General features: G+C 37.1%; 3 protein-coding genes and 2 long non-coding RNA genes across 11 annotated transcripts; 3 read left to right on the top strand and 2 right to left on the bottom strand.

Moving 5' to 3' along the window:
• The first annotated feature begins 8679 nt into the window (after window positions 1–8679).
• On the top strand, window positions 8680–96164 carry LOC139138821 (kelch-like protein 38). 6 transcript variants are annotated; one of them, XR_011553675.1, is made up of 2 exons: window positions 8680–8770; window positions 94402–95203. XR_011553675.1 is itself a non-coding variant. In XM_070707365.1 (2 exons), the coding sequence occupies exon 2, from the start codon at window positions 94433–94435 to the stop codon at window positions 95222–95224; it is 792 nt and encodes a 263-aa protein (XP_070563466.1). In that variant the 5' UTR covers window positions 45896–45984; window positions 94402–94432; the 3' UTR covers window positions 95225–96164. The 6 variants fall into 6 exon arrangements, 1 of the variants encoding a protein (XP_070563466.1); XR_011553678.1 differs by lacking the exon at window positions 94402–95203 and adding an exon at window positions 11492–11663; XR_011553676.1 differs by lacking the exon at window positions 8680–8770 and adding an exon at window positions 23358–23977.
• On the top strand, window positions 24568–27657 carry LOC139138822 (uncharacterized). Its single transcript, XR_011553680.1, has 2 exons — window positions 24568–25067; window positions 26005–27657. It is a non-coding gene; the product is annotated as an uncharacterized lncRNA (long non-coding RNA).
• On the bottom strand, window positions 27670–29486 carry LOC139138824 (uncharacterized). Its single transcript, XR_011553681.1, has 2 exons — window positions 28870–29486; window positions 27670–28062 (listed from the first exon to the last, which is right to left on the bottom strand). It is a non-coding gene; the product is annotated as an uncharacterized lncRNA (long non-coding RNA).
• Window positions 95424–96122, top strand: LOC139138028 (kelch-like protein 21). Its single transcript, XM_070706249.1, has one exon. The coding sequence runs from the start codon at window positions 95424–95426 to the stop codon at window positions 96120–96122; it is 699 nt and encodes a 232-aa protein (XP_070562350.1).
• A 5084-nt stretch (window positions 96165–101248) lies between the features above and the next one.
• LOC139138820 (uncharacterized) lies at window positions 101249–109431 on the bottom strand. 2 transcript variants are annotated; one of them, XM_070707363.1, is made up of 3 exons: window positions 107188–107448; window positions 105163–105247; window positions 101249–104094 (listed from the first exon to the last, which is right to left on the bottom strand). In XM_070707363.1, exons 1-3 carry the CDS (start codon window positions 107333–107335, stop codon window positions 102834–102836), a joined length of 1494 nt encoding a protein of 497 aa, XP_070563464.1. In that variant the 5' UTR covers window positions 107336–107448; the 3' UTR covers window positions 101249–102833. The 2 variants fall into 2 exon arrangements, with proteins under 2 accessions (XP_070563464.1, XP_070563465.1); XM_070707364.1 differs by lacking the exons at window positions 105163–105247; window positions 107188–107448 and adding an exon at window positions 108970–109431.
• Between the last annotated feature and the right edge of the window lie 12465 nt (window positions 109432–121896).

Raw genomic sequence — 121896 nt, 5'->3', positions numbered from 1 at the left:
TGCTTCACCACCATGCCATTCATACACACACATCGTCAGCCAGCAAAAAATTTGAAAATCTTGTCAACAGCTATTTGAATATAAAAAAAGGAAAGTTTATGTTTTTTATGGAATGGCCTGTTATTAAAAATAAATTGAAGTTTTTAACTTTCTGTTCATTACAGACAAGGCTGTAATCATTTACATGTGAATGCATTATGTGTGAGCATGTATCCGTTGTGTTTGAGAGAGAGAAAGAGAGAGTGTGTTCAAAAGTTTCAAATGGGAGGCAAATTTGGATTGATTAGGGTAACCAGAAACTTGGGAGGAAATTCATGAATGTATCCCCTTTCTAGATTTCTAGTTGTGGACATATTTCTCAGCTAGCGCTGACTAGTGGTGTTTTGCTAATTAATATTAATGGGGTCTTTGGTTTGCATTTTATGATGACGTTATAATGACACGGAATATTAAGTACTTTTTTATTAAGTTTATACAACCCAGACCCACGCGCACACAAACAAAGGAAATGCAGAGTTTGAGAGAGATTTCCTACACCGTTGAGAAAAATAGCATCAATGACACTGTGCTCACATTTGGTTACATGTGAGAAGCCAGACTCAGTGAGTGTATACACGATATTTAATAGCTTCTATGGACCTTTAGCTTGTTATGTTCATAGTCAAGTGCATTTGAACAAATTTTGATGCCCTGTCCATTGAATTATGGAATGGTTGGCAACTGTTGCAACCGTTGCTCACAAATGTACACAATATCATGCAACCTAGTATATCATAATTAGTAATACAATCTGCTGTACCAAAGTGAAGGTGTCCTCTTATAATATTGTTTTACATAGAATTAATTAATGTAGACAATATTTGGTATGTCTAAGGTCTATGGTTGCACAACAGGAGACTAATACAGGTAACAAATAATAATTGGCATTCTTTAGAGCTTCTGTAACAAAACTGCCACGCCTACATGAGAACGGTTTGTACAAAATTGACATCCAGTCAAACAAGTACTGACGTATGATAGACAAATGGGGAAAATTCGAAGCACAAACCTTTGTATACTTAGGAGCATGTGGCATCAGATATGAACATCTGTTCTAAAGCCCTTCTAACCACATTTAAAAGCATCAAACCACGGATTTGAATAGAAGCCATTACTTGACTTACACTGACAAACAATTCCAAATACATATAATATGACAGTGAAAAGAAACAAAAACCTTTCAAATAAAATTTCCAAGCATTTTCTTCATACATATTTACATATAAGAGGTTGTGATTAGTAACCTGACCTTGCTGGATGAAGCAGCAAAGTTTACTGTCTATACTGATGACACTTTTTGTGATACTTATGTCATCCTGAATTTTGTAAATAAAAGGCTGGTTGTTTCCAAGATATTATGTATACTACAACTTCCTTTAGATTCATTCATAACAACTTCATTGCATCACTTTTTGTACAATATAGTATGCTGACTGCCTTGCCAAGACAATCTCGCATTGGATTCCGACTTCTATTGATATGCTCATAAGAACGACATGCGTTCGGACGTGAATAGAGAGAAGGCCGGTCGGAGTGAAAATCTTGAGTAGCCCTTGGAAAATAAGCTGAAATATGTAAACGAACCAACGATTTTGTTAACAAAAGGATATAAGGAATGAACAATAATCAGAGTTCAGGCACGTATAGGTCATTTTATTGAATTACGCTCACTTTGGTTTATTTTGCCGTTCAAAGTCCCGACCCAAGTTGGGTCACCGTAATTGACCCATTTTTGCTACGAGGTGGGCCTGAGCTATCCGATGTGGGGTTGACCTTTTGATGACCTGCATAGACGCACGCTACCGCGCCACAGATAGCTGCATTTCCACAGCTAATAGCAATAGTAATAGCAGTGACAGCCATACAAAACTAAATACCTCAGTGGAATTGGGTGGTTCAACGTGCCACATGCAATCATGTATGAAAGTCGTTTTTAAAATTATGACCACAGTACAAGCAGCATCCGATAATTTTCTGTTTATATACAAATAAAACATTGCCACCTTTAAGCTCGGCATTGCTGACAGCAAAGCTAACCAAAAAATAGCCATGTATTTGTGGGACAAAAAGTATCTATAAAGTTTGTGCAAGGTACTATGTACAAAACAAACATCAAGGCAATCTGGCTTGAGCTTTGAGTTGTAGCATTTTGACAGAGTTGGCCTTTTTAACCTAAGTTAAATGTTTATGACACAAAACATGTTTGTTTGAACAAGTTCACATGTCCAGAATCAGCACATCATACACATGGTAGTAGTTAAGTGAATGTGGGATGACGCTGGGTGAAAAATATGTGCATCTTTGATGGTCATTGGTGGCCATATTGGATCACATTATGAAACAAATTAATGCGCACATGTATGACATAGGTTTATTTTCTTGAACCAACTTAAGGTAAAGTGTGACAAATTCGGATTTGCACACGCTTTAGAACGTTCTTCTGCGCAGATTTAACTCCAGCCTGCCGCAAATGGGTTATTTTGTTGTGCATGTATTTAACATCACCTGTCATTGTTGAAATTGCGCTTTTACCTAATTTTTTAACCCAGTCTCTTAGAAATACATGTGACCTATAACCTTGTAATATTTTGACCCCCTAGGAAGCTGGTTTTTATTCAATATGAGCGAAAAATTAACCTTTCTCTCCCATTTACATGGCGCAAATTACCCATTCACCTGGAGATATTGTAAAAAGTAGCATGGTGACACCCTTTTATTAAAAGTGTAAACAAAATGGTATTATGTCAGGATTTTATTCGCCAAGTTTGGTCAAAATGACACCATTCAGAGCGACAGGGAAAAAGTTCGAAAATTATGTAGTGATATAATTTCGATATCGTCATTTTGTAATCGATACTTATGTAAAATTTCTTTACAACATCATGAAAACTATATATTCGATAGATATGGATCTTAAGTCTTGGTATTTATTAAAATTAACCGTTTTGCTAAGCTTTTTATAATTGCTTTCTTTAGTTTAAGTGAATTATATCATTTTTATTTATTTCTAACGACGCAATTTTAACGTCCGTTTCCATGGAAAGGAGCATGGTGACCCCCATTTTTTATTTCATTTTTGCACTTGCACAACTTCCAAGAATATTTGTGCAAAGTTTCAAGAAAATGACACCACAACTTAATTTTGTAATTAGTAGTACTTCTATGAGGGCCCGTTCTGGTCAAAATTATGTTTTATTAATTTTAGTATGTTAGAATTAATTTTATGTAGATTGGAATTAATTTACTAGCACCTCGAATTAATTGTATCTTTCTTTTAATTAATTTTATACGCTTTAATTAATATTGTGTAGTCATACCGAATCAATTTATGTGTTCCAATTAATTATTTCTGCTTATCTTTGCTGTAATTAATTTTATGTAGTCTAGAATTAATTTTGCTAACATTTCAAATTATTTATTTTATGTGTCGGAATTAATTTTATGTAGTCTAGATTTAATATATTAATTCCTTCAATTAATTTTGGGTTCAAAATGTTTTCACGTGCTGCAAGTTGAATGTGTGCTAGAATTAATTTCTACCAGTGTCTTGAATTAATTTTGTGTTCGGTCTAAGTAATTATGTGTGTGTACGCTCGAATTAATTGTGTGTTTGTGCGAATTAATTATATGTGTTCGCTCGAATTAATTTTATGTGTTTGCTCGAATTAATTATATGTGTTTGCTCGAATTATTTCGGCCGATCCCACAGTCCTTTGCGCACACTTTCTTAAATCAATATGGCGGCTTCCGACCCGGAGTGGTATTATTCAGGCGCGCGCTCGAACCGTGATCTGTAAAAATGGATATCAATAAACTGATCACAAAAACTTTTGTGGTGTCTCCTGTCTGAGGGATCTTGTATGTGATTGCCCATAGAGCCAAGCCCAACCAATTTTGTGTTTTCACCCTCTCTATCGGGCTTTGCCAATCATCGTGTACTGTAGTGTAGTGCATTGTACTGTAAGCGTACGCAGCATTCAAGGCGAAAATGAAATCTGCTGAACAGATATCTACGAATATGAAAACCAATAAAGAACTTAACAATGACCACCAGGAAATGTCTCCAAGCTTGATTACTGTGAAATGTCCCTAATTACAAATATAGCATTCGGCAGTTTCACCTCTATCTGTATATATATACAGATAGACACAGAGAAACTGTCGCTATACGCGAAGCCGGCCTGTTTTCTCCTCCGGTATGTACAGGCCGGCTTCGCGCCTGTGTCTATCTGTATTACATATACAGATAGAGGTGAAACTGCCGAATGCTATATTTGTAATTAGGGGCATTTGACAGTAATCAAGCTTGGAGACATTTCCTGGTCGTCATTGTTATTATAAGTTCTTTATTGGTTTTCATATTCGTAGATATCTGTTCGGCAGATTTCATTTTCGATTGCTGCGTACGCTTACGGTACACTGCACTACACTTCAGTACACGATGATTGGCAAAGCCCGATAGAAAGGGTGAACGTTCACGTCTGACGTAAACATAAAAATTGGTCAGGCTTCGCTCTATGGGCAATCACATACACGATCCCTCAGACAGGAGACACTACAAAAGTTTTTGTGATCACTTTATTGTATTGATTTCCATTTTCACAGATCACGGTTCGAACGCCTGAATAAACCACTCCGGTCGGGAGCCGCCATATTGATTTAAGAAAGCGTGCGCAAGGACTGTGGGATCGGCCGAAAATAATTCGAGCAAACACATATAATTAATTCGAGCAAACACATAAAATTAATTCGAGCAAACACATAAAATTAATTTGCTCAAAGACATAATTAATTCGAGCGAACACATAATTATTTCGACCGAACACAAAATTAATTCAAGACACTAGTAGAAATTAATTCTAGCACACATTCAATTAATTGCAGCACGTGAAAACATTTTGAACCCAAAATTAATTGAAGGAATTAATATATTAAATCTAGACTACATAAAATTAATTCCGGCACATAAAAAACATATAAATAATTTGAAATGTTAGCAAAATTAATTCTAGACTACATAAAATTAATTACAGCAAAGATAAGCAAAAATAATTAATTGGAACACATAAAATTAATTCGGTATGACTACACAAAATTAATTAAAGCATATAAAAATTAATTAGAAGAAAGATACAATTAATTCGAGGTGCTAGTAAATTAATTCCAGTCTACATAAAATTAATTCTAACATACTAAAATTTATAAAACATAATTTTGACCAGAACGGGCCCCCATATACTTAACCTTAAAAGAAATTGGTTGAGACATGTCTGAGTATGGCTCCGGACATGAAAAAAAATTGTTACAAAATGGTTGCCACGCAGCGGCCATATCATATTGACTAATTAAAGTTAGGCTGTATTGAATTTCACAGTGCATACTTTGTTCTTTTCTGCAAATACTATCAACAATAACAACAACAATAATAAAAACAACAACAACAACAAATTTACAAAGTCCAAATATATTTTATTTTTCTCCATTTTTAAATATTTAATCATCATCATCATCATCAATATCATCTGAGATTGAGGACCCTATGGCCATATTAGATAATATCACGAAGCAAATCGACATGCATCATTCTCGCGAGCCAGAGCAATAATTTCCGCTCCGCTGACCTATGCAAAAATCAAATCTCTTGACGGGTAGCGCTGAGCTGTTGCTGTAAAGAGGCGGGTGGTTTACGACGATGACATGCATATGTATGATATAGGTCAATGTCCTTGGACCAATTTTGAAGGATATTGGTTGAAATATGTCTGAGTTACAGCTCCAGACATGAAAAAACACTTGTAATAACAAAATGGCCACCATGCGGCCATATTGGATCATATCAAGAAAGAAATTGATGTGCATATGTATGACATAGGTCAATGTCCTTGTACCAACTTCGAATAAAATCTGTAAAAAAAATCTGCTTGGTAGGGACACACAAACGCATGAACAGACAGACACATGGACATGACCAAAACTACTACTTCTGGGGGGACTAACAAACACCTGAATGTAATTATAAAATATTTAAATATACGGGCATTCAGGGTGAATATATTACATCAATTTGATTATAGTTTCTAGTCCTCTTTCTACTTATATAATAATTTTTCAGACAATCAACCCGTAAGGCAGTTTATATGTGTTGACAAATATGTTATCTTTTACAAGCACATAGCAAACTTTTCTTGATTTTTCATGAGCAATAGATGACATTGACTTAAATACATAACATACACAACCAATATATGTTTACATTTTGCCCATACACCAGATACAGGGAGAGATTTCAACATACAACCATTAACTCAGAAACCCTACAGGGAAAAGTAACCATTGTTTTCTTCCACTTTTGGGACAACTTACAAAACTTACACAAGGATGATGACATTGAGGTCAACTTAAAAATCTTAACTGTAGTGAACTTGACTATTCCTTTCAAATCCTGACCTAATTTCACATCTTCAACTGAGATACACTGCACGGTTAATTGTATGCACAAAGACATCAGGGGTGGACCATTTGATATCCTGGGGGGTCTGGAAGATTGATGAGGTAGCATTGTTTTTTGTTACCTGATCCATTGTACATTTTTTTCCCCCTCTTCCACCTTTTCTTTTTGCCAAGCCTTCACTGGCTGTTTTTAATTGATATTTGCTGGGAATCTTTTTTTTCTGAAAATCTTCCAGCCCTCCCCCAAGGATATCAAATGGTCCACCCCTTGGTATTGACCATGTTTACATAAAGGGATAGAATGACCAGATGGCAGGAAATGAAATATGTGAAGTATTTACAACCTTGATACTCTTAAACATTGAAAAAGTTATCGAATATATTTGTAGGAGACTAAATTGCTAAAATCACCTTCAACTTTGCTCTCTAATAAATTTTTCGCTGCATTAGAACTCCAAATATAGTTTACCTTATCAAATGCTTACTCAATCGCCACATTACTACTGTAAGTTCCTGTAGGTATAAAATCGCCAAAAATAAGAAAATGTTTTCACTATATTTATTAATTTGTGCATATCAACACAATCTGAATAAGTTATGGTACTACCACTAAATGGAACCTTCATGCCAGCATTTGAAGTGGTTGTTCTAAAGATATTTTTACCAAAAACAACAAAGAAAAAAAATATTACAATATTCATTTCATTCTGACATGGCAATATATGTATGAGAACATTTGTACGGATTTACAAACCAAACTCAAAAATAAGGAAAAAACTTCACAAAAATACAAAATTGAAGATATTTCTCTGAAAATTTAAAACAAGCAACCTAGCAGCCAATAGAGCTCCTTTGTATTATGTAGAGAATAACTTTTTGTGACACATGTGTTGATGAAGGAGGAAATTTTTGATAGCCCACTTCAGGTCGACCTGACCAATATGGCAAAAATTGCTGTAAACTTATGTAAGATAATTAAAGATGTTATCATAATTTGAACATATCTGATTTTTTAAAGTGATCTGTAGGAATATGTCTACTAAATATCAAAGCTATTAGCCAATTAGTTTTTTAGTAAGGAAATTTTTGACCAATAATGGCAAAAATAGCCCCCAAAATACAAAATTGCCGATTTCATCCTAATTTCAATATATCATATTAAGATAAACACTAGCAACCTGTATACCAAATATCAAAGCAATCAGACGCGTAGTTTTTAAGAAAAAATGACCAACTTTTGGGAAAATTGCCCCAAAAATTAAAAATATGAAAATTTCACTACAATTTGTACAAACTTGACTGAGGTTATCCCGAAGAACATGGATATATTTTTGAAGTAATTGGACAAGTGATATCAGAGAAGATTTTTTGACTAAAAACTCAAAAATCACCCCAAAAATACAAACATATAAATTTCACCCCAATTTGTACACATCTAACTTAGAATACCTAAAGGAACCTGCATACCAAGTTTTAACCAAATTGATTTACGGTTGCTAAGTTTTAGTAATTTGCAGGATTTTTCCTTTTTCCCCCTCATTTGCATATTTTTGACGCTGGCATATTCATTTCATCTGGACAAATTCACATCTCCACCCCTGCTCGTACCGTGGACAAAAACGACAATCACCGCGCTGTGTTAAAAAAATCGCCGCGGTGTGGTAAAGCTGTGGAAACGCAGCTATCTGTGGCGGCGTAGCGTGCGTCTATGCGGCCGCGGGTCATCAAAAGGTCGGCGGGGTTGACCTTTTGATGACCCGTATACACGTACGCTACCCAGCTACAGATAGCTGCAGTTCCACAACTACACCTCTGCATGCATCTGTACACCAAATAGTACAAACATACATACACACACAGACATGCAAATGAGATGCAAATGAACTGACTCACCTTTTAAGATAACCTTACATACGTATACCAAGTGCAAGCTAATAGGTTCTGTACCGCATCCCAATGTGCACTGGTATATTAGTGATTATAGATGCCCTTTGGTACAAAGGTTCTGTACCTTTGTGCAAAGGCCTGTCAGGTTATGCCATACCATATAAATACATGTATTTACAATAATAGTTAATAAGTTAATATTTCCTAGTCCTTTGGATAAGAAATTAATTTTCAGCCTGACATGGTCATTTTCTATATGCTGTGCTGTAACACATGCTATATACCATGGATCCATCTAAAATGCTTCCATAACTGTAATTTTGAAGATTGGCAAAGAGATAGCAGGAACAACGGTTCTAGGATTGAATCTTTCGCTACAGCCACATAGTCAAAAGTAAGTATGTTAAACGTACCTTGGAAGTCTGATTGAATCCACTGCATTCAGTTTTACTCATGACGTAATCACAGAAAGTCATTTAATATGCAGAAATGAGCAAATTATGATAATAGCCAATAACTTCCAGCATGACTAAAGAATCGCTACAATGACGCTATCATTATTTTACCTCCCTGCCAACGTACACTCTCTTTATATACTTAGGAAGTGTACGTTGGGAGGGACGTAAAATAGTGATAGCGTCCTTGTAGCGTTTCTTATGACATCTACATTACGTTTGAACCAACAACAACACAACAGTTATGTTCGTTGAATTTTATTGGTCAACAAAACATGACTAACAAGCATAAACAACAATACAAACAACAACAACCAGATGTCTGGGCACCCTGTGGTTGCAGTTTGTACTCTGAGCCATAAATTCATACGAATTAGTTTGACTTTTAGCGGCTATTGTAACACTAGCAAGTTTTATTTTCGTCGTTTTATGCGGAAATGCGAAAAAATATTTATTTATGCTTATTAATGAGTGAAAAAATGACGTCATTTGCAATAAGCGTTGTTGAAAATGTGAAATTCATATATTACAATGGACAGGCTAACGATTTCACCAAGAACAGAATGACAGAATACAATTACATATACTGATTTTACATTTCAGTTTTTTTGTTTTAACTTTGTCTCGGGAGGGGTGACAGCCTGTTTTGAAAGTTGGAAAGGGGGGTCACCCTGTTTAATTTTGGAAAGTTGGAATAGGGGAGTCACGCTGTTTTAGAAAGTACAAAACGGGGCGGGGTTCCCGGCCACTTTTTGATGTCTGCAAAAAGTCCACCACCCCTTGGTCGAAGAAACTGACCAGTCCCTAAACCATGAATTGTTTCCACTTTCCCTTACTTTGCATGGAGTTTCTTGCAAAACGTTATAATAACACACACAGGTATATTGATGACTTCGTAAGTTTGAATAATCCAAACATATCAAATTAGGGAGCGTTCAGTTTTTACGGCCTGGGGGAGGGCCGGCAAATCTTGTCGCCGGTGTTCAAAAAAATATAGACCCCCCTGCATTTTTTTGTGAAAAAAAGATGACCTCCCTTTGTCAGACGAAAAAAATTGATGACACCCCCCCCCCCTGAAAAATAACCAAAACCCATATGTCAAATTTACCCGCATGGTTTGGATTTGAACTCCGGTACGTGGCGCACTTTATTCGTGTAGCAGAGATGCCAGTGCACAAACTTCTCAGCCACATCCATTGAAACGTCTGTTAATTAGGACGACTGTAAGGCAATTTTTAACTTCATTTCCATAGACAACTCATGTCCATGGACATTGTATAAGTAAACTTTATTGGAGTGGTTCGCCAAAGGCAGCCCTCCGGTTAAGAGGGTCATGAGCCATTACGTAAAGTCAACTTTATTCTAGTGGGCCACCAAAGGTGGCCCGCCGGTAAAGAGGGTCGATCATTGCTATTGCATAAAGTAGACTTTACTAGACAGGGCCGCTGAAGGCGCGCGGCCATTACCATTATTCATGTGCGTGATCCCAGGGTCCCTCAAAAATGTTTCTAATACAAGCTGCGGCTTAAATGGGAATTTTACAGTAAGATTGCCGTGGGGTATTACATAAAGTCAATTTTTTGTTGGGGGCCGCCGGGGGGGGCCCGCCGGTAAAGAGGGTCGGATCATGGCCATTGCATGAAGTAAACCTAATTGGAATGGGCCGCCAAAGGCGTCTGCCCGTTAAGAGGGTCATGGGTAATACATAATGTATATTTATTGTAGTGGGCCGCCGAAGGCGGCCCGCCGGTAAAGAGGGTCGATCATGGCCATGGCATAAAGTGAACTTTATTGTTGGTATTATGTTTTTGAAAATGTGGTGACCCCCCCTTTCCTACCAGTGAAAAAGCGATGACCCCCCCCTTTGCGGATTCCAAAATTACGATGACCCCCCCTGGATTTTGCCGGCCCCCCCCGGCCATAAAAAACTGAACGGTCCCTTATCTGAATTATATTTATCCAGATGAGTTAGAGATAAAGAAACAACAGAAAGTGCGAATTCAGCTTCATACCTTGATCTGTTTATCCAAACAAGACATCATGCTCTGTACACAAATCTATATGACAAGAGGGATGGTTTTAATTTTAAAATTATTAACTTTACCTACTTGTCGTGCGCGTGCAACATTCCATCTGCATGCTCCAGCGTATGGTGTACATATTTCACAGCTCCTTAGATACTGTAGAGCTTGCGAGTCATATGATGATTTTCGAGAACGACATGCCTCATTGGCTTCTAAGTTAGTGAGGCAGGGTTTCTCGGAAAGTAAACTTGCAAGATCTTTTAAGAAATTCTATGGTAGATATGGGGACATGTATTCCAAATATGACACAAATGTTACACAAATGATGCGTGACAGTTTTCCAACTTTGACCTTTTACGGTAGCTTCATTGAGTTGCCATTGATTTTGACACTTCACATGTTTCAGATGCCATGCTTTTCGGGTGTATGTATACGGGTGTAGCATGCTAGCAGGGTATTCTCTCCATTCCGGACACCTGGTACCACCACTTATTATAGTATTCGTTGTTCAAGATGGTCCTTCATTATCTTGTAAATATTTTCTTTTTCATATTTTATACACAAGGACCTGGTAATTTATTACCTTGTATGATTTGGATTATTGAATTTGTTTTGACGTCCTATTGCTACTCCCAGGTGGATATGCTTGCTGGTGGACATCCAAGTCCCCGAGGCTATCAACAACCTGATTTAATCGGTAATCCTTTCATGAATAACAGAATAAAGAATACCGGTTTGGGTCAAGACCGGATCGACAAAACTACCCCTGAAGGAACATCCTGGGCAAATGCTTCATCAGTTGGACTGAGCCCACTGGTAATTTTAACTGATTTTGTGAAAGAGAACATAGAGTGTGATTGCTCTGTGTCACCCTGTCACACAAAGAATTGCATAACCTGTGCCGTTCTCATTCCAGACATTGTGATACAGAGTAACTTTTCTAAAAACTATATCACACAAAGGCCTTTGAACCTTTCGTGCCAATCAAGAAACATCATTTATGGCATAGAATGTACTTTGTGTGGTCTTTTATACGTGGGGAGACAGGAGAAAAACTATCCAATTTTAATGCCGCCTGCAGTCTATTTTGAATTTAAAAGAATACTGATGAAGATATAACACCCCTCCAATGGTCCTAAACTGAGCAGGAGCTATCGTAAACAACGCGAACACCACTGGATCACTGAGCTTGGTACAGCTATGCCCTATGGCTGTAATGATAACATTCTTAGTGTTGGCAACCTCTCAGGCCCTAGGGGTAATAGTGTCAATGTCATGGGTTTATTTAGTTCTCACCGAAGGAGGAGACGTAGCCATGGACATAGGCACAATAATAAGACCAATTACCCCAAATTCAGTTATCATTTGCCCTTATTAAATCAACCATTAGGTGTTCATAAAATACGAACTGCGTTGTTTTGATACTCACTGCCTAAGTTACGATCATTACAGTCCAGTGTTGAAATGATGGGTATAACTAACCCTGGAACACCTGAATATCGGTTAGTAGCTAACATATGTGATATAGCTAGGTACCGTCTTTTTAAACCTGTCGAGACGGAATGTTCCAACACTGACCAAAGATTAGTTTTTCCATTGCGGTTTGTAAACAAAGGGATTGACAAAATCAACATCAGCAATATTTTTCACAATAAGCAAGTTATAGATAAGATTCCACCATACTTCAAATTCCAAGAATCCCTTAATGTTTTCCTATTCATACAGTAAGAACATAGGCAGGAAACTTTTCAATTACAATAGGGCCTTAAAGGATTTGGATACCAGCAACACCACTTGCAATTGCATATCATCTCCCTTTTGTTACAAACCTCTTGGTCATGTAATAACCGCTGACTTTAACATCATTGATAATAGCAGACTCCATGACATGCAGCTGTTCCAGTTTGGCCCTAAATATCGTGGGTCACCTAAAGTAAAATTAACTTAAATTTTAAGACCATATTGATGCTGCAGAATCTTTTGCAAGGAAATGGGCAACACTTGGAGATGTTCACGCAGAATGCCTTTCGGACTCATTTAGTGCTGTCTGAGATAAGGTGAAAGCCCGCACTGTACGTCTTCATGCTTCAAATACAGTCATTAACACAAAATTAGCCTTTGTAGACCCTGCAGTACGCAAATGCCTAGGTGCCTCGCATGATGAATATGTTGTCTTACCACAAGGGCGCCAGGAAAAAACAAACAAACAAACAAAACACATACATAAATAAAAACAAAAAATAAACAACATACAAACAAGCATACAAATACATAAATAAATCATAAACACACACAAATATAAAGACATAGATAAACAAACAAACACAGCACATCGACAGTTGAATAAATAGCAAACATACAAACAAATAAACAAACGAATGTACACACACACATGCATATACATAAGTATAATATATATATATATTATATTTATATATGTGCATGTGTGTATATACATTTCTTTTTTGTGTGTATGTTTGTGTGTATGTGTGTGTGTGTGTGTGTGTGTATATAATGTATGTATGTGTGTGAGTAAGTGCTAGAGACAACAGCATATTGAGAAAAGATTGAAATGGTTGACTGAACAGCTCATGCAACATGCGACGATAGTGGTACTGCCGTCGCATGTTGAATATGTTGCATGAGCTGTTCAGTCAATCATTTCACTCTTTTATTAATATGCTGTTGTCTGTAACACTCACACACATACATTATATACATACACACACACAAACATACAAACAAATAAACAAACAAATGTATACACATATGCACATATATAAATATAATATAATTAATGTGTATATATATTTATATACATCTATACTATATTTATATATATGCATGTGTGTATACATTTATTTGTTAGTATGTTTGTTATTTATTCAACGTTCTATGATAATGTATGTTAGTTTTTTGTTTATCTATTTCTTATGTTTGTCTGTGTATTGATTATTTATGTATTTGTATGATTGTTTGTATGATTGTTTATTTTTTGTTTATTAATTAATTTATTTATTTGTTTTTCCTGGTCCCCTGTGGTCGTACCTGCAGACAAAGCCTCTAACACATTATTTTGTCTGCAAGAGCTATTATATTCAGTGCTTAGTGGTTGAACTGAAACTTCATTCAGATCAGAGAAATAACGCATATTCTCTTTCGACCTCATGCGAAGAAGATATTTTGCTTAATCATGCATCCGTGATGAGAGAGTTTGGCATATCCTTAGCCAGTGATGACAATGTACTGCCACACCTGTACTGGATTCCCAAGATCTATGATAACCCTTATAAACAACAGTTCATAGCAGGTTCCAGCAAGTGTATGACAAAACGTTTATCACATCTATTGACCATTATTTTAACTATACTTTACCTCAAGCGAGCCTATTGGTATGGATATTTATGAGAGTGACGTTCGCACTCGCAGCTCTCCGCTGCAAATGTGACAAAATACAATATACCAAACTGTAAAATACAATACATGCAACTAGCCCACACGGGCTTACAGGTCACTTCAAAGCATTAAAGTAAAATAAATTAGCACAGGTGATACAAAAAGGTTTTCCTGACAGTATAAGCTGCTTCGACAAAGCGTGCTAACGGTCTACAACAATTTGTAAATAAGAATTTTAACTTTTCAGGGTCTGATAAGTCACTGAAGTTTGCTAATTTTTCTGTAATTTTGCCACATAATATTCTACGATGATGGCCATATGCCTTACAGTAGAACAGAAAATGCGTTTCTGTTTCTTGGGTACGCAAATCACAAAGTTCACAAATTCTATCTTCTACGTTTAGGTCTTGAAATCTACCCGCTTCAATACGCAGGGGGAGGGTACCTGATCTCCACTGAGCAATGAGAGACCTCTGGCTCCGACATAGATTTTCCTTTAGGTGCTCTTCAGATCAGGGCCATAGGTCTCTTTAAAAGTTACGTACGTACGTAGCTTGGGTTTGCTCTGTACAGAGCTATAGCCCATTCCTGTTTTGTGTGATTATATAATAGGTCCTTTACAATGGACAGATTACATGATACGACAGAATCAAATATGTCAGCCCTTCCTAATTCATTGAAAACATCATAAATCTCTGGGGACCAGTTATTATTATTAATGTTAAGATCCCAAATGAAAACTTTCTTCGTGAGCCTGTTATCAGGCATCACAGGTAACCTGTTCCACATTCCTATCATATTCAACTTCCGTCTTTCCCGTGAAGAGGCCCATCCCGTATCTCCAGTAATGGCGTGAATGGGAGCAAAGCGATTAACCCCAAGGTAGAAACGAATCGCTCTACTTTAGACTGAATCGCAGCACCTGAATTTCTTAAGCCCTATACTCGACTACAATGATCCATAATGGGAACAACTCCTATATTAAATATATACGAGTATGTACCAACCCCATGTCTTTCGAGGGAAAATTTAGACATTATGGCACCCAGGGCTCTTCCAGCAGAGTCAGCAAGTGTAGACGCAGTAAAGTCAAAATTCAAGTGCTCATGAAAAATAACCCAAAGGTATTTATATCTTGTATATTTATCTGTATAGGTAAGGACTTTGTTTCCGAGGCAAAATTTAAAAGTACTACGTTGTATATGAGTTGGTCTAAAATGAACGACCTGTGATTTAGAATCATGAGCTACCATACGCCATTTTAAACACCAATTATGAACAACTGACAACAATGATTGTAAATTTTCTTCGTTTTCGGCTAAAATGACAATATCGTCTGCGTATAGAAGAATAGACACCTTGAAATCTTTAACTGGGATCCCTAAACGTAAGTCATTGATACTCACTGCTAAATCATTGATGTATACAGAAAATAACGTAGGTGATAAAACATCACCTTGTCGTACGCCATTTAGTATTTCAAACCACTCTGTATATTTACCATTGACATTGACGCTGCAAACAGGTGCTCTGTAAATACACTTGATCGCTCTAAACATTTCCCCACAAGCCCAAAATACCTTAATTTAGAGAATAACAACTGATGATTGACGCAATCAAAAGCTTTTTTCAAATTCATAAAGCAAGTCCTACGTTTTTGCGATTGCGAAGAATGGATGACAAGGTAAACACATGATCCTGACAACTTCTGTTTCTGCGAAAACCGTTTTGCTAATCAACTAACATATTATTATGATCCAAATACTTCATAATTCTATTGTTCAGAACAGCACTATACAATTTGTAAACTGTACAGAGAAGACTAAATCTGCGATATTTAAGTGGTACTCTAGGAGCGCTCAATGCACTTTTTGGAATTGGAGAAATAATGGCCTTAGACCATACAGACGGCATAATACCTTCATCAAAGCAAAGCTGAAATAGTGTCCGCAGAAACGAAATGGTAGCGCTGTTTTTAAGAACCTCGTAAGGGATTATATCTATTCCTACTGCCTTCCCCTTTGCTGAACGTGCTGCCACCATTTCAACCTCGACTTATGTAATATCATTGTTGAGCTCATTTTGGCCATTAACTTCATACAGAGGGACTTCATCAATAAATTCCTCAGTACATCACGTAACTCTTTCATAAAAACCGTCATCAAAGTTTTCATAGGCACCGAAGCCTATGTAGAGCCCTTTAAAATCATCTTTCCAGTGTCATAGTACTCTACTTTCTGTAACAATATTTCTGCCGTCATATTGTTAACAACTTCTACATGGGAATACATGAGAGCTTTCGCGGGCCCAGATTATTTAGCGAATTCCAGAATGAATTCGGGTCACTCGAGATGACGGACTCCAAATCGTTCTGTAACTGTTTTTGATGAGCACGTTTCGTCTTCTTCAGCGTTTTATCAAATAGATGCCTAGAATTTAGAAAGTCCGCTCTTCGGTCCGTCTTTTAGATAACTCTTTTCTTTGAGACGCGTCTGTCGCCAGAGTCTATCCAGCTCGTCATTCCAACAAACAGCTCTTTTCCGCTGAAATTTACGAGTGGACTTGGAAGTGGAAGTATCCAGATAAGGGGAGAACCATTTGATTTCGGGGAGGGGGGGGTATGGAGGAAGTGGGTATGGGAGCAATTTTTGTTTTCCTGGTTAGAGGGACAGCATTTTTTTTCTACTGTCAGACCTGCATCAATTTTTTTTCCAATGCAGTAGCAGTGCAATTTTTTTGTTGGTCATCAAGTATGTAATGCGTTGTATAATATAAGGGAGTCGTCATTATTTGCGGCCTGAAACTCCGAAATTTCGAGTGTTCCCCCCCACCAACCATGATGAAGTTGAGTAGCCTCCCTCTCTCTAACTCTAATATTTTGACTGACCCCCCACTTAAAGTTAAATACCAATACATGTAATTGTAAAATTTACAAAACAAAGCAACAGTAAAGACTTTCAAATCCTGATGTACCCTGCTAGACTATCATCAGTTATCTCATGATGGTTCAAAAAAGGTGAACCCATCAAAATGAAATTCAAAGTCACATTAAATAAAGATATAAAAGCTCTCGCAGTATCTAACCATATAGTATATTGTTTAATTTGGATGGGTATCATGACAGAGTTTTCACAAGGATATCTTACCGGGCAGAATTTGACAGTACAGGGCGAGAACACGCGAGAGGCTTAGGGGGAAAGTGTCACAGGGGCTTTCCCCTATCTTGCATGGAAATTTTTAAGATATTGATGTGTGCAATGGTGCAGTCTGGTGCAATCTGAGAGGTGTTTTTTAACTTTTTTACTAAGTGAAACTGTTAGAATACCCCAAGGGGGAGAGCCCGAGAGGGGGTTCCCCCTGTCGTATTGAAATTTTGAGAAATTGATTTCAGTTTATTTTGCACTCGGTAACACTGTTTGAAAATGACATTGAACACTGACATTTTTTTTACATTTTTGCCTGATCAGTGTTTGAGTCACAATATTCAACAACCAAACAATGACAATATAATTTGTGAAAAACAGTTCTGTTTGCCAGAGACTGAAGACAAATGAATATACAGGAACGGAAAATCTGTGAACTTCTTGTGTCATTTCTCCAGCTGCCAGCTTCTAATGAAAAGCAGGAATATGGTATGTTTAACTGTCAAAATGGTCATTAAACTGAGGTAAATTAAACATGTTTCTGTGATAATAAGGATGAATTCACAACAGTTCAGTTTTGTCCTAGATCCTGTGAAAATTTCGAGAAATAGATATGCGCCACGGTGTAGTGTAGTGCAATCCGAGAGGTATGTTCAATTTGTCTTTTACCAGTAAAACTGTTAGAAGACCCAAGGGGAGAGCACGAAAGGGGGTGCCCCCTCTCGCATTGAAAATTTTGAGAAATGGATATGTGCAATGGTGCAATCTGAGATGTGTTTCAATTTATTTCGCACGAAAAATTGAGTAACCCCACCCCCCTTCTTCCTCTCCACATTTTGAAGTTTTCAATTTTTTTAGTGACCCTGATTTCCGGCCCTTCCCCCTCACATTCCTCCGAATACCATAAAGGATAGCCCATTTGTCCGTCCCCATCGGGGTGGGTAGGTGTTTTGTTGTATTGCTAAGGGAGCCTTCAGTAATTACAGGGGGATGGGCCGGGGGAATTGGGGGGAGGGTCACTTTTTAGAAAACAGTTCAAGGGGGAGGGTCACTTTTCATAAACCTATCTTGGGGGGAGGGTCACTTTTGACAGAAGCTGATATTATGGCCAAAACTTTGATTGTCCGTGTGATATTTCCTGAATAGGAAATCACCAACAAAATACGCACACACTTATAGACCGCCATGCATAGTGAATTGACATTTTGGTGAAATTCCAAAATCAAATTTCTTACACAACCATAGACTTGTAACCACTCTAGTCTAATCCAGAACAATAATCTTAATAATCAAGCATACATAAATGCACAGATTTATCTAATTTTGTACTGAAAAAAAATTATTCATAGTTTCATCATAGACCCCAATGCATAGTGAATCAACATTTTGGTGAAATTCCAAAATCAAATTTCTTGCACAACCATGGACTTGTAACCACTCTAGTCTTATCAAGAACAATAATATGAATAATCAAGCATACATAAATGCACAGATTTATCTAATTTTGTACTGAAAAAAAATTATTCATAGTTTCATCATAGACCCCAATGCATAGTGTATTGACATTTTGGTGAAATTCCGAAATCATATTTCTTGCACAACCATAGACTTGTAACCACTGTAGTCTAATAAAGAACAATAATCTAAATAATCAAGCATGCATAAATGCACAGATTATCTAATTTTGTACTGAAAAAAATTATTCATAGTTTCATCATAGACCCCCATGCATAGTGTATTGAATGACATTTTGGTGAAATTCCAAAATCAAATTTCTTACACAACCATAGACTTGTAACCACTCTAGTCTAATCAAGAAAATTAATATCAATAATCAAGAGTACACAAATGCAAAGATTTACCTATTTTGGTATTGGAAAAAACTATTCATATTTCATCATAAACACCATGGATAGTGAACCAACTTTTTAGATGAAATTCAGAAATCAATTTATTGTACACAAATGTTCATTTTACTTCCCTATTCAAGCAAAGTACATTTAAATACATTATCAAACATATATAAAATACAGATATATCATGTTTTGTGAGGGTAAATTGTCAATAATTTGCCTGATAGACTCCATGTATTATGATTTGATATTTCTGGATGAAGCACTAAATCAGCTATATCTTACCTTCTTATAGTTGCACAAAATATGGTGACCCTCCCTAAACTGTATGAAATACCATATCTCTTCAAAAATTCTTGTGTAATAAATTGCGACTGTCCCTCCAAATACACCAGCCCTCCCCTCTGTAAGTTGTCCCTAACATAACAATTGAACTAATTGTTATGTAAATTAGCTGATACTGTTTCAGTTATTCCCGGGGAGAATACCGCAGTGGTTGGGGGGGGGGGAGGGTCAAGTTTTAGAATGTCGGACAAGGGGGAGGGTCACATTTTAGACAGGAGGATAGGGGGGAGGGTCACATTTTACGGTACAGGTGTTCGCGAAACTTCCCTGGCCCACCCCCCTGTAATTACTGAAGGCTCCCTAATAAAGGTTTATTCTACCAAACTTTGGTGTTTTGGTCTTGCATTGACCTTGACAATCTTGCGTAAACGTTTTATCCGCATGCTGCATCTATTATCTGACCAGTTTGATTGCCTAATTCGCCAAAGCAAGCAAGGTAGTAATTTAGTCTATTATTGATATAACTGAAGATATACCTTGCTGGTTCGCTCGTTGTTGACTTTGTCAAAGTTAATCCGGTGATAATCTGGTGACAGCGTCCACAGATTAGTAATTTACCCTCGCTTACTTTGGCAAATTAATTAGGCACTCAAACTCATCAGATAATAGACTAAATTACTACCTTGCTTGCTTTGGCGAATTAGACAATCAAACTGGTCAAATAATAGATTCAGCATGCTGATAAAACGTTTACGCAAGATTGTCAAGGGCAGTGCAAGACGAAAACACCAAAGTTTGGTAGAATAAACCTTTATTAGCAATACAACAAAACACCTACCCACCCCTGGGACGGACTCATAGGCTATCCCTATGGAATACATGGCTAGACACCGGTGAATCGATAGTGCTTTGACCATGGTCATGTGATCTCAGTCCCCGGTAAACCAGTTTGTTGATTGAGTGATTCGTCTTAACAGTGTCTTAACACTAGTTTATTGACTCCTGTCTTGTGTTTTAAATTTTCACAATTTACAGAAGTCAAATAGTCCCCTTTAGATAGTGCCTATGCCATTGAGATATTGCAACAGAAATCCTGAAATATGATTTCTTGGGTCAGAAAAGGGAAGGAAAACATTGAGTGTACTGAGGTGTAAAGTAGACCTATGTAGCGCATACTTATATCATAAGTGCTGGGAAAAAAACATAAGAATTGCTTGTGGTAAAAAAATTTACGCTGCCATAGCGCCGGCAAAGAATACATGAGAATAATTCCAAATTTTGCTAATTTCTGGGTGCATTGTGACAATTTTTTTTTCACTTCTGTCTATTATGACAATTTTTTTTCCTCAGGCCATGACAGAATCAATTTGTTTTTTCTTCTCACCTGTTGACAAATTTTTTTTCTTCTCAAATCCTCTATACCCCCCCAGAAATCAAATGGTTCTCCCCTAACTAACTTGTCATCCATCTCTGTAAATAAAGCCTGGCACAATTTTGCATAGATGCTTACTTGTCTCTGCTATTACACAACAAACTCTTGTGAAAATTATAACTGTCAAGCTCAACCAAGCGTATTGATCTGTTGACAAAAGTACAAAAAAGATCCGAAACAAAAGATAGCAATGGATATTCCTAGTCATTCTATTGACTTGACCTTTGCATGGAAATCGCTTTTCACCATCGCACTTTGCATGGCAAGAGATATCCAACGGACTAAGCATTATTTACTTGGGGTGGTTAAAGCCGCCGTTCTCAATCCCAGGTTCGCGCATTAGTGGGTACTCCACCCTGTCAACATAGTATCGTTTTCATTGTTTTGCGTCAAACGCCGCTATATTGGTAGATTTACAAACATAAATTCACGTTGAACGTCGATGAGCACGTCGAAGTGCGTACATTTTGGCATGAGGTATTTTCACCATACTTGGTGCGTTCGAGTTACAGATTTCACCGATTCCAGCAGTGTGTCGCTTGGCGCCGGATGCGGACAGTGTCCTCGACAATTTTCCCCCTCTACTGTCTATGCCTCGATCCACAAAATTACAAGTCAATATACTGGTACGCAAAAAAGCACGATCTGCATCGTTCGAATCTCTCAAATTCTTAGAACTAATGTTTTATTACATGTAAATTTGGAAACATCGGTGTAGAAACCAGCCAACGTAAAACTTTTATTTGAGGCCAAGATGGCGGTCGGAAGTCAGAAAACAAGTCCAGATCATCGTGTATTACATTATTTGCCAATTTGTGTTGCGAGACTTCGTTTGCATTGAAACAAAAAAGTACAAAAATCAGATGCATTTCGAAAACTCGGACAGGAAATCTCGTAAATTTCTCAGACGGAATGAACTCGGATCGATATGCAGCGGAACTGCATCGCGTCGGTTATTCATAAGATGGCACTCACTTGCTCACGTGGATATGTACGCTCGAAGTGACGGCGGAACGAAACAGAGGAAGTCAAATTATACTTTTTTAGCTCCATAGTCAAATAAACATTTGGTTTATTAGTAGACTCATGGAGGTACAAACGACACTCCATGGGAAACTATACACGGATACCGTACCGCTTCACACCTCTGTGCCAGGGTATTGAACATTTCTTGATTTGTCATTCTGAGTTTAGCATCATTAGTTTGGATATGACAACGCGTCTATCTGACTCCGACTCTGTCGGAAGTATCGGGATATCCTTGACCGGACACATGCTTGGCGTGATGAGCGATTTTTGGCCCGAAAACAGCATCTGATGCAGGCCAATGACGTAATCGTCAAAAGAAGAAAATTGATATACCATTTTGCGTGACTTTTGTTGTCCGATCGTTGAATCCAAATTTGCCCGGCGTACCATACACATTTGCCATCGTTGGGTGTCAGGTAGAAGCCACAAAACTAAAAACCGAACGGCCCTTTCAAGGCCATCAAACTTTCAAGTAAGAGAGAACCCGATAATACATTTTCTTCTTCACGTCATGTTTGTGGAGGGACCATGTTCACGGTTACTAAGATGTTATCGACTTGAATGTAGTCTGATCACGTTTTTTTATCGCCAGAAATGCGGCGGGTAGGTACAAAAGTTGGATAACTGTGAAGAAACTATTACGCACATCATTCGACACTGGAAATCTTGACACATATTTTATTTATTTTAGTCACCATTAGCAGATAAGGCGAATGCTAATCTACATTAGGTACACATCCAGCTGACTCGTGTCTTACTTTGCACAAGGTTTGATTGACAGTGGTATTCAAATCCAAATCGGCGTCCCCTGGGTCGACGTTCTCACTGGCCACGCACAATTACTCACTAAAATTGTCCCGAAAACTTATCGGTTTAAAAAATATGGAGTCGTTATGTATTGATCAGGTATTTACCCTGCTGTAGAGCATTCCCATTTCATAAATTTTCATAAAAAAACACGCAAAAAACCGCAATCTGTGGAGCTCTCAGTTCAAGCTACTCGCACGGCGTCTCTTTGCATAATGAGCGTCCTTTCATGTAATCCGGTATTTATAACCAATGGGCGTCTTTAAGGAGTGTGAGGGACTGCGCAAAAACGGTTGTCAATGGAATGCTATGTTGGAGGGAGCATGGACTTAAAATGCTATGGTTGAGTACAGTCCCCAGTTGAGGGACTGTGGCTGGAGGGAGCATTGACGTAAATTTTACGTTCATGGACAAAGGTGTACATAATTTACGTGACAATTAATGGAAACTACGGACAACTTTTTCGGAAACCCGGCGGCTTGGTGATTAGCGAGACGCGTACACTGGACGCTATGGCCATTTAACCACTACAGATCGGTCGAGTCCACGGTCACCCGTGATCTATTCAGCTCTGGGACTATTCGCCTATAGACGTGTGTACATATGCCTGGTTTTCAGGCATATGTACACACGTCTATAGGCGAATAGTCCCAGAGCTTAATAGATCACGGGTGACTGTGGTCGAGTCACACGGCAATGAGATTTTTAAAACGTATTTTGTTTCGCTTCATTTGGAATTATTCGTAATACATTCATTTGGATTTGAATGTTGGATTTTTCCTAAATCACACTTAACACTCACTCAAACCAGAAAACATTTTGCTTTATTTAAAAAAGAAATCATGATCAATTGATTTCGTTTCGACATGGCTATTTATCTGAAAACTGTAGCCGCGTGTGGCTGGCACATGGCAGCCCCTCACATCCCTCGGCCACCCCGACTTTATAGAAAATAAGGTATAGTCCGCTTTTGAAGGATCTATTACATAACTTGTATTTGACAAGTTCAAAACATTGGTTTGGTAGCACCTGCTTGTAAACAACCGGACCTAGCTTGCAAAAATTGGCCAACTACGGGCATTTGAGGCCTTCGTTTCACAAGATCTTTCCAGGGAAAACGGATGCGAGCTGATCAGTGTGAATTCATCGATGTATGAAAGCAGTGAGATATTTGTCGGTGAGTCCTGCTTCTTACCAGATAATATACCTCAATGGTTCGTAATCAACGCTAAGGGAGCCCTCAGTAATTACACAGGCGGCCCAATCACTATTAATAAGCTTATTATTGAGTTTTCTCAGTTTTCTCTGTCACTGTCAGTCCCTCTCCTTTTCTTCATGCTCTGACTGATCGTAGTAAATAAAATAAATGACTATATAGCCTAACCTATAGCCTCTTGACTCTTTATGTATTTTACACCCCATTACAAGGACGCTTATCTCTCATATACACATCTTGTAATTAATTAGTCAACACAACTAATTATGCTAATCCGTGGACTTATCAAGAGTTGGCCAACATTGCAAAGATAGAGATGTAAATGAAAAAGGAGTAGTAACCTTTCCTATCTTTCGCGATGTTGACTAACCCATAAAATCCCTGATAAGTCCAGGATTAGCATAATTAGTCAAGTTGACTATTAATTACAAGATGTGTGTATATGAGAGATAAACGCCCTTGTAATGAGGTGTAAGATAAATAAAGAGTCAAGAGGGTAGGTTAGGCTATAAAGTCATTTATTTTTATTAACTACGATCAGTCAGAGCATGAAGAAAAGGAGAAGATCTGATCATGGAGGTAGTAGGAGAGGAGCCCCAACGCCTATTGTTCCTTTTGACGCATGTCAGTGGTTGCGTTTGTTTACCGAGTAAACAAAACGCTCTGAGCGCTGTAATCTCTTTACGTACAGTTACGGTGTTCGGGTACTCTCGATAATCTACGGACATGATCGGTTACGGCATGCGCATGCATAGGCAAGTCCGCTTTTGTCAGCGACACGTCTCATTCAACATGGCGTTCTCCGGCAACGACAGCTGCATTGACGACATAATTGGCGATTTTCCTTCAGTATGGGAAGATTTACCAGAGATGGAAGGCAAGATTACTCCGAATTCAACAGAAGTATTTTGCATCTGTAACGGAGTGGAAACAAGTACCATGATTGCCTGCAACAGCCCTAAATGCACGGTGGAATGGTTTCATTACGGTTGTGTTGGCTTGACAGCTGAGAGCATTCCAGATGGATCGTGGATATGTCCGAAATGTTCTGGTAGGCACATTTGTCTTTCTTCCTCCAAATAATGTTTCTTTAGTCAAGGCAGGAAACTGATAAGCGAAACGGATTTGCGGTGCCTATAAAGTGGTGTCATTAAAGCGGCACTTTTCAATCCCTGGTTCTCGCATTAGTGGAGTTCTCCTCCCAGTCAAACACATGGCCAGTATGATGTTTGATTTCTATAACATTAATTACACCATAGACCCTCGAGAAAAACGAGGGTCTATGGTTTTTCTCGAGGGTCTATGATTACACAAACTCTTCTCAACCTTTTGTCACATGTTGCTAATCCTGCAGAGTTTATGCAAGCTTTTGATTGACGGTCAGTTCAAATAGTCAACGGTCATTGATTCCCCACCACAAACGCTTGAATTTCCTAAAAAATCGTCTTCCAGTCGCGTTAACCTTTGAATATCACCACAGAGTTCGATGGGCAGCAACTTCACGCTGACAGCTTAGCAGTCTGTCTGTGTATTTGCGGCCGGGGAAAACTAAAAAAGTTGCCTTTTCTGGAGCGAGTGCCCGCGTGTTGCCTGTTTGGTGTCCACTTACACAATGAACGCCGCCATACCTTGGCGTCCTTTTAAAGGGAGGCTCCGCCTTTAAAGCTATTAGGAATATTAGGGCGCAAATTTATTTTGAATCCCTGCTATCTCCATGAATCAATCGGTACCAATCAATCTACCTCCAAGGACCAGGCAATTTCACCTTGTTGACTGTTTTGATTGTGTACGTGTTGTATTGTTTGTAATAACTGTGTTTGGATCTTGTCATGTGAAATTCCTTAAATTTTCATCATTTTGATATTTTGTTGAAAGCCGTGTACACCACACTGCATATATATATATATATAGAGAGAGAGAGAGAGAGAGAGAGAGAGAGAGAGAGAGAGAGATTTCTCACCATTCCAACTAATAATTCTCAACTTCAGGAAAAGAAGTTAATCAAGATATGGGAACTGAGAAAAGTTTTGAAAATGAAGACTCTGGGAAAACACCCAAGACAAGGAATTAAAAGGTATTTCAGTTTTGTTTCATGTCTGTTTCTACTTTCATGCTCTGTTGAAAAGCAGTGTGGTACTAGTAATATGTAATTAACTCAACCCTATTTGTTTCAGTATTGAGGTAGTACTCTTTCCTACCTCAATGGTTTCAGCTTTTGTCCCAAAAAACATCGTTCCACCAGGTCGTACTGTATTTGCGGTATATTGCCATTGGGTGACAATAGTAATACAAGTAATAACCATAATACTGGTTTTTGAGCAGTTTGCCATCTGACTATCAAGATTGCAGAAAACCTTTAAGTCGTTTGAAAATTTGCTAATTTTTCTTGAGTCTCGAAGTATAATTTCCTACTCAACTGTAAATTACCTTGCGACACAGAATTTTAATGAGTCATGAGTCAAAAGATATACTTAGCAGGCACTATGTTTTTGAGTTGATGCCTGTTGTGTGTTTCTGTTGATTTCATCTAAAAATCTAATGTTTATGGTTCCATTTTTTTCAGTGAAGAGTACCTCAAGCTATACCTTAGAAGATGCACTGTCATCCAGTGAAAAGCTGATGAAAACTACTACAGAGGAGATCATCCGAAGTCCAAAACTGAGATTAAACCATCAGAGAGCAAAAGAGATGGAGCCAGTTCTGAAAATGCTTACATCTTCAAATGGTAGCAAAGAACTTTCCGGTTTTTTGATTGAGCGTGTTTGGCAAAGCATTAGTGTTGATGAGATATCAACCCAGTCTCTGGAAAAGATGTGTTCAGCTTTTCATGGTATACGATTGGATGATGAAATTGAGAATGAATTTCTGGCATTTTTGTCATGTAATGAAATTTTGATTTCCTCTAAAACAGTAACTTTTCTTGTGCAATTTCTATTGACTCAACTTATGAAGTTATTATTGCAGGCCAAATGTAATGGCATTAATTGTACAACACTAGATAATGGTAAGGTAGATGGCCTCAGTAAGGATGAGGAGCAAGTTTTGAGGTATGTATCAGGTTTCATTCCACACAAATTGATATGTTTTTACAGAAGACATCAAGGTAACAAGTCCGCTCAGGCATGTCTGGCATTTTTAGAAACACTGCGAACAAATGCTGGCAATGACACCAGTATTTCATTTTCAAATTATACTAAGAAGTGGGTTGAACTTTTAAATAGGGGTGGCTTGTTTCAGGTAGATGATAGCTTTTATCTATTTATGAAGAAAGTTGAAGAAGTTGCAAAGCCCCATCTTGACTTGCAGAATGTTAGGGGATACAAGGACACCAATCTGAAATCTGTAATTTTGACAACTCTGCAGAAATCTGTATCTGTTATAAATGGATGGCATGTTTTATCCCAGGTTTTAATCACACATTGTCAGAGTCTTTATTTATCAGAGTACTTGAGTGTTATGTTGATATTAGATGCCAGTCATATGCCAGTATTTACATGTATTTGAGAAAGAAAAAAGATGAAAAGTTATCAAGAAAGGGTGAGAAAAGTTTAAGAAAAAAGTTATGCTCATGATGTTGCCTTTGTGAGGATTGCAACCATTGATATTAAATGTAATGCAATAAAGTTTTTAAAAAAAGGAAATGGCACTACAAGTTTCATTTATTTTCCTTTCACACAGGACCGCCTTTTATTATAAATACCCAAAATAATTATCATCAAAGATACACATTGCACAAAGCCAGACCCTGAATGTATGGATGGAATTGCGTAAAAAGCATTGCACAGAAGTGAACAAATTCATCAAAGTTACACATCGCACAAAGACTGACTCTGAATGTATTGGCAGAATTGCACAAAGACTGACTCAGAATGTATTGGCAGAATTGCATTCAACATGGCACAGAAATGAAAAGGAATATCGAGTGCTCGCTTGATAGTAATTGAATGGGCATCCTTGTTTATAGGCTGTCGATCACCAGTTAACACTCTCTCACTATTACACAATCTGCACAGCAATCTCAACTTCTTCATATGAAAATCCATTCTCTAAAGAAAAGAAAAAGCAAAAAAAAGATACAAAGAGAAGATATGACTTAAAACATTACTATATTTACACCATTTACACCATATTTACACCATGCACCAAAGGAATCTTGTCAATGAAAAATCTTTCCCCCAAGATGGCATGTTGACGGCTGGTTTTAGTGTGCATTGACAGGCGGTCATAATTGTGTAGAGACGTCGACGCCATATTGTAAGCCACGATATTCTGTAGTTTCCAAGAGCTGTCATTCACACTGGACGAGATTCCTATATTCCTATATGTTTGTTACAAATACGAAAAATGTAACAAAAAGAGACTACCAAAACGTATTCTAGCTACCACTCCACTGCGCTATACACAACCAGCATCGAGGTAGGACATCCGGACATGACGAATGACGCACATCGCTATTCATGTCGAATATGTCGGAATAGCTAGGCCTATAAATCATCGGAAACTCCAAAACGATGGTCAAATATGAATGAAATTAGGTTCTACATAACTAACGAAAACTATAAGCACAATTTACCAGCGATTCTAACATCAAATACCATACTTCATGACTGAAAAAGCAAAAACGTGCGATCCGCCATGATCGATACCAGACAATGCTATTGGGCACCAAATCATGGTTTTCATAAACGGACAGTCTCGGACACGCTAAGCAATACTTGTGTTTGAAAGCTGAGTTTACCGTGAACATACCTAAATTTGAGTGATCTTGCCTCGCTTTGCCTATCATTATGAAAAATGCATTACAAGATCCACTTTTAGGGACATACAATGAAAGAATTATGGACGTTACTTACCTCCTGAGCGTTCGGCTTGCACTGTTTCCGGTCGAAGGACGCCTAGGGTTGCCCATAGGGTTGTTTACCATCGACAGAAGCTAACAGCGCATGCGTTAGTCACATATTCATGGTCTGCGCATTCGATGTTCGATGTCGTAACCTATCGTAACATTTTTAGTTGCACTGTAACGGTTAAACCGTTGTGTAAATATGCGGTTTGCGTGACGCTCTCAAAGTCAAGGAAAACAACAGCCATAACAGGATTATCACAGCTTAAAACAGAAGGCGCTAATCCTCTTAATAGGCGTTCGGGCTCCTCTCCTTCTACCTCCATGATCTGATAGAGAAGACTGAGAAAAACTCAACAATAAGCTTATTAATATGTCTGGGCCGCCTGTGGTAATTACAGGAAAGGTGGGCCAGGGGAATAGGGGAGGGTCACTGTTTATAAAACTATCTTAGGGGAGGGTCACTTTTGAAAGGAGCTGACCTTTGATTGTGTGTCTGATATTTCCTTAATGGGAAATCATTAATGAAATACGCCGATTCTTTTAAATATGTACACATTATCCACAAGTTACAAGCAAAGATGCAGTGGTATCCAATATTACACACCTTGAACAGTTAAAACTGATGAAAGACAAGAGACAATAACATATGCAACATGTGGAAAAGTATATATCAAGTATCAAATGTACATAAATAGAAAGATATTGTTAGTTTTATATTGGAAAAAAAATTGTGCATAGTTCTCTCATAGACTAACATGTACAAATGTACTGTGAATCAACATTTCAGTAAAATTCCAAAATCAAATTTGTTGCACAACCACTGACTTATAACCACTCTAGTCTAATCAAGAATATTAATATCAATAATCAAGCACATATAAATGCACAGATTACCTATTTTTGTATTGGAAAAAAATTATTCATAGTTTCATCATAGACTGCCATGTATAGTGAATCAACATTTCGGTGAAATTCCAAATCAACTTTGTTGCACAATCAAGGACTTGTAACCACTCTAGTCTAATCAAGAACATTAATATAAATAATCAAGCATACATAAATGGACAGATTTACCTAGTTTTGTATTGGAAACAATTATTCATAGTTTCATCATAGACTACAATGTGTAGTGAACCAACATTTTAGATGAAATTCCAAAATCAATTTCTGGTACACAAATACACATGTTACTTCCCACTTCAAGCAAAGTACATTTAAATACATTATCAAACATATATAATATGCAGTTATAGCATGTTTTGTGGGAGAAAATTGTCAATAATTTGCCTGATAGACCGGCCCACCCCCTGTAATTACTGAAGGCTCCCTAAAATCAAGTCTGCGGTGTCTTCAGTTATGTCAAACTCCGAAATGAGGTCGCCAGGCCCCAGGAATCGAAGTTGGGGGTGGACCACGTGATTTTTTTTTTGGGGGGGGGGGGGGGGGGGGGGGGGGGGGGGGGGGGGGGGGGGGGGTGGGGGGGGGGGGGTCCGATTGGAAGATTTCCGGGGAAAAAAGATTCCAGAAAGGTTGCCTCTGAAAAAAAAAAACAATGACGTGAACGGTAGATAAAATAAAAAGATAGCCATCGAATAATAGTAAAATAATGCTTGGACATTTACTTTAAGTCTTTACTTGAAATTTACGGCGCTCCATTTATAACATTTTTGATTTTCAGCGAGCCCTTCGGGCACACTAGTTTTAGCTTCCATATATGCATATGTTTATATGCAAATGGGAGGTATTCTTATAAGGTGGCAAAATGGCGTCTGTGTTTATGTATGTATGTATGTATGTCTGTTAGTCCGTCCAGATCAAAAACTCCTAAACCGCAACGGCTGCCATCTTAGTATTGGTGTACAGGTGCACCTAGGGGTGGAGATGTGAATTTGATCAATTGAATATGTCAGTGCCAAAACCATGCAAATGAGGGGAAAAAAGGAAAAATCCTGCAAATGGCTAAAACTCAGTAAGCATTGGTCAGATTGGGTTGAAACTTAGTATGCAAATTCCTTTAGGTATCCTTAATTTTTGTGTACACAAATTGGGTGAAATTTGCATGTTTGTATTTTTAGGGTATTTTTTTCCGTTTTTAGTCGAAAAATCTTGTTCTCTGAAATCGCTCGTCTGATCACTCTGAAAGTTAATATTCATGTTCCTCAGGATGACTTCAGTTAAGTTTGTACAAATTGTATTGATATTATCATATTTGTAAATTTGGGGCAATTTTCCCAATTTTTGGTCAAAAATTTTTTATCCAAAAAGTGCTGAGCTGAGAGTTTTGATATTTGGTATACAGGTATCTAAGATTTATCTCGATATAATGTATTGAAGTTAGGTTGAAACTGGCAATTTTTTATTTTTTGGGGTAATTTTTGCCTTTTTTTGGGTTGAAAAAAATGTTTTCCTAAAACTACTGATCTGGTAGCTTTGATATTTAGTGTACAGGTTCCTAGGGTTTATGTTAATAAAATATATTGAAATTAGGATGAAATCTGCAATTTTGTATTTTTGGGGCAATTTTCGTCATTTTTGGTCAAAAAATTTGTTTCTCAAAATTCACCAGTCTGATTGCTTTGATATTTAGTAAACAGGTTCTTAGGGTTTTTGTAAATATGATATATTGAAATTAGGTTGAAATCTGGAATTTTGAATTTTTGGGGCAACTTTGCAAAACTGTCAATTTTACAGGGATATCTTTCATTTTGTATTTTTAAGGTTTTTTTGGTAATTTTATACCTACTGGAACTAAGAGTATATAATGTGGTGGTTTAGTAAGCATTTGATATGGTAAACTGTAGTTTGTGTTGAAATGCGGTAAAAAAATCATTAGAAAACATAGCTGAGGTGATTTTAGCGGGTTTAGTTTCCAACAAATATATTCAAAAATTTTTTAAATGTTTAAGAGTATCAAGGTTGTAAATAGTTGACACAGTTCCTGCGATCTTGTCATTGTATATCTCATGCAAAGATGGTCAGTTCAAAGGGGTGGACCATTTGATATATGGGGGCGGGGGTTCGTGGCAGATTTGAAAAAAAATTCCAAACAATATGTCAATAAAAAAATCAGCCGGAGAAGGGGTGGGAGAGTGGGAAAAAGAAATGTACAGTGGATCGGATAAAAAGATAATGTACCTCATCAATCTTCCAGACATCCCCCTTTATCAAATGGTCCACCCTGATGCATTTTTGTGGGCAATTAACCATGCAGTGTATATTAGTTTAAGATGTCAAGTCAGGTAAGGATTTGAAAGGAATAGTCAAGTTCATCACAGTTAAATTTCTTAACTTCATCTCTTGTATCATCATCCTTGTGTAATTGGTTAAGTTTGTTAGTAGTTCAAGATATGGATGGACCGGTTGTTCTGGAAAAAAACAATGTTTACTTTTTCCTGTCGGGTTTCTGAGTTAATGATTGTATGTTGAAATCTCTCCATGTATCTGGTGTATGGGCAAAATTTAAACATTGGTTGCATGTTATGTGTTTCAGTCCCTGTCAAATATTGTAAATGAAAATTCAAGAACAGTTTCCTGTGTGCTTGTAAAAGATAACATATTTGTCAATACATAAACTGCCTTGCAGATTGATTGTCTTAAAAATTATCACAGAAGTAGAAAAGAAAAAGAAACTAATCAAATTGCTGTAACATATCAACCCTAAGTGCCTGTTCGCCTTATTTAACTATTTTATCATTACATTCAGCTGTTTGTTATATCTTTATCACTCTCCATGGGCCAAGGCACACTTGAGGGCCAATGTCATCACTCTGTGCCAGTCTGTGTATGTCAGTCTGTCTGTATGTATGTCCATGTTTCATACAATTGTTGGCTTGTTTTGATAACTATATGGGAGCGAATAGTGACATTGTCACTATTTTTATAATATCGTTCAACCTTGATTTTCATAAACATTTTCATTGTTGGTGCACCCTTTGTTCATGACATTTTCATAACATATGAATTAATTTCATTTCCTTTCCGTATTGTTCTGATTTGATTGATATTTTAAGGTAATTACACGCCTCGCGGATAGATATTTGGACTCTCAAATTTTTACAATTCTTTTCTGATATATCACTTGTGGGGGTTCATTTTAAAGCTCCAGGTGAAAGAAAACTTTTTGTGGGCTTAGTTTTTCGAAATTCGAAAATTTTTTTTCTCCATAGAGTTAACACAGGGATGGCGGCCATTTTGAATTAAATATCGGTGAATCTTGGGTTGTTTCTTTAGTACCAAATTTGCACAGTGACCTCTGCTTTTTATTATTGGTTTGGAAAGAGAGTGGTTGAAAGATTTCTTAGGGAAAGTTTGAGCAAATGTTTAAGTCTTTCACTTTTGAGGCGCGTACTACCTTAAATGACACTTTTCTTGTTGTTTTACATTTACCCATTGTTTCAATTAAGTGGTATTATTCACTTGTTGTGCTTCTGCAACTGTTTCTTATCCTTACACTGGAAAATATCCAGGTTGTCCACATAGCCTAGACTATATATATTGTTTCCATTATTGCTCTTTACAAGATGTGCCTGGCTTATCATTATTTGTCAACAAAAGTTGTTACCGTACTCGCCCCTATATTAAATGTTTCTAGAACTAGTCTTTTTCAATTTCTAACACTTTTGAGCACAACATTTGAAGTGCACTGTGACCAGGGTTAGATAAGGTTGCAAGAATATGCCGTAACATAGACTTCTTATAAACTCTCCATTAATAATGTCCTTAATTTGTGCTTTGTCTTTCAAAGCATATCAAAAGATCACCTTTATTAGTAAATATCTAAATAGAAACTGCATTCCAATGAATTGCTATACCCAGAATTTGAACCTAGAATGTAACACATAAACTTTTGAAATATTAGAAATTCTAAGTACTTCTGTTACATACACATATGCAGAAGCTGCATTTTGATGTCTTTGCTTTAATTTGAATTTTTGAACTAAGCAGGGAAAAAATAGAAGTTTTTCCTATTAGGATATCCATTTGTTTGTTGACAAGGTAATAATGGGAAAGTATTATGTGTCTGACATATTTTGAGACTTCATGAAAACACTTTTAAAAGCACTCAAAATGGCCACCAAATAACCCCATTTTAATATGTAAACATAGGGCCAAAGTCCCCGAAGCTACTATAGACATGGGGTATTTCCTGACTGTATGAAATTATCTCACTAAGGTCATCCTAGGGACATGTAAACCAAATATTAAAGCTGTCTGACCAGCGGTTTTGAAAAAACAAGCAACCCAACAGTTGACAGAGCTCTGCTGTGTTATGTAGAAAATAACTTTTTGTGACACATGTATTGATGAAGAAGGTGGATATCTTTGATAGCTCGTTTCAGGATGGCCTGACCAAAAATGGCAAAATTAGCTGCAAAAATACAAAATTGAAGATTTCATCATAATTTCAATATATTACATTAAGGTAAAGCCTAGGAACCTATATACCAAATATCAAAGCTATCAGATGAGTAACTTTTGAGAAACAAATATTTTGACCAAAAATGGCAAAAATTGACCCAAAAATACAAAAATTGAAGATTTCATCAAATTTCACTATATCACACTAAGAGAACCCCTAGGAATCTGTATACCAAATATCAAAGGCATCAGACAAGTAGTTTTTTGAGCAACACATTTTTGACCAAAAATAGCAAAAATTTCACCAAAATACAAAACTGCAGATTTCATCATATATTCAACATATCATATTAAGTTCATCTGTAGGAACCTATATACCAAATATCAAAGCTGTCAGACAAGCGGTTTTGATGAAATAAAGTTTTGACCAAAAATGACAAAAAATTCCTTAAAAATACAGATTTGCATATTTCATCACAATTTGAACAAATCTAAGTTGGGTTATCCCTAGGGACCTCTATACCAAATAACAAAGCTGTCTTGAACAGAGGTTATGAAGAAGAAGATTTTTTACCAAAAACGCCTTTTTTGGCACTAATTTGCATATTTTCAACAATATCAAAAAATTAAAAAAAAAAGTTTCTCATAATAATATTTTTCATCTACACAACAAATATCAAATCAGTAAGTACTGCAGTTCTCAAGATATTTGAGTGGACGGACGCCTCACAAACAGACATACCTGTACATACATACAGACTGACGCCGGACGCCAGCCAGATACCATCCAATAGCTTCTATAGACTATAGTCTATAGTAGCTAAAAATCAAAATTTGCAGTGGCAGGAGGGGGACACACCCTCGTAACCACCCTTAAGTAATGTGATTAGTCTTAGTTATTTCTATGCATTTAGTCTTTAAAATCCTTAGTCGCTTGAGCCACATGCTTTTAGACTACTACCAAGAACAAACTTTAAGCCCCCACTCAATTATCAGATTTATCTAATATAAATATTATGTACTTGATAAAATATTCAATGGAAAACAAAAGAATGACAAACTGTTAATGAGCTATTGACACATTTGCTAATTCGAGAACCTGGATTGAGAAGGGCGCCTTTAATTACTGACAGTGGTAGTGGTTTTCTTATAGACTGAGACCTCAATGACTTCTTATTTGTCTCAATCAGTAATTTTGCTGTAATACAGCTTGTCAGACACCTTTGATAAATTTTACAGGTAAAGATTACCTTAAATGAGATTGTCCAAATTGTGATTTAATATGCAAATGTGTTATTTTAAGGCAATCTTTGTCATTTTGGTCAAAACTCTTCTTCAAAAGTTCTGGTCAGACAGCATTGATATTGGTATGCATGTCCCTAGGGATGATATAAGTGAGATTTCTTCAAATTATGCCAAAATCTGTGAATTAGTAGTATTAGTATAGTGGGCTATTTTTTTGTAATTTTGGCCAATATTTTCTTAAACAAGTCATTGACAATTACATAGTATTAGTCTTGATGGGGCAGGGAAATGTGGTCATTAAGAAGTATCACTGGAGTGTATATGTTGAGATCTATGGGCACATAGGTCTATGTCGTTGTTCCAAATTTGAAACACATGAGGCATGTCTAAGTTATGGATCTAAATCGGTAAAAAAGATCAGACCTCTAGCTGTATTGGCCAGCCATGAAATACATATGCATATAATAAATGAGGTGCAAGATGTGACATCTTAAGGTCTAATATCCTATCAAAATTGGAGGGTATAGAACTTGTGGTTACTGAGTTATGCATATATATGTATAATCAAGTTCAAAGGTCATCGACGTCATGTGACATTTTGAAAAAAAATTGTATTGCTAATTAATCCCTATATGCCAAAAATCAGACCTCTAGCTCTATTCGCTTGCCCAGAATTAGATATGTGCATAATTAATGAGGTAAAGTGTTTGTTGTCATAAGGTCTCCCATCCTACTAAGTATAAAGGACAAAGCACTTGTGGTTACTTATTTATTGACATAAACATATATTTTAGCTAAAAGGTCATCAAGGTCACATGACATTTTTTCAAAAAACTTCTATCTTATAGTTATCCCTATATACCAAAAATCAGACATCCAGCTCTATTGGCTTGCTCAGAATTAGATATGTGCATAATTAATGAGGTACAGTATGTGGCGTCATAACGTCTCCCATCATACCATATATGAAGGGTGTACCACTTGTGGTTACTGAGTTATGGACAAATATGTATATTTCAGGTCAAAGGTCATTGAGGTCATGTGACATTTTGTCAAAAAAATTGTATTGCTAAGTTATCCCTATATACCAAAAATCAGACCTCTAGCTCTATTGGCTTGCTCAAAATTAGATATGCACGTAATTAATGAGGTACAATATGTGGCGTCATAAGGTGTCCCATCATACCATATATGAAGGGTGTAGCACTTTTGCTTACTGAGTTATGGACAAATATGTATATTTGAGGTCAAAGGTCACCGAGGTCACATGACATTTTGTCAAAATATCTGAGATATCTGCATTGAACTGATGGACAAATGGATGGACGAATGGACGGACTTGACCCAATCTATAAACCCCCTGGACTTCATCCGTGGGGACTAAAAACTGTGTCACTGCATCCTTTTTGCAATATGAATACGATGAGAAACTAAATTTTTATTTTTCTCGGCCTTATACATGGGAGTCTATGGAGAACTGACTCATACATGGGAGACTATGTAGAACTGCCTTATACATGGGAGTCTATGGAGGTGTAAACTAAAAAGTCCTCTAACACGTCCAAATTTGATCGCATTGTGAAACAAATCGACGTTCACCTGTATGGGGTAGGGTACTATCCTTGTGCAAAGTTTGAAAGAAATTGACCAGGGCATGTCTGAGATATTGCGTGAACGGACGGATGGACGGATGCACAGACATGACCAAACCTTTAAGTCCCCCCCGGATGGTGTCCATGGGGACTAAAAACCACTGGTCAGATTTCAGCTTTGATATTTGGTTTACAGGTCCTGTAGGATGACCACAGTCAGATATTGTCATATTGTGGGGAAATACACAATTTGTATATTTGTTATATTTGGGTCATTTTTTGCCAATTCTTGTTAACAAAATCTCCAAAAACTGTCTGACTCCGTGATAGCTTTGCAGTTTGATATACAAGTCCCAAAGGACAACATAAGCCAAACCATGTGTTAAAACTGCATCATCGTAAACCACGCGCCTCTTTACGGCAACAGCTCAGCGCTACCCGTTTAGGTCAGCGGAGTGGAAATTATTGCTCTGGCTCGCGAGAATGTAAAACTGGGGGAATCCATAATTTTGTATCAAGGTTATTTGTTTTTTTTTGTTACCAAAAAACACCAACAATTGCCCAAAAAATACAATATTGCATGTTTCATCATCGTTTGTATAAAAGTGATGTAGATCATTCAAGGACCTTTATATTGAATTTCAAAGAAACCTGAGAAATGGTGTCAGACATAGATTGACCAAAAAAAGGAGAAAATTACCTGACTGAGATCACTCCTTGGAATATGCATATCAAGTTGCAAAGCAATCGGGGTAAAAATGGGAAAAAATCTCCCCAAAATATTAAGTATGAAATTCTATTACAATTGGAACACACCCTCATGTAAGGCTACTTAAAGGAACCTTCATACCAAGTTTCAACCAAATCTGACCTGTGCTTACAGAGTTTTAGAAATTCGCAGGATTTATCTTTTTTTTACCCATTTTGCATATTTTTGACACTAACATGTTCATTTTGCACAAATTCACATTTCCATTCCCAGGTGCAACTGTACACCAAATACTAACATGGTAGGTGCTGCTTTTTTTAAAAGTGTTTTTGATGTGGGCAGACATACATACATGTACACACATACAGATGCTATCACCTTTGCATACAAAGTATCTTTGGTATGTATACATATACTAAATGTGAGCTAAAAATGTGCCAGATAGCAAAGAACGAAGTCTAGAAGTTGGCAAGATTGACATTTGTGTTGTTTTAAGCCAGAGGTCACCTGATAAATATAAAGCTACTACATCACGCAGTTGCGGTACAATTCAAATGCATCCTTTATTTCCTTTTCTTACTATTACTTTCAACAAAAATACTCAAAATTCTTATTCTTAAATAAGATATGTCACAATGACAAAGTTCATTCTTGGCAAGTGCAATTTCTTGGTGATTTTCTTTGTAATGTCTGTGCCTGCAATAAATAAATGCAACATGTCCGGTGTGAACTAGACTTTTCTATTCTACAACAATGATGTTGTTAAACTTTACAGAAAATTTGTCATGGGGAATGCTCTGGGTTATATTCCCTGACAGTAAAGCAGTATCTTGTGAAAGATTCTGACCAAAACCTGTGCTCCAACAAATACAGGTTCATAGAGGCTGATGTTTACATACATACATATATATATATATTTATATGAATGACATTGCACAAATTACAGATTGTGAGCTTTACTTGCATGATCATATGCATTATTGTTCTTGTGAAAATTTTTAGGAAGGTATTCTGCCCACAACTGCAAAATGGCTTTTTTCAGAATATAACTTCACTTTACTCATCTTGTTGAATGAATGAATATGTTCACCAGTTCTTGACATGGAAAAAAATCCTTTGAAATACACTTTGAAGTACATCTACTTTTATAACACTGGATGATGATACATGTCACAAGTTTATTAAAAGACTTTCACACTTACTCTCTGCTACAGTATGTTCATGCTTATTCACAGTGAAGTTTGTGTGTACTTATACTTTCAAATTTTATTCTTTTCCACTGATCAAGCAGATATTACACAAGGCTGGCAGTCTTTGCAACAACTTCAGGGAAAAACTTTAAAACCATTCTGGAAAAAATTGATTCTACTTTAATCAATCTCCTTTCCTCATCTATGAAGTACATGAAAAACAGGACACATCACAAGTTGAGATAGCAATCTAACAAAAAGGCAGATTTCTTTACATTTGTTATATATGCCACTTAAATACTTAATCTAGAAAATGAATGTGTAAATACTAGTATACTCTACAGGACAATATAACTTATATATTAAATGAAGGTGATGAAGTAGTCGAATTGTGTACTTGTACATGAATTTGTAACACTGGAGTAAAATGACAATACCAGAAGACACTGATAAAAGCACAAGTTTTTTTATCTAAAGGTCTTATAGAATGTGAACTTGTAAATACATCATAAATTAAGGTATTTCTCAATTTTCTGTTATGTTAATTGAAGGTTTTGAACTAGTAGTCAATTAAAGAACCCGTCAGTATACTTAACACTGCGCCTCAAATGAAGTTTCAAAACTAGTAATTCTATTGGAAAGTAGGGTTTGTACAGATACATGCAACAAGTATGTACACTCAGGTTCATGGTACAGTGGTACAAATATAAACTTGTCGACCTACGGGACTGAAATCGCAGCCAAGAGAATACTCGTGAAGACTGTATGTGCTTTGACTACCAATGACAGCTACTGACTATTGACGACACTGGTTAGTAACAATAAAGTGACAAAGCCTACCAGTCAGACAAGTCAAGATTTGCAACCACCACTCTTTGGACTCCACTGAAAACACGAAACTCAATGCCTGGTGACCTTAAAGGGCCTGTCAGATATAAATGTTGACCTATTTACGTTAGCGCGTCTTGTGTTACAGACTGTCTGGCTTTTGTGGTTTAACCCGCATGAAAGAGACAAAATTTACGTAGTAAACATCTCCGTCACCAACATTTACCTTTTTCTAACCTCTTTTCAAATCAGAATAGATTGCTTTTCAGGCAGGTCAGAACATTACAAAGCTTTCCGAACTATTCTTTCATGTGTTTTGGAATAACTGCGGAATATTTTCACTTCATGTCATGTCATCTTCATGCATCACTGCATGTAAATGTCAATAAAAGAGTCCTACATAAGAGAACATACTTTGACTGAATGACTTTCTGATCAGATGACGCAAGTTAATGCTTCGTTCATCAGAAAAAAAAATTAAATGTGTCAGCTGTGTTTAACAGAAGTATAGTTACAGATCTAAAGATACATTAAAGTTAATCTTAACTAGTAGAGCAACAATCTCATTATTGCTGTTAAATTATGATTAAAACAATGAAACATATCTCTTTTCCCTCCACCACCAACTTGAAGGTTTGCATTGAAATGGCAAAAGTGTTCATGTGTCAAAAAAATCATTGTCAGCAACATCGTCAACCACAGTTGTGAAATTTTCCGAAGGTAATAAATTTATACATCAGACAAAAATTGCTACAGCTGCATTTCATTCTTTTGTAAATACTTTTATGAGGTAACTGGAGATTGTGAAACATTTCTACCCACAGATAAAAAATCAATAGCTTTTCAATGTATTTCTTTACTCTTGGGCAGGTCACGAAAGACTACAATGGGATGTCCGAGGTATTGGACAAAAGTTTAACTACGCTTCAGAACACGCATTATCCATATTAGTTGGTAAGCGCCCTCAATGGTGAAGAATTCGCTCATTGGAAATGTCCTTGGAAATTTCCATGCAGATGGCACTCTGACCTGGACCAATTCAAACAAAAATTTAAGAGTCTCACAAAAATTTCATTCTCTCCAACCAAACGCTAGTAAAATGCAACGGCTTCTTTCAATCACTGCAGCTACTTGTGAGATTAGAGAAACTTGAATAAAATATCCGGTTTTCATGCAGCCACATTTGGAAAAAGTTGTTTCCCCTCTGAAATGGCGAAGTATTGTTGGGCAGCTGCTACAGAATCAGTACACTGGTATCACACTTCAGAGCACTAAATACAAATGTAGGTGTAGGATCATTCCAGGCCACAGATTCACACTCTACTGATTCAATATCATGTGGTTACCCTTTAACCTTTTCAGACCAGGCTATCTGGTAACTTACCAGAGCTACCCTTATATATACGTGTTTAGGTTTGAAAGGGTTAACAAGCTCAGACAGTACACAATTGAAGGAATGCCTGAATACAGTCACTGCCACCGCAAAATCTTCATCAATGACGAGCAGCTGATCAGAAACTATGTGGGGCCTGGGCAGGCCTCCACAACCAAACTTTCACGATATTATAAGTATTAGGAAACGGGCAAAAATTGGAAAGGTTACCTGACCTTTAACCACATAAACAAATTTGTAAATTCCCCTGAATTTAGGTTACAGCCTTCTGATGTAGACTTCAAAAATGCAGCTTCATACAATTGAATTACGTAGGCTTTGTTGAGCCAGAAATGAAATGATTTCTCTTCATGTCATCCTAAATTTTCACCAGTTTTTGACTGGAAGCCAGGGATTATCATCTAGACTGTAGCTTTCAAAATGTACAGCCTGTAATAACAACTGGCAATAGGTATAGACTGTTCTCCTAGTTATTGGTATTGATGTAAAGGTAATTTAGTTTGTACATTCTGACTGCATTTGGGTAAACTGGGCCAAGTTGTCGAACACAATATGCCCATCTAACAAAATTCATATCACTGTCCCTCCATGATAGATGGACTATCTTCAAATGGTGACACCAACCAACATTGCCATTTTCAGACTGTGTGTCAAGCTTTGCATTGTATTGGCATTTTGCTATGATTTTTGACCAGCAGAACTGTTAAATCACAAAACACAGTACCTTGGCACTATATCCTGAAGCAGGATTTCATTTTGGAAGCGTTACTAAGCATCTACGGGAATACCGCTTCCAGTCACTTGAAAATATAACCATCTCTAAAACATTCCAAAAAAATGTAATCAACTTTATAATCACAAAATATTGTGATGTTGTGTATCTGATAATGATGAATAATTTTGCATTGACTGAAAAGAGGAGCCATCTGCTTCACTAACAAGCGCAATCCTAAAATCATGCGTATTTACTGCATTTTTTAACAACGGAAAGTTATTTGTTTTCCCTGCCTTTTCTTAAATGTACAAGTTCCCTGTGAAGCAAACTAAAATTATGTATGTGTTTCCCATGACCCTATATTTATCATTTAAAACCTCTCAATCCAACACAGTGTTTGCATTTTGAAAATATTAAACAAAATGCACAACATATATTGCTTTTATATCTCGGGTCAAAGTTAGGTACAAATAAAGAAACCAAAATTCCCAATTAACTCATTCTATTTCCTGGAAGCAGGAAACACATACATTTCTTTATTCTGGCTTCATCTTGAACACACATGAAAACCCCTCCCCTCTCCTTGGAACATGAGAAAACTGACAAACTGTAGCAGTTTTAAACTCTTAAACTCTGAATATCTTTTGTGAAAACATCCAGGTAAGCTCTGGTCAAAGCCATATACCTCAACTGCTGACATATTTTCCGTGACAAAGATTTTTGCATTGCTATGTTGATGATGAAGTTTGGGAAGGAGAAGTACATCAACAGTGTAATTATTGACACATATATTTTTGATATCTTTAGTAGTAGTCATGATAAAAAAAAATCTTGAATACTTCAATTTCAGAAGAGATCACACACTTATTTTGTTGCTCATCAATCAATGGACCCTGTATATGTGAAGATGGGATAATGATTTCACACAGCACATACACACACAATTCTGAAATGTCACCTCAAAACAAAATGAAATCAATGAATGTCATCTTTTATCAAAAGATAGGGAAAACAAATCACATCATGCTTAGGGTTTTAACCTAGGCTGGGACTTATGACTTTACCAGAATCTTTTGGGAGAGAACATGGTTAAAATGACCAAAAGCTTACAACTGGATGTTTTCGGGGTTTTTTTTGCATTGCTATGTTGATGGAAGTACAGGTAGAAGCAAATATACTGAGAACTGTAAAATTCTGACGTCAACTTTCGAATGTCAATCAAGTAAACAGATCATCTTCGACTGACTGAAAGGTACATTGAGGAAAAATAACTCCAGGACTGTATATACGAAAATAGAACCTATGTACATATTTGTCTGCATTGTAGTAGCATTGACTACAATTAACAAGTCCCTTAAAATTCCATTACCATGTAGTTGACGGCGATTGACCAGGGCACTTTTCAAGTGCATCGTCTGTGTATTTCAGAGCTAGGTATTGTTGCTCTGGAGTAACCCCGTGGATCACAAGAAAGTAAAGATAGTTACAAACCCTCCATTTGTTACTGTACATCGTAAATCTACCTGTGTCTACAAGGGAGGCACCTATCTTACTCGCTAGGACGCCGGTGTACGCATCTTCGACCGGAAAAGCTTTCTCCTGGCTGGCCGCTCCAACGATTCCCTGGAGAACGTCGCCGGACACGATGTAACCAGTTCCGCTGGCGTACCGTGGGTAGACGGACCGCGGGAAATCCTGTGTGGACACGTACCATTTACTTAGCCGGTTGCGAATAACCTCCCGCTCGTTAAACACGCTCCCGGCATACAAGCCTGTTTTTATACTGTTGTGTTCGCTAAGAAATTCCGTTAAGAATCGAGTACTGATGAAACAGTCGTCGTCCGTTTTCAAAAGATACTGCGGCTGGCAATTGTCGGCTGCCCATTTCATACCGTGCTGAACTTTCAAAGTCAAATTACGGTAGGAATCCATGTAGTCCCCGAGAACCACATCGCCGTGTTCTCGGAATTCTTCCTCAAGTCGTCTATTGATAACAAAGTCGCGACTTTTTCCTATGAGAAAGATGGTTTTCCATGTTGCGTTGGAACTTTTGCTGTCACTTTTGTCTCTCGCCCAAGTGTTGCGTATTGCTACTCTCCTTTCGAAGTGGCCGGGAGCCGAGGTAACTAATACCAGGAGCACAACGCCGGTGCCTTGTTTACATTGTGGAGCTTTAGTTCGTATGCTGTCAAGGTCTTCGACGATATTCCAATATGGGGTTTTGTCAGTGACAACAGACCGTTTGGGATCTTTCCAAGCTTTAATCCCTCTCGTCAGCCCGTGCCTGCTCGCGTAAATGTCATTCTCATTGTCCAATTTGCCGCCAGGACCAGAGTTGAGCAATTTACCATTAAAATGGCGCTCAACACAAAGAAGAGAATAATGAAAAGAACGTGCGAGCTCACCATTTTAAGGATAAGTAGTTTGGACAATTTCAACCAAACGTCGGCCATGGTGACATACGCCCGGCTTCTTTTCTCCTGTTGTGTTTGTGTTTCGCAATGCCCGATCAATACTTCGATTTCCGGGGCTCAGGACAACAAGCTAGTGGTACCAGCCAAGGTTACAAATCGATTTCTGAATTCTGGCGGAATGCTATTTGTGCGCCAAATGTGAAGTCCAGTTCGTCCACTTTCCAACAAACGTAGTTACGGTGCACAGGCTCCACACTTATCGCCTATCTAACGCCGATGTTTTTGAATAATGTTCGTCTTCTCATTGAGCATATGGATAGTAGAATGACTGGACAAAAATTTACATTTGGTAAACTCAACACTTCGCGTAGTTTTTCTGAAAAGTGAAACGTCGCTCCGCAGTACTTCCACGCCGCTGTCGTTGTGTATAATAGCATGCAAATTTCGTCAAGTCACGGGACTTTCATTTTAATAGGAATGTTGACGTCACGGCAGCTGATCGTTCATTGGCCAAGCCCAGACATCGCCCATGTCTATGACCATAAATGGGGCCGGCAGTACTACGTGACCGTATGAGTGACAACACACGCAGTGTTATGTGCACTCGAATGCCAACCGGGATTTTCCAGTGCGCTCGGTTATACCCAGTTGAGTCAACCCCGAAATGTTAGAATTCGCTTCAGGTTGAGAGAAAAATTGCAATTGTGTGATACTTTTGAATCAGGATTTTGAACCAACAGACGAAACATTGATATTTCTATCAGTATATGATACTCAGTTGGATCTTATACTGGCAAAAAATATGGTAAACCCAAAACACAACAAAGAACTATGGGATAGGCTCATTGCGCAATTTGCTGTAGTGCAGCGTTGATCATTGGCAAAATTTAGAGAGTTACTAGTAATAACTTGCCTGCACCGGAAAGCTATGTACGTGCGACATTTCACGTTGAGGATATGCACTCGCAAACACCGTTTATTTACGAAAACCACCGTCGTCATACTTGCTCGTCTCTGACTGCACAAGTTAAGTTTGTACGTACATGTCAAAGGACGCACGCGAGTTAGAGCCCTGCGCACGATGCTTTGTGTTCTCGGCGTTATATACGGCCTGTGGTGGGAGGCCGTGTATAACCCTGTACCATCTCCTACGCAATCTTACGCAGGGCTGGCGCGTGACGGGAAGGAATAAGTATATGTAGCTTCTGTCTTATACCTTCAAGTTGTGCTCGTCGAGTCGAGTCACGGAGTGTTCCTTCTTGGTAATGGATTATTTGTTATTTGGTTCAAAAACTTGAAGCATAAAAATAGCAGGAAAGTTTAATCGCCGAATAACTGAGTACATGTATATACGAAAGCGGCGCAGTGTTGCCATCAGTGCAGGATAGTTTGTTGACATCGCAAAAGTTTGTTGACCCCATCATTTGCATGTCAACAGTCAGGTTTCAGAGAAAATTTGTATTTAGAACGTAGAGGGCGCTCACAGAGTGCTCTAAAATTTCGCATCCAGTAAAAGCAGGTCATTTGCATAATCGCCCGTTTGACATATGACGTTTACAGTGGGCGGGCCTGATAAGTAAATATCCTTTGCCATGTCAGTGTAAACCAGCGTTTGTCCGCCATTGATATGCGACTAACAACACATCGTCTGTCGTTCCAAATTGAATCCTTGCGTGCTGTAAGTGTTATTTTTTATCCATGATTTCTGCAGTTATCAGAGACACACTTGTGAACAAGATAACAGTCCTCATCTCTGTTTAAGCGACGCATACTTACCATCAACTGCACACACAGAACACGGTGAAGGTAGTTTCCCATCGATCCAGTAAAAGAAGGTACGATGTGCAGTGGCTTGGCAATCCATTCCTCACCATAAAAAGATTGTGTAATATAGTATATTAATACGCAATAATCTTGTGTATATCATCCAGTAAAAGAAGGTTAACAGCGTGTGTCTCTCGATACTATCCAGTAACAGTAGGTTGAGTAATCGAGGCAGTTATTTTGTATTACCATGGAGGTAGTCTCTACTACCTCCATGGTATTACCATCGTCCAGTAAATGTAGGTAGAGAAATACAATCAGAAGTATAAGGTCAAGGCCATCCCGTAAAAGAAGGTAGTGTTATAGAGGCAGTAATTTTTTATTTACCATCCAGTGAAAGTAGGTAAACAATGTCTGTGACTATTAACCATCCAGTAAAAGTACGTAGAGTAATACAGGCAGTCAGTTTGTATATACCATCCAGTAAAAGTAGGTAGACAATGTCTGTGACTATTTACCATCCAGTAAAAGTAGGTAGAGTAATACAGGCAGTCATTTTGTACATACCATCCAGTAAAAGTAGGTAGACAATGTCTGTGACTATTTACCCTCCAGTAAAAGTAGGTAGAGTAATACAGGCAGTCATTTTGTACATACCATCCAGTAAAAGTAGGTAGAGTAATACAGGCAGTCAGTTTGTACATACCATCCAGTAAAAGTAGGTAGACAATGTCTGTGACTATTTACCATCCAGTAAAAGTAGGTAGAGTAATACAGGCAGTCAGTTTGTATATACCACCCAGTAAAAGTAGGTAGACAATGTCTATGACTATTTACCATCCAGTAAAAGTAGGTAGAGTAATACAGGCAGTCAGTTGGTACATACCATCCAGTAAAAGTAGGTAGACAATGTCTATGACTATTTACCATCCAGTAAAAGTAGGTGGAGTAATACAGGCAGTCAGTTGGTACATACCATCCAGTAAAAGTAGGTAGAGTAATACAGGCAGTCAGTTTGTATATACCATCCAGTAAAAGTAGGTAGACAATGTCTGTGACTATTTACCATCCAGTAAAAGTAGGTAGACAATATCTATGACTATTTACCATCCAGTAAAAGTAGGTAGACAATGTCTATGACTATTTACCATCCAGTAAAAGTAGGTGGACAATGTCTATGACTATTTACCATCCAGTAAAAGTAGGTAGACAATATCTATGACTATTTACCATCCAGTAAAAGTAGGTAGAGTAATACAGGCAGTCATTTTGTATTTACCATCCAGTAAAAGTAGGTAGACAATGTCTGTGACTATTTACCATCCAGTAAAAGTAGGTAGACAATATCTATGACTATGTACCATCCAGTAAAAGTAGGTAGACAATGTCTATGACTATTTACCATCCAGTAAAAGTAGGTAGAGTAATACAGGCACTCAGTTTGTACATACCATCCCTTAAAGTAGGTAAACAATGTCTGTGACTATTTACCATCCAGTAAAAGTAAGTAGAGCAATACAGGCAGTCAGTTTGTACATACCATCGAGTAAAAGTAGGTAGACAATGTCTGTGACTATTTACCATCCAGTAAAAGTAGGTAGACAATGTCTATGACTATTTACCATCCAGTAAAAGTAGGTAGAGTAATACAGGCAGTCAGTTTGTATATACCATCCAGTAAAAGTAGGTAGACGATGTCTGTGACTATTTACCATCCAGTAAAAGTAGGTAGAGTAATACAGGCAGTCAGTTTGTATATACCATCAAGTAAAGTAGGTTGACAATGTCTATGACTATTTACCATCTAGTAAAAGTAGGTAGACTATGTCTATGACTATTCACCATCCAGTAAAAGTAGGTAGAGTAATACAGGCAGTCATTTTGTATATACCATCCAGTAAAAGTAGGTAGACAATGTCTGTGACTATTTACCATCCAGTAAAAGTAGGTAGACAATGTCTATGACTATTTACCATCCAGTAAAAGTAGGTAGAGTAATACAGGCAGTCAGTTTGTATATACCATCCAGTAAAAGTAGGTAGACAATGTCTGTGACTATTTACCATCCAGTAAAAGTAGGTAGACAATATCTATGACTATTTACCATCCAGTAAAAGTAGGTAGACAATGTCTGTGACTATTTACCATCCAGTAAAAGTAGGTATCTAGAGTAATCATGCAGTCAGTTTGTACATACATCCAGTAAAAGTAGGTAGAGTAATACAGGCAGTCAGTTTGTACATACCATCCAGTAAAAGTAGGTAGAGTTATACAGGCAGTCAGTTTGTACATACCATCAAGTAAAATGAGGTAGACATGTCTATGACTATTTACCATCCAGTAAAAGTAGGTGGACAATGTCTATGACTATTTACCATCCAGTAAAAGTAGGTAGACAATGTCTATGACTATCTACCATCCAGTAAAAGTAGGAAGAGTAATACAGGCAGTCAGTTTGTACATACCATCCAGTAAAAGTAGGTAGACAATGTCTGTGACTATTTACCATCCAGTAAAGGTAGGTAGACAATGTCTGTGGCTATTTACCATCCAGTAAAAGTAGGTAGACAATGTCTGTGGCTATTTACCATCGAGTAAAAGTAGGTAGAGTAATACAGGCAGTCATTTTGTATATACCATCCAGTAAAAGTAGGTAGAGTAATACAGGCAGTCAGTTTGTACATACCATCCAGTAAAAGTAGGTAGACAATTCAGTGGCTATTTACCATCCAGTAAAAGTAGGTAGAGCAATACGCAGTCATATTTAACCATCCAGTAAAAGTAGGTAAGTAATACAGGCAGTCAGTTTGTACATACCATCCAGTAAAAGTAGGTAGACAATGTCTGTGACTATTTACCATCCAGTAAAAGTAGGTAGACAATGTCTGTGGCTATTTACCATCGAGTAAAAGTAGGTAGAGTAATACAGGCAGTCATTTTGTATATACCATCCAGTAAAAGTAGGTAGAGTAATACAGGCAGTCAGTTTGTACATACCATCCAGTAAAAGTAGGTAGACAATGTCTGTGGCTATTTACCATCCAGTAAAAGTAGGTAAGTATACAGGCAGTCAGTTTGTACATACCATCCAGTAAAAGTAGGTAGACAATGTCTATGACTATTACCATCCAGTAAAAGTAGGTAGAGTAATACAGGCAGTCAGTTTGTATATACCATCCAGTAAAAGTAGGTAGACAATGTCTGTGACTATTTACCATCCAGTAAAAGTAGGTAGACAATATCTATGACTATGTACCATCCAGTAAAAGTAGGTAGACAATGTCTATGACTATTTACCATCGAGTAAAAGTAGGTAGAGTAATACAGGCAGTCATTTTGTATATACCATCCAGTAAAAGTAGGTAGACAATGTCTGTGGCTATTTACCATCGAGTAAAAGTAGGTAGAGTAATACAGGCAGTCATTTTGTATATACCATCCAGTAAAAGTAGGTAGAGTAATACAGGCAGTCAGTTTGTACATACCATCCAGTAAAAGTAGGTAGACAATGTCTGTGGACTATTTACCATCCAGTAAAAGTAGGTAGAGTAATACAGGCAGTCAGTTTGTACATACCATCCAGTAAAAGTAGGTAGACAATGTCTATGACTATTTACCATCCAGTAAAAGTAGGTAGACAATGTCTATGACTATTTACCATCCAGTAAAAGTAGGTAGAGTAATACAGGCAGTCAGTTTGAATATACCATCCAGTAAAAGTAGGTAGAGTAATACAGGCAGTCAGTGTTTGACTGTGTAGTTTTTGACAGTATTTTCTATCCACCTGAACCAGGTTATTATTTTAGAGATGATTTCCCATTGACAAATGAAGTTGCAACAAGTATTCTTGTATCCGATATTTGAATTGTTATTTACTGTGTGGCTTCTCTTCTCAAGAAATCTGTCTTTACCAGTGTTGTGAATTGTATTATAATTGACCTGCACTCTTGCTGAGTGTCATATTGCAGTTAAAATTATGGAGTTGAATGGTGAGTTACTGCTTCAATGCTTAAATTGTCACTGATACTTCGATGAAAAAAACAAACATAAGACTAGTATGTATCAATATTGGTTGAATAGAGTATCTTTTATCAGGCTTATACCAATAGATCTTTGACCAGGTGAAAAAATTAGCCCAAATAACATGAACTGAGCAATAATAGTGTAGTAATATGAATTTTATTTCTCCATAAAGTTTTCAATCCACTTCAATGGCATCCTGTATATTTTCAATCTTAAAGATGCATTTTTGACATTGTAAATATTTTTAGATTATGTGATTTCACACGTGTAACATTCATTTAAAAATGTGATTTTCTGCAATGTGTCTCGGTTTTATTGAGACATTCACAGCCTCTATGGCTGCGCCCCTAGCGGTCCAGAGACAATAATTCTTTACTTGAAATATTTGGTTTCAACAGAGTACTGCTAAGGAAAGAATTGTTTGTCGCTGAACCATGAGCAGAATTCATTGCAAGCAATTATCATATAGCTGCATATAGCTATATATTAACAAGGGGTGCATGCAAAGTAAAAATAAACATGTATTTGGGAGTTCTGCTCACAGACATTTCACTCTACCTGTTATCATGAGTTTTTATAGCCATATTAATGAGACAAGTTCTTAAATTGATTCATTTCTAAATACATCAGCTGATTTTTTAGCTACTATAGACTATAGTCTATAGAAGCTATTGGGATGGGTATCCGTCCGGCGTCCGTCGTCAGTCTGTATGTATGTATGTATGTATGTATGTATGTATGTATGTATGTATGTATGTATGTATGTATGTATGTATGTCCGTTTGTGAGGCGTCCGTCCACTCAAATATCTTGAGAACCGCAGTACTTACTGATTTGATATTTGTTTTGTAGAAATGAAAATATGATTTTGAGAAACTATTTTTTTTAATTTTTTGATATTGTTGAAAATAGGCAAATTAATGCCAAAAAAGGTGTTTTTGGTAAAAAATCTTCTTCTTCATAACCGCTGGTCAGACAGCTTTGTTATTTGGTATACAGGTCCCTAGGGATAACCCAACTTAGATTTGTTCAAATTGTGATGAAATATGCAAATGTGTATTTTTGAGGAATTTTTTTGTCATTTTTGGTCAAAATTTGACTTACATTGTATGTAATTCTTGTACTGTATAAACCCTATCAATTCACCCAGAAAAAAATAATTAATATGATTTTAAATAATTGAATTAATTAGGAAATCATCAAAGCCAAAATAATTTTAGTGTGGAATTATCAGAAAGTTCAATTTTTTTTGACAGTTCATAGTGAAATGCTTACCATCTTGGAGGATTAAAACATGTAAAGGCAACTTTCCTGAATCCCAACTTTGATATATTCTGAACCACCATTTATGTTATCTAAAAGAAATTGCTCATAATAGTTTGTCATGATAGGGTGGTCAAATAAATACAGATAGAGAAAGTTCTAATTTCCATAATGGATGACTTGGTAAGGATAAAATAAGATTACTTTTTGAGGAAAAAAATAGAGTGGTCAATTAAAAGAGTGGTCAAAGTGATAGGGTTTTTATGGTAAAGCTGGGCTGTAAGATTCCTCATGTGCTATTTATAGCAATTATGCAATCTGTGTAAACAGTGCAATGAAAGTGTAACATGATTCCTTATAATGCTTTTGATGACCTTGAACTTCTTAAGTTTCAAACATTTGTCTCTTCAGTGTGCTTTCTCTGAGTACGTACAGTCTCAACTTATTCAACAGAACTTACTTACAATGTTAATTTGAAAGTTAAAATGTGCTTGGTTAATAAAATGAAAATACTGATATTAAAAGATAACCAGCTCAAGATTCTTTATAACCTGACAGATATGCTGTTTTTTTATGACGTAAATCTTGATTTAAGCAAGTCTTGTTTACTTTAATTAGAATGTAATTAACTCTCGTTTATTTGCTATTATTGACTAATATAGTCTGATGAAATATGCAAATCTGTATTTTTACGGAATTTTTTCCAGTTTTGGTCAGGCCATCCTGAAATGAGCTATCAAAGATATCCACCTTCTTCATCAATACATGTGTCACAAAAGGTTATTCTCTACATAACACAGCAGAGCTCTGTCAACTGTTGAGTCACTTGTTTTTTCAAAACCGCTGGTCAGACAGCTTTAATATTTGGTTTACATGTCCCTAGGATGACCTTAGTGAGATAATTTCATACAGTCAGGAAATACTTAATTTTGTATCCATGTCTATAGTAGCTTCAGGGACTTTGGCCCTATGTTTTTATTTTTCAGTCTTAGTCGGTTTGACTTAATCTAACTCTGGCCCAGTCAATGGCACCAGCTGAAGAGAATACAAAATTACAATCTTGAGAGTGTATGCAAATTGTTAATTCCTGGCTATATTTTGCAAAATTGTGAGAAAATATCACTGCGACATTGACCTACCATAAATATTTATTTCAAAAGTAAAAGACATATATGACTTCGATGACACTCAAAGTTGGCAATACTAGAAGGTTAAACCTCTTTCTGCCAGGCTCTATTGACATACCATAAAAATAAATATAATTTGGGAGAAAGGGAATCAACATATTCCATAAATCAAATTTTTTTAATGTCTTAAATTTTGGGTGTAACAATGGCAAAATTGGTAAAAACAATAAATAATTCCACTCGGTTGCACTGTTTTCACTTAAATTTGTCTTAACTGTTCAAAGTTTTACTTTTGCTATCTTAAGATTAAAATGGAATAAAATTAAGCATCTTTTTTCTTTAATATTTGATTATTCTCATATGCCATAATTCATAAATTCATGATATTGTCAAGTCTCCTGAAAAGATTTTTGTTTCGTTAAAACAACTACATTCTTGTTCTAGACAATACAGCCAGCTTTCAGCTTGCTAACACGTACATGTACCATGGATTTGTATCATTGACAATAAAATGACTTTCACTCTGGATTCCAATTCAGTTATCGACCAATACATATTTATAAATACAGCCTTTGCAATCAAACTGAGTATTGTGTCTTTCAGCACACTGTAGGGAGATTGCAAAAAACCATATTTGATATATTGCATAGAAATATTGACAAAAATTACCAACATTAGAAGCCTCTTTCCCATTGGTAGGCCCACATGTTTTTTTTACAAAAAATCATACATGTTTAGATTTTTTAACATGTGACACAATTGTTCTATATTTCAAAAAAAATTATTAATTACATCAGAACAATTTTTTCGACATCAACGTGCATTTTATTCATTATTCATTAAATTACTGAGCAAAGCATTAAAGTCCATTTCCATCTACTACCGACAAAAATTTTCGAATCCCCTCTGAATTCTTCCAGCCCTCTTGTCATTGTTTTTGTGAACACAGCCTTAGTGTATCATAATAAAATTTGATAGATATCTGCAACTTATCATTTCATACCTTTACTTGTGTGTGGCTGTCTCAGATTGTCGCATAAGTTCAGAAAACAAAATTAATTTATTTATGGGGGAAGGGGATTTGACCTCCATTCAATTAGTGAACTTCAGTTTTGCACTTTATCATGTGATCACAGCTAGCTAGCTGTGTGAGATTCATAATAATGCACACTTGTACCAACAGATTAACAGATAGTTTCCAACTCATTAGCATCATGCTATTGTATTTACTACAAAAAACATTCAACTTTTCATTCATCAAATTATAAAGACAAAAAAATTAATTTCTTAATTTTTTTAAGGGGTGTGTCTGCTTTAACATAATTGTTTCACTCTGACTGTGCATGACAAACAGCACTAAACTTAAATACTGCAGTCTTTACAAGGTCCACCATTCTCAGCTAAACTGTCAGAAAAACATACATCAAATATCAACATTTTGCACTTGTGAACTTTCGTTAAAGGGAGGGGGTGGTCTCAACAAATTAGAATTTCATTTCTTCAACTTATGCCACAATGTGAGACAGTCCCTAGGTAGTAAAAGGGTGACATACCTGTTGTGTTTGTTTAGCTTTCTTTGCTTTCTCCTTGCCTTGATGACACTCCAATACTAGTTTTCCAACAACGATGAACGGTACTCCATCAAATGCTATAGAGTTGGTATCCATACAACATTCAGGCAAATTCCATCGAACCTTATGTGGCATATCTTCAAAAACAATAAAAATGTAGTTTGAATTTAGCTAGTAATGATTATTAATTAAAGTTCCATGACAAGAATTGACCCTGTTAATCTAACAATTCTCTGGTGGTTCTCAGAATCCCCCCTATAAAATTATATATTTTCTGGAAGCCTAGATAAAGGGAAACATTTTAGTAACCACAGTGTCACTATTGTTTACACAATTATCAAATGACAGGTAATTTGTAATCTTTCAAAAAATCGGTATTCCTTATGTTTTAATTGTCTCAATAATTCAAAATATCTAACTGAAGATTTCTAGAATGCAAACTCTCACAATGCTCTTCCAAAGTGTGTCTCAGATTTTTATATCTTCCTTACTTTTTTTTTGGAGCACACTTTTAAAGAAATCAACTAGGGTTAAATTCACCTCTCTTAAAGTTTTTCAGGCATAAAAATTGTCTTAGAATGTTTAAGAAAATTCTGTGACACTCTTTGGGAGATCCTCATGACAGCTTGCACTCACACAAATTTCAGCTGCATATCTCAAAGTATTGAAAAAACACATAGGAAAAACAGATTTTGGAAATGTTATAGAAATTACCAGTCATCTGATAGTTATATAAACAACGGTGACACTGTGGTTACCAAAATGTTTTCATTTATCTAGCTGTCCGAAAAAATATTTATAAATCATGGGGGTTTTGAGCGTAGTAACCACTATAGATTGTTAGCTATAAAGGTCAATATCTTGTCTTGTAACCGTAAAGGTATACTGTCACTGTTCCAAATTTGCCAAAGTTACCATGGAAAAGAGAAATCTAACCAATCACAGATTTTAAGCGGGTGGTCACTTTTAAAAACAGTGCCCTCAGATGGGCATTTTGAATATCCTTTGACCATATATGGGCATATTTAGATTACAGGTTACTGTATACCTTTAACACAGTCAACATTTAATTTCTCGTGAATCTCAAGATTATATATTTACACTGACGTAAACTTTCCAACTTTAAAATCACTATAACTTCACAACACACAAGCTATCAAGGCCTTGAGTTATTATTTTACCAAATAATGGTTGTAATTCCATGCCAAATAAATGTCATATTTCATGAAACCTATAAAATTCAATGATAATTTGTTGATGGTCAAAGATTCACAAAATGCAGTGGCTTTACCAAAGTTTTCAGGCATTTTCAAGGACCATTTGAAGCCAAATATAAATTTATCAGGGGTTGTCTCATAGAATTTTGTCAACTGATTCATGAGACACATAAGTTTTAGCCATCATAGACAAATTAGGTGTACTGATTACACAAACTATTACTCATATTTTTAGCGACGAAGTTACGTAACTGAGGAAGCTTATAGAGTTGGGAGAAGCAAAGTTGACGTCACTTCCATCAACAACTTCCGTAAAACTATTTTGTCACACCACGTGATCAGTGTTATCTAACGACTGCAGCATACTATTCACGCTGCACACTCACTATCAGCGAAAATAGTATCGTGTTGGATTGACATTATAATTGAACTTAGAGCGTACGTGTGAGTGTATTGGCTTACATGAAAATGCGATAGACAATGATGCATTTACGTTAGAACGTCCATGCTCGATCAAATTGTTTTTGTTCTGTCGGTGTAAATTACGAGATTGGTGGATGTGGAGGGACATCTTGCGTGCGTTTGGTCTTTGTCTGACATGCATGTCGTTTAGATCTCCTTTTTACTTTGCAGGGGAGAATGAATTACGTTCCTCATGGGTTTCAAATATGTAAAAAAAAAATACGAAGTTTTGAGTGGATTTACGATTTCGTTTGCAAAATTACGAGCGAAAATTTCAGCTTCCCATTTCATCGGCGCGACCGTGCTTTCTAAAGAAACCTCAGTCTCCTACTACCTCCATGATCACATGTTGTACTAGCCCTGCGTACGATGCTGTGTGTTCCGCTACAGCTAATCGCCCCGCTCACCACAGCCCTGCAAAGACCCGTACGTAGGGTCGGTGACTTCAAATCAATTTTGGGACTTTACGTAAAAAGCCAAATTACTGCCGAAATTCAGCATTCTTGGGCCCAAGTCGTATCCCAGGCTACCTCAGCTACTCGATCGCTTCCAAAAATGCCAGTCTTTTATTCACTTCTCAGTCTGAAAGGAGCCTATGAAATTTGCATAAAAGTTCGTTGTAGAGAGCCTCGTTTTCGTTACGCTGACCGCCACTGCAGTGAGGGATAAAATACGGCGAAAGGGTGGTCTTTAAATATCGACGTGCAGCAAAACGTACAATAGCTAGAACTATAATTTTTGCTTTCAGTTGTAGCATACATACTAATGATCTGTTTTCCTTGGGTAAACTCACAAAAGTTGAGAAGATTTTATTTAAATCGCTACAAAGTGGGTGGCGAGGTCGACCCGCCAAATGCGGAAGTAAACTTCACCTTTTTCGTAAAACAGCTCGATAATGACCTTAGAGGTCTTAAGCCAAGCCGAAAATTTCAGAAAATATTCATTTAACTATTATCAACATTTGGTGAAATTTTCATGACCGTGCGACCATGGACATGTATTTGCGGCAGTGTTGAATGTTGGCATGCAGTTACCATATCGCTGTATACGTAGATCTCGAGGGTCTATGAGTATACGAACACCCGTTACGCTACGTACACTCCACGCTGTTTACCGCGACCAAACCACTTGTAGTTCACACGGCGCGGGTGTTACACGATTAATTTTTCATTTTTTTCAAAGTTTACTCCTATAATCTCGGGTCACTGATGTTATATATAAATAAAGTATTTAATTAATGTCACATTATGACCATCAATACTTAAAAAATTTTTTTGCTAGTTACATGAGTTATAAAATGTGCCAGTCTAGTTCGAGCACGCACGGTAATGCTAGCAGGGATGGCCGCAACGCGCAGCTGTTTACCGGCTAGCGGCTATCATTCTAGCCGCATCTATATTCACGTACTCGTGTGCGGGATACAGAGTAGCCGTATTTATCCACGGAGATTTTTTGCAGTCGATGTTATTTCCTACAGTTTTTGTATGCTTGCTAGCTACTAGAATGCGAAAACGGAAATAATCACTCATAAACGAAACAGCACTGCTAGTCAGTACGACGGGTGTCTACCACTATACTACGTGTACGGCCGCAGACAGTGATAAACCACGGTCCCTTTGTGGAGGGACCGTGGATAAACGTAGCCCTTCTGTCACCGTAGTGTTTTTTTTTCCATTTGCACTGTCCACGACTTTACCGAGAAGCCAGCCAGGCAGATTGTGTTGGCCAGTGAGGTAACACAAGCTTGCAGTCTTGCTTCCTCGTCACAATCATTGAAAACATAAACAGAACCGAAAAAATCTGCCAAGTTAGCCGGTGAGGACCGAGAAAGAGCTGAAAGAGTTCACGTGTACACTCACGCTGCGCTGTACATAGGTCGCCATGTTAGATTTAACACATGAACGTCGCTGCATAGTCAACTTCAACGAGACTTATTTCAAAAACGGAGGCTTAAGCCACTGAGATTTTTTCAGATCGTATGGACCTACTCAAGATACGTCCCCTCCCTACTTCTCATGGAAATTTGACTTTGGATATGCTTTTGCGGCAGTGTTTAGTGAACGGCATTTTCGGTCGCTCGAAAACCATGAAAATAAGGCTAACGCAAAAACGAATCGATAAAACCCCATAAAAAATCATCGGCGAACACTAACTAAGAGTACAATTCAGCCGCTAACTGGAAACAGGACGGATGCTAAACGAAGGCTGAGATATCTGCGGAGAAAATTCTGGCGAAAAATGCCATAACCGTCACTCACTGGCTAGAGGGCGCTGTTCGAATTTGAACTAAATCCCTAATTATGCATGCAAATGAAGTACCCTCCTTTCAGACTGTTCTCGTAAATAACCGTCGATGTCGGCAAACTCTCTCGCTAGCCCTGCGTACGATGCTGTGTGTGAACTACACCTAACAATAAAATGTTGTGAGATGTTGAAACAGTTTACCCTCCTTCCTACAAAGTTGCAATGTATTGAAACACTTTACTCTCCTTTCTACAAAGTTACAAATTGCCTGGTACGTAAAACAAACACTGTTGCTGTTCGATACTACAATACATCATGAACGTAACGTCCATGAATACACTGAGGCCTGCTTTGCCTCTGTGAGTCCTGGGTCGTCCTTGAGTCTATCAAAAGTGTTACCTACTTTGCTGTATCAAAATTTGGCCTGCAACTACTCAGTTTGATAGTAAAAACCATTATTTCAAAGGAGACTTTCACAAATGGAGTCATAATACAAAAAGAAAAGGAGAAAGACTGAGGTTATCTGAAAGGTCAAGTCTAGGTCATCTCATCATGTGATGTCAGGCATGAAGACCCCCTAATTACGCAATTATGGTTCACAAGAAACTACCTAGGGTGGTCCAATAGGTGAAAGGTAATTTTGCTGCCTTCCAATTTAAATGGCATTTTGCTGCCTTCCAATTTAAATGGCATTCAGCTTGATTGACTCCCATTCGGCCTACTTTCAAACTGCTATAACTTAAACAAGAAATTATGTGATTCTGAACGATTTTAATATTATTGTAGATTCCACCAGTTTAATGATCTAGAAGTGAACATCACCATGATGATATCAAAATATCAAATGAAGATAATCTGGGCTAAAACTTTTGAGACTGAATTTGTAAATTTACCAAGAATTTTCGGAAGCTAGAGGGGAAACAGACATAACAGTGAGATGGGCGGACCAGAAAGTCCATGGAAATCAAGCAGGTTGTTCTTACATGAACATTGCTGTTTGGTGTGTTGATTTGTAACACGTACACTATGCTAACATGTTTCAACACCCAAGGAAACATTTGCAACTTTATAGTCAATGCGACATATTAATAAAATTATTTTAATTTTGTATCGGAATATCACAAAACAATGTTGTGATCATCGCAGTCCAGCTGTTATGAGTAAGCTAGCTGTGGGTCCATAGCTGTGGTGTTTTCGGACGGGATTCCTGCCTTTTACGGGCTGGTTTTGACTTTTTACGATTTTCACCCCGCCACCACAGCTATGGGAAAATGCGTAGAAAAGCGTCCATGTTACGCCCGACAGCACCCTTGTCGCAACTTTGTTCGGCGATATTTCGAAAAGTTTCCATCCAAATTACAAATTGCCAACACTCATCGACAACTTGGTTATTAGGGACTCGCCACGACAGAAATCCGCTTAAAATTCACTGAAATATCGCCGTTTTTCTAGCTTCAACCGACATGACTACCCGGAGACCGCCATTTCGCTGGCGTAAAACTGTTGTTTGAGGCTCTCTGCAGAACGTCACTACAGTGACGTGGCGGTGACCTCTCAACTTATAGAAAACAAACTGAGAGATTACAGTCGGCATCCGCGCCGCATAAACAATCACAGATCCCAGGACTGAACTATTTTTTTTCCCAAGTTAAAGTTTGATTTCAGTTATGTGAGACTGGCAATGTCCATAGGACAAACGATGGTCATCGATATCACACGATGAAATACTCAGTTTGTTTTCTATATAAGTCGAATGGCTATGGCTGCCTGGCTCGGGCCCGGCGAACGCACTGCATAATCATCAATGTGTAGAATGTCTACATGACTTGATTATTTATTAAATAATAACCGTACGTGATATTACTGTACATGTCGGCTAGCTTAACCGAGCGGCTGTAGAGCTCTGCAGGGCTTGGGCCCGGCTTTGGCTCGTTGTGCACTGCTGCACAGACAGGAAGGGAAGGTGTGAAAGCTTTTCACCGTCCGATTTCATAAATCAGTGAAATTCACAAACTCTGAGCGTTTCCGGTGATAAAAACTGGTCAACGGTCAGATGGTTGCATAAACAATCGATCGACTGGCCTCTTTTGCCTCTTTTTGCCTAAAATCGTACCTTACCCTATGCCACTGGCGAGAAATTGTCCTGAAATCGGCTGGGCACACCAACCCAGCGCCGGCCATTTTGAATAAGCTGCATGCAATGTATGCGCGCCTGCATAGAACCCTTGACAGATGATGTCATTGCTCTTGTCTCATTGGACGCGTACATTGCATGCAGCTTATTCAAAATGGCCGGCGCTGGGTTGGTGTGCCCAGCCGATTTCAGGACGATTTCTCGCCAGTAGCATAGGGTAAGGTATGATTTTAGGCAAAAGAGCCAGTCGATCGATTGTTTATGCAACCATCTGACCGTTGACCAGTTTTTATCACCGGAAACGCTCAGAGTTCGTGAATTTCGCTGATTTATGAATTGGAGGTGAAAAGCTTTCACACCTTCCTTTCCTGTCTGTGCAGCAGCGGACAACGAGCCAAAGCCGGGCCCAAGCCCTGCAGAGCTCTACAGCCGCTCGGTTAAGCTAGCCGACATGTACGGTAATATCACGTACCGTTATTCTTTATTAAATAATTAAGTCATGTAGACATTCTACACATTGATGATTATGCAGTGCGCTCGCTGGGCCAGAGCCAGGCAGCCATAGGTACAATGCCAGTCAATATGTAGGTCTATAGGCCTACACTAATATCGCGTACGGTGATTCTTTTATTGAATAATCAAGTCGTATATGACATTCTACATATTAAATACGATTATTATCCCAGCAATGTGCCAAGCGCCTGTGTGTGTGCGTGCGTACGTACGTCCATCCGTCCGTTCACGCAGACATCAGACTGAGACATGCCTTGGTCAGTTTCTTTCAAACTTTACACGAGGATAGTACCCTACCCCATACAGATGCACGTCGATTTGTTTCACAATGCGATCAAATTTGGCCGTGTTAGACTTGGAGGACTTTTTAGTTTACACCTCCATAGACTCCCATGTATAAGGCAGTTCTCCATAGACTCCCAGTTATAAGGCAGACCTCCATAGACTCCCATGTAAAGGCAGTTCTCCATAGACGCCCATGTATAAGGCCAAGAAAAATAAAAATTTAGTTTCTCATCGTATTCTAGTGCAAAAAGGATGCAGTGACACAGTTTTTAGTCCCCACGGATGAAGTCCAGGGGGCTTATAGATTGGGTCATGGTGTCTGGGTCATTGTGTCCGTTCGTCCATCCGTTCGTCCATCCTTTCACACAGATATCTCAGACATTTTGACAAAATGTCACGTGACATTGGTGACCTTTGACCTCAAATATACATATTTGTCCATAACTCAGTAACCACAAGTGCTACACCCTTCATATATGGTATGATGGGATGACGCCACATATTATACCTCATTAATAGGCCAAACCCGGAATTCGAATCGACCACGGTACAAACAAAGCCATGTGCGCAAACGCGCATAGACCTACGTGTATTTCCATACGCGTTAAGTACACATGTGGGTTTGTTTGTACCGGCATCACGTGATTATTTGGGCGTACTGAGTCTGTAGAACGCATCGCGTCCTTTTTATTCCGGAGTAGAACCATTATGCACATATCTAATTTTGAGCGAGCCAATAGAGCTAGAGGTCTGATTTTTGGTATATAGGGATAACTTAGCAATACATTTTTTTTTGACAACATGTCACGTGACCTCAATGACCTTTGACCTCAAATATTCATATTTGTCCATAACTCAGTAACCACAAGTGCCACACCCTTCATATCTGGTATGATGGGAGACATTATGACGCCACATACTGTACCTCATTAATTATGTGCATATCTAATTCTGAGCAAGCCAATAAAGCTGGATGTCTGATTTTTTCGTATATAGGGATAACTATAGGATAGAAATGTTTTGACAAAATGTCATGTGAACTTGATTATTTACCTAAAATATACGTTTATGTCAATAAATAAGTCCCACAAGTGCTATGTCCTTTATATTTAGTAGGATGGGAGACCTTATGACAACACACGCTTTACCTCATTTATTATGCACATATCTAATTCTGGGCAAGCGAATAGAGGTAGAGGTCTGATTTTTGGCATATAGGGATTTATTAGCAATACATTTTTTTTTCAAAATGTCACGTGACCTCAATGACCTTTGACCTTGATTATACATATATGCATATGTCAGTAAGTTCTAAATTTTGATAGGATATTAGACCTTAAGATGTCACATCTTGTACCTCATTTATTATGCGCATATGTATTTCTTGGCTGGCCAATACAGCTACAGGTCTGATCTTTTTTCCCAATTTAGAACAATAACTTAGACATGCCTCATGTGTTTCAAATTGGGAACAACGACATAGACCTATGTGCCCATAGATCTCAACATATCAATCCAGTGATACTTCTTAATGACCACATTTCCCTGCCCCATCAAGACTAATACTCCTATTACTTTGTCATTGTCAATGACTTGTTTAGAATTATATTTTCGTTTTAAACTACAGTTCTTTGATGCAGTGTGGTCGTCTGGCAATCCACCATCACGGCAGATGTAGTGCATGCAATACACAGTCCACACTGTCAAATCATGCGTGCTTATTTTCCTGTTATAATTCAATTGGGTCAGAATTTTGTAGCAAGGAACATACAAAATCTTGCAGATAAATCAATTTGGATGATCTATGTACATCTATGCAAATTCCAAGTTTGGTGGACATGTGAAAATTATGTTTTTTACCTTCATATACAAGATGGCATGTTTACCAAGCTGGACGCTCACTCCTAAAAAACCAATAGGTTTTATTACAGTTTCACATTTCAACCCTTTCTTTGCATCTTTCTCAGCAACATTCCCCAAACCTCTCTCCTTGCATCCCTACCGCTAAATGCACTGAGGAGCACAGTGTCATCATTGACGCTATTTTTTATAAACCTAAGCCGGAAAAATTGAGAGGAAATATTTTGAATAGCTCTGTGAAATATATTGAAGTCAATATTTCCATTCCATGGAAAATTAAAAACAACATGTCTACTTGGTGATTGCAATGATATACTCAACTTTATCTGTTACAGTGTAAAATGAGGGGAAATAACGGCATGAAAATTAAGGGAGTCCACGTCATAGTGTACACGTCAAATATCAGATGTGGCAATCAAATTTTACCCTCTTGACCATGTACTTTGTTCACATTCACTTAATATGAGACAAACCTGAATCATAACTAACATGAAATATGTACTCTATAGATACAGAGCGGCTATTCTCAAAGTAGACCTTATAGGCTCATGTATTAAAAGTGCAGATAAGATGAAATGTTTCAATTATACTAATTAGGGAACTGTGTTTAACCATTTAACCAGCGTAGTTTGGCCCAAAGCCATTGTCATCATGTTGTTTCGAATTATCAAATGTCTGGTTCTCACATAATAATTGTAAGCAGTGTGTGAAATTAACAACAGTCCGAGACAGAAATATTTCTGGTCAGGCTAAAAGTTTTAGGAACATGTCAGTCCTTGTGACCAACTGGAATGTGGAATGAATGATGAACATTCACTTACACTATCAATGTAAACAATAGTCCTTTTGAGTCTTTTGAGTGAATACTTGGTGACTCTCCCCATGAACAATTACAGATAAGTTGCAGTCTCTTTATTACAGAACATTGTAAAGATACATATTTTTTCAAACAACATTAAAAAGCATAGAATCGGAGAGAGAGTGTTGACTGTAATAATACTACAGATCATTAATAAATGCATTTAGTAAGGACTGACTTTTCTGCAAGGACCTGAAGTTTGGTTTGGTAATGGTCTTTACGACTTGAAGATTTTTTCTTTTATTTTCAAACAGTGATTACAAGCATATCCAGCTTTGACCAACAACTAATTTTTTGGCCTTTACAGATTACATGAGATTGGCAATTTCATTTACATATTGAGGGGTTTCGCATGTTAATGGGGCACAATTACACTTTGGAACACCTTGTAATTAGTGATTCAAGGTGATTCCATTATTATTGTCATTTTTTAGTTGTTCCTTGGACCAAGTAAATTATTTATTTACCAAATTGAAACACCGTATTGGTTCTGTTTTGATAATGAAAGAGGGGGGGTTACAGGTGAAAAAGAGAAGGTGGAAGATGGTTGGATTTTAAAGAAATTTTATGTACCAGAATGCATAATTTCTGTAGGTCTATCTTTGAGGAGCACACTTTTTCTTTCCCATGGATGTTAATTAATATGAATTAAATATTTCAGTGAAATTTTATTTACCATAAGATAAATATTCATACCATGTACATGTGAACTTTGTATACAGCAGTATGTGTTTTATTTAGACTGAAAAGTTTTTTATCAAGAACCAACTGATTACAAATATAACAATTATAAAACATTAACTCTGCATTAGATATAAATGGGGTATTGTATAATAAATAAATAAAAATTAATAAATCATATCTAATACAATACTTTGAAAGACATGCATAGACTATTATAGGAAATGCAAATAAAGATAAATATAATTACAGATAATTCGAAATATATTCAATTATTATGCAGCAAAAAAAGGTATTTGGAATAACATTACTAATACGTACAAATGTAAAAAATAGAAATAATATATAACACAAATTTAAAGTAATGTAAAATTGTCAAAACACATTATATCAGTCAAAAAAATTAATAACTCAACAAATGTCCTCTCCAGTTTCTTCCATTGTTGAAAAAATATGAATTGAGAGAGAAAAAATTCTAACTTAAAAAGGGTACAATTACAGAAATTGTGACTCAAGCTACAATAAACTTCATTTAAAACAAAAATGAAGTGTTACCTCTCTCCCTCTCAAAAAAAAAAAAATTAAGAGCAATATGATACCTTGTGCATTTGAAGATAAATACAGCAATATTAGTTTTATTTGGCTGAAAAGTTTTATTAATAAGGAACTCTAAACACAAATATAAATATACTAACATAATTAAACATAAGGCCAAAGTAATTAAATTCTTTGTTTTGCGTCCCTACCCGCCTAGGTTTTTAAGGTTTTCATGAAAAACACACACAGTGTATTTGAATAGGAAATTTTAGGACATACCGCTTAGCTTTTCTGAACTAAAATTTTGTTACAATTTGTATTTGCTGCAATCAAATTACATTGTGTTAATTTTCTTGTCTGTGTTTTTCAGCCGCTTAGACGCGTACCTTTTCCCATTTAGAGTGGACGCAAAACAAAGAATTTACTTACTTTGGCCTAATTACACTGCATTACTATGAATTATTTTATGATAAAATTAATAAATCATATCAAATACATATTCTATGAAAGAAAAAGACTACGATATGGCATAAAAAATATCGATGAAATTAGAAATAATTTATGAAAACTTTATTGAATTTTCACCTTCTCGTGTCTATTTATAGACAGAGAAGGTATTAGAGTTGAAAACCAATATGCTGCTGTCAAGAACTCCGTCTGTCAAGACTTCCGTCTGTCAAGATCCGTTGACGTCATGCCATTGTGATGGGTCATATCATAAACTGGTGGGGGTGTTCATGGCTCAGGTTGAGATGCAGGAGAACGATTTTGAGCTATGACAAAATCAAAAGTGACTTAGCGGCATAGCCACAGTGTTAAGCCTTTCTCCAAGGTTTCTTAGTTGACTACAATCTATTACAGACTACTGAGCTGACGTTAGGGGTACTCACTTTGTGTTTGCTCAGTCTGTGAGCGCTAGTGTTTGGTACTGAGTTGCGTGGATATCCCCTCATGGCCTCACGTGATCTGGGCCTGTTGCATAATCTGCAGAGATGATCATATGCCTCCAAGTCTGAAAACTGTCATTGTGTAAGGTAGAGTTGACTTTTCAGATCCTCAGATTCAGATCCTCAGATCCTCAGATTCAGATCCTCAGATCTCAGACCTCAGATCCTATAACTTCAGACACAGATTCGGAATTAAAATTTCACAACTTTCAAAGTTTGATGTAATATACTGATAAATAAAATATAATTTAGATTTGAAAAGGTTTTAAAAATTATTTTATTTCTATCTTGAATCTTGAACTTAAAAACTTCGATCTCAGAATCAGAACGTCATCACTCGAAGACAGGGTGCGCAATGATTCGACTTGTTATATCATCACGTGAACGTTCCCTCAATAGTCAATACATAGAGACATAGAGATAAACACACACCAGCGATCGAACGATCAAGACCGCGACGATCATGTAAATGCTGGCTATCGGCAGTCCGTATTTTACCATCGTTCGTAATATTGACGGCCAGGGAATATAACTAATCCATGTTGGAAGCCAGTGACCCCGGGCTAAATCAGAATTCAGGGGGTCGGAAGAAGCAAGTTAGCTAATCTGTAATTGTAGACCCGTGTTCGTTGAAACTTGTTAAGCGAAAATGTTTATGTAGACGTCCGACTATTTTGTTTTCATTCATAACTGCCTTGTATATGTCATATTCAAATTATTTTTTTAAAAATTGCAATCATACTGTTAATACGGGTATTATAAAAGGCTTGTAAATTTGAATCTGCATCTGAATTTATAGGATCTGAAATCTGAGATCTGAGGATCTGAATCTGAGGATCTGAATCTGAGGATCTGAAAAGTCAACTCTACCCATTGTGTAAGACTGTCGGCATTTTCCTTGCATTTTTTCTCATTTAATTTTGTAAAATATCGGCGAGTACCTCAATATTTCAAGATAACCCTTTCTTCCCAATCGTTTCCTGGAGTTTCAGAGTCATATGAACGAAAATGAGTGAAAGTTTTAGACAGGAAAATCGGACGTCGGCCATGTTCAATGTTTACAGTACAATCAGAAGTTTACGTGGAGGAATTAACCAACAAACACAGGAGTGTTCATGATGCCCGCCCTCTAGAGGCAGACCCTCCTATATGAAGTACCACATTTGATGCTTGTGGAAAGCTTGACCACACAATGGAGCATTTAAACTTTTAGAAAATGACAAACTGAATAAAAAGGCATACAGAAAATGTCAAATAGTACTGAGGAAAAATACGCAAATATTCAAAATAAACAGGTTAACTGATTGGTCAGCTATAAAAAACAATGGAAATGTTTATGATGAAAAGTTTTTGAGATGCGCACATTTTAACAAATACAGAAATTATTAACATTATAAAATAAGACCAAACTATTTTTTCAGGGATGGGACAGGTTGGAAATGAGGGGTGAGAGACAAAGGCACACCTATTGCTGCATGTGGATGCAGCCACACCATTTCATTTACAGCATACTTATTCACTGTGTCAATGTGTTCAAGTTCCATATTGTACTGACTGTCATACAAGGATAACATAATCAAATCAAATTAGAAAAGGATCAATGCTGTTGTGTGGATTTTGCTGAACATGGCTGATATTTCGCCCTATATATTTGGTATCCAGCAAAGGCATATTTTGATGTAAAGTCAAAATTAACACTACATTGCTGACAATATATTTTACCGTTTTTGCATGAATTTTTCTTATTTAAATTATAGTATATTAGTACTTCAAACAGATTAACAGTTATCGTGATGTCAACCCATAATTTTACATCACAAAGACTGTAATTCTGCCAATTTTTTTTTGTTTTTCAGTCATTTTATAAATTTTGCACTGTACAAGATGATTGAACAAATTGCAATGTTTGAATTTGTAAACTCAAAGAATAAAAATCCTTTGGTCAAAAATTAAATTATTTTTTTAAAAGAAATTTACTCTTAAACACTTTTAGCATATATTCTTTACACGGTCATGTATTTCAAGGAAAATATGCCTATTAAAAACAGTAATTTCTTCACTTTCAATTTTTTTTCAATACTATGACAATTATCAGCCATGAGGTTATACAAACACAAGACCAGATAAGCGTTTTTCATCATTTCCACAGGACTCTTTTTTGAAAATCCATTAAAAACAGTTAAAAGTGACTGGAAATGATCACTTGGTATACATTTAATTTACAGATGCCAGGTTGTGTATTTCACATGCACTCAGGTCAGTAAGGAAGTGCGTCATTACTGTTTTGGACTGTTAATTCTTATTTCTGAATTGTTTAACTTTTTTCCACATTGAACTATCTTTAGGCAGTTTATACTGTAGCTTAGAATTTTTTTGATTGATGTATTTAATCATCTTTTGGGTTCTTTGGGTCCATATCCCACCTCATGCCCCTACATCATCAACTATTTACCAACAACTCCATGCCAACAACCAATTACCTGACCTGGCCACACATTAGAGAAGGTACAGCGTCATTGACGGTATTTTTTAAAAGATGAGATATGTTTCTGTCAAAAATTGGAATCAATAATTTGACAAGTGTACTCTCAGTGACCTGGTATCTTCCATTTTCAAAAAATATGAAGGCTCTGAGAAAATCAACTCAAAAAGAGTAAAATTAAAGAAATAGTAACTTATACCACACTGTCTTTCTTTTTACAATAATAATAAGGTAGTATTTCTCTCAAAAAAATTAAAATTGAAAGCAAAATACGACACAATTATGAAAGTCTCAATCTTGCTACCTAAACTACATACGGGTGTGGTCTCTGAGAGAAGATACGCCAAAGTTCTTGGTACGTTTGAAAACGGCAAATTTGGTGTTCGTTTCCACTTCAAACGCACGAAGCAGATTCATGGCATCTTCAACGGTGTTTACAAATCCGATGTGGTCGCTGGTGGCTTCGGCGAATAACCTCATCCAGGACATTGTTTCAATGAGCTTTGGTTTGAGCCGAGAGTTTGAGATACGTTCGCTTTGTGAGTCGGAACTCAAGTGGCGGTGATTTAAATTCTGCCGGGTATTTAAATTTGCCCGCGAAAATCATTAGTATTTGCATGATATTTGCATTTTAGGCCCGCCCACTGTAAACGTCATATGTCAAACGCGCGATTATGCAAATAACCTGATTTACTGGATGGGAAATAGTGTCTTCCCTAAAATCATGTGGATAGCTCCGTGAATGGGAATCTTGTACTTTTATTCGTAGACTTGGTTCAAGTCGGTGAATTTCTAAAAAAATCTTTTGTAATAGTTTCTCTTGTGTCTCTCCTATTTCATACAAACCTATTTGGAATTTGGCAGCCAAGGCCAGGTTTCCTTGCGATTAATTGAACTCGTTACCTTTGAGTCTGCGCAGTATAGTGAGTTAGTTTCTGCCCGATTCCGGGAGAAACTCTCCTGTATAGCGTTCACCCCACTCGTTGCGTTCACCCCACTCACGCGTTTCATATAAAAACAGAACACAAATCATCGCGTTCACCCCACTCAAACATTCACAAATCACAGACTTGGGCCTGGACTTGAACCAAGTCTACTAGTACTTTATTCGTAATACATGTAAAATGTAGGACAAAGTTGACGGTTTTCTTGTGAATTTCTCACGCCTAATATCGATGAGACTGGAAGGTAAAACTCAAGAACACGTCTTGAACTTACTGTGATGTTTATAAAGTTATATCATTTCCTCCCTTTCTTCGTGACATTCAAAGTTGTCCACAGTAACCTGTGGTCTATTCCCCTCATCGTCTATGCGCCCTATAGACGTGTGTGCATGTCTTCTTCTCAGGCATATGTACACACGTCTATGGGACGGATAGACGAAGAGCGGAATAGACCACAGGCGACTGTGCATTGTCTTTGAATTATTTCTCCGTACGTTTTGCTCAGTTATGCAGACATAACGCTTCATCAGTGTTTGTGCTAGACTCATGTGTCATCAAGACTTTGTTCGTGAAAAAAAATTCAAGACGTTATGGCAGCGCAGATAATAAACTGTGGTTGGTTCAATGTAGATAAGGCTGCGTTCACAAATAGCGATTGGGAGGGGGGGGGGCTGGAGGAATCGCGATTGAAATCTTATTTTTTTTTCAGATCCCCCTCAATACCCCCCAAAATTTCAAATGCCCCCTCTATATGATCAAAATTTTTCAAGTCCCCCCAACTATCACAAGCACGCATATTTGTAAAGCATGTGCGCGCAGACAAATATACATAAATAATATAATAATAATATTTTATTTAATCATAATGTACTTTGGCCACCGGCCTATAGTACAACGGTACATCAAGCCATATACATTTGCGTCAGAATACAGAGGGTATCCAAATCTACTTTACAAATCCCCACTACATCACTTCAATCTGTACTTAAAATTTTCAGTCAACCAAAATACATCGGTCTCTACGTTTGAACGCATATAAAGAAATCTTGCAAACTGCACTATGTTGCGATTTTCTACTTGCATCAGTTGAACAAATTTCTGATATGTAGGATTTCTATAAAAATAGAGAGGTAAGTATTTTTTGCGTAAATCATCATAATATGGACAAACTAAAGAAAAATGAAACTCATCTTCGACTGAGCAAAGATTACAGTACACACATAGCCTCTCGTGTCTCGGCACTTGATGTTTGCGATCACATTCAACTCTTAACTGATGTGAAGACGTTCTCAATCTACAAAGAGAAATTCTTAAGTTTCTATCCTCAATAATGGAGAGATATGATTCACACTTGAAATTTATCTTAAAACCAGTATATCCAACTTAGAATATTTCATTATATCAGCCTTCCATGACTGAAAAAAACACCACATATTCTCTGATTTAGAATGTTAATAAATGCATGCTCATCTTCAACACCTTGGTTTAACCAAACAAAACCAAAACCATATGAAAATAATAATTGCTTTACCTGTAATGCCCAACATTTACGACCGTTTTCAGCTTCTCTAAACTGGCAAAGATAACATTGATAAACTAAACGGTTGTGTCCATTTTTACCTTCTCGTGTCTATTTATAGACAGAGAAGGTATTAGAGTTGAAAACCAGTATGCTGCTGTCAAGTACTTCCGTCTGTCAAGACTTCCGTCTGTCAAGATCCGTTGACGTCATGCCATTGTGATGGGTCATATCATAAACTGGTGGGGGTGTTCATGGCTCAGGTTGAGGTGTGGCAGAACGATTTTGAGCTATGACAAAAATCAAAAGTGACTTAGCGGCATAGCCACAGTGTTAAGCCTTTCCCCAAGGTTTCTTAGTTGACTACAATCTATTACAGACTACTGAGCTGACGTTTAATAGGGGTACTCACTTTGTGTTTGCTCACTCTGTGAGCGCTAGTGTTTGGTACTGAGTAGCGTGGATATCCCCTCATGGCCTCACGTGATCTTGGCCTGTTGCATAATCTGCAGAGATGATCATATGCCTCCGAGTCTGAAAACTGTCATTGTGTAAGCCTGTCAGCATTTTCCTTGCATTTTTTCTCATTTAATTTGCAAAATATCGGCGAGTACCTCAATATTTCAAGATAACACCTTTCTTCCCAATCGTTTCCTGGAGTTTCAGAGTCATATGAACAGAAATGATCAGTGATGAACGAAAATGAGTGAAAGTTTTAGACAGGAAAATCGGACGTCGGCCATGTTCAATGTTTACAGTACAATCAGAAGTTTACGTGGAGGAATTAACCAACAAACACTATTCATGATGCCCGCCCTCTAGAGGCAGACCCTCCTATATGAAGTACCACATTTGATGCTTGTGGAAAGCTTGACCACACAATGGAGCATTTAAACTTTTAGAAAATGACAAACTGAATAAGAAGGTATTCAGAAAATGTCAAATACTGCGGAAAAATGCGCAAATATTCAATATAAACAGGTTAACTGACTGGTCAGCTATAAAAACAATGAAAATGTTTTATGATCAAAAGTTTTTGAGATGCGCACATTTTAACAAATACAGAAATTATTAACATTATAAATATAAGACCAAACTATTTTTTCAGGGATGAGACAGGTTGGAAATGAGGGGTGAGAGACAAAGGCACTCCTATTGCTGCATGTGGATGCAGCCACACCATTTCATTTACAGCATACTTATTCACTGTGTTGTGTTCAAGTTCCATATTGTACTGACTGTCATACAAGGATAACATGAGCAAATCAAATCAAATTAGAAAAGGATCAATGCTGTTGTGTGGATTTTGCTGAACATGGCTGATTTTAATATTTCACCCTATATATTTGGTATCCAGCAAAGGCATATTTTGATGTAAAGTCAAAATTAACACTACATTGCTGACAATATATTTTACCGTTTCTGCATGAACTTTTCTTTTTTAAATTATAGTATATTAGTACTTCAAACAGATTAACAGTTATCGTGATGTCAACCCATAATTTTACATCACAAAGACTGTAATTCTGCCAATTTTTTTTTGTTTTTCAGTCATTTTATAAATTTTGCACTGCACAAGATGATTGAACAAATTGCAATGTTTGAATTTGTAAACTCAAAGAATAAAAATCCTTTGGTCACAGATTAAATTATTTTTTAAAAAGAAATTTACTCTTAAACACTTTTAGCATATATTCTTTACACGGTCATGTATTTCAAGGAAAATATGCCTATTAAAAATTCTTCACTTTCAATTTTTTTTCAATACTATGACAATTATCAGCCATGAGGTTTATACAAACACAAGACTAGATAAGCGTTTTTCATCATTTTCACAGGACTCTTTTCGGAAATCCATTAAAAACACTTAAAAGTGACTTAAAATGATCACTTGGTATACATTTAATTTACAGATGCCAGGTTGTGTATTTCTCATGCACTCAGGTCAGTAAGGAAGTGCGTCATTACTATTTTGGACTGTGAATTCTTATTTCTGAATTATTTAACTTTTTCCCACATTGAACTATCTTTAGGCAGTTTATACTGTAGCTTAGAATTTTTTGATTGATGTATTTAATCATCTTTTGGGTTCTTTGGGTCCATATCCCACCTCATGCTCCTACATCATCAACTATTTACCAACAACTCCATGCCAACAACCAATTACCTGACCTGGCCACACATTAGAGAAGGTACAGCGTCATTGACGGTATTTTTAAAAATTTTTAACCAATATTTCATAATACGTATATATCTTATACATATCAAATTAGTTCTTCCAAGTTCTCCATAACTAGTTGGGTTCGATGCATTTCTATATAAGCCCAACGCATATCTGCAAAATTTACGATGGACTTTTTCCACACAATCTGCAATGTGAAAACCCCAAATTTCACTCCCATACATAAGTATAGGCAAAAGTTTACAATCGAATATTTTCATCACAATGATCGGATTTACGGACGTAAACTTTGCTAACGCTCTCTTTAAGGCAAACGTTGCTTTAAAGGCACATTCTTATATTGTTTTTTGGGCAACACCCCAAAGACCACTACTAGAATACATGACACCAAGATAACTAAACTTTGAGACAACGTCAAGCTTAACCCCGTTATAGAACCAATTTTCATATTTTCTTAAAGGACCCGCTTTTCTAAATACCATGACTTTAGTTTTATCGATGTTAACTTTAAGCTTCCATTTAGATGCATAGCTCGAAAGATTGTTCAAAAGTCTTTGTAATCCAATAGCATTATAACTAAATAAAATTAAATCATCAGCAAACAAGAGATGAAACAATCTCAATAACCTACATATACTCCCACAAAGGGTTGGTCTAAGTGTTGTTCAGGGTCGTTATAAATAAAGTAAACAATAAAGCTGCAAGCAGCGTTGGCGGTGCCCAAGCGGTTAACATTGTTTTAAGTTCTTCCATTGATCATAATATGTGCAAAATTGAGATTGGTAGAGTCTTTTGCTTCTTGTTAAGAAGGAAATTGAACATGATTTCATAGTTACTGTTGGTTTTACTAGTAAACGTAAGTTTTACGCAAAATCCAATATGGCGGCAAAACTGCTTGACAGATCAAAATGTCTTTGCAAGCATGAAAGAGATCACTTCAAGGATGACATGAGTAAAATTTCGACTCAATCGGTGGTTTAAATTTGGAGAAGTAGATTTTTGAAGATTAAATTGGTATTTTTCGAAAATCCAATATGGCGGACAAGTCACGTGACCGATCCAAATGTCTTTCGCAAACTTGAAAGAGATAACTCTAAGGATGACATGAGTAAAATTTCAGCTCAATCGGTGTTTTAGTTCTGCAGAAGAAGATTTTTGAAGATTAAATTGGTATTTTTTCGAAAATCCAATATGGCGGCCAGATCACGTGACCGATCGATATGTCTTTCCAAACTTGAAAGAGATCACTCTAAGGATGACATGAGTAAAATTTCGACTCAATCGGTAGTTTACTTTTGGAAAACTAGATTTTTGAAGATTAAATTGGTATTTTTTAAAATCCAATATGGCGGACAAGTCACGTGACCGATCCAAATGTCTTTCGCAAACTTGAAAGAGATCACTCTAAGGATGACATTAGTAAAATTTCAGCTCAATCGGTGTTTTAGTTCTGCAGAAGTAGATTTTTGAAGATTAAATTGGTATTTTTCGAAAATCCAATACGGCGGACAAGTCACGTGACCAATCCAAATGTCTTTCGCAAACTTGAAAGAGATAATTCTAAGGATGACATGAGTAAAATTTCGACTCAATCGTTGGTTTAGTTTTGGAAAAGTAGATTTTTAAAGATTAAATTGGTATTTTTCGAAAATCCAATATGGCGGCCAGATCACGTGACCGATCCAAATGTCTTTCGCAAACTTGAAAGAGATAACTCTAAGGATGACATGAGTAAAATTTCAGCTCAATCGTTTTTAGGTTTTGGAAAATCCAATATGGCCGCCAGGTCACGTGACCAATAAAAAATTCAAGGGTCAGGTGCACCACTTCTCATGGCCCCCATCATTGTACCAAGTTTGAAATGTTTAGCATAGGCGTTTTTCAAGTTCTAGGCTGGCAAAAAATTGACACAAGAAGAAAGAACAAGCGACCTAGCGGCCGATATAGCTCCGCTGTGTTTATGTACAGAATAACTATTTTTGACACATGTTGATGAAGAAGGTGGAAATCTTTGATAACTCAATGCAGTCGCCAGAAAAATGTGGCTAAAATAAGCTGCAATAATACAAAATTGAAGATTTCATCATACTTTGAATATATCACATCCGATCATCCCTAAGAACATGTCAACCAAAGCTATCTGATGAGTAGTTTTTTTGAGAATAAAATATTCTGACCAAAAATGGCAACAATTGCCCCCCAAAAATAAAAATTGCAGATTTCATCATAATTTCAAAGTATCACACTTAGTTATACCAAATTTCAAAGCTGTTAGACCAGTACTTTTTGAGAAACGCATTTTTTAACCAAAATGGGAAAAATTGCCCCAAAAATTCAAAATTGCAGATGTCACCATTATTCAATAAATATCATTTAGATTTTCATCATAATTTCAAAGTATCACACTTAGTTATACCAAATTTCAAAGCTGTTAGTTAGACCAGTACTTTTTGAGAAACGCATTTTTTAACCAAAATGGGAAAAATTGCCCCAAAAATTCAAGATTGCAGATGTCATCATTATTTCAATAAATATCATTTAGTTCATCTATGGAAACCTGTATACATAATTTCAAAGCTATCAGATAAGTAGTTTTGGAAATACACATTGTTTGACCAAAAATGGCAAAAATTGCCCCAAAAATACAAAATTACAGATTTCATCAGAAATTAAATATATATTACTAAGCTTATCTGTAGAAACCTGTATACCAAATTTCAAAGCTATCAGACCAGTACTTTTTGAGAAACACATTTTTTGACCAAAAATGGCAAAAATTGCCCCAAAATTACAAAATTGCAGATTTCATCATTATTTCCATAAATATCATTTAGTTCATCTGTAGAAACCTCTATACCAAATTTCAAAGCTATCAGATGAGTAGTTTTGGAAATACACATTTTTTGACCAAAAATGGCAAAAATTGCCCCAAAAATACAAAATTACAGATTTCATCAGAAATTCAATATATATTACTTAGTTCATCTATAGAAACCTGTATACCAAATTTCAAAACTATCAGACCAGTACTTTTTGAGAAATACATTTTTTGACCAAAAATGGCAAAAATTGCCTTAAAAATGCCAATTTGCATATTTCTGCACAATTTGAACAAATCTGAAATGGATCATCCCTAGGGACATATGTACCAAATATAAAAGCTATCTGACCGGTAGTTTTGAAGAAGAAGATTTTTAAAGATTTTTTACCAAAAATGACAAAAATTGCCTTAAAAATACAAATATGCAAATTTCACCACCATTTGAACAAATCTGATTTAAGTCACCCTAAGCAAACTGCATATCAAATTTCAAGGCAATCGAACGAGCGGTTTCAGAGAAGAAGATTTTTTTTACCAAAAACACCAAAAAATGCCCCAAAAATACAAATATGGAAATTTCACCATGATTTGAACAAACTGAAGTAAGGTCACCCCAAGTGAACTGCATACAAAATTTCAAAGCATTGGACTTGTGGTTTCAGAGGAGAAGGCAATTGTTGACGGACGACGACGGACGACGACGGACGACGACGGATAATCAACCTATTTGATAAGCTCCGCGTCGCTGACAGCGGAGCTAAAAATTCCAACGAAACCAATAGGTGCCCAAGCTTGGGCTTGGGCACCTAATAAAGGGGATAGATAGAGCCTTGTTGAACACCACAAGCACATTTAAAAGCTTGTGTAATTCCGTCTGGTGTTCGAACTTTTGATGAAATATTTTTATACATAGATTGTATAACTTTAAACAATTTCCCATGTAAACCATTCTTTATCAATTTATAATACAACATACAATGATTTATGCGATCAAACGCTTTTTCAAAATCAACGAAAACACAATAAAGGCGACTATTCAAACCAAAATATCTATTAACAATGGTGTCCAATATGAACATGTTATCAATCGTACTATAACCTTTGCGAAAACCTGCCTGATATTCACTCAAAGGGCAGTTCTTTTGAACCCAGTTATTTAAACGGTTATAAATAATAGATGAAAACGTTTTTCCAATTAAAGAAAGAAGTGTGATTCCACGATAATTATTCACGTCATTCCTATCTCCCTTCTTAAACAAAGGGACGATGAGACCTTGAACCCATTCCATCGGAAAATTACCAGAAAGTAATAATTTGTTAAATAACACAACCAAAATCTCCTTAAATCTTCTTGGTGAGTGCTTCAAAATCTCTGCAGGTATTCCGTCACACCCAGGAGCTTTGCCACTTTTAAGATTCGTAATACATGTATCAACTTCTTCAAATGTAATTTCAGCATCTAACAAATCACAATCTACATGGTTACAATCAAATTATCAATATAAGGGAGCCTTCAGTAATTACAGGGGGGGGGGGGGGTGGGCCGGGAATTTCGCGAACACCTGTACCGATAAAATGTGACCCTCCCCCAAATCCTCCTGTCTAAAATGTGACCCTCCCCTTGTCCGACATTCTAAAACTTGACCCTCCCCCCCCCCCCCCAACCATTGCGGTATTCTCCCCGGAATAACTAAAACAGTATCAGCTAATTTACATAACAATTGGTTCAATTGTTATGTTAGGGACAAATTACAGAGGGGAGGGCTGGTGTTTTGGAGGGACAGTCGCAATTTATCACACAAGAATTTTTGAAGAGATATGGTATTTCATACAGTTTAGGGAGGGTCACCATATTTTGTGCAACTATAAGAAGGCAAGATGTAGCTGATTTAGTGCTTCATCCAAAAATATCAAATCATAATACATGGAGTCTATCAGGCAAATTATTGACAATTTACCCCCACAAAACATGCTATATCTGTATTTTATATGTGTTTGATAATGTATTTAAATGTACTTTGCTTGAATAGGGAAGTAAAATGAGCATTTGTGTACAAGAAATTGATTTCTGAATTTCATCTAAAAAGTTGGTTCACTATCCATGGTGTTTATGATGAAATTATGAATAGTTTTTTCCAATACAAAAATAGGTAAATCTTTTCATTTGTGTACTCTTGATTATCGATATTAATTTCTTGATTAGACTAGAGTGGTTACAAGTCTATGGTTGTGTAAGAAATTTGATTTTGGAATTTCACCAAATGTCATTCAATACACTATGCATTGGGGTCTATGATGAAACTATGAATAATTTTTTTCAGTACAAAATTAGATAAATCTGTGCATTTATGCATGCTTGATTATTTAGATTATTTTTCTTGATTAGACTACAGTGGTTACAAGTCTATGGTTGTGCAAGAAATATGATTTCGGAATTTCACCAAAATGTCCATTGACTATGCATTGGGGTCTATGATGAAACTATGAACAATTTTTTTTTCAGTACAAAATTAGATAAATCTGTGCATTTATGCATGGTTTTATTAGTCCCCGCGGACGAAGTCCGGCGGGGACTTATAGATTGGGTCCCGTCCGTGTGCGTCCGTCCGTCCGTCCGTCCGTCATCAACAGTTTCTCAGACACTGCTGAACCAATTTTGTTCAAACTTGGCACAAAGGCATAGCACTATGACCTACAGATGCACATCGATTTATTTTGCAATACGATCCAATATGGCCGCCAGACGGCCATTTTATTACGATTTTTTCATGTACAGAGCCATAACTCACGCATGTTTCAACCGAGTTTATTCAAAGTTGGTACAAGGACAATGACCAATGTCATATATATGCATGTCGATTTTTTTTGTGATACGATCCAATATGGCCGCCAGGCGGCCATTTTGTTTTGATTTTTTCATGTACAGAGCCATAACTCAGGCATATCTCAACCGATTTTATTCAAAGTTTGTACAAGGACATTGACCTATGTCATATATATGCATGTCGATTTGTTTTGTGATACGATCCAATATGGCCGCCAGGCGGCCATTTTGTTTCGATTTCCATGTACAGAGCCATAAGTCAGGCATATCTCAACCGATTTTATTCAAAGTTGGTACAAGGACATTGACCTATGTCATATATATGCATGTCAATTTGTTTTGTGATGCGATCCAATATGGCTGCCAGGCGGCCATTTTGTTTCAATTTTTTCATGTACAGAGCCATAACTCAGGCATATCTCAACCGATTTTATTCAAAGTTGGTACAAGGACATTGACCTATGTCATATATATGCATGTCAATTTGTTTTGTGATACGATCCAATATGGCTGCCAGGCGGCCATTTTGTTTCAATTTTTTCATGTACAGAGCCATAATTCAGGCATATCTCAACCGATTTTATTCAAAGTTGGTACAAGGACATTGACCTATGTCATACATATGCACATTGATTTGTTTTGTGATACGATCCAATATGGCCGCATTGTGGCCATTTTTTTTACGATTTTCCATGTCCTGAACCATAACTCAGACATGTATCAAGCAAATTTATTTAAAGTTGGTACAAGGACATTGACTTATACCGTAGTATACATATGTACTTCAATATAAATATGTACTTTGATTTGTTTCTCGATATGGTCCGATATGGCCACATGGTGGCAATTTTGTTATGGTTTTTTTTCATGTCGAGAGCCATGACTCTGGCAAGTCTCAACTGATTTTATTCAAAGTTTGTAACTGGACATTGACTTATGTCATACATATACATGTTGATTTTTTAAACAGTAAGATCAAATATCGCTGCGTGGCGGCGATCTTGTTACGATTTTCTCATATACTGAGCCATAACTCAGACATATTTCCACCAGTATCATTCAAAGTTGGTACAAGGACATTGACCTATTTCATACATATGCTCGTCAATTTGTTTCATGTCATGTAGCAGTATCATGTCAATTATTGAACTTTCGTAATTAGGCTGATATGTCAAGAAATACTGCATCAAATTTCATGAAACTTTGTACACATGTTAAGCTCACATTGCTTTAACAGTGAAAAAGACATTTATCAGTGTCATTTTAATTAATTTGTAATTGCATATGTAATGAACTTTCCTAATTAGAGTGATATATCCACAAATACAACGTCAAATTTGATGAAACTTGATCCAGATGTTGATCTCAGTGTTGTAAATACTGCATTAAACTTTATGAAATATGGTACCGGTGATAATCTATTAGTGTTAGGATAGTATGAAAAAATGTTTTGCAACATCCTGTCAACTAATTCCCAGTTGACTCATTTAATGACCTTTAGGATAGTGGCCTACATTGGTTTTATGTTTTCATCACCATGGAACTCATTCTTGGCCATTGAGTGCCATCTGTATCAAAGTATTTTTATCACAGGACCTGTAATCAAAGTACCCATTAGCAAGCGGGGACTGTGTCATCAACGATGACTTGTTCACATTATTGTTCTTGATAAGACTAGAGTGGTTACAAGTCTATGGTTGTGCAAGAAATTTGATTTTGGAATTTCACCAAAATGTCGATTAACTATGCATTGGGGTCTATGATGAAACTATGAATAATTTTTTTCAGTACAAAATTAGATAAATCTGTGCATTTATGTATGCTTGATTATTCACATTATTGTTCTTGACAAGACTAGAGTGGTTACAAGTCTATGGTTGTGCAAGAAATTTGATTTTCGAATTTCACCAAAATGTCGATTCACTATGCATTGGGGTCTATGATGAAACTATTTTAATTTTTTTTCAGTACAAAATTAGATAAATCTGTGTATTTATGCATGCTTGACTATTAAGATTATTGTTCTAGATTAGACTAGAGTGGTTACAAGTCTATGGTTGTGTAAGAAATTTGATTTTGGAATCTCACCAAATGTCAATTCACTATGCATGGCAGTCTATAAGTGTATGCGTATTTTGTTGGTGATTTCCTATTCAGGAAATATCACACGGACAATCAAAGTTTGGCCATAATATCAGCTTCTGTCAAAAGTGACCCTCCCCCCAAGATAGGTTTATAAAAAGTGACCCTCCCCCTTGAACTGTTTCTAAAAAGTGACCCTCCCCCAATTCCCCCGGCCCACCCCCTGTAATTACTGAAGGCTCCCTAAGTGTCAAATTCGTCAACAACCCGCTTCACTTCCTCGTAAAATGTACCCGACTCACCATTTTCATCTTCAATATTAAATAGCTTACAAAAGTGATTAAACCAATCTTGACTTGGAATATTTGTTAAGGGACTCGGACTGCTTGTTTTCAGCAATGACCAGAATGTTTTGAATCATGTTGTTCAGCTGAATCAATTAATTTTTTCTTTTCTTTTGTTTCAAAATCTTTCTTTTTTGCTGAAATCAATCTCTGGTATTCAACCTTATGCCTCTTCAAAATCTGTAATGTTTCCATTGATCTTTGGCTCCTAAATTTATTTAACGATCTAGTCGCTTGATTTTTAGCATCCTTACATTCTTGATCATACCATGTTTTTCTACCAGGCTTGTCACCAGAAGGATGTGACACCCCTTTACCCCAATTGAACACTTTTTTCATATCATTTGCAGCTGTGTACAACATTTCAATGATAATATCAATACTACCATGAAAATCATCGTTACCTACACAAGTGAAAAAATTTTCAAACAAAATGTTTGCAGTTTCACAACTCCAAAATCTATTGAAATTCTCACTATAAATATCATTCCATACAATTTTTGTGCTAGATGAAGCACTGATAAAACGAGAAGTTAGAGAATGTTGTCTCACTTTAACAGAAGACGATTTACCTTTGAACCTGAAAATCAGTGGTTGGTGGTCAGAATCGATTCTATACCCGACGAAAAAATCCACGATATCTTTCATTGTTACTGAATTACAAATGAGGTAATCAACAACACTGCTACCTTTACTGGTTATGCAAGTAAAGTCGCCACTGTCATCTAAATATCTACCATTCACAACCTCAAGCCAGATGTTTTACATAATTCTAAAAGGTAATTACCATATTGATTTTTACTATGGTCAACAGATTTTCTCACTAGCAGATCATCTTCCACTGAAAAGACATCATCACATGGGATAAAAGACACATTTTCAAGAGCTACATAATCGATATCGTTTGCAGTTCTGGCATTAAAATCACCACAGATCAAGAAGTGATGGTCTGGGTAGAGTTGGGAATATTTGGCGTAATCATTTTCTAAATATTCAAACAGTGATTCATCAGCATATAATGAAGACCCTGCTGGCGAAAAATAAACAATGCCAACCACAAAACGTAAATCGTCTGTAGTTTTGAATTTTACCCACAATAAATCACACGATAAACTTGGTAGTTTAGAGATGGACAAAACACAATCACAACGATAAAATAATGCAACACCACCAGAAAATCTACCATGATGATGTTTCTTAGGACGGATACTAGAAATGTACTTGTACCCATCCAGTATAAACACATCAGATTCAGTTGCCCATGTCTCGGTAATGCAAACAATTTGAAACTGTTTGAGATACATGATGAAGTCGGGATTTGACCATTTGGATTTAATATTATTTACATTCCAACACACAACATCCACAGTTTTCATTCCACTATGTTCTACATCGTAACACATAGGGCTCTGGGTAGTGTGTCCGCTCTTTTCGTCAGGATTCAACATTGTGGTGTTCGTGTTATTGTTGAGTTGGCCTCGGCCATGTCCCTATCTTTGCTTGAATAATTTCACCTCATCCACTTTGTCGTCGTAGATGTAATCTTCTCCTTCAATTACCAGCTTATCATATCTTAGCGTTGCTCTTTCCCCCTCGTTTATAGCTTCGTTCATCTTTGGCGATAATTTTCTTCTTTTCTCTTTCACCATATCCGAAAAGTCTTCTCCTATTCTTATTCCGGTATCTATTGCGCGTCTTGTCTGCTTCCATACTTTCAGAACTTTCGCTTTATCTTTAAATCGGCTGAATTTCGCTATGATTGGTTGCGGTTTGGCACGAGACGCCGTCAGTCTGTGCACTCTTTCGAATTCCACATTTTCCTCAACTTTTAAAGTGTCTGTGATAAAAGCTTTCACTTTCTCTTCAGACTGTTCCCAGGACTCCTTACTGCTTTGCTCAACACCATAAAATATTAAGTTATCTCTCTTAGATTGACCAACCTGTTTGTCCACTTTAAATTCCATTTTATCCACCTTTTCACTCAACTGCCTATTCTCTACTTCTAGACTGTTGATTCTTTCATGAACTCCTTCCACTTGACCATTCAAAATAAACACGTATTGCTCCATTCCGCTCGCAGATGTTCAACATTACCTGTTATTTGTACTTTGTAAAGTCATATTTCTAAGGCAAGTTTTTAAATTTGGATTAACAGTATCAGTCTAAGCCAACTTGAGTTAATCTAAATCTGGCCAGGTCAATTGCTCCTGCCGAAGAGCACACAAAATGACGATCATGAGAGAGTAGACAAATTGTGAATTCTGGCTAATTGCCATTGTAAAAAACTGAGTGCAGTGACGCACCAAAAATTTGTTTCATAAGTACAAGACATATATGAATTAGATGCTACTCAAAATTGATAATATTGGAAGGTTAAAATATTCCATCAAATAAATGTTTTAATCTCTGAAATTTTGGGTGTAATAATGGCAAATTTGGTTAAAAAATAAATAATTCCATCTAGTCACATATTTTTTCATTTAGTCTTTACTGTTCAAAGTTTTACTTTTGTATTATTTTATGATGTGAATATGAAAATTTAGAAAATTGAACATGGTGACCCTATCTTTTTTCTTTAATATTATTCTCATATGCCAGAAAGTCTCCTGGTCTTCCATGTGTTGCTCTCTGGCCTAATCTTGTGTACAAGTATGTTTCACTGTCATGAGCGTCATTTGACACAAACTCTTCTTCAACTACCATGTACATCAGAGTCAGAGCTATCTCTATCACTGCTCAGGTATGCAGTGACAGTGACACTGCAGTAGCAGGGTAGTATCTGATAGTGACACTGCCCGTAGGCAGTAGCTGTATTAACTTTGACAATTTTGACAATATTTTTGTTCAGTTTATACAACTACGTTCTTGTTCTACTCCCTACAGCATGTTGAACTGTCCAGTATTCAGCTTGCTATCACAGCCTATGTATGTGTACCATGCATTTGTATCACTGACAACTGACTGTCACTGATTAAAATATCACCTAATACATATTTATATATACAGGCTTTGTCGACAAACTAATGTTGTGTGTTTGATTATGCTGTAGGGAGACAGCAAGAAATTGTAGTTGATACATTACATAGAAATATTGCAAACATCAACAGTTGTAGCTTCTGCCCTGTTACTAGGATCGTTTGGTTTATTACGACAAATCACACGCGTTTAGATTTTTTTCGAGATAAAAGTCATGAAATGTGACAAATGGGTCTAGATTTTGTTAAATGATTACTAACATTACAACAATTGGATGACATAAAATGGTATTCAGTTTCATTGAATTACCAGCACAAATTTGGAGTTGGAAGATGTAAAACATGAAAGGGAACCAAAAAATTTTCGAGCCCCCTTACAGGTAGAGCAAAATTTTCAAGCCCCCCTCTACTACCCCAAAATTTTCGAATCCCCCCCCCCTGAATTCCTCCAGCCCCCCAACCATTTTTGTGAACGCAGCCTAATCAGTCCTGATCGAGTACACTGGAAGGTGTAGATTTTACTATAATGCCTGATGTCATGATTGTCAAAGTACTGTAATATTCGAAAATACGGTCATCGAATCTACTTTGTTTAGCCCATGTTGAATTTCGCCCTACTTATGTTGAAATGTTCATCTTTAACCGGGGGGGGGGGGGGGGGGGGGGGGGCATGGAGTGGGGTGGGGTGCTAGAGGATGTTGGTCTTTTTCCGTCTTTTTGTGGTCCCCTTGAAAGTCTTTCAGAAAAAACCGCACCCTCCAGAGAACTCTTTTCTTCTATGTCTTCTACCTTCTACCTATGTCTTCTACACTTCTACCTGGCCTGTATGTGTAAGCATGTAAATGATAAAAATAACTCATTAGAAGTCACACTTTAATGAGAACACTTCTTTGAAGCAAGTAATATGTTTTCATACATGTGATGCTTTAACATTCTATCCAATGTAGAATAAAGAAAATAAGAAAACTAATCATAAATATTAAAATAAGAAATTCAATAAAAACTGTAAAAACTAGAAAAAGATATGTTATGTAAAGCACTGTGCCCCATCCCAAACAGAAAACAGCGTGACATAGATAAAGAAGAAGACATTAACTTAATCAAACATGGGGACTATTGAAATACAAGAAAACACTCTATGTAAACTGTGCCTTGAATATTTTTAAAAAAGTGACAGGCTTACATGTAATTGTGAAACGAGATGTATTGGAAGTACTATTTTCACAATATTCCCGAAAGATTAATATACAAATGTCTCGTCCAAAACTTTTGGACAAATATTTATTTTTGTTTTGTAATGGTAGAACTCTGACGTCATCACGTATTAGTCCTATTTTTCTATTCATTTACTGTGTATTGTATGACAGCTTTGTTAATACCAGTAAATGTTGTGACGTCATCCCCCGATTACTACGTTGCCGACAATGTATCCGATTATCCAGCATTGAGGCCCCAGATGTTTTCTACATCTACAAACTTAAACATAAAACGAATAGTTCTACTTTCACACTGAAATATCTTGCTGTTTTCCATTTTACGAAACAGTTCGCAATGCGTCATTCTAAATCACATAGGCAGCTGTTCCAGTTTGGTCCTAAATATCATGAGCCATCTACGGTAATCTGGAACTTAAATTTTAAGACCATTATGGATGCTGCAGAGTCTTTTGCAAGGAAATGGCAGCTCTTGAAGAAGTTCACGTAGAATGCCTTTCGGACTGGTTAAGTGCTGTCCGAGATAAGGTAAACGCCCGCACTGTACGTCTTCGTGCTTTAAATACAGTCATCAACACGAAATTAGCCTTTTGGTGACCCTGCAGTACGTGCATGCCTATGTGTCGTGCATGGCCCTAAATATCGTGAGCCACCTACGGTAAACCGGAACTTAAATTTTAAGACCATTATGGATGCTGCAGAGTCTTTTGCAAGGAAATGGGCAGCTCTTGAAGAAGTTCACGTAGAATGTCTTTCGGACTGGTTAAGTGCTGTCCGAGATAAGGTAAAAGCCCGCACTGTACGTCTTCGTGCTTCAAATACAGTCATCAACACGAAATTAGCCTTTAGGTGACCCTGCAGTACGCGAATGCCTAGGTGTCGTGCATGATGAATATGTTGTCGTACCTGCAGACAAAACCTCTAAAAACACACACACACGCACATCAATTTCTCAAAATTTTCACAGGATCTAGGACTAAACTGAACTGTTGTGAATTCATCCTTTATTATCACAGAAACATGTTTTAATTTACCTCAGTTCAATGACCATTTTGACAGTTAAACATACCATATTCATGCTTTTCATTAGAAGCTGGCAGCTGGAGAAATGACACAAGAAGGTCACAGATTTTCCGTTCCTGTATATTCATTTTTCTTCAGTCTCTGGCAAACAGAACTGTTTTTCACAAATTGTATTGTCATTGTTTGGTTGTTGAATATTGTGACACAAACACTGATCATGCAAAAAATGTAAAAAAATATTGCAGTGTTCAATGTCATTTTCAAACAGTTTTTTACCAAGTGCAAAATAAACTGAAACTCCTCTCAGATTGCACCATTAAATACATCAATTTCTCAAAATTTCCAATACCCTTGGGGTATTCTAACAGTTTCACTTAGTAAAAAAATTTAAAAAACACCTCTCAGATTGCACCAGACTGCACCATTGCACACATCAATATCTTAAAAATTTCCATGCAAGATAGGGGAAAGCCCCTGTGACACTTTCCCCCTAAGCCTCTCGCGTGTTCTCCCTCTGTACTTTCAAATTCTGCCCGGTCAGATATCCTAGTGAAAACCCTGTCATAATACCCATCCAAAGTAAACAATATACTAAAAGGTTAGATACTGCGTGAGCTATATCTTTATTTTATTGTGACTTTCAATTTCGTTTTGATGGGTTCACCTTTTTGAACCATCATGAGATAACTGATGATAGTCTAGCAGAGTACATCAGGATTTCATGGTCTTTACTGTTGCTGTATTTTGTAAATTTTACAATTACATGTATTGGTATTTAACTTTTCTAAGTGGGGGGATCAGTCAAAATTTCAGAGTTAGAGAGGGGAGTTACTCAAATTCATCATGGTTGGGGGGGGGGGGGTGGCACTCGAAATTCCTGAGTTTCAGGCCGTAAATAATGAAGGCTCCCTTATATACAACGCATTACAAACTTGATGACAAATAAAAAAAAAATTGCACTGCTACTCAATTTGAAAAAAAAAATTGATGCAGCTCTGACAGTAGAAAAAAAAATTGCTGTCACTGTGACATGAAAAAAAAATTTGCTCCCATACCCATTTCCTCCATACATACCCCCCCAAATCAAATGGTTCTCCCCATAGAGGGAGGCATTTGACATTTTTTTAGGGTACTTAGGGGGGATCTGAAAAAAATTTCAATCGAGATTCCCCAGCCCCCCCCCCCCCCCCCCCAATCGTTATTTGTGAACGCAGCATAAACTGATCCGCGTTTAGTGCCCGGTAAATCTCTCAAATATAAAGTACAAATTCACTGATTTAGCAGTTTTTCAGCATTCACAGGCGATTGTCCGTTTTCTGCGTTGAAGTTGTATGCTGGATTGCATAACACATGTATATATGGCGGTAACTCACTGAACTGTCCGTCACATGGTTTTGGCAAGTGTGCATCAAAACGTCAAATTACTGACTGAAAATATATAAGCGGCTTAATAACAGTATTAATAAAGGAGTTCTTACTTCTTTGCAAGACTACTGAAAACTTTGAACAGTTATTCGGCAAACAGACAAGAAATCGGCTGATTTCACTGGAACAGCGTCCGTACAGTGTATAGTGCAGTGTTACAACTGTAAACAGAAATGGCGGCATAGCCAATATTATTAAACAAAAGAATCATACTGTCTGAGCGTGAGGGCGGGCTTCATCTCCCTACATGTCTATTTCTCAGCGTACCATAGAGGCGACATTGGAAAGCTTAATATTTTGCAATATAGAACACTGTAAGAAGCAAAACAAGAAACTAATATTATTGAATATTTCATGCTAACATGACTTGTGTCAGGTTTACTTTGCAATGGATGTCTATTCTGGCTACTGAATTACAGTGACAGTATAAAGCTGTGGCTGACAGTCATTTTAGATTTTTTTTCTGTATATCAAGAAATTTCTGTGTTGATAACAAGAAGACTTTTTTAGGGCTGGCTTTTTCATTATTTTTGCATCATACATCAATTGCAAGGTCTTGTTCTACTTCCAAAAGTATGTTGAAACACCAACTATTTAACTTGTAATTATGGCATCTACATGTGTAAAATAACAATGCTGCTTACACTTATACAGACTGAGTTGAAGCTGATTGCTGTCTACCCGAATGTGCTTTGGGAGTAATTAAAGCAAGTGTGACAAAAAACAGTGATGAAAAATATGAAAAATTACAGCCTATGCCATTTAACATGTTACATGTATTAGTATACAAGAAACTGTAATTGATAAAAACAACAAAATTATAAACAAGTGTCAAAATGTTCTCTTTTTAATATGAATTTGTGCAAATAACAATATAGTAATTTGTATAGCATATCTCATCATTGTCTCATTAATATTAAGAAGTCAAGTTGTCCCTCTGAAGATTATATGAATGTTTCAGCTCATTGACCCTCCTAAGACTAATGATTAACCACTCAGTCTGTTGAAGATGTCCATTTGCATGAATGGTTCTTTACTTCATTCAATAAATAGTTACTGTAGAAATATGCAAGATTTCTTTTCAATCCTTTCCAGTATTCAAAATCAAATTCTATTCTCTCTAAGTGGAATCCATACATAGAAAAAACAAAAAAATCACACCACTTTTTCTCAGCAATTGCCATTTGACCTTGTACCTGGCTATAATATGAGGCAGTGTGTTTTAGTTTTGTTATTCCATTAGCAGATGTCAGGTAAGCTAAATTTGTATGACTTGGCACTAAATCTGAAACTGATATTGGACATTTGCATTCTAATAGACCAATTCCACAGCAATCACATTTCACTACTGTATCACGACTTGCTCCTAGAAAGATACTGGTTTTATCAATGAATAAGCCACACTCAATGAGATGAATATTCTTATGACCTCTTTCTTTCATAATTTTCAAATATTTATCTTTAGCCACTGATTCCATTCGTCTCCCAAATTTGAGTGATAAAATATTTGGATTTAGAGAAACACATCCAAGCAACCGACATACTAAATATTTAGTTTCTATTGATTTTGTTTTGTCAGACATCTGTATTGTGTTAACTTTTGTAAATACAGAATGAAAGTTAGAAGCAGTAATGCGCCCTTTCCTATGTTCAATCCATTTTTTTTTTTCATTTTGTCCAATGGTGCTTGTTCAATTGCTGAAATAATCTGAGTGAAGTATCATTTCATAAGGTGTTGGTGGTAGTGGTGCAGAAATATTATCTGAAAAGGTTTGTTTCAAATTATCAAATGAGGTGTCTCTCTGTGCTGATGTTTCAGAAAAAATCACTGAACCTGGAGATAACATTCTAGCTTTATCAAGGAAAGTGTGAAATGTCATATTAGTAATTGCTTTTTAACTATGCAAGCTCTCATTCAAAACAAGTGATGGCATAATTTCCTTTGTGTTTCAGTGTCACCTTACATTTGGTGCCTAAGTCAATGAACTTTGAACTAAACGCAGAACAAAAGTAAAACTGGGCAGCTAGGCGTTTGCTTATTGCTTACTACTTTGCGTGAAAAAAAATCACGTCTGACATTGTAACTTGTTAAAGAAATTGTGATTGTACAGTTTACCACTTTATCAGGATAACATATTCAATTTTAAGAAACAAACGAAGTTTGTGAACATTTATAACCAGACGGTAGATCAGATAGGAGACGTTTGAAATGACATCAAAACAGCGGCCGATTTCGATTGCCCCGGCCGACCGCCATAATAAACAATAGACTCAGACACAGCATACAACACGGACTTCGTGCATAGAAAGTTTCCGGTATCATGCACACTGAGTGACTGTCGATCAAAAATTTGTTACAAAGTCTCTCTCCCTTGCTAGACCCTAACCTAGTCGCGTGTATGTGACCCGTTGCATCTGTTTACAAAGTATGTGCTTCCAGTTGTAGCCCATGCACAGCTTTCTTTCTTAAAGCAGTTAGAAAATTGCTGGGCGTGTCCTCTACTCAACAGTAAGATTAGAAGAGTTCAGATTTATTTTTCTTTTGCTTGTTTAAAGCGGTTTCCCACTTTCTTTTAGCCCAAGATCAGCAGGTTCGCTGCGGTGCCTTGCTGCATGTTTATCAAAAGAAATTGTTGTAAAGTTTCAACATTGCCGCGATAGCTTAACATCACGAATCGATTCAGGACCCATTTTTTGAAAAAGGGGTCAGACCTTTTCATATATACATAATCAAAGGTACAGAAAACAGACCTAGCCTTCACATCGATTAGCTCCGGACCCGTAGTGTAGCCCAATCGGTGCAACATGCTATGTAGTACATGGCATGACCTGTAGAATCACATCACGGGAGTGGTTATACGCCAACAGTTTAACCACCGAAATAAACATTTGAAGCGACACCTGTGCTGCTTCTGTGATATTTCATTAATTTTGTTTTCCTGTCATTATAGTAAATGCAGTTTTATAAGCCTAAGGGAAGTTAAGAGGCATTGATGGACAAGTGTAACCAGCACACGATCGGTCCCTCTGGAGGGACCGTGGTGTACGGGTCCGTGAAGTTTGTTACTTATTCCTTTTTCCTTATTCGAAAGTGAAGTTTGTTACTTATTCCTTTTTCCTTATTCGAACTTGAAGTTTGTTACTTATTCCTTTTTCCTTATTCCATGTTCAAAATGTGAAGTTTGTTAGTTATTCCTTATTACTTATTCCTTATTCAAAGCTATCGAAATCTGAAGTTTTTTACTTATTCCTTTAATATTCGAAATCTGAAGTGTGTGACTTATTCCTTATTCGAAATCTGAAGTTTGTTACTTATTCCTTATTCGAAATCTGAAGTGTTTACTTATTCCTATTCGAAATCTGAAGTTTATTACTTATTCCTTATTCAAAATCTGAAATTTGTTACTTATTCCTTATTCGAAATCTGAATTCGTGTTTTCAGATTGAAGATTTCGAATAAGGAATAAGTCACAAACTTATAGGACTTATAGGTTTGGTCATGTCCGTGCGTGCGTGTGTGCGTGCGTCCGTCCGTTCACGCAGATATCTCAGAGATGCTTGAGCGATTTCATTCAAACTTAGTACAAGGAATACTTCATATGTCATACAGATGCACGTCAATTTGTTTTGTGATACGATCCAATATGGCCGCCAGGCGGCCATTTTATTACGATTTTTTCATGTATAGAGCCATTACTCAGGCATATTTAACCAATTTTATTCAAAAATGGTACAAGGACATTGACCAATGTCATAGACATGCAGGTCAATTTGTTTTGTGATACGATCCAATATGGCCGCCAGGCGGCCATTTTATTACGATTTTTTCATGTACAGAGCCATTACTCAGGCACGTTTCAAATGATTTTATTCAAAGTTGGTACAAGGTTATTGACAAATGTCATAGCTGTGCACGTCAATTTGTTTTGTGATATGATCCAAAATGGCCGCTGTGCGGCCATTTTATTACGATTTTTTCATGTACAGAGCAATAAATAACTCAGGCATATCTCAACCAATTTTATTCAAAGTTGATACAAGGACATTGACCTATGTCATACATATGCACGTCAATTTGTTTGTGATACGATCCAATAGGCCGCCCGGCGGCCATTTATTACGATTTTTTCATGTACAGAGCCATTTCTCAGGCATATCCGCATGTTTCAACAGATTTTATTCAAAGTTGGTACAAGGACATCGACCAATGTCATAGCTATGCACATCAATTTGTTTTGTGATGCGATCCAATATGGCCACTGTGCGACCATTTTGTTACTATTTTTTCATGTCCTGAACCATAACTCAGACATGTATCAAGCGAATTCATTCAAAGTATTTTTATCACAGACCTAATGAAGAGGACTCTATCCTCTCTGAGGACATGAGCCGACATGTACAGTAATATCACGTACCGTTATTCTTTATTAAATAATTAAGTCATGTAGACATTCTACACATTGATGATTATGCAGTGCGTTCGCTGGGCCCGAGCCAGGCAGCCATAGGTACAATGCCAGTCAATATGTAGGCCTATAGGCCTACACTAATATCGCGTACGGTGATTCTTTTATTGAATAATCAAGTCGTATATAGACATTCTACATATTAAATACGATTATTATCCCAGCAATGTGCCAAGCGCCTGTGCCTCCAGTGGAGCTAGCGCAGCGTATACTTGGCGGTGCGGTACAGTACGGCATCGCTGCTTTAGTTTACATTTTAAAGGCAAAATTTCACATTTCTCATACTACCTACTCCTTTATCGAATGTTGCAGAATGATAATATATCAATACAATTGTTGAAATCGTGAATGTACATGCCCCCGGTCACTCATTCACTGTATCGTAGTACAAACAACGGTAGATCCGATGTGTGAAGTTGTCTTCATTTCCTGTATAGCCTGTTTATAGTCACCCCGTCCGAGAGGCAATTTAATCAATAACGTTTTGACCCGTTTGCATGTCCGTAACACCGATAAAGTCAGGCATGGTTGTCTGAGAGACACGGACCTCAATGCTCGCCGGTTTCGGAGGTAAACTTGAGCGTTGCATGATGGGATACTTTAACTATCGCCGCCGTTAAAATAAATCTTTGCTCTTGCCGGAAAAACTTTTTACTCTTCCGCAAAAATGTTTCTCTGTCGCACAAGAAAGAGTTTGCTATGCATAATAGGTAATTGCGCCCTCACATGAAACATTTCTTCGTGTAACTAAATTGCACATTCAAGAACAGTGAGTGTGACTTTTTCGTTCTTTCTCAGTTCTGTTTTACCAAATTCTTAAATCATGCTTAATGTAGAAAATGTCTCTTAAAGGAGTTAATTTTGTTGTCTTCAGAAAATAATTTCGCTCCATTTAAAAAAACAGTTTTATTGAATGTATTTCAATGTGCTGCTCTGAGAAAATCTTTTGCCATAGAGAAATTAATTCTATTCTTTGAATATAGAAGTTTTCTTTAAAGAATTAATATTTTCTGCTCTAGGAACATAAACGTTATATCATCCGTTTAAAGCTCCATAAGCTCTATCTTTTGGCTATTTTTCAGAACTTTTGTTTTGTGGTTTCCCTACACTTCTGCATTGAATCCCTAAACTGTAATTTAATGCCAAGTATTTAGCATATCAACACAACCTATATGAGTATAATCTCCATTGTTATTGTTGAAAATTGTATTCAAGTCCGGACTAGAATTCATTTGTAAACAATAAACAATGATCACTACACACATACAAGCTGTGTTGACAAAAAGAATACTCGAAATTTCAACATGACAAACGGATTAGGGTCAGACACAGTAGTTGATATACAGAAGCAGAATACTGAAAAACTTGCCACAAGTTACAGCTTATGTCCCTTTAAGTAACACAGTTCGTACCCAGAAAAAATCTAAAACGAGTTTTGAGTTGGTACTCTTGAACATTTTATACTTTTGAGAAAAAATATTTTGCTGAAAGTTAAAGTTACGCCTGTTTATTTTTTAAAAGTTAAAGTTTTAAAAGTTGAAGTCTTTTTTAAGTAAAGTACATATTTATCATTCTATAAGGTATATGACAAAACATTTACGGCCCTGATACGGGTTTTGCAGACCTTGGTTTACACGGACCCTTTTATGTGTTAGGCACTCAGGATGACTGTAGGCCCTACTTTGGTGTGTTAGTATGATTTGCATATGTAGTCCTTTTGGGGCTAACGTTGTTTTCTGTCAAGCGTAATTGTTAGATTGCTCCCGAATTTGTTGTCTAGTTTTGTATTGATACCGTTATTATAAAAAAATCGCATATTCACTTTTTAAAGAATGTTTTTGAATTGTTTTCAGATGAACTTTTTAAGTACCAAACCTATGCAAATTAGCTAAAATAGGTGAATACCAGCAAATCGTTATAACTCTGTAACCACAGATCCAAATTTGTGTTTGAAACTTGATATGCAGGTTCCTTTGTGTGACCTTAGTAGGCGTGTTCAAATTGTAATGAACTTTGCATTTTTGTGTTTTTTTGTACTGAAATTTCAGTCACAATCAAACCTAACATTGTTCGGATTATGATAATTATGTAATTCTTTGTTTAATTATTAGTATTTCTCACGGCAATACTCTAATCGAAGTTTGATTTTTTCACATTGCGGGCAGAGTTTATCTTCATAAGTACTTGTTTCATATTATATTTGCAGTGATTTTTTTCTACATATCAAAGTACACTGTCAATAAACCATTCGACATGGTCAATTAACAAGTAATGAAGTAGCCTTTTCTATCACTCTCTAAATTCCAGATGTATGTTTAAAAGAACCCAGTGAGCACCCATGAACGATTGCACCATGTCATCTGGCACAGAAGATAAAACGAGCAAGAGTTACGACTCTTTGCTGAAACTCATGAGAGAAATGAACAGGTTACGTCAAACGTCAACTTTTACAGATGTCTGCCTATACGCTGATCGCGTAGCCTTCCCTTGTCACAGAGTTGTTCTAGCATCTGCCAGTCCCTACTTCCGCACCATGTTCTCTGGGGAGTTCGTCGAGAGTCGCGAGGGACACGGCGTCACTATCCATGGTGTCAGCCCATCGTCCCTGGAGTCTGTGCTTGAGTATGTCTACACCGGAACGACACAAATCACCAATGACAATGTCGAAACGATCCTCAGCGCTGCAAGCTTGTTCTTGTTGGATGATCTTGAGCACAGGTGTGTCGAGCATCTGGAAGAAAACTTATACTTCGATAATTGCATTCGTGTGCTCAAGTTGTCGTCTGCGTATTCTACAAGTTGCTCTGTTCTGCGGAAGACAGCTTGGGTCTACGCAGTCCACAACTTGCCCGAAGTTATGAAAAGCGACGATTTTGTGAATTTGAGCGAAGACGAACTACACCAGTATCTACGAGAAGCTCGCCTGTACATAGATCCCCATGTACCCCTCTTTGAGGCAATTCTGAAATGGTGGCGCTTTGATGGAAGCCGCTCCCTTCCAAGAGCGCTGAGCATTGCCGGAATATCCATTGAACTGGCAACCTCTCAAATCCCTAATGATGAACTCAGTGCACTGATTCAAGAGACTGCGGGAGACCAGGTGATAAGGAGAACCTCCTCTCATCGATGAAGTGGTGGTTATCGTCGGCGGATATTCATGTCCCGATAGCCTTGCGTGGAATTCGAGGACGGTACGCCGTCGCAGGTGCACTGGCCGCCAAGTCATCAGCTACAACGGCGCTCGGAGACAATGGTGTGAATTGCCAGATATACCATCGATAAACGGAGGCGAACTTTCGGCTGCAGTAGTTCACAACAACATCATCGTGATGTTATCTGATTGTCCAGTCGCTTGGAAATACTTAGCCACGGACGAGTCTTGGACGGAGATCAAGGGTGTCGGTGACCAGCGTAGAGATTACTGTCTCCAAGCTTGCCACGGGTATATCTATCGTATCGGGGGTAGAGCTAGCCTAGGTGCAGCCGTTGATGCTCAGGTAATGCGCTATGATCCTATGCGTGATCACTGGCAAGTTGTTGAGCCAATGGTCCATGCGGTGGAATTTCCCAATGCTGTCAACATTGGCACCAAACTGTACGTGATTGGAAGTCTCGCAGACACGCTAATGTTGCAAATGAAATGTTTCTCCGCGGACTCAGGTGGCTGGACTTTGGTTTACACTCTCCAAAACTGGCCTAGTTCTTTGTCAACCCCGATCGTGTCACTTAAGGGCCTGATCTACATTCTCAATGGCAAAAGCACAGACGTCATGTGCTATAACCCGGAGAGCGGTAGCGGCGACTTCACAGCTCCCAGAAAACAAAGCCGACGGTTCTACAGTGCCGTTGCATCAAACAACAAAATATACGTTTTCGGTGGAATGATGTGCGGTGTCGGCATCAAAACAGTAGAGGAGTACGATGCAGACAGTGACTCATGGAGTGAGGTTGATACCATGCCATGCGCCCTCACATCTTTCAGTTGCGTCAATGTAAGATTCGTAAAGAAAGACTTGATGATGATCTAGTTTACACACACTCACACACGTATATATATATATATATATATATATATATATATATATATATATATATATATATATATATATATATATATATATATATATATATATATATATATATATATATATATATATATATATATATTATATATATATATATATATATATATATATATATATATAAAATATAGTGGTGAATGAAAAGTGACCCATGCGGGACTCGAACCCACACCCCCCGTAGACATTACGGATGCTCTACCAACTGAGCTAATGGATCAGTCGGTCCAATGTGGGCGGTCCTGACTCTTAGATGGGCTTTTCATTGGTTGTGAGTATATATATATATATATATATTATATATATATATATATATATATATATATATATATATATATATATATATATATATATATATATATATATATATATATATATATATATATATATATATATATATATATATATATGCATGCATATATATATACATATATATATATATGCGTGCATATATATATATATATATATATATATATATATATATATATATATATATATATATATATATATATATATATATATATATATATATATATATATATATTATTATAATATGCATGCATGCATTTGTGAATGACGTATGTACGTATGTATGTATGTATGTATGTATGTGTACAGACACTGCTGACATTCGACCAGCCATAAGAACAGACCAAAACGCAATATCCCTAAAGGTATATCTGTCCCAATGTTGCAAAGGACCAGTCTACTTGAAGTTAAGTACAAGCTTGCTGAATGATGAAAGCTATGAACGGTTGATAAGAGGGGTTATAAATCATACAATGGGTGGTTACAGAAGCAACGTGACAAAAGACAGCTTTTAAAATAACATAACGGATTTAGAAGATACATGAGAAAATAAATGTTGGTTTTTATTCCCTGGCTGAAGAACCTATTAGCCTAACCCCGGGGGTTACTTTGGTTGTGACAAGAATGAAATGTTAAAGCTGAATTGATGAAGTGTAGAGAGTATGCTGAATGAAGATAGATACCTTACAGTATTTATTAAAGTAACAATTTTGAAAAGTATGGCTGTGTCTAAAATCACATATGCATTTCATGATTGAGACACGAAAGTATCAAGTTTGGAAAGTTTACGTCAAGGTTTCCTGCGGGATGGGGAAAAAGGGGCAAAATCAAGAAAGCGATCGTTATAGACAAACTCGAAAACGGGGGCATCAAATGTTGAATCAACAATAAAGGCCCTGATATGCAGATTGGTCAGAAGACTCACAAATAGCGGAAACAAAATGTGAAAACCAGTTGTAGACAATCGAGTTCAAGTTCAACCCAAAACAGCTGCCAACCTTTTACAAAGAAGAGATATGGCATGTGATTATAATGGATGACAAAAATATACAAGTAAAACCAAACATAATAACAGAGCAAAAATAATGGGGAAATATTTTTGTTACAAGCAATAATCAGATTTTGTTCTTCAGAGAATGGATTGATGCTGATTTTATCTATGCACTAGTAACAGGTCTTTTTAAAGGTGGTAATTTTATGCAACCAAGTTGTGTTTATGATCAACTTTCAGACAAGAAAAAACTGATTGTACAAGTTCACTTACCTAACAAGCGAAGAACCAATTCTTTTTCAATGGAAATAGTGTATAAAATTCTTAAATAATAGTTGTCAATAGACAAATAAAGCATGTTCAGATTTTTGTGAATTTTCATGTAAAAATTTCTATTATATAGCAAAACGCACGTATCTTTCATGAGTAAAGTTTATTTGGTAAAATATGATGGGATCGGTTTGTAACTGGAGCATAATCTTTGGGAATTAAAAGTTAAAAACTTGCAAGTTACAAAAAATGCTCAATACATATTCCTTTTGCACGACAAAATACCCAACAGTTGCAGTGTATGGAAGCGGAAGGAAGGAGACTCGGCGTTTTGTGAGCTTTGTAATTGTATATAGGTTAACCAACACTTTCTCTTTGAGTATAATTTTGTTCAAGGCTTCTAGAGTAGTGTTGCATGGATATTAAACGGAATTCATAGAATCAGTTTGAAGTGAACGTGGAAACACATAATTTATGGATATTTTCTAGGGCAAAAGAAGCAAGAATATGTGAATATTATAATCATAGTACGTTGCACTTTTGTACATAGTCTTTGCAGCATATCAAGTGAGAGTGACTAACCAAAGAATATCCAATTAATAATCTCCTTATATGAAGAAGTACAAAGTCATTTCAAAATTTCTTATACTGAAGATGTGTCTTTATCAAAATATTTCTGGGATACAAGCTATACTCTTAACCCTTTCACCCCCAGTTCCCTGTATACAGGTCCAACTTTACCATAGAAAACAATGGATTTGGGACAAACCATGGTGGTGAAAGGGTTAGCTGTTAAGAGAAGGATACTGGTAATCGTTCAGTAAATATTATATTGCTTATACACACACACACAAACAAAGATATATATATATATATATATATATATATATAATATATTTCAAAAATCATCTACTGTTGATTGACCAATCAGAGTGCTCTAATTCAGGGTGTTTATTTACTCGTAAAGCCTTGGTCACCAAATTCCAGAAACGAATGACAGCGCCGTAGTAAAGTACTGTCCAATCAAAAGTGAACATGTCATATTCTGTAGACATCTGGTACGTTTTTTTCTTAATATTCAAATTTGGTAACACAGCGGAAACCAGCTACAACACAAAATCTGCGGTGGTGCAAACATTAACTAATGTGCCCAAGGGCATTTATAGGATGTTCCATTACATTGGAAGGCTATTTCACATATAACAGTTTTAATTCATATCGTAAACATGTTACATTAACAAAGGGGACGGTTGACGTAAACACATTGAAAACGAAAATATATCAGTTAGGGGAGATAGTTTTTAAGTCGGATAAAACCCTCGTACTCGGGCTCTTCTGGTATATAAAGTCCAACCCTACGATAAATGTCTCGGCCTGCGGCCTCGACATTTTATCGTTGGGTTGGACTTTATATAGCAGAAGAGCCCTCGTACTCGGCTTTATCCTATACATATATACACACACACACACCACCACACACACACACACACACACACCTACACACACACACACACACACACACACACACACACACACACACACACACACATATATATATATATATATATATATATATATATATAAGTAAACTTGCGATGTACAGATAGCTCCCAGTGTTGTTCGTAGCTTGGTTTGGTAATAGCGGATGAATAAATTTGCACACGTCTACTGATCTGGTTGTATATTTTCTGTTTATTCTGTTGGTAATTTTGACACATCCTTTCGTCCTAAAAGTAGGACTTCATGAGGTTGAAGATGACATTTATGTGTGGCTCAGATGGAAGTGGCCATTTGAGCCACACATAAATGTAATCTTCAACCTGATGAAGTCCTCTCATAACGAACACTTTGTTCACCTTTATTTGCTTTGTGGACAGGTTTGGTACATTGATGACAATTGTAAATGAAGCTCTCATGTTTCGAACGTATTACGGTGAATTGAGGTCTTGTCGGTGACTGAGACACGCTTCTCACTTTTCTGACCATCGGACACGATCGACAACTTGTAAAAGCTGACAATGGATCAAATGGATGCATAATATTATAAATGTCACTTCTCGCACAGTCAGCGATGAAAGCGCAGATGTAGCCAAAGACACGGTCGAGTCATGGAATCCGGGCTAACTACATGTACACCTATCGACGCTTACAGACTTTAAGGGACAAAGTCGCTCATTTTTAGGTTTTTTGTGAATTTTGTTTGATATGAAAAGTAGTTTGTGTTGTTTGACTTCTTGACACATGATGAAATACTGGGTCAACAGACCACAACTTCAACTCTGTTTGCAGTCAGGTAGATCAACTATTCAGTGAAATGTTTTACGGTCTGTACCAAAAATTAAGTTCGAAAATTCAAAGTGTACAACTCCCACCATGCACGGCTGAACATACACTGTTTCATAGAGTTTTTACTTCATACAATCTTTTGTACTTAAAGGAAATCTTAGAATGAGGTGCCTTTCGTATAAATGAGGATGGCAGTTTTCCCTTACATTTATGGCAATGTTTATTTGTCACAGGAAAGCAAGTCGAAATAGGTAAAATCAATTTTGTTTCAACAAATGCTACAAACGAAATAATCTGTCTGATTTAGCAAAGGGGTAATTTTTGACACGTTTGCTGTTATGTACCGCCGTCATTTTGTACACTGAGTGACTTTACGCCAGTATTCCTTGTATTCTTGATATCACAAAAAAGTACAGCGACTTTGTCTCTTTAAGCAATAAATAATGACCAGTGTTTATTTTCTACTGCATAATATCAGTGTATTGATTGCAACGGTGGAACCGTGAAAAACCGCCAGAAAGGTATATAAAAACCGCACCAGTGCGAGTGTAAAAGAGATACAATTACAATACCCGAAAAACATCGGATAAAAAGCACTGGCTGTACAGGATTAAAAATATACGTACTGTGTTTTTTAATTCTAATAGAGAAAACCTTATACCGACTACCGAGGGGCTAAAAATACAAAAGAAATATTCAAAGAACAGCGGAACCCTTGAAAGTATGTTTTAAAACATCTCGAATGCGTGCATGATGTTGACTGATTTTCTATTCTTGATATAGCAATTATCTGCAATTGTTATTTTCGGGCTGTAAATTTTCTATCAATGCCCCTTGCTTCCACTACTTTCCCTTTGAGAGCTCAGACAACAGAGAAAGCCCATTCGAAATGCGAGAAACGCACAGAAGGACGTAATGTTATAGCAATATATCATTTCGTGGGCGGTTATACACCCGATATATATATATATATATATATATATATATATATATATATATATATATATATATATATATATATATATATATATATATATATATATATATGTTAGGGGGGTCAGTTCGCTCCGCACAGCACGAGCGTAGAGCACTTATCTCCCGTATGCCCGCCAGCGGGATAAGTCGTGTGGCTATTGCTAATTAATTTAGTCACCTACCATTAGGTTAGCCAATGCTAATGCGTTGAGAAGAAAAACTTGGATGTATACTACAAGTCTGGTAAGGGTAAACAAAGGGTTTATTCAAAAGCACAAATCACAGTAACAATAATAATGTGTGGTCAGGGGCGATAACGGGAAAACTGTCAAATCACCAAAATTTTCAAAATGGTAAATATTTGACGATTAGAAAAAGATTACAAACAACTTTTATGTCTTTGAAAATGAAAGTTTCAAGATATTCTTACTTGCATTTTAAGGTCAGTCTAAAACAAAATCACCATTACTAATAATTGTGATATGTGTTAAACAATGGAAGCTGAGGATATCAGAAAAAGAAAAGTGCGCAAAACGTTTAGATTTGCTTTCTACCATGGGTATACATGTACAAGACATTACAATGTTTGTCTCCCTTCCCTTCAGAAGAACGGAGTTGAGGTATTGTTTGTCCGGACCGTCTCAAGTTTCCAACTGATACAATTTTACGTATGAATTCTGAACATTGCTTCAGAAAAAGAGAGACACATAATTTTTTTTAAAACTTGGATAATTCGAAATTGTTCAAAGGGTTACACTTTTTGAAGCTGGTAATCTTAAAAGCTTCAGACACGATATGATTCGACATTCTCTAGAGAAAGTCGTTAATTACAATTTTGGCAAGATTCTTCGCACACTATGTTCACTCATTTGATAATAAAAGTGCTTCTTCACTTAGTATGGCAAACAAATTGATCTCTCAAAGTAATAGAATTTGACACAGTGTGGAGAAATGAAAGGGGTACTCTACCAGTTTCTTCAATCTTCAAACGATCTTTACCAAAGCCGACGTTTCGGCAATGCACAAATTGCTTTCCTCGGGAAAAATATGCAGAAGAGTTTATTGTCACCCACAGGAATCAACCGACAAGAAGGGTGATTTCCCTTCTGCCTTTTATCAGCCTCCTCCAACTTTCTGTTCTCCAGTTAGGTGGTCTCGTTGATCTGTCTTTTTAACATGTACCTAAGGGTTCCCTTGACCAGACATTCCATTCTCCATCCAGACCTCACACAATCTAGGTTAGTAAAGTTCCTACTCCATTTGTACTTACGTTTTAACTTTCACATTCTCATTTTTATGCCCATATTTTACATCATATCGGTGCTTTTAATCTTAATATTGTATTTTTATCCACGTTTGAAGTTTTTGTTATGTTTTGTCATTATTTTACTTTTCTGTAGTCGTTCCACTTTTATCTATTAGTTTTTACCGTGAGGAAGGCAATCTGTGCTTTGCCGAAACGTCAAATAAAGATCGTTTGAAGATTGAAGAAATTGGTTGGTTACGCCAGTAATTTGTTTTACATTATCATATGATGCAGTAATTGACTTAAAGCATTTTGAACCATTAGTACTAAGTTATTTACGTCATAGAGATAATCTTTTTGATCATTTATGTAGAGCTTATGTAGGAGCGGACCTTGGAGTAAAGCCGACCTCTCATGTACCTGTGGCACTGTGGCACTATTGACCAGTGTTTTCCCGGCGTCATGTTTTGGGAGGCCGCATAAGGCCGGGAACACAGAATCGTACCCAGGGCTACTATCCATAATGCTCTTTTCAATTCAGTTAATTTTTTGCACTAGGTGATTAGTTTTTTTTTCTAATCTTCTAATCTCCGTTGTAGGTTCCGCGCAACACCGATTTAAAATCTTCAATTGACTTCTTGATTGCTTCGCTTTTACTCAAGATCTCTTTGATTTGTCGTGCTCTCTTGAAAGCTACGTTGTAGTTACTGAGAACGTTTCTGATTGCCTTCTCCCATTGGTGGATGTCACTTTCGTCTGCCGATGGGTTACAGCCCACGTCAACAACAACACTTTCTTCATATATCGAAAGGTTTTTGTCTTTGTTGATAAACTCAGCGAGGCCTGAATTTTTCGTCACAAGGGTCGGTATGCCAGTTGCCATGGCTTCTAGTCCGATCATTCCGAATGGTTCACTTCGAGAAGCCATGATGCAGAGATGACTCTGTTGGAAATCGATGCGAATGTCGTCCTGGGTTCCATATGATTTCATAACAACATCGAGGTATGGAGATTGGTGTCGCGTGAAAAACTCTTTGGTTTCTTCACTTTCATCGCGCGGAATTCCACGGATGACCAACTTTGGCGGTTGTTTGAACATGCTTTGGAAGGATTTTGCCACATTACCCATCGCTTTTGCCACCAAGTCGTAGCCCTTCAACTTCTCAACACCCTTCACTCTTCCGACTGCAATCACCCAAAAGACACATCCTTCGAAATTTTTTGGTGCTTCTTTCATTTCTATATCGAAGAATTTGTCGTCTGGTCGAGGTATGAACTCGATGTGTGTATGCTTACATGTTGGGTCAGAGAGGGCGCGATATTTGTTGCTGAAATGATCCTTCATGCGTGGGCCAACGGAACAGATGATGTCAAACTTTCCTGCTGCCTCAAACAGGCGTGACTCTTTTTCCTGTACCCGCTGGGGAGTCCAGGTGCTCTTGTAGGTTTCTGTATCTTCGGGGATGACATGGTTGAAAAGCAGGGAATTCGCTTCAGTAAAGACATCTTCGTGCATTTTTAAAGTAGCGTCGTGTGTTATGGGGGCGTGTCCTATTATGATATCTAACTTCGGAATGGCTTCCCTGAGATGAGGAAAAAAGGTCTGATGGTAAAGCAGCCAATCCAAACTGGGTGTTTTATCAGACATGTAAGGATCAGCACGCGGTGTTAAAATCATTTTGATCTTTGTATCTTCAGCATCCTTGCGGTCTTTCTCGTCAACTTTCAAAGCTGTGACGTAGACTTCAAGACCTGCTTCTACTGCAATGCTTGCTATCTGGCGATGGACGGTAGATATCCCGCCTTTTGCGGTCCCCCATTCATCATTAACCATCAAAACAGTTCTGCGGAAAAGAAGCATATTTGACAAACCTGAACATTATATTCTGATAATACACACTCTCTTTTGACATTTTCAAACAACGTAACTTTCACCGGGAAACATTTATTGTCACAAGTGGCGTAAATATCTTTAAAACGAGTACATACTTTCATTAAAGGGATCAGAAAAGAATTGTAGAAATTTGAGAGTCCGGTAATTTGGTAAGAGGGTTGTTGAAAGTTCCATGGAGAAAAGTTTGAGCAAATTAAAGTTTAAGTATTTCACACTCGAGGCGCTTGCTACCTTAAAAATGTTTTGGAATGACAGTAATGAAAATTACGGAATAAACTGTGGCGCTGCTGTCAAAGTATATTAAATTTATCAACATCTTTCTGGCCAGCTCTATATTCCATTTTACTCGTGTTTAAAATAATATTTGCTGGATACATCAGGTAACTTTTATTACAACGATTTAGAGGGTGAAAATATCCAGCGTTGCATCATTAAAAAGGGTAGTGGTAAGTTAGTCCGATTTTCAATATTTCTTTTATTCATTGCACCGAAAGTTTCAATAATGAAAGAGAATATTTTAGTAGTGCCTTCTTCATAGAAGAAATCGCCTGACAGTGAGTAGTGCACCATGTCGATCCTAAAACCGTCTCGGAAGTGCTATCTGACGAGACCGAACTTGCTCTTGAATGTCAACATGCTTACGTTAAAATTTTAATCAGTATTTACAACAAATATGCACCAGCTTGTCAATAGGTCGGATTATTCATTACAGTAGTTGCAAAATTCGTCATTGACAAATCGAAGGAATTAAAGTTATCTTACTTGCATAAAAAAGGATGCCAATGTCTTTAAAATGTTGGTTTTCAAAATTTTCACCTCACAGAGAATCGTTAGCTCATTGGAACAGAAGGAGGCCTTTTAAAGATATCTTTTATTGATGAACGAAAGAAATCCAAATAATTACATTAAGTTCCTGGTATACCAAATCCTTAGGATCGTGTGCTTGCTCTACAAGAATAGGCAATTTTCACACAAACTTGTTCCTGGCAATCCTACTAAAGCGGCCTCGCACTCTCACCTCTTTCTGCGCGTGGCCATGTTTCTTCTTTCCACTAACGTGTTCAGCACCGCGTTTTTCTCGTTCTTTGAAGAACATTGAATAGCTGATGAACAAAGAGTAAGGAAGAAAAAAACATGTTGTTTTAGATCGCATTTAATGAAAAATCGCATTGTTCGCTGCAAAACAACAACAACAACAACAACATACAACAACCCGAATACTTTTAAGAAAGTGTACAGTAATTAGCAGCCATATTGAGATATAGTTTCTTGACGTTTTACGGTTACCCCAAAAGAGTGCATCTTTGTTGACGGTTCTTTAATTTAAACACCGATTTTTGCTTCACACGTCCGTGTATCTGATGTATGCCCTCTTGTGGTCGAATTGAAAAATCGCCTCCTCTCCTTTAAATCAAGGTGTGTTCAACAAACCTTTACTACAATAACGCGAAAAGGCCGGCTAAGACTTTAGTCAAATGAGTTACAGTATCGTATCGCTACACTTATACTACCATTTGCAGTAATAGAGCGCGAAGCCATTGCAGTAAACTGCAATAAAACTGCTTACACTAATTAGTTTCAGCTGTAGCCGTGGCCACTTTGGTGTTGAACAAGGCTACTTGATAAAGACCATAAAGTCTGCTTGTACAAAGGCAAAACTAGCTCTGTCCGAGGCTCGAGTTGTAAATGAGAGTTTACGATTGGCACCCTGTGTTCAAGATTAAGATACAATGTAACATTACCATGCACTGGTCCATGTACAAATCTTTTTTATTTCAACTTCCCAAGACAAACTGTCTGCATGGGACATACAATGTTGTCGACTTTGCCAGCTGGCTACAGCTGAAACTAAGTAGTGTGAGCAGTTTTATTGCAGTTCACTGCAGTGGCTTCGCGCTCTATTACTGAAAATGGTAGTATATGTATATTATAGTCTAAAGAAGGGACTATGTGCCCGACGGTAGGTTACCATTTGCGCGACATCACAAGGGCAAATAAATGGTCTCCTGCCTCGAGGGTACATAGTCCCTTGTTTTGGCTATAATGTTTTTATTACATGCCTCACTCAAAAAATTTGGACGTATTTGCAAATGACACTCATGCGCTTTATTTCCATGATAGACGAAAATCGGTAAAAAATAGAACTATTCTCATCGTCGAATTGCACATTGACATATTTACATTATGCACTTTATCGATTGTCCATGCACAGTCTTTTAACAACCGGATTCCCTATGTAAAACATGTAATTTGAATATTTTTAAATGCCAAAGTTGTCTAGGTGAAAATAGTTCCAGTTAACTTTGAGTCAAATGATGACTGTGCGGCCCGCGACGCCATCAACGAGTTACCATTGAATCGTATGGAGCGACGTTCGATAAACAAACCTATTTTCCAAGGGCGTACTTTGGTTTTTTATGTCTGTTATCGGTAGCATACATGCCATGTCAGTTCTGTTAATGATTAAAGCTAATTGTCATCGAAACCTGTCATGTATGACGCATGATTTACATGTGCTTCCTGTCTAATGTGTGACATATCACAGTGAGAGGGCTACAGACATGCAAAAATAAATACCGAAAATGTTATTCAGTACATGCTATATCACCGAAAAATGCACTTTCAATAGAGTTAAATCGTTACAGGAGTCGGTTATTGTGATGTGGTTGACCTGCCACCGATAGCATGTCAACCAGAGTACTAAACGGCACAAGCATCCTCTACACCTTTGTTTACCTTTTGTTTATTGTTTATTTTTGTTTATTGTTCGCATAATGGGTTCTGAATCGTTCAACACGTCAGATGCTAAAACAGTTTTGCAATACTCATGTTTAAAATAACCATATATCTTCATTTCCTGGCGCCAAGAGTGATGTAGATTTTTCATGGAAGAAATGTGAAATTCTACGCTTCAACTAGAAGCTGGAACACTATCTGGCAACTTCTAAAAATCTCAAAAAGGTTATCACAGAGAATCCTTTTCCCAGTCGATAATGCTTTTGACAGAGGATATAAACTCTAGATAGACACAGAAAACACTTACCTGCTTTTCGATCACAGCTTGTAGCGTATGTGTTTATTTGCTGACCCAGATTTCTCTTAAAAATCTTGATTCGTAGAACTATGACCCTATTAGGTAAGACCATTACCATATTTGGACGCAAATAGTAACAAGAGCTTACTGTTTTCATGCTGTCTGAAACATGCCATTTACCTGACCTAGCAGATATCTAGTATGAAGTAAATAGCAACAGCGCGAATTTTGTCCGTCGCTGCTCTAAAGCATTGCTACTGTGCTCATGTTTGGCAAACACAGTTTATGAACCGATATATGTCAAAAGCTGGTACGCCCATGAAACATAAAAGGTAGAATGAACCCCTTGGACGGATACTCGGACTCTCAAACTTTGTCAATACTATTTTGGTCGCTACCACCTGAAGGAGATCATTGTGAAGCTCATGCGGTAACTAAAGTCTCCCTTATAGAGTTGACACACAGACGGTGTCCGTTTTAAATTCGGTAAATATTGGATATTTTTGTTCTAGTTACAAATTCTGCGAGCTGACCCCTGATGTTTATTATTGATTTCGACAGGTAAGGAACGTTTGAGCAAAGGTTTAAGTTTTTCAATATCGAGGCGCGTACTACCTAAATGATGTATACTGTTCTGTATTGTACTTAATACGTTGAACGTGACGACGATGTTATTTTCATACTACGAACAATTTATACTTAGTCTACTCAATAGCAAATGTACAAAGGTGCATGGTTCACATGCGTTGTGACCAGGAAATCTGAGATTTTGGTTTTTCATGTTTTACACATTAGTCCCATCGATCAATCTCCTGTCTAGATCAAAATCCCTCTTAACCATAGAAAAGTGTATGTAAATCGTGCTCGAAAATCGGAAATTTAAATTTTCTCAATAGAGTTAACACAGAGGTGGTGGCCATTTGAATTCCAAATGTCACACCTGAGGGTTGACAAAAATTTCTTTAAGTTGTGCCAGATGTAACTATAAGAAAATATATTGTCAAACGGCATGTAAATCTGTGGTTAATTCGACAATTAAAATGTCCCTCACTTTCGTTCCACTGAGATCTCTTAACCTAGTCGCGATAGTTCGCTCAGATAGGTGGTATTTACTTCTAAATATACAACAGAAAGCGATCTTACAATTATATCAGTTGGCATAACAGTTCCGCCAACAACAATATTTATTACCCAAGAATAAATCAACAACAACAGCGAGTATTCGCAGATACCCCCGTATTGTACAATGATTGACAACTCGCTAACAATTACAGCAAAGACTGATAGTAAAACACCAAAGAAATTGTTTCTGTGATGTCACAATTTGCTGGAATAACACTGAAACTATGATAGTTATGTGCTAGTAAGCCTTAATGTCTTTAAACTGGCTGTACTCACAACACATGAACATACACCAGTTCTCTGTTCATATGGTGTGCACTCACAAAACTCAGCGATGTAATAATGACAACTCTATTTTGGTCACTATGACAACAAAAGGTTGCTACCTCAAAGTAGGAGAACACTGTAGTAGATTTACAAGTGTACAGAAAATAACAGTTGCCTATAGCAGAAACACTAAACGTCAATCTGAAATTGGTCGTAGTTCTACTAAACTAATACAACAGTATTTCAGTGTCAGACAACTTGTACAAACACTCATACAATTCTAAGCCTTCTTGTAGGGAAATAACAATCGCCCACTTTTCGAATCAATTTAACCCCGATCCAAACTATAAACGTCTCTCCAAGCAGCGAAATATCACTAATAGTAATACAGAATCGACTTACACTTGTGTGTGTGAGATTATTAGGTACGATTTCGATTCCGCCGAAAGTTCGGATTCGTAAGTAAATGTTGCACGGTTCGAAGGACGAGGACAGGATCCCTGTTATCCTACATGGGTGTATATCTACTAAACCTGAGAGTTACTGTTCCTGACGTCCGGTCCTGTAGCGCGCCGTAGCGTTGAAGGTGCACAGAAGTTCCTAGGCCGGTGAGTTCCCATTCGCGCCGAAGCTTCCGGTCTGTCCTTTCGCTCGTAGCGACGTCACTCGCCCACACGTAGTCGGGGCTCGATGGATCGTTGTGTCAGAAATTGTCTCCCTTACTACATATGAATGCTCTCTAAATGTTCTTGAGTCTCGCCCATATTAGACGGTGTGATGTTTGAGTCAGTTCCAACGTTCACAACGTCGAAACGGAAAGTTTGAAATTCGACTGCCTACACAAGTCACGTCCGGCCCCATGATGCCGTCTTCCAGCATCTTCTTCTACGTCACCAGACATGTGATATATACGTCATGGCCTGCCAATCATTGGCGCATGAGGTGCAGCCAACGGAGCTATTCATCGAAAAAGCTATTCCAGGAGCAATTTTTGAGGGCAGGGGAAATTTTAATTTTGCTAGGGCAGGGGACATGTTTTTAGGTGGTAGGGGAGCAAATTTTAGTTTTTTTGTAGGGCAGGGCGGATATCGGTTGATTGTCCTGGGGACAGGGCTTGGCGAAAAACTTTTTGAGGGGAATTGTTTCCAGGGCAGAGGAAATTGGCAAGTTTTTTTTTCGCCACAGGGCGAGGGAACTTCCAAAATTCACAGTGGGGAGGGGAAACAGGCAAAAATAAGTCGGGAGTGGGTAAAAATGAAGTTTGAGTGTGGGAGAGTAAGTCGAAAAATTTTCTGTGGGAGGGCAAATTATGAACAGCTAATTAATTACCCTCTTGATTTAAAATTAGTCAGTTCACATTATTTATCATGCACAATATATCTTATCATAGTAAGGACCTTTTTAAAAGTGCATTGTTCGTTGGCTGCACCTGGCGCATAGCAGCTCAAACTGTCTTGGCTAGTGTTCTGTTCGCTGGCTACCGCGCAAGACCAGCAATAAGTTCTTGAATTCATCATCTCCATATGTACGCAGATTAATAGAGTCTATATATCCAGTAATATAACATCGCGTAGCCTAAGGGACGATTCAGAATTACTTGGGGGGGTTGGAGGATTTTCAGGGGGGGCCACCCATTTTTCCCAAGAAAATTTGGGGGGGGGGGCAGACAAAAATACCACAATCTTTGAGGTGGGGGGCGAGGAAAAAAACATCAATTCAATATTTGCCCAGAATTTCTGATCTCTACATAAGATAACCATAGACGCTACCTGGGTGACAGATAAACTCAACATGTTTAGTTAAACTCCTTTAGCTGCCAAATTCGGTATATTCACAGTGGTTTTGCTTTATGCATCTACTGCAGTATCTTGTTCTCCTCCCTGAAGCGTCATGAAATGTCCAGTCTTTAGCATGTCAACACAAACCATACAGTGAACAGTCAGGGTTGTTTTTGTTGAAAAGAGATCTCGGATCAAGTCCAGACTAGAATTCATTTATCAACAATAACAATGGTCATTTATGTTCACACTGGTATGTTACTAAATACAGCATTGGGTGTTCTTTTTAGTGATAGAATAACAAACAAATGCTGATACACAGAGATGAACATTGAACAAATGCTAAAAATTACAGCCAATGTCTTTTTAAGGTTGGGTTTACCTTGTAGCTTGTAAAGGAGTTGAAAGTTGTATGATAAAGAAGTGTTAATTTATGCAAATGTATGCAAATCACCCGATTTCTTGGCTTCTTTTGCCTCCCAACTTCAAAATTTCCGAAGAATTTAACTCCACTCCGGCTGGGTCAAATTTTCTGAAATTTCATATTATGTTTTTTACATGCTATATAACACAACGACTATTAATTGGTTTTGTTTGGCAATAAAGCTCTTACATTTTTAATAAGAGGCATTTTGAATAAGAGGCATTTTAATTTTGCTGTTCATGATTTTAATCAATTATTAGTGTGTCAGTCTTTAAACCCCTACAATTTTAAAATGAGAATGGATAATGCCAAATAAAATAGTTGTTTTTTTCTACATATACTCTCCTTTCAAGTGAAATATTACATTTCAGAAAATACTGTCTAGTTTTTGACTTAAGTTAATTTTTATCATTAATATCAAAATTGAGGTTTTTTACCCCAAATATACACCCACTTCATCCTTTGAGTAAACTACTGCTACCATACTAAACTTTAGAGTCTCTGCTTTTTGAAAATATATGGTATGAGGGGGTTTCCTTGTCATCTTTGATGAGAAATATTGCATTGAAAAAAACTGTATTGGCAACTTGCAGCTCCACCTTAATTCAAAACAAAACGACTTGCTACTCTGCCACTTCTTAAAGTAACATGGTCACGTTGGTTCTCTGGGATTTTGTCAGTGTCAGTGTCTGTGTCACTATCATATTCAGAACCAACACCATCATCATCACTCTCAATGACTCCAATGACAGAGGTTTCCAATTCAGAGTCACTGCTATCTGACTCTGACTCATCTGTGACATAAGTTGTTACAATATCTTTCCCTGACAGTTTTCTTAAATTGAATGAAGGTTGTGCATGTATATGTGCGGTTATAATTTGAACTTTTTCAGCTTTAAAATTTTTTTGTTTTGGTAATTTATGTTTATCAAGGTATTTTTTGTATTCTTTTACGTTTAAATTTTGAAGATTCCCACTCAAGAGCAACTTTAACCAGTCATAGTCCTCGTATTTTTTATCCTCTCTTCTTTTCTGCTCCTTTTTTCTATGTTTCATTCTCATCAATTTTGCCCTTTCTAAATTTTTTAAATGTTCTACATAACTTTTTACAGTGCTTACATCTACTATAAACTTTTTTGAAAATAAATTTATGGCCGTCTCATCTTCAAGTTGCTTTTCAGCGAATAGTTTTTTAATGTTTAAAATAAAAATATTATGTATTACTGTCAAAAATATAAGGTGATAAATTTACAAAAGGGTTGATTTTCCAATAATCCTGTATGGGCATCCAGAAGATCATGTGGCACTGCATCAATGCTATGGTGTTGGATTGTTGAAATATTGTGTACACAAGAAATTTTTTGTAGTCCAAGAAGTGATCTCAGTGTGTATGAGGCTAGGAGAAATGTGGATAGGCTTACACATTGTGTATTGATGCTAATACTTTTGTGTCCCATTCATTCTGATATGTATAATCAAAGATTTCACAGTGGCGGCTGGCAGAAAAGGCAAAAAAACCAAATTAACATGTATTGTCTCGTGTCATCTGAAAACATGTGCATCATGACTATTTTAAATTAAAGTTTGTTAAAAAAATTTGAAATATGAATGCTCTGTCAATTTTGAAAAATACTGCTGACAAAATGTGAACTTTGACTTACACAGGGTAATCTGCATTTTAATATGAACATTGGATTGTGAATGGAATGAGCAGAATAACATGTGAATTCATGTTTTGGATAAGGTGTTTTGTTCAAGAAATGTTCTAAAATATTCCTCAGCAATTGTTGCTTTCAGTGGCAGCTACTTGGTCTTATGACAACCAAATTAGAAAAAAAGAGAAAATTAAAAATAAGTTGGCTTTCACCAATTTTAATTCCTAATGTTTAAAACTTTCACCGTGAGTCTGCAAATATTCAGCATCATCAAACGTGTGCATGTACATGTACATCTCACTTTCCAGAAATATCTGGATATCTGCAAATGATGTACCATTAAACTTCAAGATATATATCACTTTGCCAATTATCTGCTCCTCTGATTTTCTGTTCACTATTTCTAACTGACATCTTTGCTTGTCTTTGTGTGCATCATATTTATCAGTGAGACATAACGAAAAAGTATTAATATTTAGTAATTAACTTTTCTTCAGAAATTTACAACCAGATATGTTTATTGCTACCCTTTCCAAAAGTGTGCCACTTGCAGTCCCTGCAAATCATTCTTTTTATAGTAACATAACCCTGAAATGATTTGTTATATCATCGATTATATGTCCACTACAGTTCCTGCAACTTGTTAGACTGGATATGTCTATAATGTATAAGCATGCATGTATATATTAGGGAGGGCCATGGAAAAAAAACAGGAAAGATGAGGGGGCATAGATTTTTTCTATAATTTACTGGGGGGGGGGGGCGTGGAAAAATATCACCCAGAAAATAGAAAATCCTCCACCCTCCCCCTGGAAGTAAATTCTGAATCGTCCCTAACCTCAGAACAATCCTATAATTATTGTGTAGAGTGTGTAGTGAGTGCACAAAACACATTCACTCAATCATACGTGTAGAAGCCGTCTGACAACATATGAAAGTTACTTTTTCTCTATTGATAATAAAAGTGAGTGAAATCACACATGTGATACAAACATGGCGAGGGATTGATAAGTTTGGTAGATAATTTGTTCGAAGATTCAGGTCTACACATGTTTAGGCCTACTCACTGTTGCTACTGTTTAGTTGATTCAGACATTTTCCAATATGTGAGAGTCCATTATGTGGATGCCTTGCCACCGAAAACTTCACAGGTATTTTCTAAAATACAGTTATTACATTTTATTGTGTATAATTTCGATCGCCCGATTGATATAAAAGAGTTTCTGCTTCGCAATCGAATGTCGACTTGAAATTATTCCACTTAGTGGTAGCCATTCGCCATTTCAACCTTAATCAAAGGACAAAGCTTTCGGACCGAATCGTAAATGGTGACACTTTCCAATTGATACCAAGAATTCTTGACATCATGATAGTCATATACCCCAACGATGCTTTGGGCAATAGGTCATTTTCTTGACCTAGGACACACATGACGGAACTTAAAACTACATTAACCCAATGCTCTTGTCAGAAGACTCTGTCATTTAAACGCTGGTTTTACTAAGCTTATCAAAACAAGAAAGAAAGGTGTCAGCAGTTCTACCCTGTTCTCTCCATTCATTACAAAACTAAAAAATGTTTGGTACATTCCCTTTAAGAAGGAAGAGAAATACGTATGCAGGTTATAATGATTCAAATGCTCGGTACCCGGAAACTCAGGAATTTACGTTTTTAATGAAAAGATTGTGAATTCAAAGCTACTTCTTGACGATGCATGGTTTCCTTAGGTGTATCTTGACATAGAAGTACTGATTCTGCCTTGGAAGTGTAGCTATCATTTTCGAGTCCCAACCCTCTGTTTACGGAGCAATTTCGCGGAAATGTGCTTTCTAGATAGTACAATACGAACTCTGATAGGATTATGTGTTTGACAGGTTTATTCTGGAAACTCATTTGGAGATAACTGACGACCACATATTATATATTCTAGTGATGCCTTGATTAAAGTTCTAATCAAATCAGTATACGAAAGATACTACAGATGCCTTTATTGGCTACACGAATGGCAATTTTTAAATTCGTAACTTAATAAATGTGGTTCACTCTTTCTCAGAGAATTTTTGAATAAAGTTGTTAATGATGGTAGCAAACGATTTATAGAATAGAATTATGATGTCAGTTAGATACGGTACATATGCTGTGCTTCCTTATCCAACTGAAGCATTAAAAATAATTTTACGGATGAATAAGTGATAAACAGGGAAAGTTTCTGTTTATATTAGTAATTGGCACCGCTGATATATATGTTAATTAGGAATGTCATAAACATTGTCACAAATACACTCAGTAATGGCCGACGTTAATGCACATAAGAACGTTCTCGACCATGATATTACAGTCTTGTCGCCCTGCTTCATATTATTGCTATGACGAGCAAACACAGCATAAGCTTCCAATACGCCTTGATCCTTGACTGTGTTCCTCGATTGTGTCACAGCAAATTATGTAGCTGTTTGGGAATGCCACATCTTCATGGGGCGATGATTACAATTCCTCATGTTGGGGGCTTTGAAATTCCGTAGGAAATTTCGTTTGTCCTTGCAGCACTGACTTAAACTCTTTGACTGAATTGTTGATTGCCTTGCAGTCACTTAAGACACTCTTAATCATCTTAGCTCTGGTAAAGGCGACTTTGTAGTTAAAAAGGATCCTGAGTATTGCGTTTTTCCATGAGCTAATATCTCCCTCGTCTGGCATTGGGTTGTAGCCGACATTGACGATCAAGTCAGACGCATACATCTTGAGGTCTTCGTCTTCTTCGATAAAGCGTGCCAAACCTGAGTTGGACGTCACAAGGGTCGGTATACCAGTTGCCATAGCTTCTAGTCCGACCATTCCGAATGGTTCACTTCGAGAAGCCATGATGCAAAGGTGACTCTGTTGGAAATCGATGCGAATGTCGTCCTGTGTTCCATATGGATACATAACAACCTGAAGATATGGAGATTTGTTGTGTCGATTAAAGAATTCTCTGCTGTCATCACTTTCGTTATGCGGAATCCCACGGATGATCAACTTTGGAGGTTGTTTTAATATACCATGAAAAGACTCTGCCACCTTGCCCATCGCTTTTGCCACCAAGTCGTAGCCTTTTAACTTCCCTACACCCTTCACTCTGCCGACTGTAATCACCCGAAAGATACTGTCCTTGAAGTCGTTTGGCGGTTCTTTCATCTGTATGTCAAAGAATTTCTGGTCAGGTGGAGGTATTAATTCTAGATGTGTATGCTCAGAGTTCGAAAGGGCGCGATATTTGTTGCTGAAATGGTTTTCAATCTGTGGACCAATGGAACAAATGATGTTGAAATTTTCTGCTGCCTCAAATAGGTTAGACTCCTTCTGCTCAGTGCGTTCGGGAGTTCCGGTTTCCTTGTAATGTTCTGTGTCTTCAGGGATGACATGGTTAAAGAGGACGGATTTTGCTTCAGTGAAGACATTCTCATGCATGCTTAAAACTGCTTCATGTGTTATTGGGGCGTGTCCAATGATAAAAGTAAGCTTCGCGATCTCTTTTCTCAGATAACTGAAGAAATGCTGATGGTGTAACAGCCAATCCAAACTAGGTGTCTTATCACGAAAATAGCGACCGATTTCTGGCGTCAAAATCTTTTTTATCCCAACTTCTCTAGCGTTTTTGTGGTCTGCCTCATCTGCTTGCAAGGCTGTGACGTACACTTCAAAACGTGCTTGCACTAAAATGCTCGCTATCAGGCGGTTTACGGTAGATATCCCGCCTTTTGCAGTCCCCCATTCATCGTTCACGATGAGAACTGTCCTGTTGGTGAAATACATACAAGCAATGTCAATGATTGAACACGTTTTGGGTTGCAACCTTTATAGCGTGCTCGTATTGAATGAAAAAGCTCATTTTAGCTAACCTTTATCTATTCCAAATTCATACAAAAAGGATGAGTACATGTAATAACGAAGAGAGACATGAATAAATCAAATTTTGCAAGCTCGCTTTAGGGAAGAGTAGTAGGCTGACCTTGATTCCAATTAACATGTTTGTTTTAATATTTTAGGGGGCAAGGCATCAAATGCATGTAATTACATCATTGTGATATTATTATTATTATTATTATTATTATTATTGTACTTGGGCCTCAGCCCAAGTACATTTGTTTTCATTCCGTGGGAAAAACTCTGTAAGGTATAACCATTTCTGGCTGAGACCAGGGAGGGCAAAATGTCTTGGCTTCATCTTTCTTGGCATAATAAATGGCGTAATGATGTTAACTGAATGGAAGTGCTGCTCTCAGCCAGTCTTGAATAAGTGAGATGTGAATATTAATGCTTCTCTATCTGAGTTTTTGCCACAAAATCTTCTGAATATAATCAAAATGTGCATCGAAATGCAACAATGCAACAATTAATGCACCCTCCGTTTCCTAGGCGATGGCACGACCCTTGCTACACCCACTGGACGAGCCAAAGTGGGAGGGGTAATTTCAGTTTGGTCGAACAGGAGGGCTCGAGACCAGAATTTAACATTTAAACTTGAAACATGTTTAATCGCTGACAAGATGTGGACTAGTGTTAATCCAAGTAAAAGTGTGAAAAAGAAGGTTTTATATCCCGGACACAATGAAAAACATTACGACTGGAAACTGTACCCCCAGTTGAGAATAGTAATGCCCACAGCGATGGAGAACACTTATCCTTGAGCTGAGAAAACCAGACCATCATTTCGAAATAGAGCTGCAGATTCGAGAAGCTCGTTCAAAATAGCTAGGTACACCCCATAAGGGGTGGTTTCGAGTTTTGAGGGCAAATTTCGCCTCCTTCATATAGAAATCGTACGTTTGTTTTTCCAGGAGAACACACCATTTGACACAAAATTTGCATGTAAAGGGGTCGCCAGTAAGCACGTGGTCAAATCTGGCATAAGAAACAATATGAAATGTTGGGGTAAAGCCAGTCCAAAATAAACTGATTTGAACTTTTGTGTTTTGTAATTTATACCACTGCAGTAACATTACCTTTTTTTGACAACATCACACAATGTAATACGTTTTGAAACTGAATACTCCGACGTATTCTGTGTCTCCTTTGCTAAAAAATACGGTATGCCGATTACCATGTAAGGAGATGATGACGTCAAGACAGATTTGCAGTGCGTTTGGTCCTGGATGGTGCACGAAGTTTTTGTCAAGGTGGCTTGTGTATTTATTTCCTAAATGGGAGAGATTAGGGTCGATCTAAACGAAGGCCGAAGAATGTTATGATACTCTAAGCGAGCTGAACTCTAACGCGAATGGTTGGATAATTTGGAGGATGTCTAGAATGATCTCGTCTCATTAAGATTATTTGGCGGTCAGTATTGAATTTCAACTGCGTCACAAGTTTGCGAAATGAGTATTCCGTCGAACGGTCAACGAACGATATTTTAGAAATCTGGAGACATGGCACATCGCATTTTTATTTTAGTATTTTATATTTTACAAAAGATTTAAGAAGCAATGATTTTGTCGAAAATTCTGAAAAAAATATATGAAATTTGATCGCGAACACATTTTCACGTTGGGGTCAACTAGCCCTGCGTACGATGCTGTGTGTTCCGCTACAGCTAATCGCCCCGCTCACCACAGCCCTGCAAAGACCCGTACGTAGGGTCGGTGACTTCAAATCCATTTTGGGACTTGACGTAAAAAGCCAAATTACTGCCGAAATTCAGCGTTCTTGGGCCCAAGTCGTATCCCAGCCTACCTCAGCTACTCGATCGCTTCCAAAAATGACAGTCTTTTATTCACTTCTCGTAAAAAACCGTCGATGTCGGCAACTCTCTCGCTAGCCCTGCGTACGATGCTGTGTGTTAGCTGTAGCACATAGCATCGTACGCAGGGCTAGGGGTCAACATGGGGTCGCAGCCATGTTGCCTCAAAACTTATTTCTGTCTGCACTCAAAACTCAAAAATGTCGGATATGAACCTGAAAAATCGATGCAATTTTGTCCAAACTTCAGGCGAAAATTCATTTAGGTAAGGTAAATTTACTGAAATTTGATCGACAAATAATCCTGAGCTTGAACGTGACAGCTCGCCTTCTCCGGGAAGTCAAGCATCCAGCTAGCTGCACATACACAGTTGCCCATATGGCCAGGTTTATGAGATTGTTTTCAAGCGACGGCGGCAGACCGTACGGGGCTCTGGATATGAACCTACCGCCGGTGTAGCTGTAATAACTGTTGCGTTGTTTTTAGTGCCACGGACGAAGTCCTGGGGGAGTTATAGGTTTGGTCATGTCAGTCCGTCGGCCGTCCGTCCGTCCGTTCACGCAGATATCTCAGACATGCCCTGGTCAATGTCTTTCAAACTTTGCACAAGAATAGTACCCAACCCCATACAAATGCACGTCGATTTGTTTCACAATGCGATCGAATTTGGCCGTGTTAGAGGACTTTTTAGTCTACACCTCCATAGACTCCCATGTATAAGGCCAAGAACAATAAAAATTTAGTTTCTCATCGTATTCATATTGCCTAAAGGATGCAGTGACACAGTTTTTTGTCCCCACGGATAAAGTCCAGGGTGCTTATAGATTGGGTCATATCCGTCCGTGAGTCCATCAGTGAGTCCATCGGTTCATGCAGATATCTCAGACATTTTGACAAAATATCATGTGACTGGTGACCTTTGACTTCAAATATACATATTTGTCCACAACTCAGTAACCACAAGTGCTACAACCTTCATATTTGGTATGATAGGACACCTTATGACACCATATATTGTACCTCATTAATTATGCGCATATCTTATTTTGAGCGAGCCAATAGAGCTAGAGGTCTGATTTTTGGTATATAGGAATAACTTAGCAATACAATTATTATGACAAAATGTGACGTGACCTCAATGACCTTTGACCTCAAATATATATATTTGTCCACAACTCAGTAACCACAAGTGCTACACCCTTCATATTTGGTATGATAAGACATCTTATGACACCACATATTGTACCTCATAATTATGCGCATATCTATTTTGAGCGAGCCAATAGAGCTAGAGGTCTGATTTTTGGTATATAGGAATAACTTAGCAATACAATTATTATGACAAAATGTCACGTGACCTCAATGACCTTTGACCTCAAATATATATATTTGTCCACAACTCAGTAACCACAAGTGCTACACCCTTCATATTTGGTATGATGGGACACCTTATGACGCCACATATTGTACCTCATTAATTATGCGCATATCTAATTCTGAGCAAGCCAATAGAGCTGGATGTCCGATTTTTGGTATATAGGGATAACTATAGGGTAGAAATCTAAATATGCCCACCTAAATATTAGACATCTACCATCGAGAACAAAAGAAATTTGCTGTAATTTGAATATTTAAGGAGTTTAAGCAATTTTCACTGTAAATAAAGAACCCCTGCCTCAAACTCCACAAAAGTTGCAAGACATATTTTGCCGTTGTCATGCCATTGCTTCATTTAATAACCAGTTAATCAAATGCCTAATTGACAGGAGGAAATTCAAGACCATATTTGAATAGTAGTATATATTGTCCTCAAAATTACTCTATCACGGCCCAAGTACTCATTGCCTTCAGCAATACTGCCTTGTTATTATTATTATTATTATTATTATTATTATTATTATTATTATTATTATTAATATTTTTGTTGTTGTTGTTGTTGTTGTTGTCGTTACTGTTGTCATTGTCGTTGTGTTGTTGTTGTTGTTGTTGTTGTTGTTGTTGTTGTTATTATAATTGATTTTGTTACTGCCACGTTTGAAGACACCACTACAACTTCTTCTTCCTTACCCGCCCATACACTTGTTATTTGTGCTTGACTTTTAAGCTAAATATTATGCTACATGAAAAGCTATCTTTTGACCATCGATTTTCATAAATGATTCAAACGGCAAGAGAATTACTGTGGAAAACCAGGCATGAGAAAAGATAGAAAAAGTACTCGTTCAGTTTGTAACCTTTTTGAAGCAGTACTTCAAAGCATAGTTCCACATTAAAGGTATACAGTCACCTGTAATCTAAATATGCCCATATATGGTCAAAGGGGCGTTCCTTGGTATTCAAAATACCCGTGTGAGGGCGCTGTTTTAAAAAGCGGCCACCCGCTTAAAATCTGTGATTGGTTAGATTTTCTCTTTCCATGGCAACTGTGACAAAAGTGGAACAGGTGACAGTATACCTTTAACGTATGATATTTGAAGCTGATTGTCATGACAAGGTAGAGTTGTTTTACTGACCATGAAATTTGCTATTGGAAATCGGTATCATTTTGAAGGTTTCAATCAAATAATATAATAATAATAATATTAATAATAATAATGTTATTATTATCATCTTGATAAGTACGGCATCTTTTATGACATGTTAACCTAAAAATACTTTTCACGATTAGACTAATTAAAATATTTACTCTCTTTTTGATTTCTATTGTGTAAGTCTCATGTCACTTACTCGGATCAACATATCGTTTTCAATTAGCACTGTTTGTTACTTAAGTGTCTACATAGCTCTCAAGTCTTGTGAATATTGATAATATAAGATGTGGGTGGAGTGACCTATGAACGATAGAACAGAACCGTATCCATGTCATTTATAATATAAGGTTGTTCCCAACATCTGTATTTATACCGTACCCAAGTACATCCTAAAATGTCGAGGTAAATACCAAAGCGTACTATTAACGAGGACATAAATCCCAGTATTTTGTCAAAACTACATCACTGTGCATCTTATTTTGAGTCAAATTTTACAAGATAGGTCGAGAATATAGCATTTTGAGATGCCCTATCATACACTACGTCACATGCACATTAGCAGCGCGTTCGCGCAAGCGCCGTTTTTAGGGTCTATGGTTGAGGAAATTCAACAGTCGCAGTGCAGTGCAAGTGCAGAAATTGTAGTCCAGGATAATTATTTCAGTTACACCCAAAGCCTTTACTAGCCATCGTTCACTTCTTGACCAAGTCATCGTTTGATGTACACTTTTTGAAACAAATAGTGAGTCTGGTCTTGTTTTACATGAAAATGGTGTCGGTTGAAAGGTCAAAAGGTGTCCATATCGCCTGAACAACACCGTAACTTATTGTACTCCGCGCCCACGTCGCATGAACCGGAATTTACTGCGCGATGAAACTCCATAGGTTACAAACGTAGGCGTATAGTGAGAAAGGTAACCGAGTACCTGCTTATACCTACTTTTTCTCTTGTTCCTCAAGCACCTTATCCTGTGAGCTACTGGAGCTATGTGAAGCACTACTAGTCGAAGAGACAATGTATCTTCCACTCAATACCATGGCCACAAATATTGAAGCAAGATTTAGCCACAGCATATCCGTTGGTGCTCTGACTCTCGAAAAGCGTCGATAAGGAAATATTACCTGCAAACACAATACCAACTGGTTTCGATAAGAGCATTATGACCTTAGCCCTCTATAGTTTATACAAGTGTGCCTTTTTATGGAATCTTTATTTGCCAAATAC

Source organism: Ptychodera flava, chromosome 8 (assembly GCF_041260155.1).
Source record: "Ptychodera flava strain L36383 chromosome 8, AS_Pfla_20210202, whole genome shotgun sequence".
NCBI lineage: Eukaryota > Metazoa > Hemichordata > Enteropneusta > Ptychoderidae > Ptychodera > Ptychodera flava.
The sequence above is the reverse complement of the archived record's forward strand: the minus strand, read 5'-3'. Positions and strand labels throughout refer to the sequence as shown.

Coding starts and splice junctions, on each gene's coding strand:
- LOC139138821 (XM_070707365.1), top strand. CDS start 94,433: ATGAACGATTGCACCATGTCATCTGGCACAGAAGATAAAACGAGCAAG.
- LOC139138028 (XM_070706249.1), top strand. CDS start 95,424: ATGTTATCTGATTGTCCAGTCGCTTGGAAATACTTAGCCACGGACGAG.
- LOC139138820 (XM_070707363.1), bottom strand. CDS start 107,335: ATGAAAACAGTAAGCTCTTGTTACTATTTGCGTCCAAATATGGTAATG. Junction 105,248..107,187: donor AAGCTGTGATCGAAAAGCAG/GTAAGTGTTTTC, acceptor TTTGTTCATCAG/CTATTCAATGTTCTTCAAAG. Junction 104,095..105,162: donor ATGGCCACGCGCAGAAAGAG/GTGAGAGTGCGA, acceptor TCTTTTCCGCAG/AACTGTTTTGATGGTTAATG.